The 144,179-nt window shown below is 43.8% G+C and overlaps 1 protein-coding gene and 1 long non-coding RNA gene across 8 annotated transcripts; both read left to right on the top strand.

The window, feature by feature from the left end:
• The first annotated feature begins 8,996 nt into the window (after positions 1-8,996).
• LOC132875296 (ADP-ribosyl cyclase/cyclic ADP-ribose hydrolase 1) lies at positions 8,997-94,556 on the top strand. 7 transcript variants are annotated; one of them, XM_060912049.1, is made up of 10 exons: positions 9,496-9,583; positions 27,840-27,990; positions 40,043-40,172; positions 63,701-63,836; positions 64,083-64,165; positions 64,989-65,062; positions 66,213-66,362; positions 78,808-78,894; positions 94,220-94,303; positions 94,383-94,556. In XM_060912049.1, the coding sequence occupies exons 3-10, from the start codon at positions 40,092-40,094 to the stop codon at positions 94,438-94,440; spliced, it is 753 nt and encodes a 250-aa protein (XP_060768032.1). In that variant the 5' UTR covers positions 9,496-9,583; positions 27,840-27,990; positions 40,043-40,091; the 3' UTR covers positions 94,441-94,556. The 7 variants fall into 7 exon arrangements, 6 of the variants coding, with proteins under 6 accessions (XP_060768029.1, XP_060768027.1, XP_060768028.1 ...); XR_009651784.1 differs by lacking the exons at positions 27,840-27,990; positions 94,383-94,556 and adding an exon at positions 91,963-92,111 and having other exon boundaries at positions 8,997-9,583; positions 94,220-94,304; XM_060912044.1 differs by lacking the exon at positions 27,840-27,990 and having other exon boundaries at positions 8,999-9,583.
• LOC132875298 (uncharacterized) lies at positions 12,267-19,418 on the top strand. Its single transcript, XR_009651785.1, has 3 exons — positions 12,267-14,049; positions 14,207-14,379; positions 16,728-19,418. It is a non-coding gene; the product is annotated as an uncharacterized LOC132875298 (long non-coding RNA).
• Positions 94,557-144,179: the final 49,623 nt, after the last annotated feature.

The raw sequence follows: 144,179 nt of genomic DNA on the forward strand, positions 1-144,179 counted from the left end.
GGAATATATAAGCTAGTGAATTAGCAATCAGAGCTAGTTCTTTTGTTGTAGGCCACAGGCCTCTCTCTCACACACACACACACACACACACACACACACACACACACACACACACACACACACACGTGGAGTTAGCTACCAGAGCTAATTCTTTTGTTTCCACCACGTGGACACAAACACATCTTAGCTAGCAACCAAAGCTAACTCTTTTATTCTACTTAGAAACATGTGGTCACGACCCCCCACACCTCAGATAACACACACACACACACACACACACAAACACACACACACATACCTCAGATAAGATTCCAATCACTCTCAAACATCACTCTCACACACATAACACACACACCGTTTATGCTTGCTTATATGTATATATCTGCTGACATTATTCATTTTTATCTTTGTTATAATAAATTCAATTATTGTTGAAACTGTGTGTTTATTGTTGTACTAATATTTTTGAAGTACCCAATCTCAAAGAATTCCAAGGTGCATATGAGTTGTGTAATACGGTAAGTGATCATAATAATTTGGAATATACCATAATTTAGCTGTTTGGTAATTTATTATTAAGCACCAAAATTAATGGTATTATTTAATGAGACTGATTTAATGGTATTTAATGAGACTGATTTAATGAGATTGATCACTTAATCACAAATTGCACCTACAAGAGTTTAAACCATAAACAGACAAAAAAGTTAAAAGGGATTCCTGGCCTTTTATTAAGTTACACATTTACTAATATGTGCTACTGAACATCCAAAAAAAATGAATATGTCACATAAGAAAAAAAAACATTAAAAAATGTAAAAAACCACCATATATTAACACTGCATCCTTGGTCCAGAAACAGGCTTCATTATAACTTTAAATTCAAAGTAATGCTTTTGCTGTTGTCAATTTTAAACTTTTTAAAATCTTCTTTATCAAGCAGTTCTTCTCTTCAGTAGTGCAACTCAGACACAGCCATTCCTCTTCTGTGTGCAGAGCACTGTGTGGAATGTATGCACATGTGGGATGAAACTATTCCCTACATTGTGAGCACTGCACCATAATACAACCCCGATTCCAAAAAAGTTGGGACAAAGTACAAATTGTACATAAAAACGGAATGCAATAATTTACAAATCTCAAAAACTGATGTTGTATTCACAATAGAACATAGACAACATATCAAGTGTCGAAAGTGAGACATTTTGAAATGTCATGCCAAATATTGGCTCATTTGAAATTTCATGACAGCAACACAGCTCAAAAAAGTTGGGACAGGGGCAATAAGAGGCTGGAAAAGTTAAAGGTACAAAAAAGGAACAGCTGGAGGACCAAATTGCAACTCATTAGGTCAATTGGCAATAGGTCATTAACATGACTGGGTATAAAAAGAGCATCTTGGAGTGGCAGCGGCTCTCAGAAGTAAAGATGGGAAGAGGATCACCAATCCCCCTAATTCTGCGCCGACAAATAGTGGAGCAATATCAGAAAGGAGTTCGACAGTGTAAAATTGCAAAGAGTTTGAACATATCATCATCTACAGTGCATAATATCATCAAAAGATTCAGAGAATCTGGAAGAATCTCTGTGCATAAGGGTCAAGGCCGGAAAACCATACTGGGTGCCCGTGATCTTTGGGCCCTTAGACGGCACTGCATCACATACAGGCATGCTTCTGTATTGGAAATCACAAAATGGGCTCAGGAATATTTCCAGAGAACATTATCTGTGAACACAATTCACCGTGCCATCTGCCGTTGCCAGTTAAAACTCTATAGTTCAAAGAAGAAGCCGTATCTAAACATGATCCAGAAGCGCAGACGTCTTCTCTGGGCCAAGGCTCATTTAAAATGGACTGTGGCAAAGTGGAAAACTGTTCTGTGGTCAGACGAATCAAAATGTGAAGTTCTTTATGGAAATCAGGGACGCCGTGTCATTCGGACTAAAGAGGAGAAGGACGACCCAAGTTGTTATCAGCGCTCAGTTCAGAAGCCTGCATCTCTGATGGTATGGGGTTGCATTAGTGCGTGTGGCATGGGCAGCTTCCACATCTGGAAAGACAACCATCAATGCTGAAAGGTATATCCAGGTTCTAGAGCAACATATGCTCCCATCCAGACGACGTCTTTTTCAGGGAAGACCTTGCATTTTCCAACATGACAATGCCAAGCCTCATACTGCATCAATTACAGCATCATGGCTGCATAGAAGAAGGGTCCGGGTACTGAACTGGCCAGCCTGCAGTCCAGATCTGAAAACACTTGGCGCATCATAAAACAGAAGATACAACAAAAAAGACCTAAGACAGTTGAGCAACTAGAATCCTACATTAGACAAGAATGGGTTAACATTCCTATCCCTAAACTTGAGCAACTTGTCTCCTCAGTCCCCAGACGTTTACAGACTGTTGTAAAGAGAAAAGGGGATGTCTCACAGTGGGAAACATGGCCTTGTCCCAACTTTTTTGAGATGTGTTGTTGTCATGAAATTTAAAATCACCTAATTTTTCTCTTTAAATGATACATTTTCTCAGTTTAAACATTTGATATGTCATCTATGTTCTATTCTGAATAAAATATGGAATTTTGAAACTTCCACATCATTGCATTCCGTTTTTATTTACAATTTGTACTTTGTCCTAACTTTTTTGGAATCGGGGTTGTATATAGAATAGAATAGAATGCTTTTATTGTCACTGCACAAATGGACAACACAATTTAGTTCATCATAGGAAAGCAATATAATATCCCTATTACATGCATAATATCCCTATTATGTGGAGTTCTACACAAGCTGTGAACCTTTAGCCTTGTCTTCCTTGATTCTCTTTTTTCCTTGGCATGATGTCAAATCTTGTCTCTGTTTTAGCCAAAGTTGCAAAAAGGTTAGAAGCAGGGCTTTGAACCGGTTCAAGGAACGAAAACGAAAACCGGGAACTTTTTCTATTTCACATGGAACAGAAACGAAACCAGAAACTTTATTATTTTTTATGTTCCGGAACAGAAACGCTTATTAAAAATAATGGTAACTGGTTAATACCGGTTTTTATTTCGTTCCTCAAAGTTTCCGTAGCCTACAAATAAAAAAAGTCATTCTTCTCCTGCGCAAGTTTCTATGACCCGCTGGGGTTCACTTCCTGTGTGACGTTCGCTGACTGAATGGAGAGAGCGGGAGGGTGGACTACTATCACGTCTCCACATCTTAAATAAGAGGTAAATATTGCAGTCTATCGTTATTCAAAAACATCAATTTCAAACATGATATCAATATATTTGTCCACGTTAATGAGAGGCTCACGAACATTAAATGACGTTAACCTCTGTTACCCTTTGGTAACACACTAAACGAATTATCTTTCATTTTTGGCACTTTTTCTGTTTGTGTAGATGGGAAGACATACTGAGAATCCAAATCGCCAACATTTGAAATAATAATTGTTTTGAATTATTTCTTGTCTTATTTAATGAAGGTTGTAATAGAATTAGCCTACATTTGGCTTAAGCTGGATGAGACAGAGACATAATTTTATAGCCACTTGTTAAACGGCTGACAGGGAACGTAATTAACCGTTCCAGGAACGAAATTTTTTTGTTCTAACCGGTTCGGGAACATCTATTTAATGGTGGAACCCAAAACTGGAAACGTTAAAATTCTGTTTCTGTTCGGAACGAACCAATAGGAAAAAAATTCTGGTTCAAAGCCCTGGTTAGAAGGAAAAGTAAAGGTAAGAAAGAAACATCCATATCCACTTTTCAGGGAAATAGCAGTCCTCTGGGTGTAAGCCCCTGCAGATGACATCAGCAAATGCCAATGCAAAAGAGCCATATGTATTTTGTTGTTGTTTTTGCTGCACATGGCCTCAACATCCATTACAGTGCTTGTTTGACACTGGTGTCCAGTGTGGACATTTGGCTGTCATAGACACAGACTTCATTTTCCATACAGAAGATATTGCTTGCAATAACTCAATGTTTGCCTCCAGTATTTAGTATATGCACAAATGGCTTTTGTGGACTTTCCATGATTCCACGACATTTTAGATCACCATAGAGCAAAACAGACTGAAGTCCATCTATTTTTGTGTTGATTTTTTACATATGCTTCAGAACACTGTCCTGCTGGAAGATCCAGTGATGACCCAGTTTTAGTTTCCTGGCAGAAGCAGTCAGATTTTGATATGTCCTGGTATTTCATGAAGTCCATGATGTCATGTACCCTAACAAGGTTTCCAGGGCCTTTGGAGGAAAAACAGTCCCAAAACATCTGCTCTTTCAAATGTCAGCAGAAATAGTCATGCATCATATGAAATTTATGAGAAACAACTAGAGCAGTGGCTACAATTATCAACATTCCATAATTATTGACATCTTTTCAGATTTACCAATAAAAAACAATTTTACAAAGGTGAGTTTCAGTTACAACAGTTATTATTGGTTAGTTAATCAACTGGAAGACAAACCCACCCTTTGATCTTGTTGTCTGATGACACAGCTCTTTACCTGAGATGGAATTTTTTTTAGCATGATCAGCAAGTTGAGAAAAACCCGGATGTTATCATCACAGGTAAGCATGGTGGAAAGATCATGGACATGTTTTTACTGATCAAATTCAGCGATATTTCATGATATCCTTGTCGAAATCTACTTTGTTTCTTACTCTTTCATTTGACAGTCACCATTTTGTATCTAAACGTGCGTTTGAGAAGTTACGTGATGTTTCTGTAATAGTGACCACTTTTACTGGTGTCCACCATTACTGACACCCTGTGGAATTAAGTGACATTTGCAACTGTTATGGTTTGTGTAACATTGAAGTAGATGAAGTACTTTTAAAAAAAATGTGTTGTGATTTATAATATTCTTTTCTGATTCATAACAGAATAGAATGCTTATAGAGTATTTGGAATCCTATTGCAATAAATAGAATTAGACCAGAATTAAATTCCTAGCATATAAAAAATTAAGCCTCGGTCACAACCAGACGTACGATTTTTTGGCCGTGTGATTTTTGGCGTTTCCCAAATCGCTGCGGTTTTTTTTTTTTTTGTGGAGAACGTAGTTGTGGTGACCATGAAGGAGTAAGATCACCGCGCACCCAATGTACAACCCAGAAGTCAAACGTGCGTACCACGCACGAAATCTGAGGCTGCTCGGATGTACGGCTGTCACTTCATTCGTACAGCCAACGCACCTTCAAATGTCCACTAATCGTCCATGCAGGCCTCGTATGAAGGTTGCAAGAACTGCGCACGATCTGTAAGTTGTGCGTACCAACGGCGTTCGTTTGTTGCACTGCGGCGATTGGAGAGGGTTATATATATTTCGGCATACTTTGGTTTCTCACTGTGAAAATGGCAATCCCTCCGCAAAGACTTTGTCTCAAACTCCTGGCCTGCTGGCCACTGTCGTGGTCTTCATCCTCCTCCTCACTGCTCCTTGTCCTCTCTCTCTCCTCCCTTTCTGCCGCCATCTCTCTCTCCTCCGTCTCCGACACCTTTTATGAAATTAAATGAAATTGGGTTTTCTCTCAAAGCCTACATGTACAAATGGCCGTAGGCACCCCTGCAGCTTTATATGTCGGCCATAAGGCACTTTTAACCCTTTAATTAACAGCAAATGCCCAGGACACAGAAGGATCACAAAAACAGAAGCTTAAAAAAATATGCATGCTTTATTTAGTAAATAGATAACTAAATTATCCTTTAAAAATAGCACCAAGCTACAAAGAAAGAAAAAAATAAAATAAAAAGAAAATTGTCCCGTCTCAGCAGTGCGCAGTCCGCGCAAAGAGGAATCCCAGTCCCAGAAGCGCTGAAATCGTGGGGAAGCCTAATGCGTGGGGAAGCCCTGCACGTGACGTCACAACTCCAGTGTCCAGGTAGCAGTGGGGGATTCCCAAAAACGTCTATGGCTCGCCCGGAGTCAGCGCACACCTCGGGCAATAAAAGAGAAAGCATCAAACAATGCCGACGTACACAAGGCAAAAACAGCAGGGAAGGAGAAGTCTTACGTCCCTTTACCCTGTCGTTAGCGAGCGTTGAATTAAGTACAGTTGACTCCAGATTCCCGTTGGCTAGGTCATGATTTCCTAAGTCTGCAGCCGACGCACCTCAAAAGAAGGCAGCAAGTCAGGGAAACAGCACAGCGCAGGCAGAGAAAAAAAAAACGTTTGTATGTTCGTTCGTTTGCTTGTTCATTCCTTCCTTCAATCTGCCCGCTGATCTTCCACTGGTAACTACGCATCTGCTGCGGCGTCCGATCCCCTCTTTGGGCTGCATTCCCAAACAACCCAACTCCGAGACATATACGTCCCCTCTTTGGGCTGCATTCCCAAACAACCTGACTCCGAGAAGTCCGCGTCCCCGGTGGGGCGGGGGCCGTTACCGGCCTCACACCGTCCACGGGCACCTCTTAATGATTTCACGCCCTGTTGAACTCCTCCTTAATACTGAAAAGGTCCCCTTTTTATACCCCACCCCTTCGTCTTTCAAGTGCTTCAATAGGTCAGGTAATAATTGTCCAAACAGCTGATCCAGCTAAGCAATTAGAGAGCCGCAAATACAAGATCAGTGTAGGTAGCAGTCAATTAGCAGCACACAGTGAAATCACAGCAATCAACCAATTATGTGAACACACCAAAATCACAGCAACCCAAATAAATCACAGCAAACCATCACAGCAAAAATAAAAATAAGATCCCCACACAGCTAGAGGCTGACATATATACCTGAGTTTTCCTGCGATTGACGCCCTCTCGCCATATGGCCAATGCACGGCCGACTTACTTGACATGCATGGATGACATACGAAATATCTGAACGTGCATTAGCCGCACTAATTACGTATGTGGGGTGCACGACACACATACGGAGTCCGCAAGTGCGACGTACGAAAAAAAATTGACATTTTGCCCAAACCTGACACCAGCAAATCGTACGAAAGACGCACGTCGGCCGTACGGAAGACACACGAGGCCGTAAGTTTGTCTTGCAACCTGAAAAAAAACGTAAGCGCCCGTAGAGTTTGTTTGACATGACAAAGAACCTCTGCGGCTGGTCTGCGGCCAGTCTATGGCTCGAAAATCAGCACATCACACGCATACCCTCCGTGCGTTTCTTTGCGTTTTTTTGCACGTAGACCGGCCGTAGGAGCACGTATGGCCGGTTGTGACCGAGGCTATACATGCTTGAAATATTCAGATTTTTCTGTTCCATTCAGAAAATATATTTGCAGTTTGTTGTAAATATCTACCATATATTACAATATTAGTAGACATTTTATATTTTGGTTCGAGGAATGACATGCAACCTCTGACCTGGATTTTCATGTGGTTACAATGTCAATTGCCTGCTGACATTTATTGGTAAACTACAAAACTAGAAATTAATACAAACAACAATGAATGATTAACAAAATGTGATCTATGAAAATCCTTAGAAAGTGGGTAGAAAGTGGAGCAAAAACATTTTCTGACACGGATTATACATTATCAGTTCATTTGTTTACAAACATTAGAATTACTTCCTCATTTACATAAGCACCGACATGGATATATTTATATAAAATATATTTTGTAATAAATATAAGTCTATGTAAAACAATTTTTAAATAAAAACTGTTTTGTTAACTTAATACCATATACCGATTTTTAAAAAAATAAATAATCATCTGGATGTCGATAATTGTGGAACGTGTCGATAACTGTGGACAAAGGTGTCAAAACTTGTGCAACGTTGTCACGTGATCTGATGCGCTAAGTAATCGGGAATCAACTAATTTTTTTCCCAGTGGAAGTTTGTGTAACGATTCATGCACAATTTACATATTGAAAGTCTTTTCGACTTTTACAATGGCCAAAAGATCGTTAAGGTGTGGATAATTGCAGCTGCCGCTCTACTGAAATGTAGCCTATGTATTTGAAATTGAAATCTTTATTTCGAACATGTGTGAACAGTGAACAGTAAAATCAAAACAAAACCAAACAAACTAAATAACCATAATCATAGAAAAAAAAAAAAAAAAAAAAATATATATATATATATATATATATATATATATATATATATATATATATATATATATATAATGACTAATTTTACTACTAATTACTAATAATAATTAAAATGAACTTAAACATGTTCGAAAAGGAGTAGGAAGAAGTAAAAACTTATTAACTCCTAACCCCACTCTCTATTTCCATATGATCATGCATGATACCAATTATTATTTCAAGTGAATATCTGTATAATAATAATGATACTAATAATAAAAATAACAACACGACATCAATATATATCAGTATAATAATAATAATAAACACTAAAATAACATCAGTATATATCAGTATGATACTAATTGATAATAATAGTACAAATAACAACCAAAATAACAACAATTAATAATAATAAATAATACAGAGTGGCAAGCCCCATCCTGAGAACATTCCCCCCTTATATTTAACCATATAAAGCCATTAAATATAAAGGGATTTCATGTGAATTTGCCTTAAAATTGTACAATAAAATTATCTCCCAATGGCATTGGTGATCGTTATGCAGATTCTTCTTAAGGTAGGTACGAGAAAATTATACGAAACTTCAGAGAAACAGTAACACAAACCCACCCTATCCGCATATAAAGCCACTGAAATGCCATATGATTCGGTATTACCTTATTTATTTACCTATTATAATATTTACTTTCCGAAAATGGCCACGCTAATAATCTGCCTCGTGCTCTTTCACGTTGTACCTTTGTACAAATGTAGCCTATTTATCTGCCCAAATTAAGCCTTCTCCTTTAAAACACAGTAAGTACATTGCGTGTTTACATTTAATCTAATACGTGTAATAATATAATACGTTGTTAATAATTTATTAAGCTGTTAAAAAGCGTCAAAGCTTTTTCTTTTTTTCTTTTGGTTTCTGAGCACTGCGTGATCCTGTACCGTAAATTCGCATATATACACGCGCACAAAAAAAAAAAAAAAAAAAGGGGGAGGGGGCGTTTACCCTAAACACAGACCGTGCTGGACCGTGAATTTCTAAAGCGCGGACAGCTTGACCGCAGTCTTAAACGGTGGAATGGCTATTACTTTCTGTCACAGTCATTGTAAATAATTAGAGATCTCAGACTTCTCAAAAAAAAAAAAAAACACCACAAACAAACAAAAAAGGCTGGGAAATGGTGCTCACAGAAAAATGTAATACCTTTGCTCTAATTCACTGCAACAAATTGGCAAACTTCCAGCACAGGGAATTATAAAAAGAGCACGGCGTTATTTCAGGCAGTCAGATGGGTATATCGCGTGGAAGGTCTCTCTCGGGCTGTATTGGATCTCCCTGGCTCCTGAGCTTGAGTTAAGTGAAAATGGTGAGTGAACATGTGATAGAGCATTCGCGCAGAAAGCGAAGAAAAAGGTTCCTCCTGATTGGAGTCGCTGTGCTCGTATCTGTGGCTGTTGTCGCTGTTGTTGTTGGACTGATTGCAGCTGCGAAGAAAAGCTCGACCTCCTTGGACAGTTTCAAGAACGTCGTTATGAAAAGATGTGAAACATACCTAAAAGAAAACGAACACATGTCAAGGTAAGGTAATGAGTTGTGTGTTTGTTTGTAATTTTTTAAAACAAGTTATTTATTCTTGCTTGTTGTGCGCTTACGAACGGGACAAAATCTCTTACCTATTTAAAAACCTCTCTGGTCACCAGGAATAGGAAATATAGTCTGTGAATAACAACCTTCCAGCCACATAAATGTTCCTCATACAAACCTATTAATCTGCCATCTTTAAGTATCAGTTACGTGAATAAAAATCTCTCTCTCTCTCTCTCTCTCTCTCTCTCTCTCTCTCACACACACACACACACACACACACACACACACACACACACAGATGTGTACTCTAATATGTACAGCTCTTGGGGGGGGGGGGGGGGGGAATTGAGACCACTGCAAAATTATCAGTTTCTCTGGTTTTACTATTTATAGGTATGTGTTTGAGGAACATGAACATTTTTATTCCATAAACTACTAGCATTTCCCACAAATTCCACATAAAAATATTGTCACTTAGAGCATTTAACTGCAGAAAATGACAACTGGTCAATTGTGATGACCTGGTGACTTGTCCAGGGTGTACCCTGCCTCTTGCCCATAGTCAGTTGAGATAGACTCCAGCTTACCTGCAACCCTGTAGAACAGGATAAGCGGCTACAGATAATGGATGGATGGACAACTGGCCAAAATAACAAAAAAGATGAAGTGTTTTCAGACCTTGAATGATGCATAGAAATCATATTCAATTTTCAAAAGCACGATACTAATGTTTGAACTTAGGACAAGTCCAGAAATCAATATTTGGTGGAATAACCCTGACATTTAATCACAGCTTTCATGCATCTTGACATGCTCTCCACCAGTCTTTCACGGGTGACTTTATGCCACTCCTGGTGCAAAAATTCAATCAGCTCAGCTTTGTTTGATGTCTTGTGACCATCCATCTTCATCTTGATCACATTCCAGAGGTTTTCAATGGGGTCCAGGTCTGGAGATTGGGCTCTCCATGTGTTAGGTTTGGATCTGTCTGTACTGAAGGAGGTTGAATTGACAAAGTATAATCTAGGAATGTAGACCTCTGCCGCCAAAGAGATTCTGCCTCACAGATATCTGGGAGCAAGCAGCCACTGACACAGACACAGCTGCTCAGAGATGTTTCTCAGTTTATTGTAGGATAAAACATGAGTATATATTCACATTCAAGAGTGTGTTGTAGCTATGTGATTGGATGATGATGATTTAATTGACGAAGCTAAGTTATCTATGTATAACGTAAACGGGTGATGAAGCATTACAGCACTGGTTTAGACCACACTACTATATAAGAGACATTATGTACCATTACATCACCCGTCAGGATTATAGTCTTATGAAAAGAAGAAATACATTACTGGTCCGCATAACCTTCATTAAGCAGAGAGCAGAATGTGTGAGCGAAGATACATCTCAAGGATTTAACTAACCAAAACAAGTAACAATCAGGACTGCCTGTATCAGTTTCAAGAACAAGTACTAGCCTGTACCAGTTCAAAATGCCAAACCCATATTTCTCATCTCATCTCATTATCTCTAGCCGCTTTATCCTGTTCTACAGGGTTGCAGGCAAGCTGGAGCCTATCCCAGCTGACTACGGGCGAAAGGTGGGGTACACCCTGGACAAGTCGCCAGGTCATCACAGGGCTGACACATAGACACAGACAACCATTCACGCACACATTCACACCTACAGTCAATTTAGAGTCACCAGTTAACCTAACCTGCATGTTTTTGGACTGTGGGGGAAACCGGAGCACCTGGAGGAAACCCACACGGACACAGGGAGAACATGCAAACTCCGCACAGAAAGGCCCTCGCCGGCCATGGGGCTCGAACCTGGACCTTCTTGCTGTGAGGCGACAGCGCTAACCACTACACCACCGTGCCACCCATATTTCTATTAGCCAATAATAATTGCACATGTGTTTTTGTTGAAAAGAATTATTTCTTGATGATGGATTTGTTTTTCTTTGAAGGAATTTATTTTAATTAAAGGTTGATTTCTTTCTGATTTTTTCAGTGTAAGATGAAGCTGCTTCACCAGAAGGTGGATTTTTTTCTAACCCATTTTACTAATCTTTACAAGGGGTGCCAATAATTGTAGAGGACACTGTATATACAATCCAAAATCAGAAAAAGTTGAGACTGTAAGGAAATTGCAAATAAAAAAGAAAACAGTGGTTTAATTAATTTACTTTGACTTGTATTTTATTACAGACAGTATGAGCCCAAGATATTCATGTTTTCTCTGGTCAGTTTCATTTCATTTGTAAAATGCATCCATTATTGCATTTTAGGCCTGCAACACATTACAAAAAAATTGGAATGGGGCAGTTTAGGGTTAGTAATGAGGTAAAACAATGAAATAATGATGTGATTTGAAACAGGGAGGCACGGTGGTGTAGTGGTTAGCGCTGTCGCCTCACAGCAAGAAGGTCCGGGTTCGAGCCCCGTGGCTGGCGAGGGCCTTTCTGTGCGGAGTTTGCATGTTCTCCCTGTGTCCGCGTGGGTTTCCTCCAGGTGCTCCAGTTTCCCCCAAAGACATGCAGGTTAGGTTAACTGGTGACTCTAAATTGACTGTAGGTGTGAATGGTTGTCTGTGTCTATGTGTCAGCCCTGTGATGACCTGGCGACTTGTCCAGGGTGTACCCCACCTTTCGCCCATAGTCAGCTGGGATAGGCTCCAGCTTGCCTGCGACCCTGTAGAACAGGATAAAGCGGCTAGAGAGAATGAGATGAGATTTGAAACAGGTGATTGTAATCATGATTTGGTACAAAATCAGCATCCAGGAAAGGCCTAGTCTTTGAGGAGCAAAGATGGGTCAAGGATCTCCAGTTGATCAACAAATGCATGAGAAAATTTTTGAAATGTTTAAAAACAATGTTCCTCAAAGAAAGATGCAAAGGAATTTGGATACTCACCAAACCTTTAGTGATGCTACATTTTTTTTTTTTGGATATGTTTTGGATATGCACCTTTGATATTATTCACAGTGCATAACACCACTAAAGCTACCAGAGTGTGTTCAAAGCCCACCTTATTCCCAATCAATGCTCTAGGAATTACAACTCCAATTCCAAAAAAAAGTTGGGACACTGTGTAAAACATAAAGAAAAACAGAATGTGAATTTGCAAATCATGGAAACCATATACAGATACCAGATACCATATATCATTGAAAATAATACTAAGGCAATATATCAAATGTTGAAACTGAAAATTTTTTATTGTTTTTTGAAAAATATATGTTCATTTTGAATTTGATGTCAGCAACACATTTCAGAAAACTTGGAACCGGGGCAACAAAAGACTGAAACAGTTGTGTAATGCTTAAAATAAATAAATAAATAAATAAATAAATAAAATAAAACCCCTGTGGCAGCAGGGGCGTGACCAAGCAGCAGTCTGTGAATGGAGGGCGGAGTCAGGGAAGGTAGGTGGCTAAGTCATTCTCCCTGCTGTCAATTAATGTGTGTGTGTGTGTGTGTGTGTGTGTTTGTTACAGGGATGGAGCATAAAAGGGGGGGGGGAGAGCAGAGAAAAGAGGCTCCCGACTAGAATGCATGGGTGTGTGCATGTGTGGGAGTGAGGCTGAAAAGCTATATATATAGATCTCTCTTTAAAAAATAAAAGTTTGTAAGAACTTCAGGTCCCGCCTGCCGTGCTTCTGTACTCCACCCACATCAGGGATTTGCTACAGTGGTGCTGAAACCCGGGATTGAGTACAGAAGGGAACCACCCCATGGAGTCCTCACCAATTATGGAGCTCGTCCATGCCCTCGCTGCTGCCCAGCAGAACCAGCATCAAGCGCTGACTGCCCTCTGGAAGGACCAGGAACAACGCTTTGAAGCCTTGATGCTGGCCCAGCGGGAAGATTGCCAGGTGTTCCAGTATCTGCTGGCGTCGGGAGAGGTGTCCAACATTGCCACTCTGGACTCCCCCCACGTCACCTCATGAAGATGGGCCTGCATGACGAACCTGAAGCCTTCATCGCTCTCTTCAAGCAAGCGGCCCAAGCATGGGGGTGGCCAATCGAGCAGCGCGTGGCTTGCCTCCTCCTGCTCTTGACAGGTGAGGCACAGCTCGTGGTGCAGGAGCTCCCTGCCGACAGCCGGCTCAACTACGCCGACCTCAAGAGGGCCGTTTTGCAGAGGGTCGGCCACTCCCCGGAGCAACATCGCCAGCGGTTCCGGAAGCTGACACTGGAGGAGGTCGGCCAACCGTTCGCATTTGGCCAACAACTCTGGGATGCCTGCCAGCAGTGGCTGGGGGCGGAAGACTGCGACGCAGACAGGATTGGCACTGGAACAGTGGTGGCACTGGAACAGTTCATCTCTTGACTTCCCGAAGGAACGGCAGAATGGGTCCAGTGTCACTGCCTGGCGTCACTCCAGTGAGCCATTGAGTTGGCAGAGGACCATCTGGCGGCGGTTCTGATGACAGGCGGACGAGGCGAAGGTGCCTCTCCTCATTTCTCTTCTCTCCCCCCCTTTCTCTCTCCCTCTCGCCCCATTCCCCCACCGCAGAGGCGGGGGCCGACTCCCCCCCAGCCGGCCTGTCACACCCATGGTGTCCTCTCATCTTTCTCTTCTGTGTCTGTGTCTCTCCCCCTCAGGTGAGTGACGCCCTTAACACCGGTGCAGAGGGAAAGCCTGGGCGGTATACTGGTGCGGTGGGGAGCCAGGACATCTCCAGAATCAGGGCTCCACAAGGGAGATGGAAGCCATGATCTGGATCCCCGATGCGCCAGAGACCGCCCCCGATCGGGCCGGAACGTATCGCATACCGGTAAGTGTTCAAGGGGATACATATCATGCTTTGGTGGATTCCGGTTGTAATCAGACCTCAATTCACCAATGCCTGGTGCAAGGTGAGGCATTGGGGAGAGCACAAGCGGTGAAAGTGTTGTGTGTGCACGGGGATGTTCACAATTATCTTTTAGTGTCTGTCCATATTCTATTCTGGGGCCAAATGCATAGAGTAAAGGCGGCAGTTAGTCCTCATCTCACTCACTCATTGATTTTGGGTACTGATTGGCCAGGGTTTAAAAAGCTGATGAAATATTTAACACATAGTGGGTCATGGACTAGTAGGTCACGGGAAGATCCCGGTGTGGCATTGACTGGAGAAGCTGTCACAGAGCCATCTAAATCAGCACTGCGTCAGAGTGAGGAGCAGCCCGCTCCTTCTCCCTCTCTTGGGGATTCCCTTGGGGATTTCCCATTAGAGCAGTCGCGAAATGAGACTCTGCGGCATGTGTTTGACCAAGTGAGAGTAATCGATGGTCAAACTCTTCAGCCAAGCGCGGCACCGACCTTCCCTTATTTTGCTATTATTAAAGATAGATTGAACTGAGTGATGCAGGACACTCAAACTAATGAACGAATAACCCAATTGTTAATCCCAAAGAGCCGCAGGGAACTCGTATTCCATGCGGATCACTTTAATCCTATGGCTGGACACTTAGGGCAAGATAAAACACTAGCCCAAATAATGGCCTGGTTCTATTGGCCAGGGATTCACGGGGATGTCTGTCGGTGGGGTGCGGCATGCCGTGAATGCCAATTAGTAAATCCCGCGGCCACTCCAAAAGCGCCTTTGTGCCCTCTCCCTCTAATCGAGAGCCCGTTTGAGTGAATTGGGATGGATCTCGTCAGGCCATTAGATCGGTTGGCACGAGGGTATCGCTTTATTCTATTTCTGGTGGACTATGCAACGCGATATCCGCAAGCAGTGCCTCTCTGCAATATCTCAGTATGCAGTATTGCGGAAGCGCTCCTTCGCTTTATCTCCCGGGTCAGGATTCCAAAAGAAATCCTGACAGACCATGGAACTTCGTTTATGTCACGCACACTGCGCGAGCTGTATGGGTTATTGGGGATTAAGTCTATCCGCACCAGTGTCTATCACCCACAAACGGATGGCTTAGTAGAGCGATTTAACCAAACACTCGAACATAATCCATAAATTCGTAAGTGAAGATGGACATAATTGGGATAAGTGGCTCGAGCCCCTGTTATTTGCAAATAACAGGGCCTGGAGCCACTTATCCCAATTACGTCCATCTTCACTTATGAATTTACGGATTATGTTCTTGTATGAGAGGTCCCGCAAGCCTCCACAAGGTTTTCTCCATTTGAATTATTATATGGGCGTAAGCCATGTGGCATTCTGTACGTGCTATGGGAAAAATTGGGAGGAGGGACCTTCATGTAGAAAACCTAAATTATATTTACTATATATTTATATAATATTTATATATTATACTCTAGAAAAAGGTGGTTTGGGACGAACTCAAGGCCATGCTCGAAATGGGCATAATCGAGGAGTCCCACAGTGACTGGAGCAGCCCAGTGGTCCTGGTTCCCAAGACCTACGGGTCGGTCTGGTTCTGTGTGAACTATAGAAAGGTCAACACGGTGTCTAAACTTGACGCATACCCAGTGCCTCGCATTGATGAGTTGCTTGATCGGTTAGGCGCTGCTTGCTTTTATTCGACACTGGATCTAACAAAGGGATATTGGCAGATCCCCTTGACTCCTCTATCCCGTGAGAAAACGGCCTTTTCTACACCGTTTGGATTATACCAATTTGTCACTCTCCCTTTTGGGTTGTTTGGGGCGCCCACTACGTTCCAGCGGCTTATGGACAGGGTCCTCCACCCTCACGCTGCCTACGCGGCTGCATATCTGGACAACATAATAATCTACAGCCATGATTGGCCACGGCACTTGGAACACCTGAGAGCCGTTCTAAAGTCGCTGAGGTGAGCGGGCCTCACAGCTAACCCGAAAAAGTGTGCAATTGGGTGGGTGGAAGTGCGGTATATGGGGTTCCACTTGGGTCATGGGCAGGTGCGTCCCCAAATTAACAAGACTGTAGCAATTGCGGCCTGCCCGAGGCCCAAGACCAAAAAGCAGGTGAGACGGTTCCTGGGGCTGGCTGGCTATTATCGTAGATTTCTACCTAATTATTCGGACATCACCAGCCCGCTAACCGATCTCACTAAAAAGGAGGCTCCAGATCCGGTCCAGTGGACAGAGCAGTGCCAACAGGCCTTCTCTGAGGTAAAAGCTGCACTGTGTGGGGGGCTACTTTTACACTCCCCTGACTTTTCTCTCCCCTTTATTTTTCAGATGCATCGGACAGAGGGCTGGGGGCCGTTTTGTCCCAGGAGGTGGAGGGTGTCCCAGGAGGTGTCCAAGGAGGTGGAGGGTCTACTGGACATGGAAATGTGAAATTGCAGCAGAGGTGCTGATGGAGAAGTGGGATCGGGAAGGGTCTACGCTGTCAGTCAACAGAACAGTTGCTAATCTTGGTGACAAGTGCAAAGGGCTACTTGCGATGCCCTCTCTGGGTGTGACAGTGCTTCATACCCTTGTGGAAAAGGGAAGATACCTGCCATCAAAGCCTTGCAGCAGTGCAATGTAACAGAACTAGACCTAGTTGGAGAAGAGTCAGCTACTGAATATGATCTGATGAAGGCAAGCACAAACTCCTTCCTCATACTGTATGGGCAGAAAGATAGCAGGAACATGGCTGAAGCCAGATACAAGGTTTTCAAAAGGAAGAAGAAACCACCTGCTCTGAAGAAACTGCTTCCAACTCCATACTCAGTGGGCTCACCTTCAGGAGTTGCTGTGGAAAGTTGCAGACAAGGATAGGCCACCGGAAATAGCAAAAGACATCACTAGCTTTGGGTGGATAGTGACTGAACAAGCAGTTATGCCTGCACTATCCACCCAACCAGTGGCTCCTCCCCAGCTTCTGGATGTCGTGAGTTGTGGGTGCAAGTCATGCCAAAAGAACTGTAAATGTAGAAAGGAAAGGTTGTCCTGCACTGACTACTGTAACTGTGAAGGAGGTGACGGCTGCCAAAATCCCCACACAGAACCCACTGATGAACCTGATGATGCAGAAGATGATGAAGAGGACTAAAGTATACAGCAGCTCATTGATTATAATGTATGTTTATGTAATTTGAACTGTAATGTACACTACTGTTCAAAAGTTTGGGGTCATCCAGACAATTTTGTGTTTTCCATGAAAAATCACACTTTTATTTACCACCATAAGTTGTAAAATGAATAGAAAATATAGTCAAGACATTTTTCTGGCCATTTTGAGCATTTAATCGACCCCACAAATGTGATGCTCCAGAAACTCAATCTGCTCAAAGGAAGGTCAGTTTTATAGCTTCTCTAAAGAGCTAAACTGTTTTCAGCTGTCCTAACATGATTGTACAAGGGTTTTCTAATCATCCATTAGCCTTCTGAGACAATGAGCAAACACATTGGTAATGGTAATTAGAACACTGGAGTGATAGTTGCTGGAAATGGGCCTCTATACACCTATGTAGATATTGCACCAAAAACCAGACATTTGCAGCTAGAATAGTCATTTACCACATTAGCAATGTATAGAGTGTATTTCTGATTAGTTTAAAGTGATCTTCATTGAAAAGAACAGTGCTTTTCTTTCAAAAATAAGGGCATTTCAAAGTGACCCCAAACTTTTGAACGGTAGTGTACATATATGTAATGTGAACTGATTTGTTAAAATGTTAATGTCAAAGTTTGTTTTATTGATGATGTCAAAACATGAATAGTGTGTGAAGTTACATATTCTTTCTTGTTGTCTTTGAATTATGAATATATACATAATATTATAATGGTTCTGGTTAGAAAACATATCCCCAAATTTTTAAAATCCTTAAATCACTAAGTATGTAAATAGTACTTTAGAAAGCATAGACATTGGATGTTTCTGGCAAGTACGTCTACATTTTGGATTTGTAATGGTGGCCATCTTGGAAGAGGCAGCCATCTTTGAAAGATATCAACTAGCCTACAATAATATGTTTGGTTTCAGTGTTTAGATCACCCTTGAAAACATATAATTAGACACTGATATTTTGACTGTAGGGCCTTTGGTTCTCAAACAGAAGCTTTTTGGAGATTTTTGGTGGCCATCTTGGAAAAGTAGCCCTATTGACAAGTTATCAGATGTCCTACAATACTTTTTTTTTTATCTCAGTGTTTAGATCACCTTTGAAAACATATTTAGACGCTAAAATTTTGTTTGTATGGCCTTTGGTTCTCACGCAGTAGCATTTTGAAGAATTTAAGCAGCCATCTTGGGAAAAATGTGGCTATCTTGGAAATCAGATGGCAACATCTGCATTTTGAAAGAAGTGACCCCTGACAGCCATTCTGACCAAATATGGCTTTTGCATCACCACTTTTACCACACAAGAGAGATATCTTACCAAAAATTAGATTTTTGCTAATTGTGAATAAATTATGATTAAATTATGCAAATTAGAAAAAAAAATGCCCAAAGTGCAACTTTTAGTAACCAAGCTAAAATTCATGTCTAGACCACATACAGTGCAAATCAATCAAAAAACCTTATTGTAGTCATAATTTCCGGGTCCCCTACCCTGGCTACTAGACTAGTTTTTAATGGTAAAGAAATGTTTTGGGTGAATGGAAATTGTTTTGCTTGTTTGTTTATTTTATGTTTTCTTATTTGATTCATTATTTTGTAAGGATTTTTTCACATTAATTGATTATTTTTGTGAATAGTTTAAGCCAGTGGGGGGAGGGGGCTACACCTGTAGTAGGCCCCATGGAGGTACTGTTTGTAAAATGGTGGAAAGTTTGTACAGGGTCCTTTAGTGGCATAGCCTGGCAACTTTATGCCTATTTATTTTGTGTTTTGTACAGTTTTGTTTTGCCATTTTTTTGTTATTGCACTGTATATATTTGCACCTTTTCAAAAAAATAGAAAAGGACATTAAAAAAAGAGCACTTTTTATTGGAAAACAGTTTCTGCCTCTTCTGTTGACTCCTCTGCCGATCATCTTGCCACACCTGTGATCTTCAGGTCCTCAGGTGACACTGCATTAAAAGTAGACACGTCTCTGTAGTGGAAATCATTATGGGCTCAGGAACACTTCAGAATACCATCATCTGTAAAAACAGTTCATTACTGCAGCCACAAATGCAAGTTAAGACCATATATAAACAATATCCAGAAACACCACCACCTTCTCTGGACTCAAGCTCTTTTACGATGGACTGAGGCAAAGTGGAAAATTGTCCCGAGGGCTGACAACTCAAAAGTTGAATTTTTTTTTCGAAACCATGGACACCACGAACTCCAGGCTAAAGAGGAGAGGGACCATCTGGCTTGTTATCAGTGCAAAGTTCAAAAGTCAGCATTTGTGATGGTATGAGGGTGCATTAGTGCACATGACATGGGTAGCTTGTACATCTGGGAAGGCATCATTAATGCTGAATGATATATACACATTTCAGAGCAATATGCTGCTATCCAGACAAAATCTTTTTCAGGGAAAGCCTTCCTTCTTTCCACAAGACAATACCAAACTGCTTTCTGAACAAATTAAAACTGCATGGCTCTGTAGTAAAAGAGTCCAGGTGCTAAACTGGCATGCCTGCAGTCCAGACCTGTCTCCCTTTTAAAACATTTGGCACATCTGAAGCACAAAATATGACAAAGGAGACCCCAAACTTTTGAACAACTGAAACTGTATATCAGGCAAGAATGGGACAGTGTTTCTCTTTCAAAGCTACAGCAACTGGTCTCCTCAGTTCCCAAATGTTAATAGAGTGTTGTTAAAAGTAGAGTTGATGCAAGACAGTGGTAAACATGCCCCGTCCCAAATTTTTTGAAATGAGTTGCTGATATCAAATTCAAAATGAGTGTATATTTTTCAAAAGACAATAAAAATTTCTCAATTTCAATATTTGATATGTTATCTTTGTATTACTTTCAATGAAATATAGGGCTTCCATGATTTGCAAATTATCACATTCTGTTTTAATTTACAGGTTATACAGTGTCCCGAGTTTTTGGAATTTTTTTTTTTGTGTGTGTGTGGTGGTTAGCACTGTTGCCTCACAGCAAGAAGGTCCTGGGTTCGAGCCCAGTGGCTGGTGAGGGCCTTTCTGTGTGGAGTTTGCATGTTCTCCCCGTGTCTGCACGGGCTTCCTCCGGGTGCTCCGGTTTCCCCCACAGTCCAAAGACATGCAGGTTAGGTTAACTGGTGGCTCTAAATTTACCGCAGGTGTGAATGGTTGTTTGTCTCTGTGTCAGCCCTGCGATAACCTGGCAACTTGTCCAGGGTGTACCCCGCCTCTTGCCCATAGTCAGCTGGGATAGGATCCAGCTTGCCTGTGACCCAGTAGAACAGGATAAGTGGCTATAGATAATGGATGGATGGTGTGTGTGTGTGTGTGTGTATATATATATATATATATATATATATATATATATGAGTGATTCCACGCTTATGGGTACTGAAATGGGGACATGAACTTATTTTTAAAAATTCACCTAAAACCATTTCTTTTTTTTTACCATCAGGTCACAAAACATTCATTCATTCATTCATTATCTCTAGCCGCTTTATCCTTCTACAGGGTCGCAGGCAAGCTGGAGCCTATCCCAGCTGACTACGGGCGAAAGGCGGGGTACACCCTGGACAAGTCGCCAGGTCATCACAGGGCTGACACATAGACACAGACAACCATTCACACTCACATTCACACCTACGGTCAATTTAGAGTCACCAGTTAACCTAACCTGCATGTCTTTGGACTGTGGGGGAAACCGGAGCACCCGGAGGAAACCCACGCGGACACGGGGAGAACATGCAAACTCCACACAGAAAGGCCCTCGCCGGCCCCGGGGCTCGAACCCAGGACCTTCTTGCTGTGAGGCGACAGCGCTAACCACTACACCACCGTGCCGCCCGTCACAAAACATGTAATCTTTAATGAATGATATGTTAAAAGATAACTTTAATTTTCTGAGATGTAATAAAAACATATTTATATGCCAAAGTCAGAACGTAACAGAAGTGTTGTGGACATATATATTCTCAATTTTAACAATGTAGAATTACTTTTTGAAACATAGGAAGGTGATGTTTTAGCAAATGTAATTAATAAACATGTGTAGTAGAATAAACATACACATTCTTTCAATAAGATTAACATGGTATATAGCTAGATTGTAATTAATTTGTAACAGACGTGAGATGGACAATCGTAACAGAAGTAATGTAACAGACATCATTTTGGAACTCATAGGCTTGACTTTGGCATATAAATATGTTTTTATTACATCTCAGAAAATTAAAGTTATCTTTTAACATATCATTCATTAAAGATTACATGTTTTGTGACCTGATGGTAAAAAAAGAAATGGTTTTAGGTGAATAAGTTCATGTCCCCATTTCAGTACCCATAAGCGTGGAATCACTCATATATATATATATATATATATATATATATATATATATATATATATATATATCTATATATCCATTTTCTACCACTTATTCGGATCCGTGTCGCGAGGGTAGCAGCCTAAGCAGAGCAGCCCAGACTTCCCTCTCCCCGGCCACCTCCAACAGCTCTTCCAGGGAAAACCGAGGTGTGCCCAGGCCAGCCGAGAGATGTAATCTCTCCAGTGTGTCCTGGGTCTGCCCTGGGGTCTCCTCCTGGTGGGGCATGCCCAGAGAACCTCCCTTGGGAGGCGTCCAGGGGGCATACTAACAAGGTGCCCAAACCACCTCAACTGACTCCTTTTGGTGTGGAGGAGCAGTGGTTCTACTCCGAATCTCTCCTGAATAGCCAAGCTTCTCATCCTGTCTCTAAGGGAGAGCCCAGCCACCCTATGGAGAAAACTCATTTCTACCTCTTGTATCCGTGATCTCATTCCTTCAGTCACTACCCACAGCTTATGACCATAGGTGAGAGTGGGAACGTAGATGGACTAGTAAATTGAGAGCTTTTCCTTTTGGCTCAGCTCTCTCTTTACCACAACAGACCAGTTTAGCATCTGCATCACTGCTGACGCTGCCCCGATCTGTCTGTCCATCTTCCACTCCCCCTTACCCTCACTCGTGAATAAAACCCCGAGATACTTAAACTCCTCCACTTTAGGTAGTAACTTCCCCCTGAACCCGAAGTAGGCACTCCACCCATTTCTGGCTGAGTGCCATGGCCATGGACTTGGAGGTGCTGATCCTCATCCCAGCCGCTTTGCACTCGGCTGCAAACCGTCCCAGCACATGCTGTAAGTCACAAATTGATGAAGCCAACAGGACCACATCATCCACAAAAAGCAGAGACGTGATTCCTGATGCCACCAAACTGGACACCCTCCGCCTCTTGGCTATGCCTAGAAATTGTGTCTATAAAAGTTATGAACAGAACTAGTGACAAAGGGCAGCCCTGGTGGACCGGGAACAAGTCCGACTTACTGCCGGAAATGAGAACCAAACTTCTGCTCCGGTCATACAGGGTCCGAATGGCCCACAGTAGTGGGCTCTGAAACCCATACTCACGAAGCACCCCCCACAGGGCACCACGAGGGACACAGTTGTAAGCCTTCTCCAGGTCTACAAAACACATGTAGACCAGTTGGGCAAACTCCCATGTGCCCTCCAGCACCCTTGCAAGGGTAAAGAGCTGGTCCAGTGTTCCATGAACAGGATGAAAACCGCATTGTTCCTCCTGAATCTGAGGTTTGACTATTGACTGGACTCTCCTCTCCAGCACCCCAGCGTAGGCTTTCCCAGGGAGGCTGAGAAGTGTGATCCCCCTATAGTTGGAACACATTCTCCAGTCCCCCTTTTTAAAAAGGGGGGCCACCACCCCAGTCTGCCAATCCAGAGGCACTGTCCTCAACCTCCACGCAATGTTGAAGAGGCGTGTCAGCCAAGACAGCCCAACAACATCCAGTGCCTTCAGGAACTCAAAACAAATCTCATCTACCCCCGGAGCCCGGCCACCGAGGAGCTTTTTAACCACCTCTACAACCTCAGCCCCTGTGACAGGTGAGCCCTCCCAAGCACCCTCAGACTCTGTGTCCTCCTCAGACAACATGAAGGTGGGATTGAGGAGATCCTCAAAGTATTCCTTCCACCGCCAGACGATGTCCCCAGTTGAGGTGAACAGCACTCCATCCTCACTGTAAACAGTAGGGACAGAGCACTGCTTCCCCTTCCTGAGCCACTGGACAGTTTGCCAGAATCTCTTCAAGGCCAACCGAAAATCACTTTCCGTGGCCTCACTGAACTCCTCCCACACCCGAGTTTTTGCTTCAGTGACTGCCAGAGCCGCGTTCCGCTTGGCCTGTCAGTATCTGTCAGCTGCCTCTGGAGACCCACAGGCTAACCAAGCCCGATGGGACTTCTTCTTCAGCTTGACAGCTTCCCTCACCACAGGTGTCCACCACCAGGTTTGGGGATTACTGCCATGACAGGCACTAACAACCTTGCAGCCGCAGCTCTGCACGGCCGCCTCAGCAATGGAGGTGCGGAACATGGTCCACTCTGACTCAATGCATTTGAAGCTCTGCCAGAAGTGGCAGTTGAAGATCCAATTGACAGGAGCCTTCGGCAGACGTTCCCAGCATACCCTGGGCCTGCCAGGTCTGTCTGGCCTCCTCCCCTGCCATCTGATCCAGCTCGCCACCGGGTAGTGATCCGTTGACAGCTCTGCTTCTCTCTTCACCTGAATGTCCAAGACATACAGTCGTAGATCAGATGAAACGACTACAAAGTCAATCATCGATCTACGGCCTATGGTGTCCTCGAGCCATGTGCACTTATGGACACCCTTATGCTCAAACATGGTGCCCATTATGGCCAAACCGTGCATGGCACAGAAGTCCAACAACAGAACACTGCTCGGGTTCAGATCGGGCAGGCCGTTCCTCCCAATCACACCCCTCCAGGTCTCACTGTCATTGCCCACATGAGCATTGAAGTCCCCCAGTAAAACAATGAAGTTCCCTTGTGGTGCACCATCTAGCACCCCACTCAAGGACTCCAAGAAGGCCGGGTACTCTGAGCTACCATTTGGCGCATAAGCACAAATGACAGTTCCCAGACCCAAAGGCACAGGCAAATGACCCTCTTGTTCACTGGGGAGAACTCCGATGTTAGTGTGCTAAACTGTGGGGCTACCAATAGCCCCACCCTTGCCTGGCACTGCTCACTCTTGGCAACTCCAGCATATAAGAGAGTCCAACCCCTCTTCAGGAAATTGGTTCCAGAACCCAAGATATGCTTTGAGGTGAACCCAGCTATATCTAGTCAGTACTGCTCAACCTCATGCACAAGCTCAGGCTCCTTTCCCACCAGAGAGGTGACATTCCATGTCCCAAAAGCCAGTTTTGTCAGCCGGGGATCAGTATGCCAGGGCCTCCACCTTTGGCTGCTACCGGATCCACAGTGCACCAGACCCTTACGGCACCTTCTGCGGGTGGTGGGTCCACAGGAGAGTGGTTCCGTGTTGCTCATTCAGGCTGGGCCCGGCCAGGCCCCACGGACATAGGCTCGGCCATCAGGTGCTTGCCGACGAGCCCCTCCTCCAGGCCTGGCTCCAGGGTGGGGTCCTGCTATCCCTGGTCCGGGTGAGGGCACTCAGATACCTGCTTTTCCTCTCATAAGGGTCATTCTGAACTGCTCTTTGTCTGACCTCTCATCTAGGACCTGTTTGCCTTGGAGACCCTACCAGGGGCAAATGCCCCCGACAACATAGCTTCTGGAATTCCTAAGGCACTCAAACTCCTCCAACACATTAAGGTGGCGATTCAAGGAGGGATATATATATATATATATATATATATATATATATATATATATATATATGATGCCTATAATTATATTATGCCCATTTCCACTGTTCGAGCAATAATTAAAAAAAAACATTTTTAAAAGATTTCAGCTGTTATTACAGTGATACAATGAATTGCAGTAATGAACCTGACTAGAAGAGGACACAAGTGATTTTTTTTCCCCTTGCACAGTGAGGAGGTTAAATTGGCTAAACTTTTTTCCTGTAGTTTGGGTTTGTAATATTGCCAAAGCAATACTAAAGGCAGCCATTCTGCCATTATGGTGCCACTCTGGTGCCTTTATGACATATCTGTTTGGCTGGTTTTGTTACATATTTGTAACACTGTGCTAACTCATGAGAGCGTGTAGGCAGAATTGAGGCGTGCCGGTAGAGTTGAGCATGAATAGAACAGAGATTGAGCAAGCGTGCAGGCACAGATGCATGTGCACATTTGTTCAGATAAATATATATTTTTTAATTAATTTGTATGCGGCGGCACGGTGGTGTAGTGGTTAGCGCTGTCGCCTCACAGCAAGAAGGTCCTGGGTTTGAGCCCCGGGGCCGGCGAGGACCTTTCTGTGTGGAGTTTGCATGTTCTCCCCGTGTCCGCGTGGGTTTCCTCCGGGTGCTCCGGTTTCCCCCACAGTCCAAAGACATGCAGGTTAGGTTAACTGGTGACTCTAAATTGACCGTAGGTGTGAATGTGGGTGTGAATGGTTGTCTGTGTCTATGTGTCAGCCCTGTGATGACCTGGCGACTTGTCCAGGGTGTACCCTGCCTTTCGCCCGTGGTCAGCTGGGATGGGCTCCAGCTTGCCTGCGACCCTGTAGAAGGATAAAGCGGCTAGAGATAATGAGATGAATGAGATAATTTGTATGCTTGTGAAAATCCCCACTACATCCTCAGGAATGAGGCACAAAAATAATGCCATAAAAGAAAGCCAGGTTAACCCAAAGGTTAACAATTCAATGCTTTGCTAACTGAAAGTCAACAACTGGTTCATCAGATGCTAATGAATCTGATAGCTCATGATTTACACATCTATGCATTCATAAATTCAAACCTGTTCATAATAACACAGTTCCGTGAAAACACAAAGAAACAGATCTCTCATTTCTCATTATCTCTAGCCGCTTTATTCTGTTTTACAGGGTCGCAGGCAAGCTGGAGCCTATCCCAGCTGACTACGGGTGAAACAGATCTCATCTCATCTCATTATCTCTAGCTGCTTTATCCTGTTCTACAGGGTCGCAGGCAAGCTGGAGCCTATCCCAGCTGACTATGGGTGAAACAGATCTCATCTCATCTCATTATCTCTAGCTGCTTTATCCTGTTCTACAGGGTCGCAGGCAAGCTGGAGCCTATCCCAGCTGACTATGGGTGAAACAGATTGTAGCGCGTATCGAGTGTGGGTGGAGCACAGAGGACGGCAGGACAATGCTTTGAGGCAGATAAGTCTATTTTATTTTCACAACTTTTCAGTCTAAGTACTTCCATACACACACACACACACACACACACACACACACACACACACACACACACACTTCGTCTGGTCCCGGGTTGCGCTCCCTCTCCTCTCTCTCTGCCTCCTTAAATAGGGAGCGGTTACTGGGAAAACACACACAAACACAGGTTAATTACCGTCAGGTGTAGTGATTCTGCCACTCACCTTCCCTGGCTCCACCCTCCTGTCACAGACCGGCGCTTGACCACGCCCCCGCTGCCACACAGATCTAAAATGAGAAAAGAGCTGTTATGCAATTGACTGTACAAAGAGATTTAACAAGAAATTGAAACTCTTTTAGATTTGAATCTAATGGCATGCTGCATGCAATGTTTTTTATTTATTTATTTATTTAAATTACAGCTATTAACACTTTGTTAACACTTCGTTTGTTTGCTCCATAGCAGCTTTTGTTATTGCGGCTTTCACCATCGCATTACGTAACTTGTTTGTTTGGACAAAAATCATTTCATGAACAAGGATATCCAGGATGTCAAATCAAGTCAAGTTTATTTGTATAGCGCTTTTAACAATAAACATTGTCGCAAAGCAGCTTTACAGAATTTGAACGACTTAAAACCTGAGCTAATTTTATCCCTAATCGGCTTTGTAAGAAAAAAAAAACACAGTAGAGACCCCAGCCAAGGCCAGTAGTCCCAGCAGCACTAATGATATTACTGAGCCCAAACTTAATCTGTTATCACCATCAGCCACAGAAGTTGTTATTCCATGGCGAGCAAGGTCAGATTGGACCCTTAGCCCTTAGTCACTTCATCCTGGCACCAGGCCTGAACCAAGAAAATGTCAAGGAAATCCTTTGCTTTTTGTGGTTAACTACCAGGTAAATTGGGTTCCACGAAATATATAGCTTTGACTCAGCGTGAGTATAAACCATGTTTCAGGATTTCTGTTCATGCTGCCAATATGTAGACCTGGGCTTCACAAAATTATTGGGCAAATGACACCCAAACTCCAACTCTAAGCCTTCATCACCCTCCCCTGTTTTTATTTATTTATTTATTTATTTATTTTAATTTAGGACTATTTTAACATGTGCTTGCATTTTTTTCTGACAGCTTTTCACAGAATCAGGATTTGTGCTTGAAAGGACACATCTCATTTCCACTGTCATACCCAGTTTTGAATGAATTATTTGGAATAAAACACTATGGGGTGTTTTGTTACAGGAAAATAATCTACACCAGGGTGATCTGACACAGCCTATTGGTAAGGGGAATTACTGTTACCGTTCCGAAGTGTATTATTCCTCTTATACTGCAATGGCCTGTGATGTGGTATTCCTTGCAAAGAAAGGAAATGAAAAGAAATATTTGCATACTCTATTTTTGTAGTGAACCAAAACTGTGTGACAGATGAGGCATTGTTGGTTTCTCCTCATTATTTGCTGTCATGATTGTAAATGTTTTGTTGTGGCATATTTTAAGGATCATTTTCTAGACTAGTGTTTTTCCACTGAGTCAAAATCACTTGTGGTGGTTGATGGACAAAGAAATTTGTTCATTTTTGTAGCTGACATTCTACGGTTATGCAGTGTGTCATGATGGTTAAGAAAATTAAAATAGTGCCTGCACTCTAAATCTCAAAATAATAGCACACAAAATACATTTTTGTAATTAGAGCAATATTCCTACCATTAATTTGTAAAATAAATGAATACAACACAAGATATAATTTTTCAGATTCTCACATGTGAATACACTTGTAAAACAGTACCACATGAGATCGCAACCCCTATTTCAGGAAACCCTGGTGTAGACTCTCTAGACCAGGGGTGGGCAATTATTTTTTTCCATGGGGCCACATGAGAAACAGACAATTTTGTGGAGGGCCGGACCAAAAGGCTGAACTAAATTCTGCATAATATTAATTGTATTTCTTTATATAAAGCAGTAAATAACATTGTTTTTACAAGCTGCTAAGACTGGTAAGAGTATGGAAAAAACGAGGTTGCCTTACAAAAAATGTCATTTATTCAATCATATTTCCCAAGACAATGACTAACAAAATGTGAACATTTGTACCATTTTTTTCCAGTCACATTCACCCCAAAACACAATAAAGACATCACAATATTGTCTTTCTACTCCAAATATCAAGCAAGATACATCATATTATAATAATAATGCCCACATTTGTAGTCTAATCACCTCATTTAGTGTTTTTCGCCAGAGATCGGCTTGGGCTCCGGGGCCTGCTGGTGACGTCACACTATGTGATTCGCTGGACCCTTTGAAGGATGACGTACAATTTGTGGTTGGTCTGGACAAATTACGGAAGTAGTTATCGCGGGATTAGTTTTCGTGGGATTTCATGTCATGGTCATGTCGCGCGTATTGCGTTTTTGTTGAACACAACTTCAAAATAAAAGCAATGCACATTCAGTCCATGCATGAGGTAAAATTAGAAAATACGTTTATTTTGTAATTTCTAATTAACCTTACGTGGGCCGGTCAGAATGAACCAAAGGGCCGGATGCGGCCTGCGGGCCATAAAATGCCCAGGTCTACTCTAGACTCTCTAATATGGACACCAATGATATGTTAACCACCCCCACCTTGGCACTGACTGTAGGAGGGAAATGGTCTTCTGCCCAAATGTTCCTTGCTCTAATAATTCAATGACACTAAAGCCTACCCAAAGCACTTGCTCCCGGAATTAGATTTGGCTCCAAACCAATAAAATAGTCAAATAATCTCTCATGTCCCTAGCGCCTTCAGGGTAGGGTGACCAGACATCCCTGTTTTCCGGGGACAATCCTCATTTTTGGTAGCCTGTCCTGGGCTGGAGCTGTCCCTGGAAATGTTGTTTGAAAACAGCTACCAGATTTCAGCAGACACCTTGTGTATTGTTTTGTGGAACACTTTAAGACAGACTCAGGCTGATAGCAGAGATATTCTAGAACACTGATACAGATTTTTTTTTTGGGGGGGGGGGGGGGTTGGGCACCCGGTGTGAGCCCCCCCCAACCCCTGTCAAAAATAGTTTTAGTATTGCAGATACCGAGATATGCTCGCCGTTTTTTATTTAATTAATGAGGTTTTAAAAAATGAATAAAACAAAATTGTCACGTGGGATTGAACTGAAGAGTTTATGGTATAAATGTATATTTAATAGTCGGTCCTAGCTTAGGTTTCTTCACTTGTGACATGAATGCAGTGAAAAGTGAGCTGGGCAAGTCCTGTTGGATTTTAACAGGGTGTGGGAACTTCGTGCATCAACAAAATAACATACTGTATTCCCAGACTACACTGTAGACTACATGTAAAGGGTGTGCGCCATCTTTTATGTTTATAGTATCGTTAACACGCATGTTCACAAGCCAAAATAATAAGATGCTGCAGCAGGCTTACTGCGTATACACACACACACACACACACACACACACACACACACACGTTGGCTGTTCGGCTACTACTCGTATTCATTAATAGGGTATCCCGATACCTACTATACCCTGTGTATGCACATGGGACACATGCCATTTTGGGGGTGAGCCTCACTTTGATTTTTACAACAGCAGCTTGTTATGGGTGGTGGAGGTGAAGTTTGGATCCAGGAGCAGAAAAACGCACACAGACAGTAATCCAATAAATAAGGTGATTTAATCCAGGGAACAAAAGGGTGTGGCAAAAAGGTGAGCAAACAGGACAAAAACACAAATGGCAAAAATAGTCCAGGTAAAAGGAGACAAAAACTTGACAAAAACACAAGACAGGCAAGGACAAAAATGCTAAAGCAAAAAAACATAAACAAGAAAAAACCATTAGTGCAAAAACCATGAACTAGAAAAATAGCTTGAGCAAAATCCATGAAACGCAATAGAGGCACAGAAACAGCTAGAATAGCAAAATGAGATGTTCTGGCAAAGTCAGAGTCTGAGAACGGCCTTTAAATAAGCAGCAGTAAAAACCAGGAAGTGAGTTCAGGAGAAATGGAATTTCCGTCCCGGATCGGTGCTGGCGTGGGAGATCCGTAATCTCTGGAGTGGATGTCCGGGGCGGAGCATGACAGTACCCCCCCTTCAATGAGTGCCTCCAGGCACTTTAGGAAGAGCATCGGGGTGTTGCCAGTGGAAGTCAGAGATGAGGGTTGGGTCCAAGATGAACCTGGCGGGGACCCAACTTCTCTCCTCGGAACCGTAACCTTCCCAGTCCACTAGGTACTGGAGTCCTCTGCCTCGCCGTCGCACCCTCAGCAGCTTTTTGACCATGTAGGCTTCACCGCCATCAATGAGCCTTGTAGGAGGAGGGGGTTTGGAGGGTGGGGACAAAGAGCTAGAAACCAGAGGTTTAATCTGTGACATGTGGAATGTGGGGTGGATGCGTTGCATGGTGAGTGGTAGTACCAGTCTGACAGAACATGGATTGATTACCTTGCTGATGAGGAAAGGTCCTAGGTACCTGGGAGCCAGCTTGTGGGAGATGGTTCTGAGTGGCAGGTGGCGTGTGGAGAGCATGACTCGTTGCCCCACCCGGTAGGTGGGCACCTTAGAGTGGTGTTTGTCAGCCTGCCTTTTGGATGCTAGGGCGGAGTGAATAAGTCTTCTCTGGGCCATTGCCCATGTCCTCCTGCAGCAGCATATGAAGATCTGGGCTGAGGGTACGGCGACCTCCTCCTCTTGGTTGGGGAAGAGTGGTGGTTGGTAACCTAGGGAGCACTGGAAGGGTGAGAGACCTGTGGCAGATGAAGGAAGAGTGTTTTGAGCATATTCAACCCAAGGTAAGTACTTACTCCAAGAACCGGCATCCCTGGATGCCATACACCTGAGTGCCATTTCCAAATTTTGATTCGCCCGTTCCGCCTGGCCATTGGTTTGAGGATGGAAACCTGAGGAGAGACTACAGGAGGCCCCGATAAGTTTACAGAAAGCCCTCCAGAACTGCGCAGTGAACTGAGGAACCCGGTCGGAGATGATGTCAGTGGGGAGTCTGTGTATGTGGAAAATATGGAGGATGAGTAATTTGGCGGTTTCTTTAGCTGTGGGGAGCTTGGGCAGAGGGATGAAATGGACTGACTTGGAGAAACGGTCGGTGACTGTGAGGATGCATGTGTTGCTGCCTGAGCTGGGGAGTCCTGTGACGAAGTCCAGGGCGAGGTGAGACCAGGGTCGATGAGGAGTCGGGAGGGGTCTTAGCAAGCTGGCAGGGGGTCAATTGGCTGTCTTATTCCGGACACATGTGTCGCAGGCTGCCACGAACTCCTGGACGTCTTCCTTGATGGATGGCCACCAGAAGCGTTGTTGGATAAGTGCCAGGGTTCAAACAGCTCCCGGATGACAGGCCAACTTGGAGCCATGACCCCACTGCAGCACCTGGGTTCGCACAGAACAGGGAACAAACAGAAGGTTAGGTGGTATGTTGCTTGAGTTACCTTCTCCGGGGTCCTGCTCCAGGGCCTTCTGCACTAATGTCTCCACCTCAAGTAGGGCGGTCCCCACCAGATAGTGTGGAGGGAGGATGGTTTTGGGTATCCTAGACTCCTCCTGGTGGGAAGAGAATATCCTGGACAGGGTGTCGGGTTTGCTGTTCTTGGAGCCTGGGCAGTAGGAGAGCATGAAACGGAAGCAGGAGAAGAAGAGAGACCATCGGGCTTGCCATGAATTGAGATGTTTGGCGGACTTGAGGTATTCTAAATTCTTGTGGTCAGTCCAGACAAGGAAGGGGAGATCCGACCCCTCGAGCCAGTGCCTCCACTCCTCCAAGGCAAGCTTGACGGCCAACAGATCTCTGTCACCGATGTCATAGATTCATTCAGCAGGGGACAGCCAGCGAGAGAGGAAGGAGCAGGGGTGGACCTTGTCATCACTGGCCCTCTGGGAGAGAATGGCTCTGACCCCTGACTCAGAAGCGTCAACCTCCACAATGAACTGTTTGGCTGGATTGGGTATGGTGAGAATGGGTGCTGTGGTGAACCTGCACTTGAGCATGGAGAAGGCCTTCTCTTCTTCCTCCCCCCACTTGAACAGGGTCCTGATCGAGGTCAACGCCATGAGAGATCCGGCCACCATGCTGAAGTCGCGGATGAAACGCCTGTAGAAATTGGTGAACCCCAGGAAATGCTGGAGCTCTCGTCGCAAGGATGGGGTGGGCCAATCAGTGACTGCCTCGAGCTTGAGGGGGTCCATCTGGATCCTTGCCGGGAAGATGATGAATCCCAGAAATGAGACAGAGCTCTGGTGAAATTCGCTCTTTTCCGCCTTGACGAACAACTTGTTCTTTAGCAGGTGCTGGAGGACCTGTTGAACATGACCCCGATGTTCCTCTAGGGAGCAGGAGAAGATCAGGATGTCATCCAGGTACACGAAAATGAAGATGTTGAGGATGTCCCTTAGGATGTTGTTAACGAGTACCTGGAAGACTGCAGGCGCATTGGTCAGGGCGAAAGGGACCACGAGGTACTTGTAGTGACCAGTTAAAGGCCATTTTCCACTTGTCCCCCTCCCTGATCCTGACGAGATGGTATGCATTGCGGAGATCTAGCTTAGTAAATACCTTAGCTCCCTGGAGCAGTTCGAAGGCAGTGGTCATGAGTGGTAGTGGGTAGCAGTTCTTGACCGTGATGGTGTTGCGACCATGATAGTCAATGCAGGAGCAGAGCGACTTGTCCTTCTTTTCCATGAAGAAGAATCCCACCCCTGCTGGGGAGGAGGAAGGGCGGATGATCCCAGCTGCCAAGGACTTGGAAATGTCCTTTTCCATGGCTTGCATTTCAATGGGAGAGAGAGCAGAGTCGTCCTTTGGGTGGCGTTGTCCCAGGTAGGAGTTCGATACCACAGTCATAGGGTCTGTGAGGAGGGAGGAACACTGCTCGGGTCTTGCTGAAGACGAGTTTAAGGTCCAGATATTCCGGAGGCACATGAGAGAATTCGCTGGCTAAAGGCTGCGGTGGTTTGGCGGGAGGCAGAGCGGAATTCAGACAGGAAGCTAGGCAGGACTGGCTCCAGCCCAGGATAGTGTTGTCAGCCCAGTTTAGGTGGGGGTTGTGCTGCGTTAACCATGGTAATCCTAGGACGATGGGTACGTGGGGGTCGTTCATGACGTGAAGCTGGATGGTTTCTGAATGGTTGCCGGAAATCCTCAGGGTGAGTGGGGCGGTAAGGTGGGTGATGGTGGTCAAGCCGGTGCCATTGAGTGTCAGGACAGTGAGAGGGACGTCAAGAGCGAGTAGCGGAATTCCCAGATGCTTGGCGGTGGCGGAGCAGATCAGGTTCCTGTCCGCCCCGAGTCGACGAGGGCCAGGAGGTGGTGTCCCAGCTGACTGCAGTAGAAGCAGGCCCCCGTCCTCCGCCGGTGATGTCATTCCTCCACAGACACCCGAACCCGGTCTACCTGCATGGGTTCGATGGACACGGCGGGATGTGGAGAGGAGGTGAAGCTGGGGCGGTTCTTCTCTCTTCTCCGTGAGTTCAGGAGAGATGGAATTCCCATCCCAGATCCGGATTGGTGCTGGCGTGGGAGATCCATAATCTCCAGAGTGGATGTCCGGGGTGGAGCATGACACAGCTGGATAGGTCTGGGAGAGATGTTGATTTTTGTGACGGCTCTGAAGAAAATCTGCTTGAAATCCCCTGAGTCTTGGGAACTAAGACTTATTATAGGACTTCTTTACATGCAACTCACACAATCATTGTATAGTTATCTCTAACGCGGCTGTGACAAACCAGACGCTTGCGGATTAAAAATAAACTCAATGCTTTAATGAACACAGTGAGAGAAGACAATGTACAAAAGCCAGGCCAGGTCAATACTGAGAAACCTAATACAGTAACGAGGGCTAGACAAATCGTGGTCGGGAAACGGGCAATAGTCCAAGAACCGGGAATCAGAAAAGCACAGGCAAGATAAACACAAGGGCTAGGCAAATCGGAGTCGAAAAACAGGCGTGGACTGAGAAACCGGGGAGCAAGAGAGATGAGCAAGCATCTAACACAAGGATAGATAGAGAGATAACACAAGGGCTAGGCAAAACAGGAATAAACTGGAAGGCAAAAAGGGTCATACACAGGAATGCAATCAGAAATAGAAACGCTCAGTAGGCTCACGAAAATGTGGAGGCAATATTGTGCAAAGGGTAAAACAAACAGAGGGGTATAAATACAGATATAAACAAAGAGGTACAGGTGATGATAATTAGAACTCAGGGAAGAAGCCACTCCTAGGAAGTGGCTCTGGGTTGGCTGATGGAGTGCACATGTTAGTGACAGGTGTGTGAGGGGGATTGTGGGAAGTGGAGTCCTGAGTGTTAGGTGAGCCCAGGAGTGTGATAGTAAACCCCCCCCCCCCCCCCCCCCCCCCCAAGGAGACCAAGGAGGCCGAGGGACGAGGGCGACCAAGACGACCACCGACCACACTGCCGGGAACACTCCTGAGCGAGCCATCAAAACTGCCACGGTACTGGACAGAGGGTCGTCGCTGCGGATGACTTTTGGGACCATTGCTGCGCAGACTGCTGGGAGGGCTTGACCCATGGTGCCTGGGACGGCCCCTAGGCTGAGGCATGGGCTTCTCTGGATGACGCTGATGGAACTCCTCCACCAGCCCCGGATCCAGTATATCTCACGTGGGAACCCAGCTATGCTCCTCGGGCCCATAGCCCTCCCAGTCCACAAGGTACTGCAGAGTCCCTCCTCTCCTTCTGGAGTCCAGCAACTGGTGGACAACATACACTGGGGTACCTTCTATGTCCACGGGAGGTGGGGGCGTGACATTGGGTTTGGCTTCATCTAACGGACCTGAGACGACAGGTTTCAAGAGAGATGTGAGGTTAATTAATGGTAACCTAAAGCAGTTGCTCAATAGGCCGACAGTGCACTCAGTGAGGAAAATCCCACTTTTTATGCAATGCATGATCAAAATACATGAAAACCAGAAATGTCCCCTCTTTTTATTACAAAGTTGAAAACATTTGATGTTTTAATGATATTTTCACTGCCGAAAAGAAAATGTCCCCAGTTTTCTTCTCAGAAATCTGGTCATCTTACCTCAGGGAGAAGTTTAATTTGAATTTGCACATTGTGGCTCAGCTACTTCTGTCTCCTTCAAGAGTGCTAGAACATGAGGGCATGTATTTTGGGAGCTTTTAAACTTATATCAGTGTATACAGCAGGTGCCTGTTTATAGCAGGTGCCCTCTATCCATTACACTAACCATGAGTCAAACAAGACCTCTGCCTCTTGTTTTGGAGACCTTTAATGGCTTTCCGCATGGATGCAGAAAGTATGCTCATCTGGAAGTAGTGTCATTGAAGACATCATTTTTGGCTAATTGTCACCTCAGCAAAGAACTGGGAGAACTTTACGCCTCAGTGAAAAGCTCACCCTGCTTGTGCTGGCAACTGGATGCTGACCTTCCCTGAGGCTAAACTCAGGGTTCCTGCCTCAGATTATGGATCTAAGATGGGATCTACTAGATACACAGCTTCAGTTCTGAGTGATTACAAACCATGCTACAAGATTTGTGCTCATGCAACCAAGGTCTAAGTTTTCTAGAAGCTGAGGACACCAACGATGTGTCAGCTGCCTTGGAACTGACTGTAGCAAGGACGTGGTCTTCAGTACCCATGTTCCCTGCTCTGTTCATGTGTGCTTGCAAGCAGTTTGATTTGGTCACATACCTGCCATTGTTAATTGTAGTGTGTCACTGGTGGCTTCACCACATAAATGGCTATGTTCAACCAAAATGCTGAATATAGATGCAATGCCTACAGGAGCCATCACTCCAATCTGTATCCATTGATCCTTGTGTGGTTAATCTGAAGTTAAAAAGGGTTACAGACATAACCAAAAATTATATTTAAGTCAAATTTATTTGACACAATTTAGTTAGTTGACCTCATAATGTCATTAGGATGTTTTAACTGTGTTTACATCTGACCTCATAAGTAAAATTTTAGAATAAATGAAACTCTTTAAATACTGTACATATGAATGCTTCTACAAACCAGTTATTAACCTGTTATTGTTACCTGTTTCCTGTGTTAGAGAACACTTACAATGTTATATTGACATTGCTAGGAGTTTGCAAGACAGGTGCACGCCTTTGATTGGCCAAAGTGGAATGTTTTCATGTGAAATTGTCTACCATAGATTGTTGTCCTCTTGCCATTTTTGTCATTTTGTTTTTCAGATGTTTGATGTTTGTTATATGTTTTCATGCAGGGAAAGGATTGGATTTATTGTTAATATGTTTAATAAATGATTGTACTAAAAACAATTGTTGAATATTTGTGAAAAAATATTTACTGACACTGTTCTTAAGTTTGTTTTTTTCCAAGTTCAAGTTTATTCAAATTTTAGCTAAATAAGTATAATAAATTACACACCCACATATAGCTAAGTAGCTAGTCTAGGCGGGTTTGTAAATACAAATATTAAATATAATATCTAAAAGCTTCTGTAGGAAATTTTATACAAAACAGATTTTCCCTTTTTCCTTTACAAGAAGACAAATTCTCCTCTTCCCTTCTCTTCTTTACAAAAACAATATTTTTTACAAAACAAAACAAATTTTATTTTACAAAACAGATTTTCCAACAAAATATAGATTTTGACAAAATCTAGATCTGTAAATATATATAAGATGAATATTTAAAATATTTATATTATTAAGAACTACAACAGGTTATCAAAGTCAATTTTGTATCCTGACTTGGTTATGCAACTTAAAAGAAATTATTTAATATATTTGCAAAAATTCTTTTTAGGTTGTGTTCTAATATGGTCAGGTATTCTGTTCCATATACAAACACCAATGCGAGAAAAATAATTTTTTTGGATGTCTGTTCTTGAATACTGGAAATAGATTTTTAGAGGTTGATGACCTTGTATTATAGGAATGAACCGACTCAACAAAAGAGAATAAATTATGGATATTTGAAGGAGCATGGTTGGAAACTACATCATACATTAATTTCGCAATGGACTCAATAAAATTTGATGTAATGGGAAGGACATTCTCTCTCTTAAATAGAGGTATAGCACTTTCACTCTTATTGGCAAAATAAGTCTGAGTGCTTTATTTTGCAATATAAGCAATTTATTTAAACTAAATTTTTTTGGCTTGTCGCCTTATATTAACAGTGGCGATCCTAGAGTGATTTACTCCCCGGGCGAAACCCCCTGCTGGCGCCCCCCCCCCCCCCCCCCCCCGTCTTTTTTTTTTTCGGGGTTTTTTTTTGGGGGACCTTTTTTTTTTTGGGACCGTTTTTTTTTTTTCGCGCCCACGCTCGTGCCCCCCCCCCTGCGTTGGGCTCTGTATTAGCCAACAGAATGTTAACAGCTTTACATGGTCATTTAAACATTTCTCGTCGTGTGTTGTACGTCGCGGACACGGCCCGTTATAAATTTGCTGTTACCAGAATGGCAATGATCAAGTTGTAATGTATTACTTAAGACTCTGTGTAATGTCATAGTAGTGTAGTACTATGGTAGTAAAGTCTTTTTGATGACTAGTACAACGTTCCGCTGGCGGGATTGTGCATATTATGGGGGGCTATGACAAGTTAGGCACACACACACACTGATGACGTCACCTGCGCAACTTTGGTATCGAGGGCTACCGCATGACGTCACCGCGCCGCGAGATTTTGTTAAGCGCCATATTGGAAGACCAAGTACACATCTATGCAAGTACATACATTCATAAAACAAACTACACCTGAAATGTAGCCAGGGCCGGTTCTGCCCTAATCTGGACCCGGGTGCAACATCGCGTAACCCCCCCCCCCCCAAAAAAAAAAACCCCACCAGTCTAAATCAGGACAACCATCACATAACTATAAACATTTTATATCAACTATTTTAACTAAATGGGCTATAATAAATAAGCCTGCAGGCAGCCACGGTGGGCTGCCTCAGAAAAGTAACCATTCAATGACACAACTGAAAGCCTGCAGCCATGGCAGGCTGCCTCAGAAAAGTAACCATTTGTCCTACCTTAAAACTCGTTTTGCATTTTCTGCCTCCTTTTTTGTATTTTCGACCCTCCATTTATTTTCTTTCCTTTTCTGAAAACCCGATTTGTGTCCAGACATTTTGTTCTGCTACCAACGAACTAACTCGTCAGGTCTCGTCTCTCGAGCCCGCGATGATTCCTGTGGGAAGGGCAACAGTTGATACATTTTTACAAACAGCCAATAAACAGCCAATAGGGAGGTTGCAACGTTCAGGCTCTCCTTTGCTCAGAGACACTCAGTAATGCACTTATTCTCTGTCTCCTGGCAGAAAGCTCCTTGGTTTGCTTGTGTCTCAATCACAGCTGGTATTCTGTAGAAAGACTTCTTTTCACCTTTCCCATCAGCTTTGTTGGAACACCCTAACACAGCACAAAAGTTTACCATTGTAGGTTTATGATGAATCAAGTGCCTCGTGAGTTTAAATTCCGCGCGCTGCCGTTATTTCCCCCTAATCACGAGTTTGTTGGTCTTCCAATATGGTGCAGGGTTTGTTTACTTCCGGTTTCTGGTGACGTCAGTGAAAAGGGTCTATTGGGCTTCCCCATCCAAAATGTTCACACACACACACACACACCCGCCCATCTTGGTTTTTTTTTCGGGTTTTTTTTTGGTGGGGACCTTTTTTTGGGGGGGGGGGGGACGTTTTTTTTTTTTTTGCGCCCGCGCTCGTGCCCCCCCCCCCCCCACGATGCCGCCCCGGGCGGCTGCCCGGTTGGCCCGCCCCCAGGACCGCCCCTGTATATTAATGCCATAAGAAAGCTACAGTTGAACAAGTGCTTTATATATCATCAAAAGTGTTGAAGAAGAAATGTAATGTCTCAGTTTGGCAAATAAACCAACTGTTTTAATAATTTTATTACTAACATAGTTGATATGAGGTTTCCAAGTTAGGTTTTTATCAATTAAAGGACCTAAATACTTGACATACTCTTTACTCTCAAGTGAGACAAATTTATTACATGTATTATCAAACATTTTTATATTTACAACTGTGGGCAGTTTCTTCTGATAATGGTGAAAAATAACAAAATTCAATTTTTTAAAATTTAAGTAAGCTTGTTCGTTGCAAGCCATTCTTGAAGTTGCAACTGATCATTTACAGTAAATACAAGTGTTTTAATATTTTTATTAGAGTATAAAATGTTAGTGTCATCAGCAAAAATGTTAAATTTGAATAGGTTAGAGGAAACATATATCATTAATATATATTAATGTTCACTTTGTATGTCTTTAGTCTCCTTTTCAGACCAATCTGTAATAGATTTCTGCTTGTGAAAATGGGTAATTTTCTCTTTTTGTTCTTCAGGGAGAATGACTGCAAAATAATCTGGGGGGCTTTTGAGCAGGCCTACATCATGAGAGATCCGTGTGATGTTCCTCCTGAGGCGTATGAGCCTCTAATAAATTCAATCAAACAGGATGTTGCCTGTAATACTGTAAGTATATTGTACCCTTACTCTAAAGCATGTTTGTTTCATTATTTGTAAATACATTTACTTTTGGCCACGCTTATACTGAGTCTCTTGCTGGCCTGTGAGAGGAGCTCCTCATTTGCAGTCATTCCTGTATGATGATATGCCATACACCCAAAAAGCACAGTTCTTTGCCATTTGAGTATTGGTTCCAAAGGATAAATAATAAATAAATATTAATCTCATCTCATCTCATTATCTCTAGCCGCTTTATCCTGTTCTACAGGGTCGCAGGCAAGCTGGAGGCTATCCCAGCTCACTACGGACAAAAGGCAGGGTACACCCTGGACAAGTTGTCAGGTCATCACAGGGCTGACACATAGATACAGACAACCATTCACACTCACACCTACAGCCAATTTAGAGTCACCAGTTAACCTAACCTGCATGTCTTTGGACTGTGGGGGAAACCGGAGCACCTGGAGGAAACCCACGCGGACACAGGAGAACATGCAAACTCCGCACAGAAAGGACCTTCTTGCTGTGAGACGACAGCGCTAACCACTACACCACCATGCTGCCAATAATAATCTCATCTCATCTCATCTCATCTCATCTCATCATCTCTAGCCGCTTTATCCTGTTCTACAGGGTCGCAGGCAAGCTGGAGCCTATCCCAGCTGACTACGGGCAAAAGGCGGGGTACACCCTGGACAAGTCGCCAGGTCATCACAGGGCTGACACATAGACACAGACAACCATTCACACTCACATTCACACCTACGGTCAATTTAGAGTCACCAGTTAACCTAACCTGCATGTCTTTGGACTGTGGGGGAAACCTGAGCACCCGGAGGAAACCCATGCGGACATGGGGAGAACATGCAAACTCCGCACAGAAAGGCCCTCGCTGGCCACGGGACTCGAACCCGGACCTTCTTGCTGTGAGGCGACAGCGCTAAACACTACACCACCGTGCTGCCCCGCCAACAATAATAATAATAATAATAATAATAATAGCAAACGGATTAACCTAGTGCCTACAACCCTGCATGCAGAAAAGTGACGAATGGAATTGCACAATCGATCCAGGGTTCAGAAGGAATTCTTCACTGTGAAAACAAATCTGTGATTATGAGCCACTCTCCCAAAAATTCCAGAATCATTCCTGAATTTGAACTCAGGTATTTGGACTAAGTATGAAAACACCATTAAAGTCTGTTTATCCCAAAAATTGAAAGGGGAGAAAATTGCATTATACATTCCATTTTGACTCCACTGAAAGACAACAACGCATTGATTGTTTAAAAGCCACTACTATTAATATTTAGTATAAATACACAGGTGATTATAAGCAATCGCATGCACTCATTGGTTGAGAAAATCTGACTATTTCTCGACAGTCATCTTGAGTAACTCAGCAAAATGGTGGCTAATCGCTTTGTCACTTTAATTGAGGAAGAATGACAAATTATGAAAGAAAATGCTGTTCCTAAAAGCACTAAAGATGCTATGAAGTTTGCTCTAAAACTATTCAAAGGTAAGATGGAATTATGATTTATTTTATCTATTTCAAAACAAATTATTTTATGTGACTCGACATAGATAAGTGACACAAGTCTGCACTGCACCATTATTACATTTGCATGTAGCTTTTGAAGTTTGAAATAAATTATTTTTAATACGAGTTTTTTAAATAACCACTTGTATATTTATAATAAAACAATTATCTGCCTCAGGCTCAGTGAATATTCACTTCACCTTCAGTGAATAATTGTTATTTATTCAATCCACATTCACTGGATATGAGCAATCACACACTCTGATTGGCTATTCTACTACTAGGATATCAGCTCATATACCGTGAGTAGAGAAAAACAAAATGGTGGAGCACATCAAGTCAGATACAGTTAGGCCCAGAAATATTTGGACAGTGACACAATCTTCATGATTTGGGCTCTGCATGCCACCACATTAGATTTGAAATGAAACAACTACAACAGAATTGAAGTGCAGACTTTAAGGTTTAATTCAAGGGGTTGAACAAAAATATGATTAAACATGTAGGAACTGTAGCTATTTTTATACAAACGCTCCTCATTTCAGGGGCTCAAAAGTAATTGGACAAATAAACATAACCCTAAGTAAAATGTTACTTTTCAATATTTTGTTGAGAATCCTTTGCAGGCAATGACTCCCTGAAGTCTGGAACCCATGGACATCACCAAATGCTGGGTTTCCTCCTTTGTGATGCTTTGCCAGGCCTTTACTGCAGCTGTCTTCAGTTGTTGCTTGTTTGTGGGTCTTTCTGCCTTAAGTTTTGTCTTGAGCAAGTGAAATGCATGCTCGATTGGGTTGAGATCTGGTGATTGACTCGGCCATTGCAGAATATTCCACTTCATTGCTTTAAAAAACTCCTGGGTTGCTTTTGCAGTATGTTTTGGATCATTGTCCATCTGTACTGTGAAGTGCCGTCCAATCAACTTTGCTGCATTTGGCTGAATCTGAGCAGAAAGTATATCCCTATACACTTCAGAATTCATCCTGCTGCTTCTGTCTTTTGTCACATCATCAATAAACACAAGTGACCCAGTGCCATTGGAAGCCATGCATGCCCATGCCATCACACTGCCTCCACCATGTTTTACAGAAGATGTGGTGTGCTTTGGATCATGAGCTGTTCCAATTCTTCTCCAAACTTTCTTCTTCCCATCATTCTGGTACAGGTTGATCTTAGTCTCATCTGTCCAAATAATGCTGTTCCAGAACTGTGCTGGCTTCTTCAGGTGTTTTTTGGCAAAGTCAATTCTGGCCTTTCTATTTTTGAGGCTGATTAATGGTTTGCACCTTGTGGTGAATCCTTTGTATTTATTCTCATGAAATCTTCTCTTTATGATAGACTTAGATAGTACTGATACACCTACTTCCTGGAGAGTGTTCTTCACTTGAGTGGATGTTGTGAAAGGGTTTTTCTTCACCATGGAAAGGATTCTGCGATCATCCACCACTGTTGTCTTCCGTGGATGTCCAGGCCTTTTTGAGTTCCCAAGCTCACCAGTGCACTCTTTTTTTTTCTCAGAATGTACCAAACTGTTGATTTGGCCACTTCTAACATTTCTGCTATCTCTCTGATGGATTTCTTCTTTTTTTCAGCCTCAGGATGGTCTGTTTCACCTCCATTGAGAGCTCCTTTGACTGCATGTTGTGTGTTCACAGCAACAGCTTCCAAATGCAAATGCCACACCTGGAATCAACTCCAGACCTTTTAACTGCTTAATTGATGACAGGTTAATGAGGGAAGAGCCCATGCAGCCTTGTTATTTTTTTTGCAGCCTTCTGAGTCAAGTGTCCAATTACTTTTGGTCCCTTGAAAAAGAGGCGGCTACGTATTAAAGAGCTGTAATTCCTAAACCCTTGCTCCAAATTGGATGTGAATACTCTCAAATTGGGTTGAATACTCTAAGATTGGGTTGAGATCTGGTGATTGACTCGGCCATTGCAGAATATTCCACTTCATTGCTTTAAAAAACTCCTGGGTTGCTTTTGCAGTATGTTTTGGATCATTGTCCATCTGTACTGTGAAGCGCCGTCCAATCAACTTTGCTGCATTTGGCTGAATCTGAGCAGAAAGTATATCTCTATACACTTCAGAATTCATCTGGCTGCTTCTGTCTTTTGTCACATCATCAGTAAACACTTATACATTTTAAAGAGCTGTAATTCCTAAACCCTTGCTCCAAATTGGATGTGAATACTCTCAAATTACAGCTGAGAGTCTGCACTTTAAGCCCATATTGATTATATAATTGTATCCTGAATATGTTTTCGTAAATAACTAAAATAACAAAACTTGTGTCACTGTCCGAATATTTTTGGGCCTAACTGTATATCACTTTATTATCAAGTATTTAAAAGAAACAGAAATAACTTAAAGAACACAGGTGTTTCAAGCATATTTCTATTTTAATTTTGATAATTATGATCTATAGCACAAAAAACTCACAAAATATGAGAATGTTTCTTTTCAAGTTTGAGTAAAACAGTATAAATACCATATATCTCTCTGTCTAGTTCAGTACACACAACCACAATCATGGTGAAAACTGCTGACTTGACAGTTGTCCAGAAGACAATCATCGACACCCTCCACAAGGAGGGTAAGCCACAGAAGGTCATTGCTGAAAAGGCTGGCTGGAAAAGGTGCACAAGTAACAGGGATGACCGCAGCCTTGAGAAGACTGTCAAGAAAAGTTGATTCAAGAACTTGGGAGAGCTTCACAAGGAGTGGACTGAGGCTGGTGTCAGTGCATCAAGAGCCACCACACACCAATGTTTTTAGGAAAGAGACTACAACTGTTGCATTCCTAATATCAAGCCACTCCTGAACCAGAGACAAAATCAGAAGCGTCTAACCTGGGCTAAGGAGAGAAAGAACTGGACTATTGTTCAGTGGTCTAAAGTCATCTTTTCACATGAAAGTAAATTTTGCATTTCATTTGGAAATCAAGGTCCTACAGTCTGGAGGAAGAGTGGAGAGGCACAGAATCCAAGGTGTTTGAAATCCAGTGTGAAGTTTAGTCTGTGATGATTTGGGGTGCCATGTCATCTGCTGGTGTTGGTCCACTGTGTTTTATCATGCCCAAAGTCAACACAGCTGTCTCCCAGGAGATTTTAGAGCACTTCATTGTTCCATCTGTTCACGTGTTTTATGGAGATGCCAAGGTCCTTTTCCAGCAGGACTTAGCACCTGCCCACAGTACCAAAACTACTACCAAATGGTTTCCTGACCATGATATTCCTGTGTTTGATTGGCCAGCCAACTTACCTGACCTGATCCCCATGGAAAATCTATGGGGTATTGTCAAGAGGAAGATGAGAAACACCCGACCCAAAAATACAGACAAGCTGAAGGCTGCTATCAAAGCAACCTGGGCTTCAGTAATACCTCAGCAGTGCCGCATGCCAGTTACCTCCACATTGATGCAGTAATTCATGGTAAAGGAGCCCCAACCAAATACAGGACATAATGAAAGCATGAACCAGAGTTTATGCATCATTATTAGACAGGAATGGGTGAAAGAGTGCAGTGTTATGGAGGTGAAAGAAAGCAGTCTTGGTGAGGCATTTAATATGTGAGTCGAAATTGAGATCTGGGTCAAATAGTATGCAAAGATTTTTGATCATTCTTGCAGGGTTAACAGGCACACCATCAATGCTAACTGAAAGATTGGAATATTTAGGATGTGAGGATTTGGGGACAATCAGTAGGACTTCTGTTTTATCAGAGTTTAGCTTGAGAAAGTTGTCATGTCTCCAGAGTTTTAAATCAGAAATGTTAGTTTACTGAGGGGAGGGGGAGGTTGAGATACTACTGAATATCATCAGCGTAACAGTGAAAGTTAAGGCTATGAATATGGATTATCTAGCCAATAGGTAGGATGTAGATTAAGAAGAGGAGGGGCCCAAGTACAGAACCCTGGAGGACACCACATGTGATTGGAGAAATGAAGGACTTGTGTGGACCAAGTGTGATAAACTGTTGTCTGTTAGTGAGATATGACCTGAACCACTGTAAGGCTAAATCAGATATTCCAATGGAGGAGAGATGAGAAATGAGAACATTGTGATTGACCGTGTCAAAAGCTGCACTTGAGGATATTGAAAAATCCATTATCAGCTGACTGGAGGAGCTTGTTAACCATACGTAGAACTGTCTCAGTGCTGTAGTGCTTACGGAAGCCGGATTGAAATGGATCATAGAACGAGTTAGTAGTCAGAAAGGATTGAAGTTGGGAAGCAACAACCCTTTCCATTACTTTGGCTAGAAAGGGGAGATTTGAAATAGGTGCATACATGTCAACCTTTGGTCAATCAAACCTGTATAACCAACCTCCAAAATCCGTATTTCCCTTATAAAATCCTTATAAGATGCAAATTAAAATAATTTACCTAAAATTTGAATGATAATTAACAATGATATATCCCAGTTACTTTTTATTCAATATTAATAACAATAAACCTTCAGAATGAATACAAAGCTCCAATGTTTGACAAAAACACAAAGTGTCACTCTAATGTTCTGAATTGTACTCCATGACAGCTTTTTTTAGCACTCCGCACCAATACCTCACTAGGCTGCATGTCACAGCAAGTGTCTGTGTTGATTTTGCCGGAGTGCCCATTCAGAATCTTTTCAGTCGCTAGTGAAAGTCGCTCAGGTGGAAATATGCTTTTCAAACAAAATGCTACTTCCCGGTTGGCGGGATTCTCGCAATGCGGTGTGCGCATGATCAGAAGTGGAACGAAATCTCGCTACCACAAGATAACGCGCGATTTCATAAGACTCTTTACTGGCTGTTTGTGCTTTCTGTGGTGTACAGTATGTTTGTAAATGTTATGCACTCTTTTATCATCGTGGGAATTGATTATAGCTCTAAATAAATATTGAAGTTTTTTTAAAGAATCCATATAACTTTATTTGTATGCCCGTATACTACATTTATTGAATCAAATCCGTATAAAATACGGACATTCCGTATAGGTTGACATGTATGTAGGTGTATAGTTGGAGAGAGAAGTTGGATTGAGCTCGGGTTTCTTAAGGATAGGGATTACTGCAGCAGTTTTGAGGGCAGTAGGAATAAAGCCAGAGGAGAGATGAATTTACAGCAATAGGTGTGTTCAATATAGTTGAACAGGCCTTAAGTAGTGGGGTGGGAGCAGGGTCAAGCTGACAGGAGGAAGGATTACACTTAGAGATGAGATCAGAAACAGAGGAAGAGCCAACAGGAGTGAAACAGGTGCATTTTGTGAAAGGGGCAGGGAAAATAATAGGGCAGAGTGAATAAGAAGAGGGAAAAAAGAGCGATAAATTTGACTGATTTTGGATTCAAAACAGTGCAGGGAAGCCTCACGCTGCTCAACTGTATGAGAGCAGGCTGGCACAGTAGGTTTAAGGAGTTTGTTAATAATGTTGAAAAGTTATTTTGGCCTAGATTTTGAGCAATGATGGAGGAGTAGTGGTAGGAGCAGGCAGCATTTAGGGCATCCCTATACATTTGGATGTGCTCAGTGTAAAGTAGTAAGTGGATAGTAAGGCCAGTTTTCTTATAAAGGCGCTCAAGACACTGGCCAGATGCCTTCATTGACCTAGGTTCAGGGGTGTACCAGGGACAGAAGCGAGAGGCAGGGACAGTTAGGGGAGTAACATCATTAAGCAAACCAGAGATTGTGTCATTGTAAAGGGAACCCATACTGTCAAGGGAAGAAAGTTTATGGAGGTCAGACAGGATGAGGACTGAAGAGAAGCAGCAAACAGATTGTGATCAACAGACCTAACATTATGATAGGTGACAGAAATTTTCCCTAAGTGTGGAGGAGGAGTTAAATAAAAACTGCATTCAATGAGATTATGATCTGAAATACCAGGCACTGAGCCAAAGACTAAGATATCATTCAAACCAGTAGAACAGAGTAAATCAAGAGTATGACCAGGGATGTGAGTAGGAAAATCAACATGCTGTGTCGAGTACTTTGTATCAACATGAATGTTGTCACCACGTACAATTATGTTAGTACATAGGGATGAGATAATTGTGAGTAGTTCATTAAATTCAGACAATAAGCGAGCAACAAGTTTAGGAGGGCAAGAGACTAGCAACAACAGCAGAGGAGGGGAGAAGGCAACCTTCAAGGCAATATATTCAAAGGACATAACATTGAATACTGAGAGTTCTTTGACAGTTAAAACAGAGTGGTAAACCACAGCCACACCACCTACTCTCCCTTGTAATTGGAGTTTTGAAAGGTAGCTGTAGTCAAGGGGAGTCAGCATGGGAGACGCACTTCCTGCTTCCTGAGTTGTTCGTGCCGAGTCCTTTTTTCCTGCGAGTGCCAGCGTTAATTACTAATCCTTTTTTAACTTTTTTTCTACAAATAAATTTCCAGTATCCTCTTCATTTTTATTGTACTGTCGCTTTCATTTTTGTACTTTTCACTTTCGCTTTCCTTTTTCCGTTTTTTTCCCCCGTTTTTTTCTCTTTCTTTTTTCGGAAGAACGCCGAGACCGGAAGCTTTCTTTTTCTCTCCTCCTGTGTAAAGACCACAAGCGGAGGCCATCCACATCTGATCTGCTTTAATATCAACAGATCTTCATTTAAGGTACGTGAATCTTTTCATCATGGCACACCTTCAGCTTGTTCAGTGTGCTGAGTGCAGGATGTTTAGTCATTCTTCCTCCGTCACTAGCGATAGCTTTATTAGCTTTACTTGTGATAAGTGCAGATTAGTTAGCTCTCTGACGGAGAAGATTACAGTGCTAGAAGCGCGTGTCCAGGCTTTAGAGCAGGTTAGTGAGCGTGAGAACAGTGTAGTTTCTGCTAGGGAAAGTCTGGACGCCCTAGGTGGAGTTAGCAATCCCCCAACTCCGGCATTAGAGCCCTTACAGCGGGGCGAATGGGTGACGGCTTGGCGGCATAAGCGTAGAGCCAAAGCTACCGCTGAGGCTCGCCCACGGGAGCACCACTCCTCTCCGTGTCACGTGTCGAACAGGTTTGCTCTCCTTAGTGATGCACTCACTGAGAAACCTGAAAGAGCTCTGGTTATAGGGGACTCTATCATACGGCACGTGAAATTAGCTCAGCCTTTAGGGGCACCAGCAGCTTTAGTCAGGTGTATACCGGGAGCCAGGGTGCCGGACATAGCAGGTAATCTTAGGGTCCTAGGCAAGCACAGGTTCTCAAAGATAGTTATCCATGCAGGAGCTAATGATATACGCCTTCGTCAGTCTGAGGTTACTAAGAGTAACTTTGTAGAGGTGTTTAAATTAGCGAAGGCGATGTCCGATGCTGTAGTATGCTCTGGCCCCATCCCAATGCGGCGTGGCGATGTAGCTTACAGCAGGTTATGGTCGCTGAACTGCAGGCTGTCCAGGTGGTGCTCTGAAAACAGTGTGGGCTTTATAGATAATTGGGCTAATTTTGAGGGCACTGCTGGCCTGTTAGGGCGGGACGGTATCCATCCCACTCGGGAAGGTGCTGCTCTCATTTCCTGCAGCATAGGTCATAGTCTCAGAACAGGCCTAGTTAATTTCTGACAATCCAGAGCCAAGGCCAGGGAGCAGACGAACAGGCTAAACCGACTGTCTGCTAGCTGCACAGAGTCGTCACTCAGGGCCCACTACATCGAGACTGTGTCTGTTCCCCGAGCTCAACAAAAAGGTAGAAATTTTCAGAGAGTTTGTTCCAGTAACCTAATCAATATAAAATTAGATCATACTGACTGTACAGCTGCTGCCAGCACCTTTGATGTAAAGATGGGGCTATTAAATATTAGATCTCTTACATCTAAAGCGCTAATGGTTAATGAACTCATTACTGATCAGGAGTTTAATGTACTGTGTTTAACAGAAACATGGATTAAGCCAAATGAATATATAGCATTAAATGAAGCGAGTCCTCCTGGATACAGTTATATACACCAGCCTCGTCTAACTGGCAGAGGAGGAGGTGTCGTGGTTATTTATAATGATTATCTAGGTGTAACACAAAAACCTGGTTATAAATTTAATACATTTGAAGTTCTTCATACTCATATAATGTATGTAGCCTCGAAAAATAAGTCTACCCAGTTAATTCCATTGCTTATTATTTACAGGCCCTCGGGGCCATATTCTGAGTTTCTTTCTGAATTTGCAGATTTTATCTCAGATCTGGTTATTTCCTTAGACAAAGCTTTAGTTGTCGGAGATTTTATTATTCACTTCGATAACCCAGAAGACCCTTTAAAAACAGCGTTTGTGTCCATCTTAGACTCAGTCGGGATTAAGCAGAATGTCATAGGACCGACCCATAATGGTGGTCACACCCTTGATCTAATACTAACATTCAGATTAAACATAGATAATATAGTCATACTTCCACAGTATGAAGTTATCTCAGATCATTGTCTCATCTCATTCAAGATATGTCTGAGTAATAATATATGCACCTCACCACGCTACTGTATTAAACGTACTTTCACGTCAACTACTGCACAGAGCTTTATAAATGATCTCCCAGAGCTGTCAACTTTGATTGGGTCACTGTCAGCCCCTGCAGAACTTGATCAGGCAACTGAATGCTTAGAGTCAACATTCCGCCATACTTTAGATAATGTAGCTCCTCTAAAAAGGAAAATGGTCAGAGACAAAAAATTAGCACCCTGGTATAATGATGACACTCGCACATTAAAACAGACCACTCGAAAATTGGAACGTAAATGGCGTCAAACAAAATTGGTAGTGTTCAAATTAGCTTGGAAGGAGAGCTTCCTGAAGTATAGAAAAGCTCTTAGTGCTGCTAGATCAACATATTTCTCCTCCCTAATAGAAGATAACAAAAATAATCCTAGATTCCTATTTAATACTGTAGCAAAATTAACCAGGAATAAGTCCACTATCAACACATGCACACCTGCAGTATGTAGTAGCAACGACTTCATGAATTTTTTTAATGACAAAATTGAGAATATCCGACAAAAAATTCAAACTACTAATTTAAGGTTAGACAATGAAAGTGACCTTGTAGTTAACAATATAACTGTATCAGATCATCAGTTAGAATGTTTTACTCCCCTAAAAGAAACTGAATTACTTTCATTAATCTCTACATCAAAAGCCTCAACTTGCGTACTAGATCCCTTACTGACACATCTATTCAAACAGATAATGCCTGGAGTAATTGAACCGCTTCTAAAAATAATACATTCTTCTCTTATGATTGGCTATGTACCCAAATCCTTTAAACTAGCAGTTATCAAACCCCTGATTAAAAAACCTGACCTTGATCCCTGTCAGCTGTCCAATTATCGGCCAATATCAAACCTCCCCTTTATCTCCAAGATCCTTGAAAAAGCTGTGGCACAGCAGTTATGCTCATATTTACATAGGAATAACATCCATGAAATGTATCAGTCAGGATTTAGACCTCATCATAGCACAGAGACAGCACTGGTTAAAGTAGTAAACGACCTACTGTTGGCGTCTGATCAGGGCTGTGTCTCGCTACTTGTGTTGCTTGACCTTAGTGCAGCATTTGATACCATTGATCATTCCATTCTTCTGGATAGACTAGAAAATGTTGTGGGAGTTAAGGGAATGGCCCTCTCCTGGCTCAGGTCTTATCTAACTGATCGTTATCAGTATGTTGATATAAATGGTGATATTTCTAGACGTACCAAGGTAAAGTTTGGTGTTCCACAAGGTTCTGTCTTGGGTCCACTGCTTTTTTCTCTATATATGTTACCTCTGGGCGATATTATTCGTAAACATTGTATTAGTTTCCACTGTTATGCTGATGACACACCGTTGTATGTCTCTGCAAAACCTGATGAGAGACACCAGCTTAATAGAATTGAGGAATGTGTTAAGGACATTAGACACTGGATGCTTATTAATTTCCTTCTGCTTAACTCTGACAAGACTGAAGTACTTGTGCTAGGACCACATACAGCTAGAAGTAAGTTTTCTGATTACACAGTGACTCTGGATGGCCTTTCTGTTTCTTCACGTGCAGCAGTAAAAGACCTCGGAGTGATTATTGACCCCAGTCTTTCATTCGAAACTCATATTGATAACATTACCCAGATAGCTTTCTTTCATCTCAGAAATATTGCAAAGATAAGAAATTTAATGTCATTGCATGATGCAGAAAAACTAGTCCATGCTTTCGTTACCTCCAGGTTGGATTATTATAATGCCTTACTGTCTGGATGTTCCAATAAGTGCATAAACAAGCTCCAGTTAGTTCAAAATGCAGCAGCAAGAGTCCTTACTAGAACTAGAAAATATGACCACATCATGCCTGTCTTATCCACACTGCATTGGCTCCCAGTCAAATTTCGTATTGATTATAAAATACTACTATTGACCTTTAAAGCACTAAATGGTCTCGCACCACAGTACCTGAGTGAACTTCTGCTCCTCTATGACCCACCACGCCTACTTAGATCAAAAGGTGCAGGCTATCTGCTGGTACCTCGTATAGTGAAGGCTACATCAGGGGGCAGAGCCTTTTCTTACAAAGCCCCACAGTTATGGAACAGCCTTCCAAGTAATGTTCGGGAATCAGACACAGTCTCAGCATTTAAATCTAGGCTGAAAACATATCTGTTTAGTCAAGCCTTTTGTTAATGGTGTTTATGAGGTAAAGGAGTAGATCTGGAGGGTCCTCAGACATAGAGTGTTTTGGTAAACTGGGATGTATGGATGCTGTCAGTCCCCACTCGCTTGCTCACTCGAGTTTGTTGATGGTGTAGTGGCTGGCTGCTTTATGTCCCGGGGCTCCCTCATGCCTGTGTTACCTTCTGGCTCTCTCCTTTTAGTTATGCTGTCATAGTTAGTTGCCGGAGTCCCTGCTTGTACTCGGTGCAATATGTATACTGCTCCTATTTATTCAGGTGACATTGGACATGCCTAACAACCCATGTTTTCTTTCCCTCCCCCCCCACCCCAAATCTGTCCCTCTGAGTTACATGGAGTCAACAGGAAATCTTTTGGTGGAGAGGGTGAAGACCTCGACTGGCTATCGTAGCCTGCAGGGAATCGGCCGTCAGACATTCTGTCGCATGTCCCAGACCCGGTGAAATGTAACTGAATTGTCTTGGCCAGCCCTAAGGGTCCCATCTGCATCTCATCATTGCTGAGGAGTGTGCTCCCATCACCCAATCAAGCATCCAGCCAGAGCAGGTCATGATATTTTTTACCATATTAACATGCCATTGTTGTGTGTTATGCCTGATGTCAAGACTCTCGTCTCTGCGAGCCTACCACACAGATTTAATACTTGTCATTTTTAGGGCATACCTAACAACCTCTGTTTTCTTTCTCTTTCTCTCCCCCCCCCCCCAATCTGTCCCTCTGAGTTACATGTTGATCCTGGGATTGAGATGCTGGCCTCTTCTGCCCCTCGGACCTGCTTGATCCATCCTGGTGCCCTGTGTCTGGTCGGAGTTTTATCGCACCGCTCCTGTGAAGGACGGCCCCATGAGGACAGTTGAGGGTTATACCTGTTAAAACTGTTAATATTATAGTCAGGCTGTCTGTTGTTGCCCAAATGAGGATGGGTTCCCTTTTGAGTCTGGTTCCTCTCGAGGTTTCTTCCTCATGTCATCTGAGGGAGTTTTTCCTTGCCACCGTCGCCACAGGCTTGCTCATTGGGGATAGATTAGGGATAAAATTAGCTCATGTTTTAAGTCGTTCAAATTCTGTAAAGCTGCTTTGCGACAATGTTTATTGTTAAAAGCGCTATACAAATAAACTTGATTTGATTTGATTTGATGTTTAGATGTAGCAAGCCACCAGGTTGTTGCCACATTTCAGAGAGAAAAAAAAAAGATATCAAATTTCCTCTCCGTTATGAGTTTGTTGATATACAAGGCTTTATTGGTTATGGACCAGGCATTCAGATGGGTGATATTAAAGTTGAGGCAGCCGGGAAGGGAAGGAGACACCAGTTTTAGAAGATGACGAAGAGGGTCATGGTTTATTCCTCGGGTAGTTTTTACGACACAGAGGCAGGTGCAATCGTGTGTCCATAATGTTGGAATCTGAGCATCAGTGCCATGATGCTCATCCTTTGGGGTCAAAGATGACCACAACTTCAATTTGGTAGGTGGTGGTTGTGGGTCTGGAGGCGACTGATGAGGCCAACCGGGCTTTGAAGGTACACCCACATGTCAGGCATGCATGGGTAGGTGCTATAGTGGGGCTGGTGATAGTTTGAACCTTCCACGCAGCTGTTCATGCAACTCATTTCTTCTGGACCTCGGCAATGTATTTCATCCATTGTGAGAACATAAGCACTAATCAGCGTTGTGTTCTTCTTGCCTCCGAGTGGGAGTTGAAGTGTCATCAGGCGATTGTTCATGCCCTCTGGGAGTTTGGTAAGTTTCTGGGTGAGGTGGGACTTTACAGCAAATCCAGCGCCTGCCTCTTGCCGTTCAGTGCTGCTATGACCACTCCAGAAAAAGGTATAACCACCACCACATTCCATGAGCTGTTCCTTGGCTGCTAGATGTGTTTCACTGAGGGCAGCTATGTCCACATTGTAGCGAGCTAGTTCCCTGGCGACAAGTACAGTTCTTCTCTCTGGCCTGTCTGCTTTGATGTCATCCAGTAGAGTGTGCACGCTCCACATGCCAAAGCTGAGTATCTTCACTATCTTATTTATTTCTTTATTCGTTGTATTTCAACCACTGAGTGGGATCCCTGCGAGCCGTGGTGTGCTGGCTAGGGTGAGGTGAAGCAGGCTATGTTTGGGGCACTTTTTCTAGCCCCTTCCTCCATGGAGATGAGCAGACGAATCCTACACAGGGCTGCTCAGACACCCAGGGGGCTATAGAACTCCACTGCTGCTTCGTTCCAGCAGAGAGCGCCCCTATGCGCTGGGCCACCTGTGTGCATGTTCGTGACTACAGCTTCCAGTGTTTCTGCACCTGCTGCTTCGCCATTTGCCCATTGCCACAGGACTTTAATTTTAATTTGAAGTCATGACTTGCGCATGACTTGGATTAGAGTGAGGGAGAGTTGTGCAGTCATCAGTATCACTCTCTTGTCCCGACCTAACTGGGTCGGAAGACAGAATCAAGACGGCTGAAGCTAGGTCAGGATGCAGTGGATGGCCAACAGTGTTCTACATGTTGCACTGTACCCTGATCGCACTCCACAAATGCTTTGCTGGGTCCACCTTCCTGCCTGTTGAACCACCAGGTGGTGGTCTCTTCTGTGCAGTTTGCTGAGTCCAGTCTTCACTTGTAACCCTGACGAGGGGAGCGAGGGGTTGCTCATGTTTGCTCAAGGCAACATCCCAGGCTAGTGGAGAGAAGGAGACACCTTACTACTCCATTGCATGGCGGTCAAGGACTACACATGCCCACTGCCCTAAATTAGAGCCATAGATAAGCGACAGGCCTCTAATTGAGCAGTGGATATAATGTGGGCATCAGGCAATTCCAAGAGTCCAGCACAGATTATATGTTGTAAGATCCAAATGAGTGCAAGAAAAGAAGCATTTAAGTTCTGACCAGGAGTATGAAAGTTAAATTGCCAGTTAACAAAAAGCTGTCCCACAACAACACCATGCTAAAACCACACAACGTTCGCCAACCTGTGCTCACTACACAACCCAGCTAGAACCTTGAGAAATGCAGACAGGAGAGCCACGCTACCACAGAACAGACTGGTGACAACAACAGAGCGAGGGGATGAAGACACACACTTACCACAGACGCAGTCACAGTGCAGGAGAGGTGAAAGAGGGCTCATGCAGGTTAGAATCAGGTATGCTATGAACAGCATGAGGATTTATTCTGCTGAAACAGGTAAAAAACAAAAGCAGATAAAAGTCCGGCCATGACGAGTGATAGCAGTAATCCAGCAAAAAAAAAGGCAAGTAAACAGCAAAAGAAAAAAGAAGAAAAACACCAGAGAGTAGCAGCAGCCAAACGTGGACAGTGTACACTCAACCATGTATTTCACTTTACATGTAATGAATATAGAATATATGAAAGTTTACCTTTTAGAATTAAATTCCAAAAAAATGCATTTTTTCACAATATTCTATTTTTTGAGATGCACTTATATATATATATATATATATATATATATATATATATATATATATAGTTGTGGTCAGAAGTTTACATACAGTGACATGAATGTCATTTTGGACATGAATGTCATGGCAATATTTTGGCTTTCAGTAATTTCTTTGAACTGTTCTTTTTCTGTGGCAGAATGATTGTACAGCATACATCTTTAATTAAAAAAACCCACTAGAATTTGGTGCACAAGTTTTAATTTTTTTTTTTTTTCTGAAATCAGCACAGGATCAAAATTATACATACAGGGTCAAAAATTTACATACACTCACTTAGATTATTAATTCAGAGGTGCTGAAACTTCTAAAATGTCTCTTATCTTGCCAAGGCTGAGGTCTCTTAATTTCCTGTTAGTGATCATAATTGACTACAGCTGGTAGCTTTTTTAGTGCCTTCATAAAAAGGGTTTGTTTACAGCACTCGTTGGATTGACCAACACACAGTAAAATGGAAAGTCCAAGGAGCTCAGTGCAGATCTGAGAAAGAGGATCGCACATGTACACAACTCTGGAATGTCTTTTGGATCCATTTCTAAACAACTGCAAATTCCAAGATCAGTTCAAACAATTGTATCCAAGTTTTTGTGAGGTGTAGTCACTTTGCCAAGCCACTTTGCTTCAAGAAAATCCAAACTGTCACCCTCAGCTGAAAGGAAATTAGTTTGGATGGTCAGGAACAACCTGGGAACCACTATGGCACAGCCCTGCCATGAACTGGAAGCTGATGGATCACCTTCTACAGTTCAGGTCACCATGGACTAAGAGGCTGCTATCCAAGAAATAACCCCCTGCTCCAAAATTGACACCTTCAAGCTTAACTAAAGTTTGAAGCTGACCACACAGACAAAGAAAAGGCCTTCTGGAGGATAGCTGTATGGTCAGATGAGACAAACATTGAGTTGTTTGGCCACAATGACCACCATGGACAGAGAGACACTGTACCAGCTGGTGGTAGTGGTAGGATCATCATGCTATGGGGCTGTTTTGCTGCCAGTGGAACTGGTTCATTGCACAAAGTGGATGGAACAATGAAGAAGGAGGACTACTTCAGAATTCTTCAGCATAAACCACCAGAAACTTGAACATGACTTGGGACTTGGGAGTTACAACAGGACAATGAACCCAAACACACATCAGAGCTGGTTGTGGAGGATAAGGCAGGCTACCATTAAGCTTAAAACCAGTCTTGACTTAAACCCTATTGAAAATATATGGACCGTGCTTATAAGTCGAGTCCATGCCAAGAAAAAAAAAATTATTGAACTCTACCAGTTCTACCATGAAGAGTCGTGAAATATCCAACCAGAATTCTGCCAGAAGCTTGTTCATGGTAAACAAAAATGTTTGGTCAAGGTAAATCTTGTGAAGAGACATTTTACCCAAATATTAGGTGTGCTGTATCTATATTTTTGACCCTGTATGTATAATTTTGACCCTGTGTTGATTTCAGAAAATCCAAAGAAAATTAAAACTTGTGCATCAAATTCTAGTGTTTTTCTAATTAAAGATGTATGCTGTACAATCATTCTGCCACAGAAAAAGAACAGTTCAAAGAAATTACTGAAAGCCCAAATATTGCCATGACATTCATATCCAAGATGACATTCATGTCACTGTATGTAAACTTCTGACCACAACTGTGTATATATATATATATATATATATATATATATATATATATATATATATATATATAGGTCAGTTCATACCTGATACTGCTACTGGTAAACTTGTAAACCAGTACAACCTGTGTATGGTTGGGTCATCGGTGACTAAACTGGCAACCCAGTGGAGGGTGACACTGGATACCCAGCAGAATGAAGAACAAAATCTGTCAAAAGTCTATTGACCAATCCAGTACCAGTTGCTCTGTGGCATCACCTTAAAAGGTGGACATTAACAGACCTATATACTGGCCAGCCGCTACAGTAACAGTAGTTCCAGTTCCTTGCCCACTGGACCACACTATTGTTTTACCGAGAGAGTGCTTCTAGTAATGCAAAATCAATAGTATTTTAATCCATTTGCAAGCAGTTTCAGGAAATGGTAAAGAAGATGATAAAGAACCATACCGGCTCAATTGTCGCCCGGGTAAACAAGGATCGTGCTAGTCACCTCTCGCTTCAGAGGCCAGTGAAAAATTTGTTAGGAAGCCGAAGACATCTGAACCTAGCAGCATGGAATGTCAGAACACTTTTAGACCATGATGGCTCAGATAGATCAGAATGGCAAACTGCTTTGGTAGCAATGGAATTAAACAGATACAACATCTGGAATTAAACAGATACAACATTCGTTAACAGTACCTCCAGTACTCCAGTAGAGTTTGTTTGTTCATTCATGTGTTTGTTTGTTAGCAACTTTGCAAAAAAAAATGTACAGATGGATTTTCATGAAACTTTTACTAGATATGTGTCTTGGCCCAATGAAGAACTTACATTTTGGAGGTGATCCGGAACCGCGTCTGGATCCAGAAATTTTTAAAAGGATATAGGGCAAAATTGAACATTTTCACTCTCGGACTGTGTTGTCTAACATTGTAATAATGCAATAATACACAACAATAAAAAACAGCCCAATAATAATCTCATCTCATTATCTCTAGCCGCTTTATCCTGTTCTACAGGGTCGCAGGCAAGCTGGAGCCTATCCCAGCTGACTACGGGCGAAAGGCGGGGTACACCCTGGACAAGTCGCCAGGTCATCACAGGGTTGACACATAGACACAGACAACCATTCACACTCACATTCACACCTACGGTCAATTTAGAGTCACCAGTTAACCTAACCTGCATGTCTTTGGACTGTGGGGGAAACCGGAGCACCCAGAGGAAACCCACGCGGACATGGGGAGAACATGCAAACTCCGCACAGAAAGGCCCTCGCCGGCCACTGGGCTTGAACCCGGACCTTCTTGCTGTGAGGCAACAACGCTAACCACTACACCACTGTGCCGCCCCCAATAATAATAATAATCATAATAATAGCTTATCTATCTTTTTTCGGGGGGGCCCTCAAAATACACTTGCTACAGTCAGGAGGAGCCCAGATCACAAATGTTTGAGAACCCCTAGTCTAAATCAACACAAAAATGGTTAACTGACCACAGAATCAAGCTTCTGCCATGGCCATTTCAGTCTCCTGACCTGAACCCCATTGAAAACCTGTAGGGTGAGTGCAGAAGAGAGGGCCTAGGACTCTGGATGAACTAGACTTAGACAAAACTTTATTTATCCCCGAAGGGCAATTAGAAGGGCAAAGAGCGGTACATTAAAAGAGCAAGAAAATAAAATCTCTAAAAGAATAAAATCACAAAAATGGGTGGGGGGAGAAAAAACAACCCCAGCGTATTATGTACAATATACAATGGCAGGCCTGTTGCCAGTAACAAAGTAAAAGAAAAAAATAAGTAAATAAATATATAAAAAAAAGGCAGCAGATAAAATATGGCAAATAAATAAAATGACGCGTAGATAAAATTAAAATGACAATATGATTAGAGTGACATTGTAGTTAAAGTGACAAGGTGATATTGTAATATTGCACATCAGGACATGTGATATTGCACTAGAGTATTGTACAGAAGACTTAAGTTATTGTAACTGTCTTAGACTTCTTAGAGTTCAGGAGGAGAATAACACTTGGAACAAAGGTTGCTCTCCTCCTCTGGGTCTTACAGGCCGGACAGCGGAACCTGCGACCAGATGGCAGCTGCTCAAATGCCGGGAACAAAGCATGAGTCGAGTCCTTAAGAATTCGATGAGCCAGGCCGCTAGCCTGCTGCTCATACACAGTATTCAGGTGGCGAGCAGGAAGTCCAATAATCTTAGAACACACCTTGACAATATTATGCAGGTGGTTCCTATCCTGTACAGTAATGGAGTAATACCAACAGCATATAGAAAAAGCTAAAACACTTTCAATGAATGTATAATAGAATGTCAACAAGATGTTCTGACTGACAGAAAAAGAGTTCAGTTTCCTTAGTAGGTACATCCTCTGGTGGCACTTCCTCAAGATCCCTTCTGTGTTGGAAGAGAACCTCAGTTGGCAGTCCAGAATGGTTCCCAGGTATTTATATTCCTCAACTGTCTCGACCGGAAAACCGTGGACCATAGTGGTGACAGCCGCTGCCAGTTCCCTTTGGCTGCTGGAGAAGGTCACCACCATCTCCTTAGTTTTACTAACATTCAACTCCAGGCAGGAAGAGTCACACCACTCTACGAACTGCTGAAGAGCGGGTCCATGATGGAGGGAAGGGCCGGACAGGAGGGACAGGAGAACTGTGTCATCAGCAAACTTAACCAGGTGACAGTTGGGGTACGTTGATCTGCACTCATCAGTGTACAGAATGAAGAGCAGCTGAGAAAGCACACAGCCTTGTGGGGAGCCAGTGGAGGTGGTGAGGAGATCAGACAGGTTATTATTAATCCGGACACGCTGGGTTTGGTTGGTTAGAAAGTCCAGGATCCAGAGGATGAGCTGGCTGCTCATGTTGAAGTTCCAGTGGAGTCTCTCTGCCAGAATATGCGGTTGCAGGGTATTAAAGGCTGAGGAGAAATCTGCAAACAGGAGTCTGGCGGCGGTATTGGGAAGCTCCAGGTGTCTGTGGATAGTGTCGATGATGAAGGCTTTGGCATCGTCAACACCTTTATGGCTTTGATATGCAAATTGGAGCGGATCAAGTTGTGAATTGGTCAGAGTGAGAATGTATTGCCTGACAAGCCTCTCCATAGCCTTCATCACCTGGGAGGTGAGGGCCACTGGGCGCAGATCGTTCAGGGCCATGGGGGGGCTTCTCTTGGGAATGGGGACAATTGTTGAGTGTTTCCAACATTTGGGGACAGTTACTGTGTTGATGGAGGTCTGAAACAGTTTCTGGAAAACACTCCCTAACTGGTCCGCACAGTATCTAAGGACCCGGCCACTGACGTTATCGGCTCCAGGTGCACTGTTAACCTTAGACCTCTTAGGGCCCTCACTACGTCAGTGGTGGGGAAAGAGATGCAAAGGTCATCAGGTATGAGGTTGGATCTGATGTCCTCTAACTGGGTGGAGTTGTTGATCTCAAATCTGGAGAAGAAGGATTTAAGGTCATTGGGGAGATCTGCTGGTGTTCTGCCAGGGATGTTAACAGAGTTGTTACTAGAGAGATCCTGTAAAGAAGAATGGTCTCAGATGCCCTGCTCTGTATCTCCAACCTTATAAAATGTTACAGGAGTAGACTCAGTGCTGTTTTACAGGCAAAGGGAGGTTGTACAAAGTATTAAATGCAGGGGTGCCAATAATAGTGGCCCATGTGTCTTTGTTGAAAATAATTATTTCTTGAGGAAGGATTTGTTTTTCTCTGAATAAATGTATTTCAATTCAAATTTGGATTTTTCTAATTTTTGTCAGTGTGAGATGAAGTTACTTCACCAAAAGGTGGATTTTTTTTCCAACTCTTTTTACTAATATTTACAAGGGGTGCCAGTAATCATGGAGGGCACTGTATATATCTCAACCCAAAGATCTTTATAAACTTAACGTCACACCACTCCTTTTTTTTTAATGCTCAGAACATGATTCTGGGCATTAAAAAAATCATTAAGTGGTCTTAATACTCCAAATTTCAATTACTATTTTATTGCCAATCACTTGCAGTATATAAGCCTATGAACCAAAAATTCAACTGCATGGTCAAACTTAGAACAAGCAATAGCTCCTTTTGTCAGATTAACCATTCATAAATAAATCCATGAAATCTCATAAGCTTTAAAAACGAATACATCAGAACTACTGTGACAGCATGGTGGAAAGTCAGTACACTTTTACACAATAACCCATCACCATCAGCTTTGACTCTCCTGTGGCATAACCCAATGTTTCTAATAAATTAAAAGCCTTTTGTATTTCAGACATGGAAAATGAGCAGAGTGGCCAGCCTGGGGCATCTATTTGAAGGCTGCCTGCTTATGACATTTGACCAAATTCTAAATATAACATTCCACAATATTGATTTTACCAATATATTCAGCTTAAACAGGTGATTAAGAGCAAAATCAACACAAATAATTTCTACTGTTTAATATTTCCTCTTTTCTTTCAACTTAGAAAAATTAAACAAAAAATATGACAGATATATAACTTACTACAATCTCAGGACACCATAATGCCAATCTCTACTGTAATATGGGTTTCCAAACTAAACCCAGAGATCTCTGCTATTGACTGGAAATCAGTATGCAACAACATTTCAAATGCCAGGCAATACTAAAACTCAATTTTACAAGATACATAGACACACAAACTTTGTCTTATGGGCCTACAAAACAGCAACAATTGCAAACACTGCCCAAACACAATAGATGACTACCTACACTTGCTTTGGTGTTATCCACTCATTCACACATTTTGGCCAGAGGCCATGGACACGTTGTCTATGACCCTTGGCCTCAGCATCCCTAACACTCCAACAACTGTATCATTAGGTGAGAGCTCTACAACACAAATAACCTCATCTCATCTCATCTCATTATCTCTAGCTGCTTTATCCTGTTCTACAGGGTCGCAGGCAAGCTGGAGCCTATCCCAGCTGACTACGGGCGAAAGGCAGGGTACACCCTGGACAAGTCGCCAGGTCATCACAGGGCTGACACATAGACACAGACAACCATTCACACTCACGGTCAATTTAGAGTCACCAGTTAACCTAACCTGCATGTCTTTGGACTGTGGGGGAAACCGGAGCACCCGGAGGAAACCCATGCAGACATGGGGAGAACATGCAAACTCCGCACAGAAAGGCCCTCGCCGGCCACGGGGCTCGAACCCGGACCTTCTTGCTGTGAGGCGACAGTGCTAACCACTACACCACCGTGCCGCCCACACAAATAACCCCAAAACATAAACCATTTACACCAATCAGCGATAAAATTAAAAACCCTGACAGGTAAAGTGAATTACATTGATTATGTTGTTACAATGGCACCTGGCAAGGGGTGGGATATATTAGGCAGCAAGAGAACAGTCAGTTCTCAAAGTTGATGTGTTGTACGCAGGAAAAATGGGCAAGCGTAAGGATCTGAGCGACTTTGACAAGGGTCAAATTGTGATGGTGAGATGACTGGGTCTGAGCATCTCTAAAATGGCACATCTTGTTCCTGGTATGCACTGGTTAGTACCAAGTGTCCAAGGAAGGACAACTGGTGAACCAGCAATAGGGTCATGATTGGCCAAGCCTCACTGAGTCGCATGGGACACGAAGGCTAGCCCATATCGTCCAATCCCACAGAACTGACCTACTGTAGCACAAACTGCTGAAAAAGTTAATGCTGGCTAAAACAGAAAGGTTTCAGCATTAGCTTTTTCAGTAGTTTGTGCTACAGGTGCCATTGTAACAACATAATCAATGTAATTCACTTTTGTGTCAGTGGTATTAACGTTATGGTTGATCACTGTATGTTAGCATCCATAAGATTAGCAAAAAAGTTAATTTTACTCAGCTGGAAATGACAAAAAAAAAAGATTACAGCAGCAGTTTGTAGGAGATAGAAGCATTATCCAGGTGACATTATCTTTTGAAGCAAAAGCTGAGTTTTTAGCATAAACTATTCTTGGGAGGTGACAGTATTTAGATTATTGTTCATGTGAGATTTTCCACAGCAAAAGAAAATGAGTCACAAATGCAGAAAGCATTTCCAGATTAAGGAAGCTAGAGGTAAAAAGCAGGATGATGGAGGGATGCATTAGTAGTGGTAATTCATTAACTATTTAAATCTACTATCTTGACTAGCTTGGCAGCTAGTCAGACCAAGCTAGATTTTTAAGGAGGTCCAGAATCGAGTCCTACAATTGTTTGCATTTTTTTTCTTGGATATTCTACAGAACCATATTTTACAACAATCAATATCTTTATATCTGTTGGTTTCTGTGCAGATGCTGTTCTGGAGCAAAACAAAAATCATGGCACATGCATTTACTGACAAAAGAGATTGCCTGGTCACTGTGGAGGACACACTTCTTGGATATTTGTTTGATGATCTGACTTGGTGCAGCAAAAATGAAAGCAAAGGTCTAGCTCTTTCTCATATTTTTTAAGATTGAAGAATATGGATTAGATTGAAGTGATAATGAAATGAATGGATGAATGAAAGGATGCTGCATATCCATGCCCTGCTGCTTCCAGTCACTGTTAGCATCATTGGATAAATTTAATTATTTGTTAGCCTCAGAGAACATTTCAACAATTTCCTTACTGAGTCTTGTCAACACATGAAATGTATAGATATTTTAAGGATTAATTATGCTTCATCAACAGAAACCTTTACTACAGATTGTCCTGGTTGGTCAGATTGCCAAAACAACCCAGTACGATCTTTCTGGATTCAGGCTTCTACTAATGTGAGCATGTTTATCTCACTTCTCACATCTTATGATGCTGCACATATATATAAACAGCTTATTAATAATTTTAGTCTTTCTTGTTTTGCAAAAGGGGAAGAATGAGCCTTTTGGCAGTGTGTAGATTTTTATAGTCACACTTTGCACACATACAGATGCAGACGCTCGCATTCAAACAACAATCCACATTGAAATGACAGATAGCACAGTTGAGTATTGATTAGTTTGGTCAGAGTAACAACTGTTTCTTTGCGCCACTGGTCAATGGAGCATTGTCTTTGCAAATGCTTTACCCACACCACACTTGTGTTAAAATATGCAACAGTGGCTTTGTTCTAGCTGATCACGTGTTTGTGATCACATGATCTAGAGCACATATTTGTAATGTTAACCTTTAGCAACACATACATTTTATAGAATTGGAAGTAGTCATATATGAATGATTCATAGCAAAGAATACAGTTTTGAATTTTCAGTTGAATTTCAGACAACTGAGGTTATACTTGAGGATTCCTGGTAGGAAATTCAGCATTTTCCTTAGAGTCAGAAAGTATTGATGCAATAGTTAACCAATGACTCTAATTCAATCAGGTTAGTACTGGTACCCTTCAGATACAAGCAACAATGTCAATTATTGTTGATTCATTTATAGCAAATTCTTCATACCTGCCCACTTTGGGGGTGGTTCAGGAATGACGGGAGTATCAGTGGAGATATTCCAGCTACATAAAAGACACATTTTACAAATGATCTTATTCACATTACATCAAGTATTTTAGTCACATGAAGGTACCCTGAGTAATTCCTATATGTTCTTTTACAGTTTGCCGCCACTGCTTGTGGGAATGTGTCTGTAATGTTAAATGGATCTGTGGAAGCCCCCTTCAGCCCCACAAGGTACTGTATATTAATAAATCAGTATAGTTTGCAAAAATACTAACAAATAATATATGAAAAAGTTGTTCTTGCATAAGTATTCATTCCTATTGTTGTGAAACCCTAAACTTTTAAACCTAGTTGACATCAGTCACATAATTGGTTGAATGGATTCGAACTAACTGTGTAATTAAAGTATCACATTATTTCAGTATAAATACACCTTTTCCTAAAATGCCTCAGAATTTGTTAGAGACCATACCTAAACAAGGAGCTATCTAAACAATATCATGAGAAAGTTTCAATCAGGATTTGGTTATTAACAAAATATCCTACAATTTGTACATTTTGTGAAGTAAATCCATTTTTGAAAAAGAAATGGAAAAAAATTATGGAACAACTGTGACTCTGCCTAGAGTTATATTAAGAAAAACAGAGACAGCTCTACTGCCACTCAGATCCAGTCCAAGCCACAAATAATGCGAGCTACATTAGTAAGCAATGTTAATTACTCAACTGCAATCAGATAGCAGTCTCGTCGTGGTAATGGTACAAATTCATTATTTTAATAATTTAAGGCATGATCTATGATCAACCAGTCTTATATATATCAGAGGCTCCAACTCTCCCGCCATGGGCGGGAGATCTCCCGCTTTAGGGAACATTTAGAAAATCCTCCCGACCTCCCACTGACAACATAAAAATCTCCCGCCCTTACTTACTTACTACACATGATTAGTTAAAAATATATATAACTTGATACGTTTATGTTGATGAAAATTAATAATTGACTTTCCGCTTTTTGTGTGTCTGACATTGTATGGGTGGACTCAAGTGTGTAGCCCACGGTATATGCCGATTCCCCGGTCAGTACACCGATCGGCGTAGCGGGGGGATTGGAGTGAATGCCAGAGGCATGTGTGCGCAGATCAAGCGTGCATATGAATAAAGTGGAATTCGGTATGCCGCGGGGTACACACTTGAGCCACCCAATGTCTTAGCAGTTACTGATAAAGCATACAGATGGAGCTATTAATGATACGCGCGAGAGAATGAGAAAACCCGCGACACTCAAACATTTTGTTTGTTTTTTTGCGTCTGCATTTTGTCTGCATTTATCGCCTGCTCGTCTTTAACTTTATGTTCTCTTGAATGAGATAATGAAATGAAGTTCCGTTGGTGGAAATGACGAAAGCCAAACTATGAAGAAAAAATATCAGAAAATCACCAAGATAAAGTTGGGATCGCCTGTTGTGATGGTCGCCAGGGACGAATGGCGGACTATTTTGGACAGCAACAAGACGACCCTATATCTGACAAGGTTAGATCACCAGACCAGACGTTAGATTCTAACGAACTTGTCTGACTTTTTTTTGTCTGACTTTTACTATCTTAGACTTAGAAATAGAATATTATTAGAACATTATCATCAGAGGGTCTACCATTGGCAATTTATAATAGTCATTATTGACATTAACATTGACTTTAGGCATATTAAAGTTTGGTCTATAGTCACTGGATTTATCTACATCTGTTACTATTAATAAGATTTAATTGACACGAAATTGACACGAAATGTGGCGAATCATTCATATATATATACACACACACACACATACTCGCCTTCACGCCTATGGCGCTCAAACTTGTCTCCCTCCGAGCTACTCACAGAGAGGAAGAATCTCCCTCTTTGCAACTTCCCAAGTTGGAGCCTCTGATATATATATATATATATATATATATATATATATATGAGATGGCTGTCGACTCGTTAGACAAGTATGACCATCGCTGACTGTAATAACCTTTTTAGTAGTTATGTGAGCGACAATGGCTTTTGAAGCCAGCAAGCGATTTGCAATGCTTGTTGCATAGACGACAAACGTAGTCATTATGCACTGGCCTTGCATCAGGTGGAGCCTGTTGTTCTTGTTGTTTGTGCACTGTCATATGTTGTGTTAATCTGGAACAGCTTCTACACACCTTTAGACAAATTTGGCAAGTCAGATCATAGTGTTGAGTATATTCATCATAGTTGAGTGGAACTCTGTCAGCATGGCTTCTTTGGTGGCTCAGTAGCCCAGCCCTAGAGAGACAGGTTCTGCTACATTGTTGAGATTCATGAATGAGCCGGAATGCCGTCGGAATGAAAATTCTTCGTATATTCCGGGATATTCGAAGTGCATTCTAAAAATTCTGAGTGCATTCCAAACATTCGGGCCCATTCTTATGGCCAGCCCGAATGTTTTGCTCATGCTCAATACATTCGAGGTGCATTCGAAGAGGAGAAATATCGAACGGCATTCGAAGTGTATTCTAACTGCATTCTGACTGCATTTTAAATATTCTTACGGCATTCCAACAGTATTTGAAACATTCTGATCGCATTTGAGGGAAAAATCGAAATGGCAAGCCACTTCAGATCCTGCCAGAATGTCCCGAATGTGCCTCGAATGAGCCGGAATGCCATCGGAATGAAAATTCTTTGTATATTTCGGGATATTCGAAGTACATTCTAAGTATTCGAGCTGCATTCTCTTTGAATTCTTAGACGTTCAAAACATATTCGGCGACTATTCAGTGAGGATTCTGACTGCATTTGAGGTGAATTCTTACAGCATTCAAGGCACCTTGTGACCAGACTTTGGGGGGTATTCGGGCAGCAATCGAACCGCACTCGTACGGCATTCGAAGTGCATTCTTAATATTCTTACTGCATTCTAACAGCATTCTAGGTATTCCTACTGTGTTCCAACTACATTTGAACAGCATTCGAAAGCTAATATACCCAAAATGTGCAAGAATAATTCGAGGCGGGTTCGAAGCGCATTCTAAGTATTTGAACAACATTCTTACAAAGCTGTAAGAATGTTGGTCAGTTTGAAATTCCCGCCCGAATGTGGCACAAATTTTGAAAAATTTTTCATTCCAGCTGGTTCTGCTTGATTCCTGCTAATTCCAAATAAGTGTGATGGGGGCCTGAGCGATTGCAGGATCAATGATATCACCTTTCCTTGCTGCTTGTTTGACTTGTGCCCACCTGACTGCATTCTCATGGAATGTTTTACACCCATTGTAAATTGTCTGTCTCCACATTTCCCGATCGCAGGCCGTAGTTTCCCAGTCATTGTTGTCAATTTTGCACCCTACTAGAGATTCTTTAACACAGTCTTTGAATTGCTTTCTGGGCTTGTGCTGCGGCTGAGTGCCCTGCAGCAATTCACCATAGAGCATCTGCTTTGGGATTCTATTATCCTCTAGGCGTATCACATGGTCTGTCTAGCAAAGTTTGTGATGATGAATCAGTGCTTCGATGCTAACAGAGTTAGCACTTTCAAGCACAACTGTGTCAGGTGTATATGACGATCAGTGAATTCCAAGAATTGACCTTAGGCAGCATTGGTGAAATCGTTCAAGAACATCAAAGTGTCTTTGGTACATGACCCAGGTTTTGCAAGAGTACAACAGGCAAGTTAGAACACATGCGTTATAGACAGATATCTTAGTGACCTTTCTCAACCCCTGCTGATTCCATACCTGGGCCTTAAGAGCAGCAAAAGCCTCAATTGCTTTCTTCACACGACTTGATATTTTGTCATTAAGCGTACAGTGGCGGTTGATAGTGCTGCCAAGATACGTGAACTTATCAACCACCTGCAGTCTGTGCCCATCAACCTAAATTGAAGGTTCAATATCGGGTTGGCCTGGAGCTGGTTGAAACATGACTACTGTCTTATCAGGCCAAAAGCCTGGCAGGACTGCAACAACCTATCCATGAGAATCTGCATTCCCTGCTTGCTATGAGAGACCAGGTCACAGTCATCAGTGTAAAGAAGATCATGAACCATAGTTTGAAAGGGTTTTGTTCTGGCAGCAAAACGGCGAATATTAAACAGTCTGCCAGACGTATGGTACCAGATGTGGATGCCATGTGGACAGTCCTCAAACGCGTGGAGAATTACAACAGAGAAAAAGATGGAGAACAAGGTAGGGGCTACTAGGTCGCCTTACTTCACACCAGCTCTAACCTTAAATGGTTCAGAAAGTAAACCATTGACGAACACTTCCATATCATCATGGAAGGACTAAGGCCAAGTTTACATTAGACCGTATCTGTCTCGTTTTCTTCACGGATGCACTGTCCGTTTACATTAAAACGCCTGGAAACGCCGGGAAACGGGAATCCGCCAGGGTCCACGTATTCAATCCAGATCGTGTCTGGTCCGGTGCTGTGTAAACATTGAGAATACGTGGATACACTGTGCTGAGCTCTAGCTGGCATCGTCATTGGACAACGTCACTGTGACATCCACCTTCCTGATTCGCTGGCGTTGGTCATGTGACGCGACTGCTGAAAAACGGCGCAGACTTCCGCCTTGTATCACCTTTCATTAAAGAGTATAAAAGTATGAAAATACTGCAAATACTGATGCAAATGCTGCCCATTGTGTAGTTATGATTGTCTTTAGGCTTGCCATCCTTCCACTTGCAAGTGGTAAGTGACTTGCACACAGTGGCTCAGTCCCGAATCACTGCTCGTGCACTTCGCTCGCGCACTCTGTGGGCTGCGCAGGGCCGGAGTGCGCACCCTCCAGAGGGCACTCACTGTTCAGGGCGGAGTGATTTGGAGCGCAGCCGCTGAGGAGGAAGCGATGAGCCGCACTGACACATTTCTCAACTTACGTGCCGAATTAGTCATGTGATTAGCGTATCCGTGTATTGGCTTTGCAGTGTGCACGCGAATCGTGTATTGGCGTTGCTGTGTGCACGCTAATCGTTTTTAAAAACGTTAATCTGATGATCCACTGATACGGTCTAATGTAAACCCCACCTAAAGTATGTCAACAAAATGGTTAGGACATCCAAGTCGCTTTATAATTTCCCACATCAAGTCTCTGTTGACCGTATTGAAAGCCTTCATCAGATCTACAAAGACCTGGAAAAGTCCCTGCTGCTGCTCGTATGACTTCTCTTGCATCTGACATGCTGTGACTATCATGTCCATAGTCCCTTTGTTAGGATGAAAGCCACATTGAGACTCTGGTAAAATGGTTTCCACAATGTGAGTATTGAGTTGTGACAATATAATTCCTACCAGGATCTTTCCTGTAGAGGACAGCAAAGTTATACCACGATAATGCCCGCATAGCTCCTTTGTCCCTTTCCCCTTATACAGAGGTATGAGGATACCATCTTTCCAGTCCTTAGGGACATTACCTTTATTCCAGATGTTCCCTATGATTGAATGCATAACTTCGGACATGTGGTCTCCACCATAACGGAAGATTTCTGCAAAAATGCCATCTTTTCCTGCTGCCTTTCCCATGTTCAGCTTACTGATGGCTGTTTTGACTTCCTCTAAAGTAGGGGAGTCATTCATTGCCTCTACAACAGACCGTTACTCTAGGTTGTCAAGGGCAGTTGGATCTACTTGGCTATCCCTATTCAGCAAGTCTGAGAAGTATTGTTTCCAACATTTCAAGATTTCAGCCATGCTAGTGAGAAGGTCATTGCTGTTTTTTTTATCTCAGTGGTGTTACTGTTGCTATTTTAGGGCCAAAGGCTTTCTTCATCAGATTATACAACTCCTTGCTATTACCACTATCTGCTGCTGCTTGCATTTCTGCAGCTATGCCAGACCACCAGTTGTCTTCCATCTCCCGTAATCTGCATTGTGCACGGGATTTAGCGTCCTTGAACTGTTGGTTCAGCTGTTCTTGCAGTGCTACAGGAAGGTCCTTCTGAAGTATCCGTTCATGGATCTTGTTCTTACTGTATCAGCCAGGATTTCTCTAATTGCCTGGTCGTTTTCATCAAACCAGTGATGGCTCTTGGCTGATACTAGGCCAGCAGTGTCTTTTGCGGCAGTGATCTGATCGCGAACTGCTTCCCACAAAGTTGAGTTGACTGCAGCTGATAGGCAATCTTTTAGAGCATCCTTGATAACAGGATCATGCAATTTTGCCATATATAGATGTTTTGGTAGTTTTACAGCCCTTCGATTCCTAGCAGGAGGCTTTATAACCAATCACATTTTGGATCATACACGTGCGTGGTCTGTCCAACAGTCTGCACCTTTTAGGGATCTTACATTGTGGACATCCTGCATGTCACATTGGCGAACTATGACATAGTCTAGCAGATGCCATTGCTGAGACCTTGGATGCATCCAGGTTGTCACATGATCATCTTTGTGTTGAAATTGGCTGCTCGCAATGTGCAACTTAAATTCTGTGCACAGTTGGAGAAGAAGCTGCCCATTTCCATTCATTTTCCCTGTTCCAAATCTACCAAGGCAGCTCCACGTCTCCCAGTCACAACCTACCCTGGCATTGAAATCGCCTAACGATGATTTTAGCAGTCCCTGGCACAGAGTGAAGAAGGTTATGGAGTTCTTCATAGAAGGCTACCTTATCAACTACATCCGAAAAAAGTGTTGGGGCATACACACTGATGATTGTAGCATAGCAACCTCCATGGAGATGTAAATGAAGGGTCATTAGCCGATCGCTGATGCCACAAGATAAGTCAGCCAAGCCAGACACCAGATTACTGTGAATTGCAAACCCAACACCTGCCTCACTACAGTCTTCAGCTTTCCTTGCCTTCCAGAAAAATGTAAACCCTCCACCTTGCTCTTCGAGTCTGCTGTTGTCAGGAAGACGTGTCTCAGACAGGGCCGCAATATCAACACCATAGCAATTTGTCATGGTCCTACCTGTGGTTTTCCTCTCTTCAGGTAACAATTCCACTCCTCTCCACTCAGTATTACCTGCCACGCCCGCATACTCCTCCTCTTATTAACTTTCAGTAGCTGTCATTGGCTGTTGCCTATCACCTGCTCCTCCTCTGTGGGTATTTAAACTGCAGTCCTCCCAAGCTTCAGTGTCAGATCGTCTTCAAGGCATCGACTCTGTCAACTCTTCAGTCCTGGTAACCTGACCCTGCATTTCTGTCCCTAATCTTGCTACGTGATCTGTGACTCTGTGTTCCAGCCTGTTCCCTAACTCCTGCCTGTTGTGCTGTCCTGTCTGTCTGCTGAGGGACTGCTTGCTGGGAGACTGCCTGAAACCCAAGTGCTATCAGCTTACAGCCACACTACTCTGACAATGCCTGATCTCAGAAGCTAAGCAGGGTTGAGCCTGGTTAGTACTTGGATGGGAGACTGCAGACATCACCAGCCATCCCTGCCTCTCAGTCCTCCAGCCACTGAACTTCACACATGCACATCTTCCTGACTCCCTTTCCCCTGCTATCAATAAAACTCAACATTTAACTTGCGCTCTTGGGTCCTCGTCTGTTTACCCTGACAGAACAATCTGACCATCATGGACCCAGTGCCCTCCCTTACCAGCATGGTGATTGAGCCCGAAATGACTGCCCTGCAGCGACTGGAACATACAGAGGGAGACAAACCGGATGTCCGGCGACATTGCATCTCTGCTCCAGCTTGACCTCCAGCAGCATCAGCTAACCCAGGTCCTGCAAGTACTCACCAACCTCACCACTCCATCCGCTCATGTTCCTCCTGCTCTGGCTCCTGGTGACCTGGAACCGAAGATCGGTAATCCGGAACGTTTTAATGGTGACCCAAACCAGGTCTGGCCATTCCTGACCAGCTGCTGTATCCAGTTCTCTCTGCAGCCCAGGACCTTCTCGACGGAGGGAGCCAAGGTGGGGTACGTCATCACTCACCTGACTGGCTGGGCTTGGCTGTGGGGGACAGCAGAATTCGACCGGCAGACCTGGTCTGTGCCTTCGCAGAGGAGATGTTAAAGGTGTTCGACCTGGGTTCGTCAAAAACAGAGGCATCACGAGCACTGATGAGTATCCGTCAGGGCAACCGGACGGTGGAGGACTACTCCATCAACTTTCGTACCCTAGCGAGGTGCAGTTTGTGGAACATGGCGGCGCTAGTGGACGCCTTCCTCCACAGTTTGGCGGACTACTTCAAGGACAAGCTCGTTTCCCATGAGCAACCCCCGACACTCGATGAGGCCATGCGCATCGATCATCGTATCCAGATCCGTAGATGAGAGAAGGGGCGTCCTAGTCAACCTGCCACCCGCACTCGGGGGGAGTCTTCCGCTGCCCAGTTCCCGCCTGTCACACCCCAAAGCCGACATAATCAGTCTGAGCCCATGGAGATCGGCCGTGCCTCCCTCTCCCCCGAGGAACGACAGCGCTGCCTAACCTCCATCCGTAAACCCCTGCTTCAGCTCCGCCTTCAGCTTCCCAACACCACTTGTGCCCTTACCGCCCTGGTGGACTCTGGAGCCGAAGCCAACATCATGGATACAGAGTTCGCACGGCAGCTGGGTGTGGGTCGCCACCACCTCACTCCACCCGTTCCTGTACGAGCGTTGGGTGGACATCGTTTCGGCACAGTTACACACATCACAACCCCCGTGACCATGCTGCTGTCAGGAAACCACCAGGAGTCCATCCAGTTCCACCTCCTACACTCACCCGGCCAACCACTCATCCTAGGGTACCCGTGGCTCCGTCTACACAACCCCCAACTTGACTGGGAGACTGGCACCATACAAGAGTGGGGAAGGGGCTGCCATCAGACCTGCTTGAAGGGAGCCGCCCTGCCAGCCAACCAGGAGACCACCAGCTCCACCCCCGACATAGCCAAGGTTCCTGTCTGCTATCACCACCTGAGAGAGGTGTTCAACAAGTCCAAGGCCACATCGTTGCCCCCACACCGACCATACGACTGCGCCATCGACCTCCTGCCAGGCACCGCATCCCCTAAGGGCTGTCTCTACTCCCTGTCAGCCCCAGAAAGAAAGGCCATGGAGAACTACATAAATGACTCTCTGGCCGCTGGCCTAATCTGTCCATCGTCCTCTCCTGCCGGAGCTGGATTTTTCTTCGTGGGAAAGAAGGATGGTTCTCTTTGCCCATGCATAGATTACCGGGGCTTGAATGACATTACAGTTAAGAACCGCTACCCTCTGCCACTACTCTCCTCCGCCTTTGAACTGCTGCAAGGGGCCACAGTATTCACCAAGCTAGATCTCTGGAACGCTTACCATCTGGTGCGAGTGAGAGAAGGCGACGAGTGGGAGACTGCGTTCAACACCCCGACGGGACATTATGAATATCTGGTCATGCCATTCGGTCTCACCAATGCCCCAGCAGTGTTCCAGGCGCTGGTAAATGACATCCTTAGAGACATGCTCAATAAGTTCGTTTTCGTTTACTTGGACAATATTTTGATCTTCTCAAAAACCCTGTCTGAACACACCCACCACATCCAGTTGGTCCTGCGCCGCCTGCTTGAAAATTCGTTGTTTGTGAAAGCAGAGAAGTGCGAGTTCCACGCTCAGTCTGTCTCGTTCCTGGGATATGTGGTGACCGAGGGCAGCATTCAAATGGACCCTGCGAAGGTGTCGGCAGTGACATCGTGGCCGGTTCCAGAGAGCCGTAAGAAACTGCAGCAGTTCCTGGGGTTCGCCAACTTCTATAGGAGGTTCATCTGGGGCTACAGCACCATGGCAGCCCCACTCACCGCACTGACCAGCATCAAACAGCCCTTCCAATGGACTGCAGCAGCTGACAAAGCCTTCGAAACCCTCAAGGCCCGTTTCACTTCAGCTCCCATCCTCCGTATGCCTGACGCAGTTTGTGGTGGAGGTAGATGCTTCAGATGTGGGAGTCAGGGCAGTGCTTTCCCAGCGAGCAGCAGAGGATGGAAAAATGCACCCCTGTGCCTTCTACTCCCGAAGACTGACCCCAGCAGAAAGCAACTACGACATTGGCAATCGTGAGCTACTGGCTGTCAAGCTCGCCCTCGAGGAGTGGCGCCACTGGTTGGAGGGGTCCAAGGTTCCGTTTGTGGTCTGGACAGACCACAAAAACCTGGAATATATCCGGACAGCCAGGAGGCTAAACTCCTGCCAGCGCCGGTGGTCACTATTCTTCTCCCGATTCAACTTTGTCCTTTCCTACCGTCCTGGCTCCCACAACATCAAGCCCGATGCACTCTCCCAGATGTTTCAGAGGGATGAGGCATCCAAGGAGGAATTAACACCCATCTTCCCAAGCCCCTGTGTCGTTGCTGCCCTGACCTGGGACATCGAGGAGCAGGTTCGAGAGACCATCAGGGACCAGCCAGGCCCCAGCACTTGCCCCTCCAACCGTCTCTATGTCCCAGCCGACCTGAGGTCTCAGGTGATTCAATGGGGACATGACTCCCGCCTGGCCTGTCACCCCGGGGTCACACGCTCCCTCCATCTGCTGTCTCAGCGATTCTGGTGGCCGTCAATGAGGAAGGACATCCAGGACTTTGTGAGAGCCTGCCCCACTTGCAACCAGCACAAATCCCCCAGTCAGCCCCCAGCCAGGTTACTCCAGCCCCTGCCAGTACCCATGTATCCCTGGTCCCATGTCTCCCTGGACTTTGTTACTGGTCTTCCTCCATCGGAAGGTAATACGGTCATCCTCACCATTGTGGACCACTTCAGTAAGATGACCCACTTTGTGCCTCTCCCAAAACTGCCAACTGCGAAGGAGACTGCCCGGGTCATCTTAGAACACGTCTTTCGGGTCCACGGCCTGCCCAGGGATATCGTTTCTGACCGGGGACCGCAGTTCTCCACCAGTTTCTGGAGGGAATTCTGCCACCTCCTCGGGGCCACTGCCAGTCTGTCGTCCGGGTTTCACCCACAGTCAAATGGTCAAATGGAGCGCATGAATCAGGAACTGGAGAAGGCACTTAGGTGTGTGGCTTCACGCAACCCCCACGCCTGGGCTCAACATCTGCTCTGGGTGGAATATGCCCACAACTCCCTCACCAGCTCTGCCACCGGACTCTCCCCCTTCCAGTGTGTGTATGGCTATCAACCACCTCTGTTTGCCAGCCAGGAGGGAGAAGCCACCTGCCCATCTGCTCTCGCCTACGCCCGCCGCTGCCGCCGCACGTGGGCCCAGGCCCGCACCGCACTCCTGAAGTCCAGTACCAGCTATGCTATTGGGGCTAACCGGCGGAGGACCCCTGCACCCGTTTACCATGTCGGCCAGAAGGTATGGTTGTCTACTCGAGACCTACCACTACGGGTGGAGTCACGCAAATTGGCACCTCGCTACATCGGACCCTTTCCTGTACAGAAGGTCATCAGTCCCACGGCAGTTCGGCTGCTGCTGCCCAAGACCATGAGGATACATCCCACCTTCCACGTCTCCAAACCGGTGCACGAGAGCCCCCTGGTCCCAGCAACACCGCCGCCTCTTCCTCCACGCTTCATTGATGGTGGACCAGTCTACACGGTCCGGCGATGCTCCGCTCTCGACGAAGGGGTAGGGGCATCCAATACTTGGTAGACTGGGAGGGGTATGGTCCTGAGGAGAGGGCATGGGTCCCCGCTGGAAGGATTTTGGATCCGGCCCTCATCGCCGACTTCCATCGCCTACACCCTGACCAGCCCTCCATCCGACGGGGTCGACGTAGGGGTTCTCACCATACGGAGCCACTTCCGGACCCTGCCGCCAACCCTGCTCCAGCGTCCGAGTCTTCCGACAGTGAAGATGGTGTGGAGGCTATGGACACTGATTGGTCAGAGGAATTCTGACCCTCCACCGGTATTCCCCCTCCTCCCGCCCATCTTGGTGGGTCTGCGCTTAGGGACTTCTGGAGCCATCCCTTGGGGGGGGGTTCTGTCATGGTCCTACCTGTGGTTTTCCTCTCTTCAGGTAACAATTCCACTCCTCTCCACTCAGTATTACCTGCCACGCCCGCATACTCCTTCTCTTATTAACTTTCAGTAGCTGTCATTGGCTGTTGCCTATTACCTGCTCCTCCTCTGTGGGTATTTAAACTGCAGTCCTCCCAAGCTTCAGTGTCAGATCGTCTTCAAGGCATCGACTCCGTCAACTCTTCAGTCCTGGTAACCTGACCCTGCATTTCTGTCCCTAATCTTGCTACCTGATCTGTGACTCTGTGTTCCAGCCTGTTCCCTAACTCCTGCCTGTTGTGCTGTCCTGTCTGTCTGCTGAGGGACTGCTTGCTGGGAGACTGCCTGAAACCCAAGTGCTATCAGCTTACAGCCACTCTACTCTGACAATGCCTGATCCTGGCTGATTTCAGAAGCTAAGCAGGGTTGAGCCTGGTTAGTACTTGGATGGGAGATTGCAGACATTACCACCATGCTCCCACCAGCCATCCCTGCCTCTCAGTCTTCCAGCCACTGAACTTCACACACATCCTCTCAACTCCCTTTCCCCTGCAATCAATAAAACTCAACATTTAACTTGTGCTCTTGGGTCCTTGTCTGTTTACCCTGACACAATTGAGTTCTCTGGCTACAAGAGCTGTATGCCTAGCAGGAGATGAACCAGTCTGATTATCATTGAGTGTTCTTACATTCCAGCAAGTGATGTTAAGTTTGATTTTTCTTTTATCCATATGATTTTGAGCACTTGGAAGGACGTCTGCCAGCCATGCTACACTGGCCAGACTAAGTGAGACAGGCAATGTTTAGGTCACCTTTTCTAGACCCTTCCAGATTCCTGGTGAGCAGTGATCTAAAAAAGGCTGCTCAGACACCTTTGGAAGCAACCGAATGCCATCTCTGCCTCATGAAGCTGAACAAGCAACTTTATATCTACCAAAGGCCATCATGTGTGCAGGTCAGCAGCTATGTACTGCCAGTCCGTCAGACCTGTACGCATCACCACATCACCATCGCCACTGGACTTCAAACACATACAGACAGAAGAAGATGTTATATGTCAGCAATGCCCGTGCTTGGATTTAAGTCACATACAGCTTGCACAACACTGCAGTGACTCCGACTAACAAAGCTAAAAAACCCAGAGACAAGCAGATGCAAGATGTCCGGATTAGCAACGAGATCAGGATTTATATCAGAGTTTTCCTTCTCCTAGACAACTGCCAAAAGGCTAAGGGAGGTGTCACCCCCAGTGGGCTTACTGCGTGCCTGCATACCAACCCCGGTATTTCTACATCCCCGCGTGTTAGGCTTAAAATTGCATGTTGACCGTTGGCTCACGAGGAGCTCATCCGCCCTTTGTCAGGTCTTGTTTTTAATCCTGCAGGGTGACATGCCACCCTTCTCACCAGCATACAGTAATATGTTGGTGGGGGAGCCGATTTAGATGCCAACTACCCACCCATGTGGCAGGTTGTACTGGGTTACAATGTTACCAGTAGCAAAGACAGCAGTACTGACTCTGACCTGTTTTTATATATATATATATATATATATATATATATATATATATATATATATATATATATATAAAACATGTAATCGGCAGGAAAGTGACATTTTAGTTTATAAAATATATTTTAGGAAAATATATTTAGGATTATATTGTAGGATATATTTTCTTTTCCTGCAGTAAAGCTTTGGTTCTTCATCGATATGCCTGAGCTCAGAGTGTAGTGAGCTGGCTTTCAAACAGAAAATGGAAAAAATACATTTTTCTGATTAGTTAACCATGTTTCTAACCAGCTGGTGGCAACATAGGTGTATACAAAAGTTTGGGGTACCTCTCAAGAAATTACATATTTTGTTGATTTTTTGAAGTGAAAAGAAGCAAAAACAACATCAGTAACAAACAAGTAAAATCTGTAAATATTAATGCATTTTATATTTGAGAAATGTAAAAAATGGGGGAGGGGGCTGCTATGTCATGTGCAAAAGTTCAGACATCCTACTAAGTCAGTACTGTCGTGTAAAGTTTACTTTTGTTATAATAATGCTATTGTTATTTATTTGTTTTCTTTAATTAAGTGTATTTGGAAGTGTAGAAGTGAAGAATTTCGATCCCAGTAAACTAGACAGTTTGTCTGCATTGCTTGTCACCAAGGACACAGACACGTAAGTATTAATTTGCAAATCTGTGTATATGACTGGAACATAAAACCTGCCTTACCCACACACTACTTAGTTGCTTTTGGTGTCCTCAAACAGCTGAAAAGGCAAAAGTCAGGTTCAGAGAACACAGTTCTTTGGCTGAACAATTCCATCTCTTCAATTTTAGGTTAGTCATTAAAAAAACCTGTTTTTTTTAATTACCGTATTTTCCGGACTATACGTCGCGCCGGAGTTTAAGTCGCATCAGCCAAAAAATGCATTATGAAGACGAAAAAAACATATATACGTCGCACCGGACTATAAGTCGCACTTTTTTGAAGGGTTATTCTATCCATAGAATCTGTGATTGTATCTGATAAGCGGCGCGTGGTTACTGCGCGACTGCATTGTTTATTTAATAAACGAACAGCTGAGCAGTGATAACGCGCCCTTTGCCCTGTAAGTAGCCTAGTCTGATTATTTTAAATATCTACTACTATCTTTAATACTATCACTATCGTTATTACTAATAGCCTATAGTATTATTATTATAACTAATATTAGTAGCCTATTACTGATGCATTAATCAGTTTGCTTTTAGATTATTTTTACCGGTAGGGCTTATTATCGCCCCATGGCTCTTTCATCTGTGTTATTAAAGCTGTAGTCATCATCGAGGAGAGTCATTCTTCATTTTTGTCGAATTTTATTTCATTAAATCAGAGGTCAAGTAGGCTATAGGTATATCATCTCCAAAGACAACCGTCTAGTGAAAAAAAACAACAACCGCTTTTAAATCCCCTACTTAAATCCTTAAAAAGAGTAATTTAACTCATGTCTTGTGTGATCTGATCTCCAATGGTGAAATAAACCGGTTGTGATGAGTACAGTCTGTTATTTTAGAAGATAAATTTAATATATAATTTAATATATAGCCTAATAAAAATAACATTTTATAACATATCACGACATATTACTGTCTGTAACTGTTCGTCACTAAAGCGTTTTCTAAGATCATAATGTCTGATATTATTATTTTTTTACACACACAATAAGCGCGTGTTCGTAAAGTTATAGTAAACCACGCCCCACCTTTTTTTTTTTTTTGAGTCGCCGGACCCACCCACCTCCTGCGTTCTGGGACCTCCCACTTCACAAATTAAGCACTGCCTAAAATCATTACATAACTTATTTAAATAACTATAGGCCTATCATTAATAAAACACAGGTCAATCAAGTTTATCAAGCTGGCGATTTCACTCCAAATCAGCAAATCCATTGAATTCCTCATCCTCGGTGTCGCTTCTGAACAACTCTGCCTCCAGCGGCAGACGAAGCCCTGTTTCCTCTTCTTCTGCGTGGCTGTCGTCAGACTCGGCATCAGCTCCAGTTATTCCGCGGTGAAAAAAAAAAAAACGTATATACGTCGCACCGGAGTATAAGTCGCATGGCTAGCTGAACCATGAAAAAAAGTGCGACTTATAGTCCGAAAAATACGGTACTTAAATTTTGAAGCAGAAATACTAGTAAACCAATAATGACAAACCAAAATACCAAAATATTTTTGCGATCTGTTGTATCAATTTATGCTATATAAGATACATAATAATAAATGTGTTCCCTCAAACCCAAACGCAGTATTTCTGTCACACCAACTTGCTTGCTGTCTTAGTCATTATGGAGCTCTTAGAGGTACTGCCCACTTAAACATGTTTTTGAGCTGTAAAATAAATTACGTGATTTCACTGTGATGAAACAAATCAGTGCTAGTGTTAATATTGACAAAATTACACATTTATAAAGATCTGCATTTTATGGGTTGAAAATGGCTTAAAAATGCCATTTACTGATTAAAATCACCCTTAATCTTGCAAGGCCGATGGTGAAATAGAGTCCACCATTTGATACTAAATGAAATTTTTGTTTAAAAAAAAAAAACTCTATACCATAGGATTTATTTATTTATTTATTTATTTAACTTTATTAAAAGGAGAATGTTAACACACTTTAATCAGAGGTGGGTGGTTCACCTTCCCCAGCCTTTGAGTGGGACTCTACAGTGGTGCTTGAGTGTTTGTGAACCCTTGAGAATTTTCGATATTTCTGCATAAATATGAGCTGAAACAACATCAGATTTTCACACAAGTCCTAAAGTAGATGGAGAGAACCCAGTTAAACAAATGAGACAAAAATATTATACTTGGTCATTTATTTATTGAGGAAAATGATCCAATATTACATATCTGTGAGTGGCAAAAGTATGTGAACCTTTGCTTTCAGTATCTGGTGTGACCCCCTTGTGCAGCAATAACTGCAACTAAACGATTCCGGTAACTGTTGATCAGTCCTGCACACTGGCTTGGAGGAATTTTAGCCCATTCCTCCATACAGAACAGCTTCAACTCTGGGATGTTGGTGGGTTTCCTCACATGAACTGCTCGCTTCAGGTCCTTCCACAACATTTTGATTGGGTTAAGGTCAGGACTTTGACTTGGCCATTCCAAAACATTAACTTTATTCTTCTTTAACCATTCTTTGGTAGAATGACTTGTGTTCTTAGGGTCGTTGTCTTGCTGCATGACCCACCTTCTCTTGAGATTCAGTTCATGGACAGATGTCCTGACATTTTCTTTTAGAATTTGCTGGTATAATTCAGAATTCATTGTTCCATCAATGATGGCAAGCCATCCTGGCCCAGATGCAGCAAAACAGGCCCAAACCATGATACAACCACCACCACGTTTCACAGGTGGGATAAGGTTCTTGTGCTGGAATGCACTGTTTTCCTTTCTCCAAACATAATGCTTCTCATTTAAACCAGAATGTTCTATTTTGGTCTCATCCATCCACAAAGCATTTTTCCAATAGCCTTCTGGCTTGTCCACATAATCTTTAGCAAACTGCAGATGAACAGCAATGTTCTTTTTGGAGAGCAGTGGCTTTCTCCTTGCAACCCTGCCATGCACACCATTGTTGTTCAGTGTTCTCCTGATGGTGGACTCATGAACATTAGCCAATGTGAGAGAGGCCTTCAGTTGCTTAGAAGTTACACTGGGGTCCTTTGAGACCTTGCCGACTATTACACGCCTTGCTTTTGGTTTGATCTTTGTTGGTCGACCACTCCTGGGGAGGGTAACAATGGTCTTGAATTTCCTCCATTTGGACACAATCTGTCTGACTGTGGATTGGTGGAGTCCAAACTCTTTAGAGATGGTTTTGTAACCTTTTCCAGCCTGATGAGCATCAACAACGCTTTTTCTGAGGTCCTCAGAAATCTCCTTTGTTCATGCCATGATACACTTCCACAAACATGTGTTGTGAAGATCAGACTTTGATTGATCCCTGTTCTTTAAATAAAACAGGGTGCCCACTCACATCTGATTGTCATCCCATTGATTGAAAACACCTGACTCTAATTTCACCTTCAAATTAACTGCTAATCCTAGAGGTTCACATACTTTTGCCACTCACAGATATGTAATACTGGATCAATTTCCTCAATAAATAAATGACCAAGTATAATATTTTTGCCTCATTTGTTTAACTAGGTTCTCTTAATCTACTTTTAGGACTTGTGTGAAAATCTGATGACATTTTAGGTCATATTTATGCAGAAATATCGAAAATTCTAAAGGGTTCACAAACTTTGTTAGGGTTTTGCTAGGATTCGAACCTGGTTTGTTGGTGTAATAATCCAGCAAACTCCCACTAAGCCACCAGGGGGATGACTCAAATGCAGAGGCGTGAGGCAGAAGTAGAAAAAGGTATCAAAAGGTTTATTTACAATATATACACAAAAAAAAATCCAAAAAGTAATAATCCAAAAACGCTCAGAAGATATAAGGGAAAAAATAAAAAATCCAAAAGTACAAAACAAAAGCCAAAAAAACAGAAGAGAAAAAAGCAAAAATACCAAAGCTCAGAAGATCCAAAAACACAGTAACTACTAGGTCCAAAAGAAAAGCAAAGTGCAAAACAAAGAACACGGTACAGAGGAAACTGGAGATAAACATAAAAGCACAAAGACTCCGTGACAAGAGAATTGAACTAAGGGGGTATAAATACACAAACTAAATTGAACACAGGTGAAAATAATCAGGACTAAACAGGCAATTAACACAGACACAAAACACAGGAACAGTGGCGGCCTCTAGAGGCCAAAACAAACATGACACGAAAAGGAAATAACAGCGGCCTCTAGAGGCCAAAACAGTCCTAGTCCTAACAGGACCCCCCCCCCCCCCTCTAGGAGCATCTCCTGACGTTCCCAGGGCGATCCGGATGGGCCGAATGGAAGTCCCGACACAGTTCTTTATCTAGGACATCCCGAGCAGGAACCCAGCAGCGCTCCTCAGGACCATAGCCCTCCCAGTCCACCAGATATTGCAACCCGCCGCGGACCCGGCAGGAGTCAAGCAGGCGATGCACAGTGAACACAGTCTGACCCTGGAAGATGCGTGGGGGTGGGGGGTTCCTAGGGGCAGGGTCATACGTAGACGTCAGTACGGGCCGCAACAGGGAAACATGGAAAGTGGGGTTGATCCTCAGAGTCCGGGGCAACTGGAGCCGGTAGGAGACAGGGTTCACCCTGCGCACCACCTTGAAGGGGCCAATGTAGCGAGGAGCAAGCTTGCGGTTCTCCACCCGCAGCGGAAGGTCCTTAGTGGACAGCCAAACCCGCTGCCCAGGGCGGAAAGCGTGTGCAGGTCTTCTATGGCAGTTGGCCTGAGTCTGGTTGGTTCTGGAGGTCTGTATGAGGGTCTTCCTGACCTTGCTCCAGGTCTTGCGACACCATCTCACATATTGGTTGACCGAGGGCACCCCCGCGTCCTCCTCCTGGTCCGGGAACAGAGGTGGCTGGAACCTGAATTGGCACTGGAATGGCGACAGCTTGGTGGCTGATGACTGCAAGGTGTTGTGGGCGTACTCTGCCCATGGCAGCCAGGTGCTCCACGATGTCAGGTTATCCATAGCCAGGCCTCGCAGGGTGGTTTCCAGGTCCTGGTTGAGCCTCTCTGTCTGACCATTGGACTGTGGGTGAAACCCAGAGGAGAGGCTGGCAGTGGCTCCGATGACCTTGCAGAACCCGTGCCACACTCGGGAGGAGAACTGGGGCCCTCGGTCTGAGACGATGTCCTGTGGGAGACCAAAGACTTGGAAGACATGATTAAACATAAGTTTAGCTATTTCAAGAGCAGAGGGGAGTTTGCACAGTGGTATGAAGCGGCAGGCCTTGGAGAATCTGTCAACTATGACCAAAATGACCATGTTACCTTGTGACTCAGGGAGACCCGTGATGAAGTCGACTGCCACGTGGGACCAGGGACGCTGGGGAATGGTCAGAGGATGCAGGAGACCCTGGGGACGCTGTCACGGGTTCTTGGTTCTGGTGCAAACCTCACAGGACAGGACAAATGACCTTACTTCCTTCTCCATGTTAGGCCACCAGAAGTGTCTTTTCAGGAAGTCCAGGGTCCTCCGAGCTCCTGGGTGGGCAGTGAGAGGGGAAGAGTGACCCCACTGGAGAACCTTGGCCTGGGCTTGATGTGGGACGTACAAGAGGCCCGGTGGCCCCGTCCCAGGACCGGGGTCCTGGCGTTGAGCTCGTCGTACAGCCTCCTCAATACCCCAGCGGACAGGGGCCACAATCCAGGACACAGGGATAATAGGCCCGACTTCACTCTCCCTGTTAGTGGCAGAGAACAGCCTGGACAGTGCGTCAGGTTTGGTGTTCTTGGAGCCGGGGCGGTATGAGAGGGTGAAGTCAAACCGACTGAAAAACAGGGCCCACCTAGCCTGTCGAGGGTTCAGTCTCTTGGCTTGCTGGAGGTACTCCAGGTTCTTGTGGTCAGTCCAAACCAGGAATGGATGTTGCGCTCCTTCCAGCCAGTGCCTCCACTCCTCAAGGGCCAGTTTGACCGCTAGCAGTTCTCGATCCCCCACATCGCACCGGGACTCCGCAGGACTCAGGCGGTGGGAGAAGTAAGCGCAGGGGTGCAGCTTTCCTTCCGAACGTTGAGAGAGCACCACGCCGACTTCACTGTCCGAGGCGTCCACCTCCACGATGAATGGTTGGGAGGTGTCCGGGAGGACCAGAATGGGTGCCATGCAGAAGCTGTCCTTGAGGTCTTTGAATGCCTTTTCCGCCTGAGGAGACCAGACATAAGATCCACCTGTCCCTTTGGTGAGGTCCGACATGGGTGCTGCTACAGAACTGAAGTTCCTGATGAACTTGCGGTAGAAGTTAGCGAATCCTAAGAACCGCTGAACCTCCTTAACAGACTTGGGAGTAGGCCAGTCCCGGACAGCCAGGGTCTTGGCAGGGTCCATTTGGAGTTGGCCTGTCCGTACAATAAATCCCAGAAAGGAGACCTCGGGAACATGAAATTCGCATTTCTGGGCCTTGGCGAACAGATTGTTCTGTAGCAGCCTCTGGAGAACCTGGCGGACATGGTGGCGGTGCTCCTGCACGGTCTTGGAAAAGATAAGGATGTCGTCGAGGTAGACAAAAACATACAGGTTAATCATGTCCCTTAAGACGTCATTGATTAGGGCCTGAAAAACAGCTGGTGCGTTGGTGAGTCCGAAGGGCATCACCTGGTATTCGTAGTGCCCAGACGGGGTGTTAAAGGCAGTCTTCCACTCGTCTCCCTGTCGGATACGGATGAGGTGGTATGCGTTCCGTAGGTCCAACTTGGTGAAGACGGTGGCGCCTTGGAGCAGGTCGAAAGCTGTGGACATCAGCGGAAGGGGATATCGGTTGCGCACAGTGATCTTGTTCAGGCCCCTGTAGTCAATACCTGGTCGGAGCCCCCCATCCTTCTTGCCGACAAAGAAGAAGCCGGCACCAGCAGGTGAGGTGGAGGGTCGAAGGAACCCAGCAAAACCCTTTTTTGCTCCTCCTACTCAAGCGAGTAGGACGCTTCTTTGCTTTGCTCCTGCTTTTTTAATCTTTATTTCTATACTTTACTTTCTCATTGAATTTCCACTTTTTTTTTTCTCTTTTCTTCATCTTTATAAGCTTTTAATTTTAATTTCCACTTTTTTTTTTTTTTTAAATGCCAGGAAGCAAAAATCCTGCAGAAAATGCATGGAATTAGAACAGAGGATTTCTATTCTGGAATCAAAGATTAATGCTCTGCCAAAGATGGACGAATTAAAAGCGATATCTCAGGAAAGGAATACAGAAACAGTGGCTGAGAATGCAGAGATTGCGCTCCGACAGACTGGGGACATCGCAGACCAAGTGGAAGAATTCATCACTCAAGCTGTACAAAATGTGAGTACTGAAAACTGGCAAATGATGGGTGCTAAGCCCAAAAACAAAAACAGAAAAGTAATTACTTCAACACCAGCTCGTTCTACAAATTACAATAGGATCTACAATCCTATGGAAAATCCACAGCCCATAAAGCTTCAGAACAAATTTGAATGCCTCAGGGATGTGGAGGAGGATTTGTCAAGTGGACAAACACATAGTAAAAAAAGAGATCGCACCAAGATCGAAGAGCTGTGAGAAGAGGCAAAAAGCAGCTCGTAACACCACCTGATCCCACAACCCTTGTTCTTGGTGATTCCACTGTAAGACAATTAAAAGGTTATGAGATGATTATTTGTTGTCTTCCAAATGCATCCATCTCTGACACCAAAGACAGCATTTTGAAACTCATGTCCGAGCATAAAACGATTAAGCGTATCGTTGTACATGTGGGAGCAAACGATGTTTTCAGAGAACAGCTGTTTGTCCAAGATGATTTCAGAAAACTTTTTTCTGAGCTCTATAAGACTGGAATTCAATCTTTTATCAGTGGCCCACTCCCAGCGAGAGGAAGTTTTGCTTTTTCTCGACTCTTCAGTCTTAACACCTGGCTTGGAAAAACTTGTTCATTTGGTATGAATTTCATAGACAATTTTAATCTTTTTTGGAATCGCAAAGAATTCTACAAGCCAAATAGCACTGAACTCAGCTGGATTGGAGCCAAAGTCTTAGCAGACCACTACAAACTTGCAATCTTTTCTCAGCCAGCACCGAGGAAAACAGTTGATAAGATGTCGCAGACTGACATAGTTACAAAGCCTAAACAATCATCTTTGCAAGTCGTCATCAAGGACACACAAACATCTGACTTGCAGGCCTCCCAACATTCAAGGACAGACGACTCCACTTCTCCTCGGATGGATTTCCCAAATAGCATGAAAAAATTGCTTCCTATGGCTACACTCTCTTTTTCTAGCCCAAATTTGTCGCGACAAGCAGTGTACCCAGTTCATCAAAATTGTGTTCGTCCAGGACTTTCAGCTGGCTACAAATCTTTTTCACCATCCAAAAGATACATGTCATCTCCAGTCCTTTCACCCTCAAACCAAATGGAACATTTAGAAAGTCTTGTTTGATGTACTCTGGGTCCCTGCAAATGGATGTAGAAAAAAGCAGGGATCCGATGTTGACACTATTCCTGTGTTGATAAGAAACAGAAAACATAGAGCACATTTAACCCTGGGGGTGAACCAATCTAATCTCCTTCCTGTTTTAAAACAGCATCAGAGTGCACAACCAAATATTACTGTAAAACTAGCCCTTTTGAACATTAGATCACTTTTAAACAAGTCATTTTAATTAATGATCTTATTTGTAAACACAATCTTGATTTTTTGCTTCTAACCGAAACCTGGCTGGATCAAGCAAATAGTGCTAGCACCCTTATCGAAGCAGCTCCCCCAAATTTTAATTTTTTGAATGTTACCCGACAAGGGAAAGGTGGAGGGATCGCAAATATATTCAAAGTCTCTTTTCAATGTAAACAATCCTCACTTGGTGATTTTATGTCCTTTGAACACTTATGTGCACTTGTTACATGCTCTCATAACATATTATTAACTATTTACAGGCCTCCGAGACATTCAGCCAAAGTCTTTCTTGAAGAGTTTGGTGAATTGTTATCAGTCATTTGCTTAGAGTTTGATTGTCTTATTATATCTGGGGATTTTAACTTGCATGTAGATAATACTGATAACATTTATGCCAAAGAACTATTTGCAATTATTGATAACTTTAACCTGGTACAACATGTACAGGGGCCGACCCACTCTCGTGGTCATACTCTTGACCTCGTCATCACAAAGGGTCTTACTGTTTCTTATACTGTTGTTGACCTGGCCTTATCTGATCATTTCTGTGTTTTCTTTGAAGTTTCTATGTCTCCTCACATTCAGAATAGCTCAACGACTATAGGCAGGAGAGTCATATACGACAACACGTGCTCTTTTTAAGCAAGCTCTCTCTCAGAACTCAACCAAAATGTCAGACTCTGTAGATGATTTACTGGAATTTTTTAATTTAAATATGACCCAAATTATGGATGATATTGCTCCATTCAAAATCAAAAGAGTCAATGATAAGCAGAAAGCACCATGGAAGCAGTACCCGGCTGTTAAACTGCTAAAGAGAGAATGTAGAAAGACTGAAAGAAATTGGCGCAAATCTAAACTTCACATCCATTATCAAATCCATAAAGAGATGCTTTGTAATTATAATTATGAAATTCGTAAAGCAAGACAGTCTTTCTTCTCCAATATCATCAGCAGGAATATGAACAATGCCCGTGTGCTATTTTCAACAGTAGAGAAGCTAACTAATCCCCCACCACAATTAGCACCTGAACTTCTCTCAGTTAATAAATGCAATGAGTTTGCATCCTTCTTCAAAGGTAAAATTGATAAAATACGGCAGAATATTTCTCATAATATATCTCAGTTGCAAAAAACTGAAAAACTGCAATCACCAATGACACAGATAGATAACTTTAACACAATGTCAGAATTTTGTTTAATTGATTATGAGACTCTTGAAAAAACTGTACAAAATCTCAGTTCCTCAACATCTGAACTGGACATTCTGCCCACCAACTTTTTTAAGTCTGTTCTTCATCTTATAATTACAGATGTGCTTCAAATTATAAATACATCCTTGGAGACTGGTGTTGTTCCTGTGTCCCTAAAAAAAAGCTGTTGTAAAGCCCCTTCTTAAAAAAATAATCTGGATCCTTCAGTGTTAAATAATTACAGGCCAATATCAAATCTACCATTCATCGGGAAAATCCTGGAAAAAATTGTCTTCAATCAATTAACTGCCTTCTTGATATCAAACAGCCGTATTGATAATTTTCAGTCAGGATTTCGTGCCAATCATAGCACTGAAACAGCGCTGATTAAAGTTATAAATGACATACGTCTTAATACTGATGCAGGCAAAACATCGGTCCTGGTATTACTGGACCTCAGTGCAGCTTTTGATACTGTTGATCACAACATACTGCTATATCGACTTGAACACTGGGTTGGATTGACTGGTAAAGTTATCAATTGGTTAAAATCATACTTAAAAGATAGAAGCTTTTTTGTTACCCTGGGAAATTGTTCCTCAACGTCAATGCCCTTGACCTGTGGTGTCCCCCAGGGGTCGATTCTTGGACCATTACTTTTCAACTTTTATATGCTCCCACTTGGGCAAATTATCAATAAAAATTCAATTTTGTATCACTGCTATGCAGATGATACCCAAATTTATTTTGCTCTATCACCAAATGATTATGCCCCCCTTGAATGTCTCTACCAGTGCATCGATCAAATCAATAGCTGGATGTCACAAAATTTTCTTCAGCTGAACACATAAAACAGAAGTAATTCTATTTGGAAAAAAAGATGAAAGACTCAGGATTACCACTATTCTTGACACAAAAGGGATTAAAACTAAAGAAATGGTTAAAAATCTTGGTGTTTTCATTGACAGCGAGCTAAACTTTGACAGTCACATGAAAGCAATCACTAAAACGGCATTTTATCACCTAAAAAACATTTCCAAACTAAGAGGACTTATGTCAAAACATGATCTGGAAAAACTAATACATGCCTTCATCTCTAGTAGGGTTGATTACTGCAATGGCCTTTTCACAGGCCTGCCAAAAAAGACCATCAAATGACTTCAGCTGGTTCAAAATGCAGCGGCTAGGGTTCTCACACGAACAAAAAGAACAGAGCACATTACTCCAATTCTAAGGTCCCTTCACTGGCTTCCAGTAAGCTACAGAATTGACTTTAAAGCATTGCTGCTGGTGTACAAATCTCTAAATGGTACAGGGCCCAATTACCTCTCTGATATGTTGCAGCGACCTAACCCAATCAGATCTACCAGATCGCAACAGAAAAATTTACTATTAAAACCAGTTGTTAAAACAAAGTGTGGTGAAGCAGCTTTTAGCTACTATGCAGTACAGCTATGGAACCAACTGCCAGAGGACATTAAAAATGCTCCTGCTGTTGGCAGCTTCAAATCTAGGTTAAAGACCAAGTTGTTTTCAGATGCTTTCTGTTAAATAATTAATATTTTTACATTTTTTATAATCTTTACTTTCTCTGCATGTTTTAAATTTACTTTAACTTTATTCTATTTTATTCTGCTAGTTTTTTTTCCCTTTCTCTTTCTTTTTCTCCTTTTTCTTTTTGGCATTTTAATATTTTATTTCTACTGTTTAATTCTTATTATTTTCTTTTAATTCTTTTAATTAATTACTTTAGAATAAAGATAAAATTATTTTATGTAATTTTATTTCTCTATTGTTTACTGTTTTGTTTTTACTTCTGTAAAGCACATTGAACTGCCATTGTGTATGAAATGTGCTATATAAATAAACTTGCCTTGCCTTGCCAGAGACCAGGGCGTCTTTGAGGTATTCCTCCATGGCCTTGCGTTCTGGCTGAGAGAGGGAAAACAGTCTGCCACGAGGAGGGGTAGTCCCAGGGAGCAAGTCGATGGCACAGTCGTAGGCCCGGTGTGGAGGAAAAACGGCGGCCCTGCTCGTGCTGAAGACCTCTTTGAGATCCCAGTACTCTGTGGGAACTTGAGATAACTCGGTGAGATCAGGGGGCTCGGCAGGAGACACAGGAGAGCTAGAGAGCAAACAAGAGGCATGGCATGCAGGGCCCCATTCCACAACCTGGCTTGTTACCCAGTCTATGCGAGGGTTCTGGCGAGTAAGCCAAGGAAGGCCTAGAATAACTGGGAACTCAGGTGAAGGAATCAGGTGCAGGGATATTTCTTCCTTGTGACCTTGAGACTGGAGGAAGACTGGAGAAGTAACTTGGGTGACTCTTCCATCACCTAATGCTTGGCCATCGAGGGCAGACACAGACAGTGGGACTTCAAGAGGTGCAGTCGGAACATTGATACTTTAGGCGAAGTGAATATCCATAAAGTTCCCAGCCGCCCCTGAGTCTAACAAAGCTTGACAGTAATGGACAGACTCACCCCGGGAGATGGAGACCGGGATGTAGATTCCTTGGCCAGGGAGTCCGGGAGAGAGGGTAGGCCCCGTCACAACCCTCCCTCGGCTGGACGGGGCAGTCCTTTTCCCGAGAGTTAGGGACATGATGCTCGGAAGTGACCAGGCTTGCCACAGTAGATGCAGCACTTGTCCCTCCTTCTGCGCTCCCTCTCAGATGCGGAGAGGTGAGTACGACCCACTTGCATGGGTTCTGGACAGTCACTGAAGGAGGTAGACGGGCTCCAGGTAGAGGTAGGGAGGCTGGGGGGGCTCAAGACTTGGCGGCGTTCTCTAATCCTGTTGTCCAGACGAATAGCATGTGAGATGAGAGTTTCGAGGTCACTTGGGCATCCAATAGAGGCCAGACCGTCCTTGATGGGGTCAGACAGACCATGGTGGAAGGCTGACACCAGGGCAGTCTCATTCCATCCACTTACTGCTGCGAGCGTCCGGAACGAGATGGCGTAATCTGCAACGCTTCCTCCTTGCCGGATGGACATGAGCTTTCGGGCTGCGTCGGTACTGATGTCTGCCTGATCGAAGACCCGAAGCATCTCTTCAGAAAACAGCTGGAAATCAAGGGACTCAGGTCCCTGTCTCTGCCAGATAGCAGTAGCCCAGGCTCGCGCCTTACCAGCTAATAAGGGTATCACAAAGGCAATCTTGCGGCAATCCGTAGTGTAGGTGGTAGGCTGAAGCTCAAAGGTGAGTTGACACTGGGTAAGGAACTCTCGGCACTCACTGTGCTTGCCGTCATACCTCTGTGGTGCAGGAAGGCTGGGTTCACGAGGTGAAGAAGGCAGCATGGCAGGAGGCACTGGAGCAGGATCAGGAGATGCAGGCAGAGATGTCAGCTGTGCCAGGGTTCACCCAATTTGCTGAAGCAGTTCCTCGTGGCGAGCAAGGGCCTCATGTTGGCTGGTGAGTGTACGTCCATGAGCATCCATGGTCGCTCCGAAGCGTGTCAAAGCTGCCATAATTCCCTGATGGTTGGCCGGGTAGACAGTTGAAGCAGCCTCTGCTGAGTCGGTCATGACGGAGTCTTTCTGTTAGGGTTTTGCTGGGATTCGAACCTGGTTCGTTGGTGTGATGATCCAGCAAACCCCCACTAGGCCACCAGGGGGATGACTCAAATGCAGAGGCGTGAGGCAGAAGTAGAAAAAAGTATCAAAAGGTTTATTTACAATATATACACAAAAAAAATCCAAAAAGTAATAATCCAAAAACGCTCAGAAGATATAAGGGAAAAAATAAAAAATCCAAAAGTACAAAACAAAAGCCAAAAAAACAGAAGAGAAAAAAGCAAAAATACCAAAGCTCAGAAGATCCAAAAACACAGTAACTACTAGGTCCAAAAGAAAAGCAAAGTGCAAAACAAAGAACACGGTACAGAGGAAACTGGAGATAAACATAAAAGCACAAAGACTCCGTGACAAGAGGACTGAACTAAGGGGGTATAAATACACAAACTAAATTGAACACAGGTGAAAATAATCAGGACTAAACAGGCAATTAACACAAACACAAAACACAGGAACAGTGGCGGCCTCTAGAGGCCAAAACAAACATGACACGAAAAGGAAATAACAGCGGCCTCTAGAGGCCAAAACAGTCCTAGTCCTAACAGGACCCCCCCCCCCCCCCCCCAGGAGCGTCTCCTGACGTTCCCAGGGCGATCCGGATGGGCCGAATGGATGTCCCGACACAGTTCTTTATCTAGGACATCCCGAGCAGGAACCCAGCAGCGCTCCTCAGGACCATAGCCCTCCCAGTCCACCAGATATTGCAACCCGCCGCATTGTGAGGAGACGGCAGAAAATCACGCAAAGATTCCCTGTCGAACTGAAGTTGAGAGGCACAGTATTATTGATTGTGTCTTGGCGCCATCTGCAGGCGAGATCTCACGTATATCCAAAAAGGCCCATAGAAATGAATGTCCTAACACTTTCAAGCACCACTGTATGAAACCATGCTCATTTTCAAATATATGCTGATTGAGATATCATTTACAGGAGTTCACGGCAGTATATTCAGTATTTCTAGAGAATCTTTTTTTTCCTCATGATGCAATCTATTTTATTTCATACACTAGTCTCTTTTCCAGCAAAACACTCCTACAACATAATGCTTCCACCTTTGTGCTTCACAGTTGAGATGGTGTACTTTGGATTAAAATCCTCATCCTTACACTCCTTCCAAAGGCTGTTGATCATCTGTCAACTTCAATCTGACTTTTTATAATGCCTTTTTATAGTCTTTTTTATAGTGTTTTTTATATGGTCGGGGCTTCTTCCTTGCATGACAGCCTTTCAGGCCATGGTGATGTAGAACTATTATTATTAGTAGTACTTAGTTTTGTATCTTTCACCAGTTCTTTTGTTGTTGTCTTGGAGTCCAGTTGAACCTTTCGGACCAAAATTAGTTCCTGACTGGGAGTTAATTTGTGCCCCTTTCATGAATGATGCAGTGTTTGTGTGCTCCCAAGCTGTCTGTACTTGCATACAGTTGTTTGTATAGATGCTTGCGGTGCCTTAAATTATTTGGAAATTGCTCCTCACGAGGAACCAGACCTGTTGCTGGCCAGTTTTTTTTTTGTTGTTGTTTGTTTGTTTGTGTTTTTTGTTTGTTTGTTTGTTTCTTGGCTGAGATGCCTGAATTTTTCATATCAAGGGCAAAAGGCAGTGTCATTAAATGTAGGCCCTTTTATAGCCAGTGTGCCACCAATTTATTCCAAATGATAACAATTGGCCAATCAGAAGCTTCCAGTCAGTACATCAATTTCTAGAATCTTCCAGAATGTTTAAAGAAACAGTCAACTTGGTGTATGTAAATATTTGGCCCACTGCAATTCTGATATAATGAATTAAAGCTGAAATAAATCTGCCTCTTAACAGTTATTTTAAAATTACCTCTGCTGTGAATAAAGTAGATGCCCTAATGGTATTATTAGACATATGACCCTTCTAAGAATCAGGGCTATGAGAATTACACTGTTATTCTAAAGGCATCCTTCACTCTTTTGTTAACAGGACTGCATGCAATCATTCCTCTTTGCACATTCTACAAAGTGCTTTGGATACAAAGATTACTTACAACTGCAGAATGGTTCCTTAGTGAGTACAGTATTGTGAGCTTTTGTGAATATGTTTAATGTGTATACTGTATAAATGTGACTGTTATTTTGATGTCTAGTTCCAAGGTTGAAGGCTGCATTTATGATCTAGAGATTCCATGCAGTGACTGCCTATGAGAATGCATCTGCTCCTCATGCACTGAAGACTCCTGAAATTCTGACACAGTCATGAATAATCTGTAAACTGTAATTTACCTGAACTTTAAAAAGGAATAAACCTAGTTTCTCTAGTATCCTGATTAATCCAAATTGCTGTTGCTACACTCTGCGTGACCGGCAAAACAGTGTAAAAAATTATATATATGCATGTTATATAATTATAGACATAACCAGTTAAATGTTTGGACAGAACTACTCATTGATAGGGTTTTCTGTATGTTTCATATTTTAGATTGTTCAAAGTAGCCACCGTTTACCTTGATGACGCTTGATACAAACACCTTGATACAAACACATTATTGGCATTATCTTAACCAGTTTCATGAGGTAGTCACATGGAATGCTTTTCAGTTAACAGTTGTGCCTTGTCTAAAGTTAGCTAGATTAGGGATAAAATTAGCTCATGTTTTAAGTCGTTCAAATTCTGTAAAGCTGCTTTGCGACAATGTTTATTGTTAAAAGCGCTATACAAATAAACTTGATTTGATTTGATTAAAGTTGATTAGTTCAATTTCTTGCCTTCTTAATACGCTTGAGATCAAACAGTAAATAGTAAATAATAAAAATACCGTAAATAGCCCTATTTCACAACTGTAGTAATCCATATTATGTTAAGAGCCACTCAACTAAGTAAAGAGAAACAACAGTCCATCATTAATTTGGCATGAAGTGTCTTTTAATTAATAAAAATAAAGAAAAACTGTTGAATTAGAAGGTGTGTCCAAACTTTTGACTGGTACTGTACATTCAAAGTAAATAAAGTACATGTAATTTTTATGGTAAGTAAAGATCTTTTATACACCTACTTTAATTCAACAATGTGTGTATCTTCAAATGAACATAAATGATACGTGGAAGCTAAACATGTATCTGATTAAGTGTGCTGCCACTGATGGCTGCCACAGCTACCATTACATCTAATTCATGGGCTATAATTCATATAGCCACTGCTATGGAACCATTGTTTTCTAGCAAATAATAGCTACAGTGGTTGTGTTAAAAAAGACAAGAATTAATGTAGCTTGCTCTATGGTTTCCAATTTTCTTCAATATCCATTGTTAACTGAGAAAATTAGACTGCTAGTAAACAACTAAGCTACATATTGCTAACACTGCTTGTCACAGGTTTGTTTGTTTGTGGGACAAACAAACTTGTGACAAGCAGGTACATTTGAGAATTAAAAATTCTGTAATTGAATAAGCCAGTCAGATACTACTTTGTTCACTTGCAAAGTTCAAAGTTTCGCTTCAGAACTCATGGCCGCTGATACACTGCAAAAAACTGAAAACTGAATTTGAGGAGAAAATTCCTTAATACTAGTGAAATTATCTTGCTGCATGGACAGATAATTTTACTTGACAAGACATCTTGGAATAAGTTGGTTACAATCTAGAACTAGTTTTAATAATCTCAGAGTTGATGTCTTGTATTCTTCTAATAGGAAATGCTAGATTGTTTCAACTATATTCAAGATATTCTAACTTGTTAAGATATCATTTTTGCAGGGTAGAAGAATACAAGACATCAACTCTGAGATTATTAAAACTAGTTCTAGATTGTAACCAACTTATTCCAAGATATCTTGTCAAGTAAAATTATCTGTCCATGCAGCAAGATAATTTCACTAGTATTAAGGAATTTTCTCCTCAAATTCAGTTTTTTGCAGCGTACCGGCAAAGAGTCACTATACAATTGCTTGGTTGAACAGACAAATGCAAAATGTGCAAACAAAAGTTAACTCATAAGTTTCTCACTAAAATCAGGTAATTTTGTCCGGTCTAATCAAGACAGTGAGGAGCATGCTGAGATCACAGGGACACATGCTCCAGCTGCAAAGAAGCAGAAAGTCCTACATTTGAGAATAGGCTTTGCAAGGTAACGGTTTGGGTACTTCTTAAAATACGTTTCATCTATTTAAAACGAAGATAAATACAATTATATTAGTGTATAAAAAACAGCAAATTTCAGTTCTGTAGTGAGAATGTGAGTATCTGGAAACAGACACTAACCCAGGAATTCAGTTGCAAGAAAAAAGCGCTCTTTATTTAATTAAGGGTTGGGGAATTGTAATGCTATGGCTGTGAGGTGGCATGGTGCAGGCATGTGGAGAGTGAGAGCTGGTCGGGCAGGCACCGGGAAAAGACCACGAAGAGCCCCAGAGGAATGCATGAGGGGCTTCCATCCTTGGCTGAGGTGGGCAGGAATTCCCAGGGTACTCGGGCACAGGGGATTTCTTCATCTTCCGCGAAATTGCCTCAGAGATAGCTACACAGCAAAATTCCCAGTGTTGAATTAAGACCCAGAGTGTTGATTTAACACCCTACTGTGTTTATATAGGTCCAATTGGACACAAATTAACTCTGAAAGTGTTAATTCAACACTGAGGAATTTGCTGTGTAGGAGCAGAGAGTGGCATGACCTGCAGAGGACTTGTAAAACTCAACTCACTGATGTAGTTGGTGTTGGCACCTTCTGACAATCTCCTGTGAGAAGCTGGAGGGTGAAGAGAGGCGCCACTGAACAAGTACCAACTGGGACTGCTTTTGTGGCTCCACCCCACAGCCATGTGCCGCTTGGCTCTTCAGAATTGCTGGGTTTCAGTCATGTGACTTTTCTTAGCAGTTTTATCAGAAGTGAAATAGCTGGTGGTCTAAACAGCTGCCGTAGTGCAAACAACTAGCGATAACTTATCAGTGTGTTCGTAATCTAGAAGCCACTGCTTGCTGTAGATATATTCAGAAGATTGCTATGTGCAATGGAATAGAACCCTACAGTCTGGGAAAGAAGGATTTGTCATATAATCTCGAAAACTACCCTTCAGTCGAGTTCCCTGACATCTCAAACTATCTGGTGTTGCAGATATCCTTCCACAGTGCAAAACAGATGAAAGCGTGGAAGAGTATGGAGGCTTACAACTTTTTTTGTATGTGGCTGGGTAAAGGACCTCGGTATCAAGTCGCTGCCGAATGAATCCTGTATTGTTTTGGCCCAGCTAAGTATGTTTTTTTGAAGCTTTTCGTTCGCGTCTTTACTACGAAGTGCTGCAAGTTGAAGTGTAAACAAATAACAGTTCATCAGAATCCCCTTTAAAGACCTAGATCTTAGTTAAACAAGACGGAGACATGATCACGGCACATTGTAACTGTATGGCTGGGTAAGAATTTTGTCATGACCTTCATGCATATGGACTTTGTGAGGAGTAAAAAAAGAAACAGCTGGGGACTTTAGTGCTTTGTGACTAAAAAAGTACTGTAAAATAACAACACATAGCAAGAAAAGTACTTGGAAAACACTAACAACATACAGTAGCTGAGAGGGATATACAAACCTTTCACGAAGTGATTGCTGCACACTCGAGTATGCTTCGACTCGGCTCCCTTCGATTTCAGTGAGAGGTTCAAAAGCCACCTTTCTCAACGTCTTTTTGTGAAATCCTGTGTTCATTCACCCTTTTTTATTAGTTCACAGGGAACCCTGGAGAAATTTTTCAGTTTCATGGTTTGATCGATTCAAACAATCTAAAACAACGCAAGCGTAAGGCATTTTTCATGTGAGCAACAGACCTTCTCCGTACAAACGCTTTGTCAACTGAGCTTTGGTAGACCATCAGCTAAAGTTTTGAATAACTAATGAGGCGGATGTGACGTCACATGAAACCCCAGCAATAATGGCGCTGAAAGGGCGCTGCTCGTTTAGCACTCGCGGTGTGGGGAGGTGAGGAGCGAAGCAGAGGGCGCATGAGGCGCCACCGTCACAAGTATATAGCCATTTTTTGTTCCTCAAAAAATTAACCAACATTCAGAAATCAGGTGTGGAAGAAATAACTGTACCCGTCCTACTGCCACAATTTTAAAGTCAAACAGAATCCAGAAATAAATGCCATTTGCCAATCACAAGTGCCCTGAGGTGCCCTCCGCATGTTTATAAATAAAAATAAAACTTTATAACAACAATTTATCCATTCTAAAAGTTATGATATTGCTAAAAATAGGCTTACCTGGACACAACCATTTACAATGAAACCGGATATCTGCCTGTGACGTTAACGACACGCTAGAACGCTGTTTAACTTCATTACACAGGACCATCAAATAAAGCATTCTAATTCTAAAAAAAATTAAAATCAGGAGTGCTGGAATGCATCTCTTCACTGGTGTGTGTGTGTGTGTGTGTCTCTGTGTGTGTTCACTGCTTTAGATGGGTTAAATGCAAAGAAAGAAATTTCACTGTGCTGTAATATGTATATGTGACAAATAAAGGCTTCTAATTCTTAAAAAAAAATTGCCGAGCACCACTATTCTGTGTGTGTGTTCACTGCTTATGTGTGTCTCTCTGTGTGTTCACTGCTTTAGATGTGTTAAATACAAAGAAAGAAATTTCACTGTGCTGTTATATGTATGTGACAAAAAAGGCTTCTAATTCTTTAAAAAAAATCGCCGGGCACCACTATTCTCATTCTGTGTGTGTGTGTGTGTGTGTGTGCGCGCGCGCGCGCACATTTTCACTGCTTCAAATAGGTTAAATACAGAGAAAGAACTTAACTGTGCTGTAATGTACAGTGCCTTGCAAAAGTATTCATCCCCGTTGGTGTTTGTGCTGTTTTGTCGCATTACAAGCTGGAATTAAAATGGATTTTTGGAGGGTTAGCACCATTTGATTTATACAACATGCCTACCACTTTAAAGGTGCACATTGTGGTTTTATTGTGACACAAACAATAATTAAGATGAAAAAACAGAAATCTGGAGTGTGCATAGGTATTCATCCCCTTTCGTACGAAACCCCTAAATAAGAGTTGGTCCAACCCATTCACTTCATAAGTCACATAATTAGTTGATTAAGATCCACCTGTTTGCAATCAAAGTGTCACATGATCTGTCACATAATGTGTAGAGAAATCAACCTGTTCTGGAAGGACCCTGACTCTGCAACACTACTAAGCAAGCAACATGAAAACCAAGGAGCACTCCAAACAGGTCAGAGACAAAGTTGTGGAGAAGTATAGCTCAGGGTTGGGTCATAAAAAATATCCCAAACTTTGAATATCCTACGGAGCACAATTAAATCCATTATAGCAAAATGGAAAGAATATGGCACCACTGCAAACCTGACAAGAGAAGGCCACCCACCAAAACTCACAGACCAGGCAAAGAGGGCATTAATCAGAGATGCAACAAAGACACCAAAGATAAGACTGAAGGAGCTGCAAAGATCCACAGAGGAGATGGGAGTATCTGTCCATAGGACCACTTTAAGCCATACACGCCACAGAGTGGGGCTTTATGGAAGAGTGGCCAGAAAAAAGTCATTGCTTAAAAAATCACATTTGGAGTTTGCCCAACAACATGTGGCAGACTCCCCAAACACATTCTCTGGTCAAATGAGACAAAAATTGAACTTTTTGGCCATCATGGGAAATGCCATGTATGGCGCAAACCCAACATCCTGAAAACACCATCCCTACAATGAATCATGGTGGTGGTAGTATCATGCTGTGGGGATGTTTTTCATCTGCAGGGACAGGAAAGCTGGTCAGGACTGAAGGAAAGATGGATGGCACTAAATACAGGACAATTCTGGAGGAAAACCTCTTTGAGTCAGCCAGAGGTTTGAGACTGGGACAAAGGTTCACAGTCTAGCAGGACAATGACCCTAAACATACTGCTAAAGCTACACTGGAGTGGTTTAAAGGGAAACATTTAAATGTCTTGAAATGGCCTTATCAAAGCCAGACCTCAATCCAGTTGAGAATTGGTGGCATAACTTGAAGATTGCTGTACACCAATGCAACCCATCTAACTTGAAGGAGTTGGAGCAGTTTTACCTTGAGGAATGGGCAAAAATCCCAGTGGCTAGATGTGCTAAGCTAATAGAGACATACCCCGAAAGACTTGCAGCTGTAATTGTAGCAAAAGGTGGCGCTATAAAGTATTGACTTTGGGGGGTGGGGGAGTGAATACCTATGCACACTCCAGATTTCTGTTTTTTTCATCTTAATTATTGTTTGTGTCACAATAAACAATGTGCACCTTTAAAGTGGTAGGCATGTTCTGTAAATCAAATGGTGCTAACCCCCAAAAAATCCATTTTAATTCCAGCTTGTAATGCAACAAAACAGGACAAACACCAAGGGGGATGAATACTTTTGCAAGGCACTGTATACCGGTATGTGACAAACAAAGGTTTCTATTTCTTAAAATCGAATTAGAAATTTTTTGTAATGTGTAATGTGATTTTTACTGGCAACAAAATCCAGGAATCAACAGACTTCACTTCCATCCAGCCATCATCCTGTGCAGGGTTGCAGGAAACCTATCCCAGCTGACTATGGGTGACAGGCAGGGTACACCCTGGACAAGTCGCTAAATCATCGCAGGGCTGACACATAGAGACAAACAACCATTCACACCTATGGTCAATTTAGAGCCACCAATTAGCCTAACCTAATTGGACTGTCTTTGGACTGTGGGGGAAATCGGAGTGCCTGGAGGAAACCCACGGAGACACAGGGAGAACATGAAAACTCCACACAGAAAAGCCCCCATCAGCCACTGGGCTCGAACCCAGAACCTTCTTGCTGTGAGGTGACAGTGCTAACCACGACACCACCGTGCCACTCCAGACTTCACTTTTCTGAAGTTTAAATCTCATTTGGCTAGATAACGCATATGTAGTACTGACACAGATACTAGTAAACAATCCCACTGCCATAGCAACGCGATTCTTGCCATCTAAAAAGATCGCTTTTCTCAGTGAATAAAAACCAACTTTCAAATTCAAAATGAGCATATACAATTCTCATACAATTTCTCAGTTTCAACATTTGATACATTGTACTATTTTCAATGGAATATAGGGTTTCCATGATTTGCAAATCTTCACATTCTGTTTTTCTGGCTACGGCCTCACATTGAGGCTGCAGCCACTATAGGGGTGTTCGCATGGCACATATTTGCATCGATGCTGCACCGATGTATTTGTTGCAATATATCTTACACCGGTATAAATTTTGTGGAGCGTTCACACGTCACAAACCTGCTTACTAGAGAGAAGCATGTTAGCACCGGTGCAGCCCCACTTGTGATCACACGGTAGTTTTTACAACCGTGCTATACGATAGTAATAATGCAGAAATGAAATATGCGCATGCGTGAAAATGTACTTCCTTTTCCTGGTTGTCATGGCATCACCAAGCGCCGGGAAAACAATGTGGATGAAGACACCAGTGTTGCCAGATACTGCTGACGTTTTCCAGCCCAAAATATGTTCAAATCCGCCAAAATGCACTTAAAACCGCCCAATCTGGCAACACTGGAAGACACGCAGTTCTGTTGTTGTTGATATTCGCCATTTTGGAAGCGCAAAATACCAGGATGCAAATTATGCAATGCCCGTATGTAATCAACTCTCCTAATGCGCACGCGTAGCGAGTCTACCACTGTAGTGTTCAGACGTCCCATTTTATATAAGTGCTGCCGCACAAACTAGCATTTACTCCGGAGTAAATTTCTTAAACCACCTCCCGAGCAGGGTTAGATTTGCACTGGTTTAAGCAGCTTTCAGGGGCTACACCGGTATAACTTTGTACCGTGTGAACGCTCTACTGGGGCAGCCCCGGTGCTACACCGGAGTAAAAGTTGCCGTGTGAACACCCCTTAGGTCATCATGTTGTAAGAATGTAAGAGTGAGTGTAACAGTTGTGCACTGCGCATGCACATACATATAGACGTGTTCCGATTAAAATGGTTGGTGAAAAAGAAAGAAACCTTTATTTGTCACATGCACACTTCAAGCACAGTGAAATTCATCCCCTGCATTTAACCCATCTGAAGCAGTGAACACACGCACACACACCCAGAACAGTGGGCAGCCACATACAGCGCCCGGGCAGCAGTCGGGGTTAGGTACCTTGCTCAAGGACACTTCAGCCCAAGGCCGCCCCACGTCAACCTTACTGCATGTCTTTGGACTGTGGGGGGAATCGGAGCACCCGAAGGAAACCCACGCAGACACGGGAAGAACATACAAACTCCACACAGAAGGCCCTCGCCGGCCGCTGTTGGGACAAAGTACAAACTGTAAATAAAAACGGAATGCAATGATGTGGGAGTTTCAAAATTCCATATTTTATTCAGAATAGGACATAGATGACATATCAAATGTTTAAACTGAGAAAATGTATCATTTAAAGAGAAAAATTAGGTGATTTTAAATTTCATGACAACACATCTCAAAAAAGTTGGGACAAGGCCATGTTTACCATTGTGACACATCCCCTTTTCTCTTTACAACAGTCTGTAAACGTCTGGGGACTGAGGAGACAAGTTGCTCAAGTTTAGGGATAGGAATGTTAACCCATTCTTGTCTAATGTAGGATTCTAGTTGCTCAACTGTCTTAGGTCTTTTTTGTCATATCTTCCGTTTTATGATGCGCCAAATGTTTTCTATGGGTGAAAGATCTGGACTGCAGGCTGGCCAGTTCAGTACCCGGACCCTTCTTCTACGCAGCCATGATGCTGTAATTGAAGCAGTATGTGGTTTGGCATTGTCATGTTGGAAAATGCAAGGTCTTCCCTGAAAGAGACGTCGTCTGGATGGGAGCATATGTTGCTCTAGAACCTGGATATACCTTTCAGCATTGATGGTGTCTTTCCAGATGTGTAAGCTGCCCATGGCACACGCACTAATGCAACCCCATACCATCAGAGATGCAGGCTTCTGAACTGAGCGCTGATAACAGCTTGGGTCGTCCTTCTCCTCTTTAGGATCTATCTTTTTTTTTTCCGTTTCCGGTTGAGAGTACGTCGTGCGCGTTCTGGCTGCCACTTCTCACCAGAGCTTTTTTATTTTATTCTTATTTTTATTTCTTTTTCTATTTTCATTTTATTTATTTACTTTTTCTGTGTGTTTTTGTAGTTTGATGTTTGTTTGAGTGTTTTGTCCGCCGGTGGTGGTGTAGCTCCGGACCCAGTTTTGGGCGTCGGTTCCCTCCAGGCCTTGGTTCGCTGTGGGTGATGCCTGTGCTCCCAGCTATGGACTCCAGTGAGCTCGTTGCTCATTTTACATCGTGGTTGTCCAGCGCTCTGTGCTTTAATGCTTGGCGTGATGTTCTGAGCGATGTTGCTTGGTGGTGTCGCGGTGGCTGTGCAGGAGGTTTGGACATACCAGCGCTTTGCATGGTGGAGCTTCTCTGCTCGCTTTGTGGATCCATGGTGTGGTGTTCGAGCGATGTTGCTGACGGCGTCACGGCGGCGGTGCTGGAGATGTGGGACTCGTTTTCGTGCGCCTTTTGGTGGGACTGTGGCTGCTACACCACTGGAATTACATCCTGACCCCTACTTGGTGGACTTTTTATTATTCTTTTTATTTATTTATTTATTTTTTTTTGGTTATTTTTTATTTATTTACTTTTTTTCCTTGTCTATAATTGTAAAGCGTCCTTGGGTTTCTTGAAAGGCGCTATATAAATTTAAATGATTATTATTATTATTATTATTTAGCCCGAATGACACGGCGTCCCTGATTTCCATAAAGAACTTCAAATTTTGATTCGTCTGACCACAGAACAGTTTTCCACTTTGCCACATTCCATTTTAAATGAGCCTTGGCCCAGAGAAGACGTCTTCGCTTCTGGATCGTGTTTAGATACGGCTTCTTCTTTGAACTATAGAGTTTTAGCTGGCAACGGCGGATGGCACGGTGAATTGTGTTCACAGATAATGTTCTCTGGAAATATTCTTGAGCCCATTTTGTAATTTCCAATACAGAAGCATGCCTGTATGTGATGCAGTGCCGTCTAAGGGCCCGAAGATCATGAGCACCCAGTATGGTTTTCCGGCCTTGACCCTTATGCACAGAGATTCTTCCAGATTCTCTGAATCTTTTGATGATATTATGCACTGTAGATGATGATATGTTCAAACTCTTTGCAATTTTACACTGTCGAACTCCTTTCTGATATTGCTCCACTATTTGTCGGCACAGAATTAGGGGGATTGGTGATCCTCTTCCCATCTTTACTTCTGAGAGCTGCTGCCGCTCCAAGATGCTCTTTTTATACCCAGTCATATTAATGACCTATTGCCAATTGACCTAATGAGTTGCAATTTAGTCCTCCAGCTGTTCCTTTTTTGTATCTTTAACTTTTCCAGCCTCTTATTGCCCCTGTCCCAACTTTTTTGAGATGTGTTGCTGTCATGAAATTTCAAATGAGCCAATATTTAGCATGAAATTTCAAAACGTCTCACTTTCGACATTTGATATGTTGTCTATGTTCTACTGTGAATACAATGTCAGTTTTTGAGATTTGTAAATTATTGCATTCTGTTTTTATTTACAATTTGTACTTTGTCCCAACTTTTTTGGAATTGGGATTGTATATTTACTGTATGGACTTGGTATCAGAAAATAATTTTATTTATCAGCAGTAGCCACATGTACCCATGTAATTGGGGCTGTATAAAAGCAGAGCTTTAGGCAGTTTGATCTTTCAGAGCACTCAGGTGTGTGAGTGCTATACCAAGAAGAAAGGACATCAACCATAACCTCAGAGAAGCAATTGTTGCTGCTTATTAATCAGGAAAGGGTTATAAGGCCATTATTTCTATCCACAACTTTCTCACACTCTGACCTTTCCCGTGATTCATTGCTGCATCATAGCAGAAGCCGAGATCTGTCTTCTGCTCTGCTGTATTGATGTTTGTAGCTAACGCTAATTGCTAGGTGGGTAAGATCAAAGATGATTAAAAGATAGTTATACTGGTCTGATTTTCTGATGTGCTCTGGGGATAATATGATCAAAGTGCCCCATCTGTCTACCCTCACGGAATGGATAGACGACATGAAGTTGTGGCCTGACGTCAGCTACGTTGACATTGTCAACTATTATATTCTTAGTGAGGGTGCTGATGGCGAGGAGCGAAGGAACTACAAAAGCATGGAGGCGTACAATTATCTACACAGTAATAAAACTGGCAAAACTATGTGTAAAAGAGAGGCCGAGTTTGTTTGCTTAAAGGCTGAGGTTGAGCCTATCATCTGGAAGGTACAGTGATTGTATTATTGTATTGGTTTACTCATAATGTAGTGTTTTATATATTGTAAGTTGCTTTGGACAAAAGCGTCTGCCAAATACCATATAGGCTCAGTGTATATATGTATAGGCTCAAGAAGCAAAAGCTAGGAGAGAAGCACAGGCTAATCATTTTAATGCAGATGCTGTCAAACTGTGGAAACAAGAAACATACCATACTGGTATTTGTAGACTATTTGTTTACACTAGTACTTCAGCTGGTTGCTCTTGGATTCTCTCAGCTACATGCACTTATTGTTAGTCGCTTTGAATAAAAATGTCAGCTAAATGATTGTAATGTAGTGTAATGTTTTGAATAATGTACAATATCTAAACAACAATTACATAGAATTAATGTTGTTGATTTAGGTCCAAAATGCGGTGGTTAGTGGAAAGCCAGGTATCGCATGTACACAAATGAGCAGTGTATGGTGCTGGACAACACGTCTTGCGAGTCCATTTGTGCTCAGAACAGATTCCATTCATAAACTCTATAAGCTTTCACGAGTTGTTGCAAAAAATTTTTTTTGCATACTTTCTAAAAGTAAATTTTGATAATTATGCGAAACTTGTCAATTGTCAAACTTGCACATGTAATAGAAAAATGGAAAAAAAGTGGATGAAAATTTATTTTATGAGAAATATCCAATCAAAGCATATTGCAATTCCCTATTGTGCTGCTTTCTACAACCAATCATGTGTCTCCTTACGTTTGCACTGCCCCAACACAGCACAACATTGTTCTGTGTTGTCAAAAGCAGATGATTTTGAATGAAAATTTTCCGCATTGTATGCACATGACGAATTCACATGTTAAATTTCTTCCTTTTAGTAAAAGGAGTTTCAAGAATTTCAAAGAGTGTGCCGCATTGTGGAAAAAGTTGGAAGAAAGACCGGAATGTAAGATTGCAACATAAGCAGACTTTCTTGATTTTGACAGGCATTGGTACGTGTACAAGACAAGATGCGCAAGCTGGGCAAGGCATTGATTGCAGAAATTTAGTCTTTTGCAAAGTATGATACAGATGTCTTTGGAGAAGAGTCTGATATTGAAAATAAGATTTAGGTCTTTACTAAACAGCACATTCTAACATGGGTCTTGTTTGCATAACCTCACATTTTCTCATTTTGTTTTGAAGAAGAGGGCATATTATTGTAAATAAAGAATGTGCAACTGACTCTCATTAGAAAGAAAAATGAGATACCAAAGTTCATTTTTTTATTCATAGCATTTTTCATACTTTAATCAGATTATCTACTTTTTATAATCAAAAACCTAAGCAGCTTTCAACTTGTATGTCACAAGAGTAAGTGCAATTTGATGTTTTTCTCTTTTTTAACCACAATATTATCTTTGTTTTCTCAGTTCCAAAGTTCTATTTCTTGTATTTGCAACCATGATGACATTTCAGTAATGAAACAAACTAATTACAGTAGGTTGTCCAGTAGGATCTTGTTTAAGCTTCTGTATGTATTACATACTGTGTTATCTTGAAGAAATCACATATTGTTTTGAAATAACTCTTTGCCATGACACAGATTTTCTCTTGAAGGTATTTTCTAACAATGGCAGTAAATACCATAACTTGTGCTTAAGTGTAGCATTATAATCAATAAATACAGTGGAAACTCTTTATAACAAGGTCCCTGGGACCAGGGAATTTTGTTTGTTATATCAGGTATTTTGTTATATCAGTAATCAATAAACAATACAAAACAAAGCAAATTGATTTAACTGGGACTGGAGAAAAAAGTTTTGTTATATCAGATCTAATTATTTCGAGTTTCCACTGCATATAATCATGTACAGACATTTTCAGACAGAATGATAAATACTACATTCACATGTAGAAGGTTACTTGTATGAAAATATGTCACATAGTGTTCTCCACTAGCAACATAATTGAATGATAAATCTGGGTGATTGCACATTTTTATTTTCTAACACTTAATATTACATTGATCTTCAAGTAAATGATTCTCATTTAATTCTTTCACATGTATCTAACAAAGATCTGGGTTTTTGGTGGCTTTTGTGTTTAAAATGCACTAATTACCTTGCTTTTTATGTAAATTTTATAGAGTGTAGCGCGCACACACACACACACACACACACACACACACACACACACACACACACACACACACACACAGATAGATGGGCTCACAAACTCCTCGTATATAATGTCTACAAAGCATAATATATAGAAAATTACATATTTCCAATTTCAGACACAAGGGCGCTTCATAAAATAAAAGGTATTTTATTTGGATAACTAATTAATGTGCAATTTTTAAACTTGATGATTTTATGCGCTTATTCACAATATTTTATCTGTATTTGTGCAAAAATTCAATTAGTTGCCACCAGGTGGTTACAGAATTCAAAAACTAAGATCATCTCATCTCCTCTAGCCGCTTTATCCTGTTCTACAGGGTCGCAGGCAAGCTGGAGCCTATCCCAGCTGACTACGGGCAAAAGGTGGGGTACACCCTGGACAAGTCGCCAGGTCATCACAGGGCTGACACATAGACACAGACAACCATTCACACTCACATTCACACCTACGGCCAATTTAGAGTCACCAGTTAACCTAACCTGCATGTTTTTGGACTGTGGGGGAAACCGGAGCACCCGAAGGAAACCCACGCAGACACGGGGAGAACATGCAAACTCCACACAGAAAGGCCCTTGCCGGCCACTGGGATCGAACCCGGACCTTCTTGCTGTAAGGCGACAGCACTAACCACTACACCACCGTGCCACCCCAAAACTAAGCTCTTTCTGCTAATTTCATTACGGTCTCCACAGTCTGCTGCTGCTTTCAGAAATGCAACCTGAAATTGTATTATGCAAGGAAAAAGCCAATAATCAATTCGAAGCAGAAACACTGCCAATTTCTCTGGGCCCAAGCTCATCTTGGATGGACTGAAAGATAGTGGAAACATGTGCTGTGGTCAGATGAGTCCACATTTCAGCTTGTTTTTTGAAAAATTGGATGTCGAGTTCTCTGTGCCAAAGGTAAACATGACCGTCGAGTTTATCAGAAAAAGGTGCAAAAACCACCATCTGTGATGGTATGGCACATCAGTGCCCATGGCATGGGTGAGTTGCATGTGTGTGAAGGTACCATTGACACAGAGGCATATACAGTATTTGGATTTTAGAGCGATACATGTTGCCATCAAGGTGACATTTCTTCCCAAGAAGTCCATGTTTATTTTAGCAAGACAATGCCAGGCCTTATTCTGCACAGGCTAGAACAGCATGGCTTTGTAGACACAGAATGTGTGTGCTTAACTCCCCTGCTGCTAGTCCAGATCTGTCTCCTATTGAGAATGTATGGCACATCATGAAGTGGAGAATTGGACAACAGCGACCACAGACTGTTGAGCAGTCTTTTATCTTGTATCTTGTATCAAGGAAGAATGGACAAAAATTCCAATTGCAATACTGCAAGACTTAGTATCTTTAGTTCCCATACGATTAAAAAGTGTTATTAAAAGGGAAGGTGATGTAACATAATGGTAATAATACCTCTGTCCCAACTTGTTTTTGAGTGTGTTGCAGGTATCAAATTCTAACTTCATTTATATTTACAACCCTGATTCCAAAAAAGTTGGGACAAAGTACAAATTGTAAATAAAAACGGAATGCAATGATGTGGAAGTTTCAAAATTCCATATTTTATTCAGAATAGAACATAGATGACATATCAAATGTTTAAACTGAGAAAATGTATAATTTAAAGAGAAAAATTAGGTGATTTTAAATTTCATGACAATAACACATCTCAAAAAAGTTGGGACAAGGCCATGTTTACCACTGTGAGACATCCCCTTTTCTCTTTACAACAGTCTGTAAATGTCTGGGGACTGAGGAGACAAGTTGCTCAAGTTTAGGGATAGGAATGTTAACCCATTGATGATGTGCCAAATGTTTTCTATGGGTGAAAGATCTGGACTGCAGGCTGGCCAGTTCAGTACCCAGACCCTTCTTCTACGCAGCCATGATGCTGTAATTGATGCAGTATGTGGTTTGGCATTGTCATGTTGGAAAATGCAAGGTCTTCCCTGAAAGAGACGTCGTCTGGATGGGAGCATATGTTGCTCTAGAACCTGGATATACCTTTCAGCATTGATGGTGTCTTTCCAGATGTGTAAGCTGCCCATGCAACATGCACTAATGCAACCCCATACCATTAGAGATGCAGGCTTCTGAACTGAGCGCTGATAACAACTTGGGTCGTCCTTCTCCTCTTTAGTCCGAATGACACAGCGTCCCTGATTTCCATAAAGAACTTCAAATTTTGATTCGTCTGACCACAGAACAGTTTTCCACTTTGCCACAGTCCATTTTAAATGAGCCTTGGCCCAGAGAAGACGTCTGTGCTTCTGGATCATGTTTCGATACGGCTTCTTCTTTGAACTATAGAGTTTTAGCTGGCAACGGCGGATGGCACGGTGAATTGTGTTCACAGATAATGTTCTCTGGAAATATTCCTGAGCCCATTTTGTGATTTCCAATACAGATGCATGCCTGTATATGTGATGCAGTGCCGTCTAAGGGCCCGAAGATCACGAGCACCCAGTATGGTTTTCTGGCCTTGACCCTTACGCACAGAGATTCTTCCAGATTCTCTGAATCTTTTGATGATATTATGCACTGTAGATGATGTTCAAACTCTTTGCAATTTTACACTGTCGAACTCCTTTCTGATATTGCTCCACTATTTGTCAGCGCAGAATTAGGGGGATTGGTGATCCTCTTCCCATCTTTACTTCTGAGAGCTGCTGCCACTCCAAGATGCTCTTTTTATACCCAGTCATGTTAATGACCTATTGCCAATTGACCTAATGAGTTGCAATTTGGTCCTCCAGCTGTTCCTTTTTTGTACCTTTAACTTTTCCAGCCTCTTATTGCCCCTGTCCCAACTTTTTTGAGATGTGTTGCTGTCAAGAAATTTCAAATGAGCCAATATTTGTTTTGAAATTTCAAAATGTCTCACCTTCGACATTTGATATGTTGTCTATGTTCTATTGTGAATACAATATCAGTTTTTGAGATTTGTAAATTATTGCATTCCATTTTTATTTACAATTTGTACTTTGTCCCAACTTTTTTGGAATCGGGGTTGTACAAAATACAATTAAGTTGGTCAGTAAAACTACTGAAAAGCTTTTCTTTGTACTTTTGTCAGTTAAATAAAGGTTGATGTGAATTAACATGGATTTTTGATTTTATTGCATTTTGGAAAACACCCCAAATTTTCTGGAAATGGGGTTTGTAAATTCCTAATATAAATGTTACATATATGAATTTAGGAATTTATTCCTAAATAATTTTATTCCTAACAAACAAGCCTGTTGCATTAGTGGCATGGAAAAACTCCCTGAGATTTAGGAAGGAAGAAACCTTGAGAGGAACCAACACACATTGAATTCCAGCATCTGTCTCCAGTTCTTCATTGCCTACCCTGATAAAGTTGTTACAATAGGCATTAAATTGTTTTCCAGCTGCCTGGAAGATCTGCCATGAGACAATATGCAGTAATTTCTGGTACAGTCATCTGGACCTTGAAGCTCATGGCAGCATGAAGACTTCAGCCCAGAGACAACAGAGGAAGAAAAGGGTAAGATTTATTAGATTAGATTCAATGACATACTTGTCAACTCTATAGATTCACACGGTAGTCTATTGTTTTTGACAAGTCAATACTGCCTACCGCTTTTAGGTTTAAAAACTACCGCATTATAAAATAATTAGCAAACACTGTTGGATTTGCTCTTCTGATCTTGCTTCAGCTGTTTTTGGCACAGGGGATAGATAGTGTCAATCATATTAAATGAAGCCGAGAGCCAATGGAATGGCACAATAATGATGTTGAATCTAAATTGTATTGCTGTATCATCCTGTTCCACTGTCTCTCATTATTGGCGGCATGGTGGTGTAGTGGTTAACACTGTCGCCTCACAGCAAGAAGGTTCTGGGTTCGAGCCCGGTGGCTGATGGGGGCTTTTCTGTGTGGAGTTTGCAAGTTGTCTGCGTGTGTTTCCTCTGGGTGCTCCAGTTTCCCCCACAGTCCAAAGACCTGCAGTTAGGTTAACATGGAGTGGCCTTGTTAACCAATGGCTCCCCGGGTGCTGTAGCATGGCTGTCCACTGCTCTGGGTAAGTGTGTGTGCTCATTGCTCACATGTGTGTGTTCACTGCTTCAGATGGGTTAAATGCTGAGAGGAATTTCACAAGTGTATGTGTGATGAATAAAGTTCTTCTTATGGTTCTAGCCAGTGATCAGTGAGCTCACATATTACAACAAATTGTACCAGTGTTTGTAAAAAAAATGCTGTGGTGATCATGAATAATGAATTCTCTAAAGAAAAAAAAAAGATTCACTTTGACAAGAAGTTCAAGGCGACTTGGTCATCAGATCATCTAGTATCAAAGCATCAAGGCAAGGTGAGAAGCATGCATCTTGTGAAGTATGTCGGTCCGATTTTTCAGATCCATTTTCTTCAAATATGGCACTCAGAAGGCAGGAGAATGCACCATTTAACACCTTTTTTCCAAAAATTTCAAAGGGGGCATGCCCCCTGACCACCCCTAGAGTGGCGTGAGTACATCATTCATTCTGATCTGCCACTTTTAATTCTCTGGGGGTTGGCAAATATACAGTGGTGTTGGTTCAACTGTATTGTCACTGGTGTTCAATGCACCATTATTTTTCAGTTCCATTAGTCGATGTATTGTGTCAACATGTGGTACATTGTACAGTATTGTCTGTATTGATTATGTTTACAGCTGCTGGTAGTGAGGCAGTGTAGATGAAGGGAGGGGACTCACCATTGATTTGATGTTTGTGCATTTGCTATTTCTGCTATGCATCAGTGAAGCTCTTATTTTTAATTAACATATTTCTCAAAAATATTTTTTTCCTTTCCCAATAAATTAATATTCATACAATGGCACTGGGGCGGCATGGTGGTGTAGTGGTTAGCACTGTCACCTCACAGCAAGAAGGTCCGGGTTCGAGCCCCGTGTCCGGCAAGGGCCTTTCTGTGTGGAGTTTGCATGTTCTCCCCGTGTCTGCGTGGGTTTCCTCCAGGTGCTCCGGTTTCCCCCACAGTCCACAGACATGCAGGTTAGGTTAACTGGTGACTCTAAATTGACCGTAGGTGTGAATGTGAGTGTGAATGGTTGTCTTTGTCTATGTGTCAGCCCTGTGATGACCTGGCGACTTGTCCAGGGTGTACCCCGCCTTTCATCCATAGTCAGCTGGGATAGGCTCCAGCTTGCCTGTGACCCTGTAGAACAGGATAAAGCGGCTAGAGATAATGAGATGAGATGAGACAATGGCACTGTGGTCCGGTGCACTGTGGATCGGGTGCACTGTGGATCGGGTGGCAGCCAAAGGTGGAGGCCCTGGCATACTGATCCCCAGCTGACAGAACTGACTTTTGGGATATGGAATGTCACCTCTCTGGTGGGAAAGGAGCCTGAGCTTGTATGTGAGGTTGAGCGGTACCGACTAGATATAGTTGGTCTCACCTCAATGCATAGCTTGGGCTCTGGAACCAATTTCCTGGAGAGGGGTTGGACTCTCTTCTATGCTGCAGTTGCCAAGGGTGAGCAGTGCTGGGCAGGGGTGGGGCTATTGGTAGCCCCCCAGTTTGGCACGCTAACATCGGTGTTCTCTCCAGTGAATGAGAAGCTCATTTCCCTGCGCCTTTGGGTCGGGGAACGACCGCTGACTATCATTTGTGCTTATGCACCAAATGGTAGTTCGGAGTACCCAGCCTTCTTGGAGTCCTTGAGTGGGGTGCTAGACAGTGCACCATGAGGGGATGCCATTGTTTTACTGGGGGACTTCAATGCTCACATGGGCAATGACAGTGAGCCTTGGAGTGGTGTGATTGGGAGGAACGGCCTGCCTGATCTGAACCCAAGTGGTTTTCAGTTGTTGGACTTTTGTGCCATGCACAGTTTGGCCATAACAAACACCATGTTTGAGCATAAGGATGTCCATAAGTGCACGTAGCACAAAGACACTCTAGGCCGCAGATCGATGATTGACTTTGTAGTCGTTTCATCTGATCTACGACCGTATGTCTTGGACACTCGGGTGAAGAGAAGAGCAGAGCTGTCAACTGATCACTACCTGGTGGCGAGCTGGATCAGGTGGCAGGGTAGGAGGCTGGACAGACCTGGCAGGCCCAAACAAGTAGTGAGGGTATGCTGGGAATGTCTGGCGGAGGGTCCCGTCCATTGGATCTTCAGCTGTCACATTTGGCAGAGCTTCAACTGCATACTGGGGGAGGATGGGGACATTGAGTCTGAGTGGACCATGTTCCGCACCTCCATTGCTGAGGCGGCTGTGCAGAGCTGTGGCTGCAAGGTTGTTGGTGCCTGTCGTGGCAGTAATCCCTGAATCCGCTGGTGGACACCTGTGGTGAGGGGAGCCATCAAGCTGAAGAAGGAGTCCTATCGGGCTTGGTTAGCCTGTGGGTCTCTAGAGGCAGCTGACATACTGACGGGCCAAGCAGAATGCGGCTCTGGCAGTCACTGAAGCAAAAACTTGGGTGTGGGAGGAGTTCGGAGAGGCCATGGAAAGTGACTTTTGGTCGGCCTCGAAGAGATTCTGTCAAACCATCCGGCAGCTCAGGAAAGGAAAACGGTACTCTGTCCCTACTGTTTACAGCGAGGATAGAGTGCTGTTGACCTCAGCTGGGGACATCATCCGACGGTGGAAGGAATACTTTGAGGATCTCCTCAATCCCACCTTCATGTTGTCTGAGGAGCACGCAGAGTCTGAGGGTGCTTGGGAGGACTCTCCTATCACAGGGGCTGAGGTTGCAGAGGTGGTTAAAAAGCTCCTCAGTGGCTGGGCTCCGGGGGTGGATGAGATTCCTCCTGAGTTCCTGAAGGCACTGGATGTTGTTGGGCTGTCTTGGCTGACACACCTCTTCAACATTGCGTGGAGGTCGGGGACAGTGCCTCTGGATTGGCAGACTGGGGTGGTGGTCCCCCTTTTTAAAAAGGGGGACTGGAGAGTGTGTTACAACTATAGGGGGCTCACACTTCTCAGCCTCCCTGGGGTGCTGGAGAGGAGAGTCCGGTTGATAGTCAAACCTCAGATTCAGGAGGAACAATGCGGTTTTTGTCCTGGTTGTGGAACACTGGACCAGCTCTTTACCTTTGCAAGGGTACTGGGGGGGGCGGCACGGTGGTGTAGTGGTTAGTGCTGTCGCCTCACAGCAAGAAGGTCTGGGTTCAAGCCCAGTGGCCGGCAAGGGCCTTTCTGTGCGGAGTTTGCATGTTCTCCCCGTGTCCACGTGGGTTTCCTCCGGGTGCTCTGGTTTCCCCCACAGTCCAAAGACATGCAGGTTAGGTTAACTGGTGACTCTAAATTGACCGTAGGTGTGAATGTGAGTGTGAATGGTTGTCTGTGTCTATGTGTCAGCCCTGTGATGACCTGGCGACTTGTCCAGGGTGTATCCCGCCTTCCGCCCATAGTCAGCTGGGATAGGCTCCAGCTTGCCTGCGACCCTGTAGAAGGATAAAGCGGCTAGAGATAATGAGATGAGATGAGATGAGATGGGTACTGGAGGGTGCATGGGAGTTTGCCCAATCAGTCTACATGTGTTTTGTGGATCTGGAGAAGGCTTACAACTGTGTCCCTCGTGGTGCCTTGTGGGGGGGTGCTTCGGGAGTATGGGGTTCAGGGCCCACTACTGCAGGCCATTCAGTCCCTGTATGACTGGAGCAGGAGTTTGGTTCGCATTGCCGTTAGTAAGTCGGACTTGTTCCTGGTGCATGTTGGACTCCGCCAGGGCTGTCCTTTGTCACCGGTTCTGTTCATAACTTTTATGGACAGAATTTCTAGGTGCAGACAAGGGGCAGAGGGTGTCTGGTTTGGTGGCATCAGGATCACGTCTCTGCTTTTTGTGGATGATGTGGTCCTGTTGGCTTCATCAATCTGTGACTTACAGCATGCGCTGGGACGGTTTGCAGCTGAGTGCGAAGTGGCTGGGATGAGGATTAGCACCTCCAAGTCCATGGCCATGGTGCTCAGCCAGAAACAGTTGGAGTGCCTACTCCAGGTCAGGGGGGAGTTGCTACCTAAAGTGGAGGAGTTTAAGTATCTCTGGGTTTTGTTCAAGAGTGAGGGTAAGGGGGAACGGGAGTTGGACAGAAGGATCGGGGCAGTGTCAGCAGTGATGTGGATGCTAAACTGGTCTGTTGTGGTAAAAAGAGAGCTGAGCCAAAAGGAAAAGCTCTCAATTTACTGGTCCATCTATGTTGCCACTCTCATCTATGGTCACGAGCTATGGGTAGTGACTGAAAGAATGAGATCGTGGATACAAGCGGTAGAAATGAGTTTTCTCCACAGGGTGGCTGGGCTCTCCCTTAGAGACAGGGTGAGAAGCTTGGTCATTCGGGACTCGGAGAAGACTCGGAGTAGAACTGCTGCTCCTCCACATCGAAAGGAGTCAGTTGAGGTGGTTTGGGCACCTTGTTAGGATGCCCCCTGGACACCTCCTAAGGGAGGTTTTCTGGGCATGCCCCACTGGGAGGAGACCCCGGGGCAGACCCAGGACATGCTGGAGAGATTACATCTCTCGGCTGGCCTGGGAACACCTTGGTATTCCCCCGGAAGAGCTGGTGGAGGTGGCCGGGGAAAGGGAACTCTGGGCTGCTCTGGTTAGGCTGCTACCCCCATGACCCAGATGCGGATAAGCAGTAGAAGATGGATGGACGGATGGATGGACAATGGCACTGATTATAGTATAGCCCATCATATAACAACATGAATATACAACAGATAACATATACTGGTCAGACATAACATTATGGCCACTGACAGGTGAAGTGAATAACATTTATCTCATTACAATGGCACCTGGCAGTGGGTGGCATATATTAAACAGAAAGTAAACATTTTGTCCTTGAGGTTGATGTGTTGGAAGTAGAAAAAAAAACAGTCAAGCATAAGGATTTGAGCAAGTCTGACAAGGGCTGAATTGTGATGGCTAGACAGCTGAGTCATAGCATCTCCAAAACAGCAGGTCTTGTGGGATGTTCCCGGTCTGCAGTGGTCAGAACCTACCAAAAGTGGTAAACAGGCAACAGGGTCATGGGTGGCCAAGGCTCACTGATGCACATGAGGAGTGAAGGCTGGCCTGTGTTTTCTGATCCTATAGAAGAGCTACTGTAACTCAGATTGCTGAAAAAGTTAATGCTGGTTCCAATAGAAGGGTGTGTAGCAGTTTCTGATGCGGGTGGAGCACAGAAGCACGGCAGGTGAGAGTTGATGGTCACACACAAACACTTTATTTCACTTATTTCAGCTTTTCAGCACTCACTCACTCACTCACTCACTCACTCACTCACTCACTCACTCACTCAACATGCACACATACGTTGTGGTCGGGAGGGAGCCCCTTTTCTCTGCTCTCTCCCTCCTTTTATGCTCCGTCCCTGTAACACACACACACACACACACACACACACACACACACACACACACACACACACACACACACACACATTAATTGACAGCAGGCGGAATGACTTAGCCACTTACCTCTCCCGACCCCACCCTCCATTCACAGACTGCTGCTTGGCCACACCCCCACTGCCACATACCCCCAGTGCCCGACTCAGACCAGGTAGCCATCCAGCCTGAAGCTGACTCCCTCCCCCCTGATAGGACAGGAATTCCACCACCACCATCTGTGCCCCCGGCCTATGGATCACCTTGAAGTTAAATAGCTGGAGCGCGAGATACCAACAGGTGATCTGCGCATTGGCATCCTTCATGCGGTGGAGCCACTGGATGGGCACATGGTCCGAACAGAGAGTGAAAGGGCACCCCAGCAGGTAGTATCAGAGGGCGAGGACTGCCCACTTGATGGCAAGACACTCCTTCTTAATTGTGCTGTACTTGCTTTCACTCATCGACAGTTTCCGGCTGATGTACAGCATGGGGCGCTCCTCGCCCTCCACTGCCTGGGACAAAATGTCCCCTAGCCCTTTGTCCAATGCATCAGTCTGCAAAATAAAGGGGAGAGAGAAGTCAGGGGAGTGTAAAAGTGGCCCCCCACACAGTGCAGCTTTTAACTCAGAGAAGGCCTGTTGGCACTGCTCTGTTCACTGGACTGGATCTGGAGCCCCCTTTTTAGTGAGATCAGTTAGCGGGCTGGTGACATCCGAATGATTAGGTAGAAATCTACAATAATAACCAGCCAGCCCCAAGAACTGTCTCACCTACTTTTTGGTCTTGGGCCTCGAGCAGGCTGCAATTGCTGCAGTCTTGTTAATTTGGGGATGCACCTGCCCATGACCCAAGTGGAACCCCAGATACCACACTTCCACCCACCTAATTGCACACTTTTTCAGGTTAGCTGTGAGGCCTGCTCACCTCAGTGACTTTAGAATGGCCCTCAGGTGTTCCAAGTGCCGAGGCCAATCATGGCTGTAGATTATTATATCATCCATATAGGCAGCCACATAGGCAGTGTGAGGGCGGAGGACCCTGTCCGTAAGCTGCTGGAATGTAGCGGGCGCCCCAAACAACCAAAAGGGAGCATGACAAATTGGTTTAATCCAAACAGTATGGAAAAGGCCATTTTCTCTCGGGATAGAGGAGTCAAGGGGATCTGCCAATATCCCTTTGTTAGACCCAGTGTCGAATAAAAGCGAGCAGCGCCTAACCGATCAAGCAACTCATCAATGCGCGGCATTGGGTATGCATCAAATTTAGACACCGCATTGACCTTTCTGTAGTCCATACAGAACCAGATTGACCCATCAGTCTTGGGAACCAGGACCACTGGGCTGCTCCAGTCACTGTGGGATTCCTCGATTATGCCCATTTTGAGCATGGCCTTGAGTTTGTCCTGAACCACCTTTTTCTTGTGTTCGGGCAAGCTTTAAGGGCGGCTACGCACTACCACCCCGGGGTGTTTTGATGTGGTGTTCTATGAGGTGGGTATGACCAGGAAGGGGTGAGAACACGTCGGAAAATTCCTTTTGTAACTTGGCCACCTCCATGAGTTGGGCCGGTGAGAGGTGGTCTCCACAAGGGACCGGAGTGATCTGAGATGTTATCTTTTTCACCTCCGGTCCCAGCTCCACCTTCTCTGGGACTACCGATGCCAATGCCATGGGGACCCCCTCATTTCAGTGATTTAAAAGGTTGAGGTGGTAGATTTGCAATGCCCTGCCCATATCCATTCGCCGCACTTCATAGTCAATGTCCCCGACTCGCTGTGTGACCTCGAAGGGCCCTTGCCACTTGGCGACTAATTTGGAGCTCAACGTGGGCAATAATACAAGCACTTTGTCTCCCAGCATGAACTCTCTAAGGTGCATGCCCCTGTCATACAGCTGGATTTGACGTTCTTGTGCCTGCTGCAAATTCTCCTGGGTTAGGTGCGTGAGGGTGTGGAGTTTTGCGCGCAGGTCAAGAACGTACTGGATTTCGTTTTTGCTAGGTGAAGGTCCCTCCTCCCAATTTTCCTGTAGCATGTCCAGAATGCCATGTGGCTTACATCCATATAATAATTCAAATGGAGAAAACCCTGTGGAGGCTTGCAGGACCTCTCATACTGCAAATAACAGGGGCTCGAGACACTTATCCAAATTACGCGCATCTTCACTTACGAATTTATGGATTATGTTCTTGAGTGTTTGGTTAAATCACTCTACTAAGCCATCCGTTTGTGGGTGATAGACACTGGTGCGAATAGACTTAATCCCCAATAACCCATACAGTTCGCGCAGTCTGTGTGACATAAACGAAGTGCTTTGGTCTGTCAGGATTTCTTTCGGAATCCTGATCCGGGAGATAAAGCGGAAGAGCGTTTCCACAATACTGCTTGCAGAGATATTGCGGAGAGGCACTGCTTCTGAATATCGCATTGCATAGTCCACCAGAACTAAAATAAAGCGATATCTCTGTGCTGACCGATCTAATGGCCCAACGAGATCCATCCCAATTTGCTCAAATGGGGTCTCGATTAGAGGGAGAGGGCACAATGGCGCTTTTGGAGTGGCCATGGGATTTACTAATTGGCATTCACAGCATCCCGCACACCACCGACGGACATCCCCGCGAATCCCTAGCCAATAGAACCAGGCCATTATTTGGTCTAGTGTTTTATCTTGCCCTAAGTGTCCAGCCATGGGAGTAAAGTGAGCCGCATGGAATACGAGTTCCCTATGGCTCTTTGGGATTAACAATTGGGTTATTCGTTCACTAGTTTGAGTGTCCTGCATCACTCGATACAATCTATCTTTAATAATAGCAAAATAAGGGAAGGTCAGGGCCGTGCTTGGCTGAAGAGTTTGACCATCAATTACTCTCACTTGGTCTAATGCATGCCGCAGAGTCTCGTCTCGCGACTGTTCTAACGGGAAATCCCCGAGAGAGGGAGGAGGAGCGGGCTGCTCCTCACTCTGACGCGGTGTTGACATAGACGGCTCTGTGACAGCTTCTCCAGTCAATGCCACACCAAGATCTTCCCGTGACCTACTAGTGCAGGACCCACTATGTGTTAAATATTCCATTAGCTTTTTAAACCCTGAACAATCAGTACCCAAAATCAATGAGTGGGTGAGACAAGGACTAACCGCCGCCTTTACTCTATGTATTTGGCCTCGGAATAGAATACGGACAGACACTAAGGGATAATTGTGAACATCCCCATGCACACACAACACTTTCACCACTTGTGCTCTCCCCAGTGCCTCACTTTGCACCAGGCATTGGTGAATTGAGGTCTGATTACAACCGGAATCCACCAAAGCGTGATATGTATCCCCTTGAACACTTACTGGTATGCGATACATTCCGGCCCGATCGGGGGCGGTTTCTGGCATGTCGGTGATCTGGATTACAGCTTCCACCTCCCTTGCAGAGCTCCTACTCTGGAGATGCTCCGATTCCCCGCCGCACCAGCACACCAGACCAGGCTCTCCCTCTGCACTGGTGTTATGGGTGTCACTCACTTCAGGAGGAGACAACACAGACATGGAAGAGGGAGATGGGAGGACACCATGGGTGTGACAGGCTGGCTGGGGAGGAGCCGGCAGCTGCCTCCGTGGCAGGGGAACGGGGTGGGGAACGAGTGATGGGGGAAAGAGAGAGAGAGAAGAGAAGTGAAGGGAGACACTTCATCTGCCTGCCATTGGAGCTGCCTCCAGATGGTCCTCTGCCAGCTTGATGGCTCATTCCAGCGACGCTGGGCAATGACACTGGACCCATTCCTCCATTCCTTCCGGAAGTCAAGAGATAAACTGTTCCAGTGCCACCAGATCGATGATCTCATCGGCGTCGTGGTCTTTCACCCTCAGCCACCACCGGCAGGTGTCCCAGAGTTGCTGGCCGAATGCAAACGGCCGGCCAACATCCTCAAATGCCAGCATCTGGAAGCGCTGGCGATGTTGTTCTGGGGAGCAGCCGACCCGCTGCAGGATGGCTTTCCTCAGGTCAGCATACACCAGTCGGGTGTCAGCAGGGAGCTGCTGTGCTGCGAGCTGCGCCTCACCAGTCAGGAGCGGGAGGATGCGCGCCATGTGCTGCTCCAGTGGCCACCCCCACGCCTCGGCTGCTTGCTCGTAGAGGGCAAGGAACGCTTCTGGATCGTCCTGCGGGCCCATCTTCATGAGGGTGCCAGCTGCAGTGGTCGACACCCCTGCTAACATGAGCCGGTGCCGGAACGCCTGGCGATCTCCCTGCTGGGCCAGCATCAAGGCTTCGTAGCGTTGCTCTTGTTCCTTTCGGAGGGTGATCAGCACTTGATGCTGGTTCTGCTGGGCGGTAGCAAGGGCAAGGATGAGCTCTTTGAATGGAGAAGACTCCATGGGGTGGTTCCCTTCTGTGCTCCCGGGTTTCGGCACCACTGTAGCAGTTCCTGATGTGGGTGGAGCACAGAAGCATGGTAGGCTAAAGTTGATGGTCACACACGAACACTTTATTTCACTTATTTCAGCTTTTCAGCACTCACTCACTCACTCACTCACTCACTCACTCACTCACTCACTCACTCACTCAACACTCACACATGTGTTGTGTTCGGAGGGAGCCCCTTTTCTCTGCTCTCTCCCTCCTTTTATGCTCCATCCCTGTAACACACACACACACACACACACACACATTAATTGACAGCAGGTGGAATGACTTAGCCACTTACCTTCCCCGACCCTGCCCTCCATTCACAGACTGCTGCTTGGCCACTCCCCCGCTGCCACAGGGTGTTTGAACACTGAAATAGCTGCCATACATAGAGATGCTGATTTAAGAAAGATATTGAAGTGGTCTCTTAATTTTTTCCAGAGTTGTCTGATATGATATGATGTGTGTGTGTGTGTGTGTGTGAGAGAGAGAGATAGAGAGAGAGAGAGAGAGAGAGAATATTACACGGTTCTGTGAAGATATGAAGTTTATCTTCGAGTGGTGAATATACTCATGACTGACCAAAGTTAACGGGTGAAAATATTTTCAACATGAGAAGATAAACTTCATATCTTCATGGCACCATGTAATGTTCTTTATATTATATAGATACATGCAGAAAAAATGTAAGTTAAATCAAAAGAATTTTAATTTTGAGCCAGTTCGCCATTTTGACAACACGCATCAAGTCAGCAGAAAAACACTGGGAGTGACATCATCAGAGTGAAAATATTGGCAATTATTATACATACAGGCAACTTTTTCCATCGAATAAAAACATGTATTCTATTCCCTTCTCGCGGTTTTACTGATAGCATGCAATGTGATCATATCACTTATCCTCCATGTATTACGCCACTCTCCCCAATGGAGAATGAGCATGCAATGTTATAATATTGCATGTTGTCAAGACAATAAGACGTCACATGTCAGAGCTCATCATCCAATGATAAAACTTTTCTGCTGTTAGAGTCTGAATGTGGCGGCACGGTGGTGTAGTGGTTAGCGCTGTCACCTCACAGCAAGAAGGTCCTGGGTTCGAGCCCAGTGGCCGGCGAGGGCCTTTCTGTGTGGAGTTTGCATGTTCTCCCCGTGTCCGCGTGGGTTTCCTCCGGGTGCTCCGGTTTCCCCCACAGTCCAAAGACATGCAGGTTAGGTTAACTGGTGACTCTAAATTGACCGTAGGTGTGAGTGTGAATGGTTGTCTATGTGTCAGCCCTGTGATGACCTGGCGACTTGTCCAGGGTGTACCCTGCCTTTCGCCCGTAGTCAGCTGGGATAGGCTCTAGCTTGCCTGCGACCCTGTAGAAGGATAAAGCGGCTAGAGATAATGAGATGAGCTGAGTCTGAATGTCTTGAACTCTGGCCACCCACTGGTCAGTTGTGGGTGTGTTGACAGTGTGTTTGTTTTAATGTCCCATGTGCCCTTTGTTTTGGTCTCCTGCCACGCCCCCCCCCCCCCCCCCCCCCCCCCCCCCCCCCGTGCCTCACCTTTGTCACCTGACTCAATCACCATTATAATCAATGTCAGCTGTTTCCTGTTTAATTCTGTGTGCTGGACTGCTACTTAAGCTCTGTCATTTCTCTGCTCTGTCTCTGATTGCCTGACCTTGTCTCTGATGTAGTGGAATCTGGATTTCTGCTTGAGACCTTTGAGTTTTTGTTCTTATGGATTTTTGTGGACTGCCTCAATGACTTTTTGAATATGAAAGTACTACTACTAACCTCTGTGCTTTGCTGGATTTTTTGTTGGATTTTTGTGAACTGACTGAGTAACTTTGAACACGAAGCCCACTGTGATCTTCGGTGCCTTTTTGGTTTTGGACGTGTTGAGGACTGCAGTGCAACATAATCTTTTCACCTGCCCTGACCTTTGTGACTGTGTAAAAGAATAAACCTGCCAAACTGATCTGCATTTGGGTCTCTGTCTCTGAAACCTTACATCTGCTGCACATGCGCACAATCATTTCATTGTCTGCTGCGAAAGAGAGATGAGGATGATCCAGTGCTACTGCTCAGATTAAGCACTAAATAAAGAAACTGAAGACGTACTGAATACCTGAAAAACTACCAAAACTTTATTATATATCCTCACGGGCGCAGATAGAGGGGGGGACGGGGAGATTCGTCCCACCCAGATTTAAATTCACCTCGTTCGGTCCCCCCCACTTATAGGGAGGAAAAAACATCTATGCTGTCTTTCTTTGCATAAGGCAAACCTCACGGAAAAATCAAAAGACTAATTACCATTCGGTTTATTGAGGTGCACAGCAGTACATACATAGTTGCAACTGCACAGGTTGCGAGCTCGAGCTTGGTTGCTATGGTTACCCACAACATGTTTGACAGGCATATCGGGGACAGCTCCTCCTAGTTCAGGGCCCCAACACAGCATGATGAAGGGTGCCAAAAGGCAGAAAACGATTGCATCGTTTTAAAAAAAAAGGACTGTAAGTAAACTGTGCCTTACTTTATCATATCACCTTGCAATTTTTTGATAGTCTGTTCAAAGTAATGTCATAGGGAAGGTAAAATCGTACGGAGTAGAGATGCCTTTCTGGTAGCCTCCTTCTTTCGGTGGTAGCCTGTAGATGCAGTGCTCAGAAGGCAGTTTTAATGTTTAATCTGGCGTTCCCTGCCATAATTTCAGCGAGCATATTGTTTCATAAGGAAACTTTGCAAAGAGTTGTTGACTGACTGCCGCTCATGCAACACACAGGCATAGTTAGAAAGTCAGGATGCACTGGTTTACACTTTACACACACACGTAGCCCAGCCTCTCGCTATGTTTAACAGTTGGAACTTAGCGGTTTTAAAACTAGTTTTGCAATTTCTGTGCGTGATGATAATGTGTAAACTTTGGATTTATAGGCTATGTTAAATTGTTATCATTGTCCTGGCCTGCAGGTAGTTCCTGGTGATGGCAGTGAGGGAGGTGAAATAACCTGTATACACACTACCGTTCAAAAGTTTGGGGTCACCCAGACAATTTTGTGTTTTCCATGAAAAGTCACACTTTTATTTACCACCATAAGTTGTAAAATGAATAGAAAATATAGTCAAGACATTTTTCTGGCCATTTTGAGCATTTAATCGACCCCACAAATGTGATGCTCCAGAAACTCAATCTGCTCAAAGGAAGGTCAGTTTTATAGCTTCTCTAAAGAGCTAAACTGTTTTCAGCTGTGCTAACATGATTGTACAAGGGTTTTCTAATCATCCATTAGCCTTCTGAGGCAATGAGCAAACACATTGTACCATTATAACACTGGAGTGATAGTTGCTGGAAATGGGCCTCTATACACCTATGGAGATATTGCACCAAAAACCAGACATTTGCAGTTAGAATAGTCATTTACCACATTAGCAATGTATAGAGTGTATTTCTGATTAGTTTAAAGTGATCTTCATTGAAAAGAACAGTGCTTTTCTTTCAAAAATAAGGACATTTCAAAGTGACCACAAACTTTTGAATGGTTGTGTGTGTGTGTGTGTGTACACACACACACACACACACAAAATGGAATCATTTGCTGACAGCTCAGTCCCCCCCAGTTCAAAAATCCTATGTGTGCCCCTGTATATCCTTCATGCATATTTACAAGAGAGAACCATACCAACGGACATTGAAAAACTAGAAAAGAGACACATTGGAGATGTAACAAGTCAAGTTTATTTGTATTGAGGTATTTCACCTGATGTCACAGGGTCACGTGACGCCCCGGTGTCCACCATTTTGGACGGCAAGCTAGCTAATGTCAACAACAGTAGCTAGTATGTTACTGTAGCAATATTTACGTTCAGTCATTTGGATGACTGTTAAAACCTTTCAGTCTCAAGTTTTTCCTTTACTGGATTTACTAGTTTACTGAGCTAGCGCGCGATGGCTCCCGGCTCGGCCAGAGAGCGCGCGATGGCTCCCGGCTCGGCCGCCGAGCGCGCGATGGCTCCCGGCTCGGCCGCCGAGCGCGCGATGGCTCCCGGCTCGGCCAGAGAGCGCGCGATGGCTCCCGGCTCGGCCGGAGAGCACGCGATGGCTCCCGGCTCGGCCGGAGAGCGCGCGATGGCTCCCGGCTTGGCCGGAGAGCGCGCGATGGCTCCCGGCTCGGCCGGAGAGCGTGCGATGGCTCCCGGCTCGGCCGGAGAGCGCGCGATGGCTCCCGGCTCGGCCGGAGAGCGCATGATGGCTCCCAGCTTGCCCGAGCACGCTAGCTCAGTAAACTAGTAAATACAGTAAAGGAAAAACTTGAGACTGAAAGGTTTTAACAGTCATCCAAATGACTGAACGTAAATATTGCTACAGTAACATACTAGTTACTGTTGTTGACATTAGCTAGTGCTAACAGCTAGTTGCTAATACACTGCTACAACTACACCGACCCTAATAATACAGTTCTTGGTCATTGCCTGGTAACAGCAAATTTATAACGGGCCATGTCTCAACAGACTAAGAAGTTATTTCAATGACATTTAATAACATTTTGTTTATCCTGAGGACCGAAAGTAAATGAAAATGTGAACAAACCTTAGCTGTAATCAGATGGCGACCACCGGCTCCAGGGACGACCCACTGATGTAGGCATGTTACCCAGCCTGACACAAAATATTTGTAGGCATCCAAACTCGTATACGCTTTCAGATCAATACCTGTGTATGGCGATGGGTTTTTAACGACATAGGTATACAGATCATGTGGGCCGAAGTCAGGTAAAGACGAGGGCTTCGTGTACTTCCGTACGTCAGTGAACAATCCTGGTGGAAGCAGGTAAACGTCGTTCTCTAAGCCTGCTAACCTCAATTTTTGCAAATACCTCTCCCTCTGCTCGCCCTGTAAATGCCCTACGTGGCTGGATAGTGAAGGTGTTTTCTGCATCTCGCTCCTTTTTCTTTTATGTTTTTTGTTTGTCGCCTTCCTCGCATTCAAACTGATTCGAGCCGTGCCGTCCAAAATGGCAGCGTCACATGACTTGGTCAAGTGAGTGAAATACCTCAATACAGATCATGTGGGCCGAAGTCAGGTAAAGACGAGGGCTTCGTGTACTTCTGTACGTCAGTGAACAATCCTGGTGGAAGCAGGTAAACGTCGTTCTCTAAGCCTGCTAACCTCAATTTTTGCAAATACCTCTCCCTCTGCTCGCCCTGTAAATGCCCTACGTGGCTGGATAGTGAAGGTGTTATCTGCATCTCGCTCCTTTTTCTTTTATGTTTTTCGTTTGTTGCCTTCCTCGCATTCAAACTGATTTGAGCCGTGCCGTCCAAAATGGCAGCGTCACATGACTTGGTCACGTGAGTGAAATACCTCAATAGTGCTTTTAACAATAGACATTGTCCCAAAGGAGCTTTACAGAATCTGAATAACCCAAGACATGAGCCAATTTTATCTCTAATCTATCCCCAATGAGCAAGCCTGTGGCAACGGTGGCAAGGAAAAACTCCCCCAGATGACACGAGGAAGAAACCTCGAAAGGAATCAGACCCAAAAGGGAACCCATCCTCACATGGACAACAACAGACAACATGACTATAACATTAACAGTTTTAACATGGAGTCAATTTCATTGATGTTATAACTCTTCATTAATGGAAACTTGAGTGCAAAACTGTTCATGACAACCTCAGTCCCAAAGTTAGCAAACCAACTGTAGTCCTCAGCCACAAAAGCATTACTGTAAGCTCTCTGCTCCTCCTACTCAAGCGAGTAGGACGCTTCTTTGCTTTGCTCCTGCTTGATCTTTATTTTACTTTACTTTCTCATTTAATTTCCACTACTTTTTCATTTTATTTTTCATCTTTATAAGGTTTTAATTTAATTTCCACTATTTCTTCATTTTATTTTTCATCTTTATAAGATAAGTTAGCTTTTAAAACAAAATGCCAGGGGGCAAAAAATCCAGGAGATCCTGCAGAAAATGCACAGAACTAGAACAGAGGATTTCTATCCTGGAATCAAAGATTGATGCTCTGCCAAAGACTGACGAATTAAGAGCAATATCTCAGGAAAGGAGTACAGAAACAGTGGCTGAGAATGCAGAGAATATACCCCGACAAGCCGATGACATTGCAGATCGAGTGGATGAATTCATCGATCTAACAGGGCAAAATGTGAGTACAGATGAAAATAAAAACAGAAGACTTATTACCTCAACACCAGCTTGTTCTGATACTATGCGACCCATGCTCCACAGCCATGCTATCAGAAATAGAGCTAGGTCTACAAATTACAATAGGATTTACAATCCTATGGAAAATCCACAGCCCATAAGGCTTCAGAACAAATTTGAATGCCTCAGGGATGTGGAAGTGGAATTTTCAGGCGGACAAACACATCGAACACATCACAACCGAAGAGCTGTGGGAAGAGGCAAAAAGCAGCTCAAAACACCACCTAATCCCACAACCCTTGTTTTTGGTGATTTCACTGTAAGACATTTAAAAGGACATGGAATGATTATTTGCTGCCTTCCAAATGCATCCATCTCTGACACCAAAGACATCATTTTGAAACTCATGTCCGAGCATAAAACTATCAAACGTATTGTTGTGCATGTGGGAGCAAATGATGTTTTCAGAGAACAGCTATCAATTAAAGTTATCAATTGGTTAAAATCATACTTAAAAGATAGAAGCTGGGGGCGTCGTGGCTCAGGTGGTTAAGGCGCCATACCGTGAATGCGGGCGACCCGGGTTCGATTCCAGCCCGAGGTCATTTCCCGATCCCTTCCCGTCTCTCTCTCTCCTGCTCATTTCCTGTCTCTACACTGTCCTATCCAATAAAGGTGCAAAAAGCCCAAAAAAATATCTTTAAAAAAAAAAAAGATAGAAGCTTCTTTGTTACCATGGGAAATTGTACCTCAGCGTCAATGTCCTTGACCTGTGGTGTCCCCCAGGGGTCGATTCTTGGACCATTACTATTCAACCTTTATATGCTCCCACTTGGGCAAATTATCAAGAACAATTTAATTTTATATCACTGCTATGCAGATGATACCCAAATTTATCTTGCTCTATCACCTAATGATTATGCCCCCCTTGAATGTCTCTACCAGTGTATCGATCAAATCAACAACTGGATGTCACAAAATGTTCTTCAGCTGAACACAGATAAAACAGAAGTAATTCTATTTGGAAAAAAAAAGATGAAAGACGGGGCGGCACGGTGGTGTAGTGGTTAGCGCTGTCGCCTCACAGCAAGAAGGTCCTGGGTTCGAGCCCCGGGGCCGGCGAGGGCCTTTCTGTGCGGAGTTTGCATGTTGTCCGCGTGGGTTTCCTCCGGGTGCTCCGGTTTCCCCCACAGTCCAAAGACATGCAGGTTAGGTTAACTGGTGACTCTAAATTGACCGTAGGTGTGAGTGTGACTGGTTGTCTATGTGTCAGCCCTGTGATGACCTGGTGACTTGTCCAGGGTGTACCCCGCCTTTCGCCCGTAGTCAGCTGGGATAGGCTCCAGCTTGCCTGCGACCCTGTAGAAGGATAAAGCGGCTAGAGATAATGAGATGAGAAGATGAAAGACTCAGGATTACTACTATTCTTGACACAAAGGGGATTAAAACAAAAGAAATGGTTAAAAATCTTGGTTTTTTCATTGACAGCGAGCTAAACTTTGAGAGGCATATGAAAGCAATCACTAAAACGGCATTTTATCACCTAAAAAACATTTCCAAACTAAGAGGACTTATGTCAAAAAATGATCTGGAAAAACTGATACATGCCTTCATCTCTAGTAGGGTTGATTACTGCAATGGCCTTTTCACAGGCCTGCCAAAAAAGACCATCAAACGACTTCAGCTGGTTCAAAATGCAGCGGCTAGGGCTCTCACACGAACAAAAAGAACAGAACACATTACTCCAATTCTAAGGTCCCTTCACTGGTTTCCAGTAAGCTACAGAATTGACTTTAAAGCATTGCTGCTGGTGTACAAATCTCTAAATGGTACAGGGCCCAATTACCTCTCTGATATGTTGCAGCGGCCTAACCCAATCAGATCTACCAGATCACAGCAGAAAAATTTACTGTTAAAACCTGTTGTTAAAACAAAGTGTGGTGAAGCAGCTTTTAGCTACTATGCAGTACAGCTATGGAACCAACTGCCAGAGGACATCAAAAATGCTCCTGCTGTTGGCAGCTTCAAATCTAGACTAAAGACCAAGCTGTTTTCAGATGCTTTCTGCTAAATTATTAATATTGCCATCTCTACATGTTTTAAACTCTTTACTTTTACAGTCTCTCCATGTTTTAAATTTTACTTAACTTTTATTCTATTTTATTCTGCTGTTTTTTTTTTAATTGAACTTTTATCTCATTTAATTATTTTATTTCTACTATTGTTTAATTCTTATTAATTTTCTTCCCCATTTATTTTATGTAATTTTATTTTCTATTGTTTACTGTTTTGCTTTTACTTCTGTAAAGCACATTGAACTGCCACTGTGTATGAAATGTGCTATATAAATAAACTTGCCTTGCCTTGAGCGATCAAGTGTGACTTTCAACTGTCCATATGGGGCCATCCTCCACAGGAGCGATGTGATGAGACTCCAACCAGACAATCGGGCATCAGGATGGATCAGGCAGGTCTGAGGAGCAGAAGAGGTCAGCACCTTGATCCCAGGATTGACCTGTAACTCAGAGGGACATATTTTGGGGGGGGGGGGGGGGGGAGAAGAGAGAGAAAACACAGGTTGTTAGGCATGCGCAATGTCACCTGAATAAGTAGGTACAGTATACATTTTGCGCTGAGTACAAGCAGGGACTCCGGCAAAACTAACTATGACAGCATAACGAAAAGGAGAAAGCCAGAAGGTAACACAGGCATGAGGGAGCCCCAGGACATAAAGCAGCCAGCCACTACACCGTCAACAAACTCGAGTGAGCAATGGAGTGGGGGACTGACAGCATTCATACATCAGTTTACCAAAACACTCTATGTCTGAGTACCCTCCAGATCTACTCCTTTACCTCATAAGCACTATTAACAAAAAGCTTGACTAAACAGATATGTTTTCAGCCTAGACTTAAACACTTATTTCCAAACACTACTTGGAAGGCTGTTCTATAACTGTGAGGCTTTGTAAGAAAAGGCCCCCTGATGTAGCCTTCACGATACGAGGTACCAGCAGATAGCCTGTACCTTTTGATCTAAGTAGGCATGGCAGGTCATAAAGGACCAGAAGTTTGCTCAGATACTGTGGTGCGAGACCATTCAGTGCTTTAAAGGTCAATAGTAATATTTTATAATCAATACGAAATTTGATTGAGAGCCAATGTGGTGTGAATAAGACAGGAGTGATGTGGTCATATTTTCTAGTTCTAGTAAGGACTCTTGCTGCTGCATTTTGAACTAACTGGAACTTGTTTATGCATTTATTGGAACATCCAGACAGTAAGGCATTATAATAATCCAACCTGGATGTAACGAAAGCATGAACTAGTTTTTCTGCGTCATGGAGTGACATTAAATTTCTTATCTTAGCAATATTTCTGAGATGAAAGAAAGCTATCCGGGTAATGCTATCAATGTAAGTTTTGAATGAAAGACTTGGGTCAATAATCACCTCGAGGTCTTTTACTGCTGCACGTGAAGAAACAGAAAAGCCATCCAGAGTTACTATGTAATCAGAAAACTTACTTCTAGCTGCATGTGGTCCTAGTACAAGTACTTCAGTCTTGTCAGAGTTAAGCAGAAGGAAGTTAATAAGTATCCAGTGTTTAATGTCCTTTACACATTCCTCAAATCTATTAAGTTGGTGTCTCTCGTCTGGTTTTGCAGAAACATACAACTGTGTGTCATCACCATAACAGTGGAAACTAATACAATGCTTACGAATAATATCACCCAGAGGTAACATATATAAAGAAAAAAGCAGTGGAACCAAGACAGAGTCTTGTGGAACACCAAACTTTACCTCAGTATGTCTAGAAAAATCAACATTTACATCAACATACTGATAGTAATCAGTTAAATAAGACCTGAGCCAGGAGAGGGCTGTTCCCTTAACTCCCACAACATTTTCTAGTCTATCCAGAAGAATGGAATGATCAATGGTATCAAATGCTTCACTAAGGTCAAGCAACACAAGCAGCGAGACACAGCCCTGATCAGATGCCAACAGTAGGTAATTTACTACTTTAACCAGAGCTGTCTCTGTGCTGTGATGAGGTCTAAATACTGACTGATACATTTCATGGATGTTATTCCTATGTAAATATGAGCATAACTGCTGTGCCACAACTTTTTCAAGGATCTTGGAGCTAAAGGCGAGGTTTGATATTGGCCGATAATTGGACAGCTGACAGGGATCAAGGTCAGGTTTTTTAATCAGGGGTTTGATAACTGCTAGTTTAAAGGATTTGGGCACATAGCCAATCCTAAGAGAAGAATTTATTATTTTTAGAAGCAGTTCAATTACTTCAGGTATTATCTGTTTGAATAGACGTGTAGGTAAGGGATCTCATACATAAGTTGAGACTTTTGATGCGGAGATTAATGAAAGTAATTCAGTTTCTCTAAGGGGAGTAAAACATTCTAATTGCTGATCTGATACAGTTATTGTTAACTACAGGGTCACTTATATTGTCTGACCTTAAATTAGTAGTTTTAATTTTTTGTTGGATATCCTCAATTTTGTCATTAAAAAAATTCATTAAGTCGTTGCTACTACATACTGCAGGTGTGCATGTGTCTATAGTGGACTTATTCCTGGTTAATTTTGCTACAGTATTAAATAGGAATCTCTGATTATTTTTGTTATCTTCTATTAGGGAGGAAAGATATGTTGATCTAGCAGCACTAAGAGCTTTTCTATACATCAGGAAGCTCTCCTTCCACACTAATTTTGAATGCTACCAATTTTGTTTGACGCCATTTACATTCCAATTTTCAAGTGGTCTGTTTTAAAGTGCGAGTGTCATCATTACACCAGGGTGCTAATTTTTTCTCTCTGATCATTTTTCTTTTAAGAGGAGCTACATTATCTAAAGTATAGCGAAACGTTGACTCTAAGCATTCGGTTGCCTGATCAAGTTCTGCAGGGGCTGACAGTGACCCAATCAAAGTTGAAAACTCTGGGAGATCATTTTTAAAGCTTTGTGCAGTAGTTAACGTGAATGTATGTTTAATACAGTAGCATGGTGAGGTGCATATATTATTACTCAGACATATTTTGAATGAGATGAGATAATGATCTGAGATAACTTCAGACTGTGGAAGTGTGATTATATGTTCTATGTTTAACCCAAATGTTAGTATTAGATCGAGGGTGTGACCACCATTGTGGGTCGGTCCTATGACATTCTGATTAACCCCTACTGAATCTAAAATGGACACAAATGCTGTTTTCAAAGGGTCTTCTAGGTTATTGAATTGAATGTTAAAATCTCCGACAACAAAAGTTTTGTCTAAGGAAATAATCAGGTCTGAGATAAAATCTGCAAATTCAGAAAGAAACTCAGAATATGGCTCCGGGGGCCTGTAAATAATAAGTAACAGAATTAACTGGGTAGACTTATTTTTCGAGGCTACATACAGTGGTGCTCGAAAGTTTGTGAACCCTTTAGAATTTTCGATATTTCTGCATAAATATGACCTAAAATGTCATCAGATTTTCACACAAGTCCTAAAAGTAGATAAAGAGAACCTAGTTAAACAAATGAGACAAAAATATTATACTTGGTCATTTATTTATTGAGGAAATTGATCCAATATTACATATCTGTGAGTGGCAAAAGTATGTGAACCTCTAGGATTAGCAGTTAATTTGAAGGTGAAATTAGAGTCAGGTGTTTTCAATCAATGGGATGGCAATCAGATGTGAGTGGGCACCCTGTTTAATTTAAAGAACAGGGATCAATCAAAGTCTGATCTGCACAACACATGTTTGTGGAAGTGTATCATGGCATGAACAAAGGAGATTTCTGAGGACCTCAGAAAAAGCGTTGTTGATGCTCATCAGGCTGGAAAAGGTTACAAAACCATCTCTAAAGAGTTTGGACTCCACCAATCCACAGTCAGACAGATTGTGTCCAAATGGAAGAAATTCAAGACCATTGTTACCCTCCCCAGGAGTGGTCGGCCAACAAAGATCACTCCAAAAGCAAGGCATGTAATAGTCGGCGAGGTCACAAAGGACCCCAGTGTAACTTCTAAGCAACTGAAGGCCTCTCTCACATTGGCTAATGTTAATGTTCATGAGTCCACCATCAGGAGAACACTGAACAACAATGGTGTGCATGGCAGGGTTGCAAGGAGAAAGCCACTGCTCTCCAAAAAGAACATTGCTGCTTGTCTGCAGTTTGCTAAAGATCACGTGGACAAGCCAGAAGGATATTGGAAAAATACTTTGTGGATGGATGAGACCAATATAGAACATTTTGGTTTAAATGAGAAGCATTATGTTTGGAGAAAGGAAAACACTGCACTCCAGCATAAGAACCTTATCCCACCTGTGAAACATGGTGGTGGTTGTATCATGGTTTGGGCCTGTTTTGCTGCATCTGGGCCAGGACAGCTTGCCATCATTGATGGAACAATGAATTCTGAATTATACCAGCGAATTCTAAAAGAAAATGTCAGGACATCTGTCCATGAACTGAATCTCAAGAGAATGTGGGTCATGCAGCAAGACAACGACCCTAAGAACACAAGTCGTTCTACCAAAGAACGGTTAAAGAAGAATAAAGTTAATGTTTTGGAATGGCGAAGTCAAAGTCCTGAGCTTAACCCAATCAAAATGTTGTGGAAGGACCTGAAGTGAGCAGTTCATGTGAGGAAACCCACCAACATCCCAGAGTTGAAGCTGTTCTGTATGGAGGAATGGGCTAAAATTCCTCCAAGCCGGTGTGCAGGACTGATCAACAGTTACCAGAATCGTTTAGTTGCAGTTATTGCTGCACAAGGGGGTCACACCAGATACTGAAAGCAAAGGTTCACATACTTTTGCCACTCACAGATACGTAATATTGGATCATTTTCCTAAATAAATAAATGACCAAGTATAATATTTTTGTCTCATTTGTTTAACTGGGTTCTCTTCATCTACTTTTAGGACTTGTGTGAAAATCTGATATTGTTTTAGGTCATATTAATGCAGAAATATAGAAAATTCTCAAGGGTTCACAAACTTTCAAGCACCACTGTACATTATATTAGTATGAAGAACTTCAAATGTATTAAATTTATAACCAGATTTGTGTGTTACACCTAGATAATCATTATAAATAACCGCGACGTCTCCTCCTCTGCCAGTTAGACGAGGCTGGTGTATGTAACTATATCCAGGAGGACTAGCTTCATTTAATGCTATATATTCATTTGGCTTCATCCATGTTTCAGTTAAACAAAGTACATTAAACTCCTGATCAGTAATAAGTTCATTAACCATTAGCGTTTTAGATGTAAGAGATCTAATATTTAATAGCCCCACCTTTAGATCAAAGGTCCTGGCAGCAACTGTACAGTCAGTATGATCTAATTTTATATTGATTAGGTTACTGGAACAAACTGAGTATTTCTCCTTTTTTGTTGAGCTCGGGGAACAGACACGGTCTCGATGTAGTGGACCCTGAGTGATGACTCTGTGCAGCTAGCAGACAGTCAGTTTAGCCTGTTCGTCTGCTCCCTGGCCTTGGTTCTGGATTGTCAGAAATTAACTAGGCCTGTTTTGAGACTATGACCTATGCTGCAAGAAATGAGAGCAGCACCTTCCCGAGTGGGATGGATACCACCCTAACAGGCCAGCAGTGCCCTCAAAATTAGTCCAATTATCTATAAAGCCTACACTGTTTTCAGAGCACCACCTGGACAACCAGCAGTTCAGCGACCATAACCAACTGTAAGCTACATCGCCACGCTGCATTGGGTTGGGGCCAGAGCATACTACAGCATCGTCCATCGCCTTCGCTAATTTAAACACCTCTATAAAGTTACTCTTAGTAACCTCAGATTGACGAAGGTGTATATCATTAGCTCCTGTATGGATAACTATCTTTGAGAATCTGTGCTTGCCTAGGACCCTAAGATTACCTGCTATGTCCGGCACCCTGGCTCCCAGTATACACCTGACTAAAGCTGCTGGTGCCCCTAAAGGCTGAGCTAATTTCACATGCCATATGATAGAGTCCTTTATAACCAGAGCTCGTTCAGGTTTCTCAGCGGGTGCATCACTAAGGAGAGCAAACCTGTTCAGCATGTGAAGCGGAGAGGAGTGGTGCTCAGCGGTAGCTTTGGCTCTACACTTATGCCGCCGAGTCATCACCCATTCGTCCTGCTGTAAGGGCTCTAATGCCTGAGTTGGGGGATTACTAACTCCACCTAGGGCACCCAGACTTTCCCCTACAGAAACTATCCTGTTCTCATTCTCACTGGCCTTCTCTAAAGCCTGGATATGCGCTTCTAGAATTGCAATCTTCTCCGTCAGACAGCTAACTAATCTGCACTTATCACAAATAAAGCTGTCACTAGCGACGGAGGAAGAATGACTAAACATCCTGCACTCAGTACACTGAACAGGCTGAAGGTGTGCCATGATGAAGAGATTCATGTACCGTAATCAAAGATCTGTTGATATTAAAGCAGATCCGATGTGGATGGCCTCCGCTTGTGGTCTTTACACAGGAGGAGAAAAAAGAAAGCTTCCGGTCTTGGCGTTCTTCCAGAAAAATGAATAAAAAAACAGAAAAAGGAAAGCAAAAGTGGAAAGTACAAAAAGGAAAGCAAAAGTACAATAAAAAATGAAAAGGATACTGGAAAATTATTTGTAGAAAAAGATTAGTGATTAAAAACAACACTCGCGGAAAAAAGACTCGTTGCAAACAACTCGGAAACCAGGATGTGCGTAGCACAGAATGCGCATGTGCCAACTCAACTCAACTATGCAATCTCTATACACTTCCGTGCTAGTGAGCGATTGTGACAATTTGTAAACAAACATGGTCATGAGGTTTACTTCATTATAAACATAAGATTTTGAGAGAATTTTGGCTGCCAGGTCGCTCCGTTGTGTGTAGTTGTCAATGTTGATTTTTAAAGCAACTAAGTAAATTACACAGGGAGCATAATCATAATAATATTCAGCTTGTCTGCACTAGCATTGGCTTTCGCTAACACTTCACTGGCTGGAAGGTAACTGCAGTGCCATGCTAACAGCACTGAGTTGCGGGTAAGCTAGCATTGGCCTTTGCTAATGCTACTGTTACACTGGCTGGAAGGTAACTGGACTGCCATGCTAACAGCACCAAATTGTGGGTAAGCTAGCATTGGCCTTCGAAAGTGTGTATGTATAATAATAATAATAATAATAATAATAATAATAATAATAATAATAATATTGGCTGGCTTTTTTGTGGTCTTTCAGATATATTCCATTCAGCTAGCATGATATTAAACTTGGCTTCAACTTGTTCAATATCATGCTAGCTGAATGGAATATATCTGATCGACCACAAAAAAAAAGCCAGCCACAGCCAATATTGTTTAATTATTATACATACAGGACACTTTTTCCATGGAACAAAAACATGAATTCTATTCCCTTCTAGCATGATTCATTCATTTGGTTTGATAGCATGCAATATTGTTAGCATATCGCTTATTCTACGTGTATTACCTCACTCTACCCAATGAAGAATGAGCATGCAACATTGTTACAATATTGATTGATTGATTGATTGATTGATTGATTGATTGATTGATTCCGAACAGTAAAGAAGATATAAAAACAAACAAAAAACAAAAAAATAAAAAATGCAATCATCAAAATATTATCATAAACAGAATAGCGTAGCCACAAGTCAATAACATAATAATGTTCGGAAAGGATTAGGAAGAAGTGAATAACTTATCAAATCCTAACCCTCTATTCCACCATTAATCAAACGTCACTGTCCACCCTAATAAACTATATATACAAAAAAAAAGCAAAATCAACAACAAAAAAAAAAACATACCAACATACCAAGACACACCAACATGGTCTAATATCACCCAAATCAGATCATACATATACAAATACTTATGCTATCCATATATACACACATACAATACATATATACAGCACATACATATACACATACCTATAACTATACACACCCATGCGTACACAGACACCCATATCATAATTCTGCATATTATGCTTATATACAATTATGCAATATATATATATATATATCAGCTGGATATATATATCAGCTGGATAGTACAGTGGTAATGCTCACTGACTACGACGCAGGAGATCGGGGTTCGAATCCCGGTCGGGGCAAAACATCATCCAGTAAGGGTCCTTAGGCAAAAACCCCCTCATGATATATCAGCCTACCTCAGGAATGAGTGAAAACATAACTGAAAGAGTCATACCGGCTCAGACGTCGCCCGGGTCAACAAGGTCTGCGTCAGTTGCTAGGGAACCAGGGCAAACTGATGAGAAATGGGCTACTGGAACAAGACATCGATGGACGAGGACAGAAAATACGGATTTGCTGGAATGCTACTATACAAGCAATCCCAGAGAGAGGGGATACATGCAGAGAATGTGGGACCATTGGATACTTCGAAACCCACAATCAAGGCTAACAAAGAAACAGCTATTAGCCCAGTGTTCCAACATCCATAATCGAAACCTGCTATCACAACTAGAGATTAATGGAATACAACAAGGATGCTACGGCAAGGGGGAGCCAGGAAGACAGGTCAGCGGGGAGATGTCATCATCCCCACAACCAGAGATTGGGTACCAAGCCCCAACAGCTAACAGCCTCAACACAAGAGCTGCTGACCTGAGAAGGAAGATCGTGACCCAACTGGAAACCTGGAGCCCCCGACGAATACCGAAGCTGAGTTGCCAAGTACCTTCAGAAGATCTACTAGTAGATGTGAATGCTGCTCTGAAGACAATCTCCACAAGAACCATCACTGAGACCAACAAGCTGATACACAGTACAGCAACAGTAATCATCTACAGCGACTAACAGCTCTGGCCACCCGGTTGAGGAGATACACCAAGGAAGGAGAGGCCAGGAGAATAAACAAGCTGTTCTCCACTGAACCAGCCAAGGTGTACTCTCAATGGCAGGGGAACAACAACCGGTCAGACCCACCAAGAGCTGAGGTAGAAAAATACTGGAAAGACATATGGGAAAGAAAGGCATCACACAACACCGATGCCCAATGGTTAGTGGACCTAAGAGCTGACCACAGCAACCTCCCAGAACAAGAACCAGTAACCATCTCAATGGCAGACGTCCAAGAAAGAGTGTCAAAGATGAAGAGCTGGACAGCACCAGGCCCCGATATGATCCATACGTACTGGCTGAAGAAGCTAACTGCACTCCATGAACGCCTAGCAGCACAGATGAACCAGCTGCTGAGGGATGGAACCCACCCAGAATGGCTAACCCAAGGCAGGACAGTCCTAATCATGAAGGACCCCCAGAAGGGACCCATCCCATCCAACTACCGGCCAATTACCTGTCTCTGCACAACATGGAAGGCCCTGTCAGGCATCATTGCGGCAAAAATGAGTAAGCATGTGGCTCAATACATGAGCGAGGCACAGAAAGGAATTGGCAGTAACACCAGAGGAGCCAAGCACCAGCTACTGGCCGATAGAACAGTCGCCCGAGACTGTAAGAAGAGACAGACCAACCTGTGCACTGCCTGGATTGACTACAAGAAAGCCTACGACTCAATGCCACACACATGGATACTGGAATGTCTGGAACTGTATAAGATCAACAGGAACCTAAGGACCTTCATACAGAACTCAATGGAAATGTGGAAGACAACCCTAGAGGCCAACTCAAAACCCATTGCCCAAGTCAACATCAAGTGCAGCATATACCAAGGAGATGCGCTATCACCACTGCTGTTCTGCATAGGCCTGAACCCCCTCAGTCAGATCATCACGAAGAGCGGCTACGGGTACCGATTCCGTAGTGGGGCAACAATCAGCCACCTGCTCTACATGGATGACATCAAGCTGTATGCCAGGAACGAGCGAGAAATAGACTCGCTGATCCACACCACCTGGATCTACAGCGATGACATAGGGATGTCATTCGGATTGGACAAGTGTGGCCGGATGGTCTCAAAGAGAGGCAAGATGATCCAGACTGAAGGGATTGACCTACCAGAGGGCAACATAGGTGATATCCAAGACAGCTACAAGTACCTTGGCATCCCACAGGCTAATGGAAACCATGAAGAGGCCACAAGGAACTCAACCACAGCCAAATACCTCCAGAGAGTAAGGCAGGTCCTGAAAAGTCAGCTGAATGGTAAAAACAAGGTCCGAGCCATCAACATGTACGCACTACCAGTCATCAGATACCCTGCTGGTATCATAAACTGGCCAAAGGAGGAGATAGAAGCCACAGATATCAAGACTAGAAAGCTCCTCACCATGCATGGAGGGTTCCACCCCAAGTCCAGCACCCTGAGACTATACACTAAGCGGAAAGAGGGAGGCCGAGGGCTAGTGAGCGTCAAGACCACGGTCCAGGATGAAACATCGAAAATCCGAGAATACATCAGAAAGATGGCCCCAAAGGATGAACTGCTAAGTGAATGTCTCAGGCAGCAGAACCCTGATGAGAGTGCAGAGGAGGAGGAGGAACAGACAACCTGGAGAGACAAACCCCTACATGGCATGTACCACCGTCAGATAGAGGAAGTGGCTGATATCAAGAAATCCTACCAGTGGCTGGATAATGCAGGACTGACAGACAGCACAGAGGCACTAATCATGGCAGCACAAGAACAGGCCATAAGCACAAGAGCCATAGAGGCCAGGATCTACCAGAGTGGATCAGACCCAAGATGCAGACTGTGCAAAGAAGCCCCTGAAACAGTCCAGCACATAGTAGCAGGGTGTAAGATGCTAGCTGGATCAGCGTACATGGAGAGGCACAACCAAGTGGCTGGGATAGTATACAGGAACATCTGCAACCAGTATGGAATAGAAGTACCCAAGTCCCAATGGGCCATACCACAGAAGGTGGCTGAGAACAACAGGGCCAAGATTCTGTGGGACTTCAGCTTCCAGACTGACAAACAGATCCTGGCTAACCAACCGGACATAGTGGTGGTGGACAAAGAGCAGAAGAGGGTGGTGGTGATAGATGTGGCGATCCCAGCTGACGCCAACATCAGGAAGAAGGAACATGAGAAACTTGAGAAGTATCAAGGGTTGAAAGAGCAGCTGGAACGGATGTGGAAGGTCAAGGGTTGCGTGGTCCCCATGGTAGTGGGGGCACTTGGGGCAGTAACCCCCAAACTGGGAGAGTGGCTCCAGCAAATCCCAGGAACAACATCTGAAGCCTCAGTCCAGAAGAGCGCAGTCCTAGGAACATCGAAGATACTGCGCAGAACCCTCAAACTCCCAGGCCTCTGGTAGAGGACCCGAGCTTGAGGATGACATGGATACCACCCCCCCGCCGGAGGTGAGAAGGAGATTTTATATATATATATATATATATATATATATATATATATATGTAGAAGTCAGAGCGGGTGGGTGGAGCACAGAAGTACGGCAGGCCAGAACTGAGTTCCAAAAACTCTTTTTATTTGCACTTTTCAGTAGCAACGTACACTCTTCCAGCCACACGCATACGCATACACACACCCACACACACAAGTCATCTGGTGCGGGCGAGAGCTCACTTCCTCTGCTCTCTCTCTCCTTATATAGGGCGTGGTTGCTGGGAAGACACACAAACACAGGTTAATTCACATCAGGTGTAGTGATTCTGCCACTTACCTTCCTGACTCCGCCCTCTGGTCACAGACCGACGCTTGACCATGCCCCCACTGCCACATACCCCCACCTCCCGACTCAGGCCGGGCAGCCGTCCGGCCCGCAGCCGACTCCCCCCCCCTTGACGGGAGAGGAAGTCCACCATGACCATCTGTGCCCCCGGCCTGTGGACCACCTTGAAGTTAAAGGGTTGGAGTGCCAGATACCAACGGGTGATCCATGCATTGGCATACTTCATGCGGTGGAGCCACTGGAGGGGCGCGTGGCCCGAACAGAGGGTGAAAGGGCATCCCAGCAGGTAGTAACGGAGGGCGAGGACCACCCACTTGATGGCCAGGCACTCCTTCTCTATGGTGCTGTAGTGCCCCTCACGCAGTGACAGCTTTCGACTTATGTACAGCACTGGGCGATCCTCCCCCTCCACCTCCTGGGACAAAACAGCCCCCAGCCCTCTGTTTGACGTGTCCATCTGCAATATAAAAGGGAGAGAAAAGTTAGGGGAGTGTAACAGTGGCCCCCCACACAGTGCAGCCTTTACCTTAGAAAAAGCCTGCTGGCATTGCTCCGTCCACTGGACCGGATCTGGTGCCCCCTTTTTAGTCAGATCAGTCAGCGGGCTGGTGACGTCCGAATAATTAGGTATAAACCTACGATAATAGCCAGCCAGCCCCAGGAACTGTCTCACCCCCTTTTTGGTCTTGGGCCTCGGGCAGGCCGCAATCACTGCTGTCTTGTTAATTTGGGGACACACCTGCCCATTGCCCAAGTGGAAGCCCAGATACCATACTTCCACCCGCCCAATCGCACACTTCTTCGGATTGGCTGTGAGACCCGCCCGCCTCAGCGACCTAAGGACGGCCTTCAGGTGTTGTAGGTGCCGCGGCCAGTCTTTACTATAAATGATGTCGTCAAGGTATGCGGCCGCATAGGTGGCATGGGGGCGGAGGACCCTATCCATCAGCCGCTGAAACATAGCGGGTGCCCCAAACAGCCCAAAAGGAAGTGTGACAAGCTGGTGTAATCCGAACGGTGTGGAAAAGGCCGTTTTTTCTCGGGATAATGGAGTCCAGGGGATCTGCCAATAACATGAATTTAGACACCGCGTTGACTTTTCTATAGTCCACACAGAACTGGACCGACCCATCGGCCTTGGGTACCAAGACCACTGGGCTGCTCCAGTCGCTGTGGGACTCCTCGACGATGCCCATTTCGAGCATGGCCTCGAGTTCTTCCCGAACCACTTTTTCTTGTGTTCGGGTAGCCTGTAAGGGCGGCTACGCACTACCACCCCTGGGGGCATCTCAAAGTGGTGCTCTATGAGGTCAGTGCGGCCGGGCAGGGGTGAGAACATGTCCGAAAATTTGGTCTGCAACTGGGCAACCTCCGTGAGTTGTGTCGGGGAGTGGTGGTCTCCACAGGGGACTGGAGAGGTACACGATGCCAATGCTCCCTTTTGAACCTCTGGCCCCAGCTCCGCCTTCTCCGGGACCACCGACACCAACGCCACAGGGACCTCCTCATTCCAGAGTTTGAGCAGATTGAGGTGGTAAATCTGTAGCGCCCCACCCCTGTCCGTTCGCCTCACCTCGTAGTCAACGTCCCCGACTCGGCGTGTGACCTCAAAGGGTCCTTGCCACTTGGCGACCAATTTGGAGCTCGATGTGGGCAACAGTATGAATCTCCCGGTGCAAACTCCCTAAGGTGCGTACCCTTGTCGTACAGGTGGGTTTGCCGTTCTTGGGCCTGCCGCAAATTCTCCTGGGTTAGGTGTGTGAGTGTGTGGAGTTTTGCGTGCAGGTCAATAACATATTGAATTTCATTTTTACTTGGTGAAGGTCCCTCCTCCCAATTTTCTCGCAGCACATCTAAAATGCTGCACGGCTTACACCCTGTAAGGTTCACTAGATGTGGGTGGAGCACAGAGGACGGCAGGACAGAGACTGAGTTCGCAAAAACTCTTTTATTTTCGCTTTTCAACGGAAATAGGTTTCTCTCTCAGCCACACATGCACGCACACACATTCCGGTTGTCTGGTTGTGGAGAGAGCTCCTCTGCTCTCGCTCTCCCTCCTTAAATAGCCCGGTTTACTGGGGAGAACACACACAAAACATAGATTAAATCACACTCAGGTGAAGCGATTCTGCCACTTACCTTCCCCAACTCCGCCCTCCTGTCACAGACCCGGCGCTTGACCACGCCCCCGCTGCCACATACCCCCACCGCCCGACTCAGGCCGGGCGCCCGTCCGTCCCGCAGCCGACTCCCCCCCCCCTTGACGGGAGAGGAAGTCCGCCACGACCATCTGTGCCCCCGGCCTGTGGACCACCTTGAAGTTGAAAGGTTGGAGCACTAGATACCAACGGGTGATCCGCGCGTTGGCATCCTTCATGCGGTGGAGCCACTGGAGGGGCACGTGGTCCGAACAGATGGTGAAAGAGCGCCCCAGCAGGTAGTAACGGAGGGCGAGGACCGCCCATTTGATCGCCAGACACTCTTTCTTGATGGTGCTGTAGTGCCCCTCACGCACCGACAGCTTCCGGCTGATGTATAATACTGGGCGATCCTCTCCCCCCACCTGCTGGGACAAAACGGCCCCCAGCCCTCTGTCCGACGCATCCATCTGTAACAAAAAAGGGAGAGAGAAGTCAGGGGAGTGTAAAAGTGGCCCCCCACACAGTGCAGCCTTTACCTCAGAGAAAGCCCGCTGGCATTGCTCCGTCCACTGGACCGGATCTGGTGCCCCCTTTTTAGTGAGGTCAGTCAGCGGGCTGGTGACGTCCGAATAATTAGGTATAAACCTACGATAATAGCCAGCCAGCCCCAGGAACTGTCTCACCCCCTTTTTGGTCTTGGGCCTCGGGCAGGCCGCAATCGCTGCTGTCTTATTAATTTGGGGACGCACCTGCCCGTTACCCAAGTGG

This window comes from Neoarius graeffei, chromosome 27 (assembly GCF_027579695.1).
Source record: "Neoarius graeffei isolate fNeoGra1 chromosome 27, fNeoGra1.pri, whole genome shotgun sequence".
In the NCBI taxonomy this organism is placed as follows: Eukaryota; Metazoa; Chordata; class Actinopteri; order Siluriformes; family Ariidae; genus Neoarius; species Neoarius graeffei.

Coding starts and splice junctions, on each gene's coding strand:
- LOC132875296 (XM_060912044.1), top strand. CDS start 9,369: ATGGTGAGTGAACATGTGATAGAGCATTCGCGCAGAAAGCGAAGAAAA. Junction 66,363..78,807: donor ACGACCCTATATCTGACAAG/GTTAGATCACCA, acceptor TCTTTAATTAAG/TGTATTTGGAAGTGTAGAAG. Junction 94,304..94,382: donor AACTGCAGAATGGTTCCTTA/GTGAGTACAGTA, acceptor TTTGATGTCTAG/TTCCAAGGTTGAAGGCTGCA.